The sequence below is a fragment of the Dunckerocampus dactyliophorus genome, chromosome 1 (genome assembly GCF_027744805.1).
Source record: "Dunckerocampus dactyliophorus isolate RoL2022-P2 chromosome 1, RoL_Ddac_1.1, whole genome shotgun sequence".
Taxonomy (NCBI): domain Eukaryota; kingdom Metazoa; phylum Chordata; class Actinopteri; order Syngnathiformes; family Syngnathidae; genus Dunckerocampus; species Dunckerocampus dactyliophorus.
The window spans coordinates 25,216,088-25,360,266 of NC_072819.1; the positions used below are offsets into that span (position 1 = coordinate 25,216,088).

Sequence of the window (144,179 nt, forward strand, 5' to 3'; positions counted from 1 at the left end):
CTTAATCAATCACAATCTCAATCACACTTCAAATCAAACTGTCCACTTAGGAAGCAACACAGATTGACAATCAATTTCACCTGCTGTTGTGCAAATGGAATAGACACCCCCAGTAATAACATAAATATCATTAGTAAGTGGTTTCAATTGATAATTTTTGTGTGATTTTGTTGTCAGCACATTCAACTATGTAAACACCAAAGTATTTAATAAAAATATTTCATTCATTCACATTTAGGATGTTATTTTTGTGTTCCCTTCATTTCTTTGAGCAGTATATCTGCACATACAATACCCCCAAACTGCATAGCACAAAACTGACAAATCAATTCCTTGATCCTGTGTCCTTAGAAAAGTGTTCCATATTTATTGCAAAATATTTTTGTACAGAAGAAAAGTGAGCAAACATACAACAGAGGAGGAAGAGACAGTAAGGCCAACAGCTGAACTGTACAAACACAGAATAACGTTTGCTGCTTGAATAGTACTTTTATACATCGCCGTCACCGCTACCTCCTTCAACGGGAGAATTCATAAACAAAACACATATACACAAATAATATGTTCACAATTTCTTTTCACTTCTCCACATGATTGCCCACACCTACAAAACCCATCAACAGACCATTGGCATTTAAAATAACTTCCCTCGATTGATTGATAAAAGGATAATTGTACGTAAAGCTCTAAACCAGGGGTTTTCAAAATGGCAGTGAGAAAATTAAAGAAAATAAAAATGTTCAAAGCCGCTAAGCTAACTTCAGTTATGTCAAAGGCAAAATGAACTGATTTTTAGTTACTATAGTGAGAAAGTGAACAGTCTGTGAAAATGTGTTTTTTTCCCCACAAACAGGGTCAGCTCCCAAACAAATGATATTCTCTGAGGGAAGGCTCACTGTGCCACACTTCGAAAACCCCTGATCCAAACAATACAGGACTGTCACTGTCTGACAGAGTGTAAATGTTTGCAATCACTCATTGTGGAGCACATAATACTCCTAATTTTCAACTTAGCCCATTTTTTTTCTTTTATCTCAATATCTTAGCTCGATGACATAAATCCACGTGTGCACCGTCCATGCATGTTCCTCATGCAATTTGGCACTGATGTAAAAGTACTTTGTTCCAAGTAAACACCTGCAGCGTTTTCTCTCCCTCTCTCAACTTTTCTTCCGCTTTAAAAAAAAAAGGCAGAGTGAGACAGCATCATCATCCCTACCGCGACATTCATAATGTACACATTTAAACAACCAAATCTCCCACAATGTGAGGTGTAACAAAGCCAAACCAAACAAAACACATATTAAAGCAAAACATTAAATAAAGATGACTTTTTTTTTTTTACTCATATGCAGAAGCCCTTCAAGAAAACAGACAGCAGAAGAAATATGAAGTACAATCCAGAGCTCCAAAGGAGAACAAAAGGGGGTCTTTCTCCTGAAATGACACCAGCAGGAAGGTAGACAAATGTAACACACAAACCACCTCTCTTTATGCCCTTCTATATTACAATGCTTTTGTTGAATAACAAAACACAAACACTCATGTTGCTAGGTAGACACAGTAGATGCAGTAAATACACAAACAGTGTGGACGGGTGCTTTTTTTTCCCAATTTTTTTTTTGGTTTTCCTTGTTGCAGAAGCTTATCTGCAAACACAGAAACATTCATGAATTCACTAATGAGAATGACATTTTTCAGGGATCTTCCTTCCCCAAGACGCACTGCAGCTGTGTGGGACGGTGACGCTGAACCTTTATTATGGATATCCTCACAAACAAGTGCTTTTTAAAAGATTTCATACCCTGAGTAAGAGGAAAATAGGCTTGGGGTGTTTTTCATTAGATGCTTTTTTTCCTTCCCTCCAAGCAACTGAAAAAAGACATTACAAAGTAATACCACCTTTCACACATAAATAAAATCTGTAACACAAAGAAATAAAAGCAACAACATGACAAATGACTCATTATAGCTTTACAATATGCATATACTCATGCATATACAGTATAGTGTGTACTTCCCCCTCGCATACAAGCAGCAAGTGGTTGGGGACTATATACGTAAAGCGCCCTCTGCAGAGACTAATACTGATTATTACAATATCCAAATGAGAGCAGACCAAATTCACGCGACAGGCTGTGGGAGGCGGGTGGCTCATTCTGTGCAGCCGTGTAAACAGAAGAGGCCCAGCCAGCCAGAAGAGAGGATGATGGGTAACAGACATCCATGTAAAAGCAGCAACAGATTGTCAAGTTGAAAGGGGTGGACAGCGTCAAAGAATAAGCTCATGGGAGGCTGAGGGGGATGAACAGGATCATCAGTAGGTCATTTCATCATTTCATTGCCCTCCCCATGTCCCCTTGCTTGCTCTTTGGATGCCACCCTGCCCTCACAGGGTGTTCAGACAAACAACTGGATCCGTTCGCGGATGGTCTGCCGGCAAATGGGGCAGGTCTTGAGTGCGGCGCTGCAATCGATGCAGGAGGCGTGTCCGCACTGGAAGACCAGCTTGATGTGGTTGTCGATGCAGATGGGGCAGGTGATGCGCTCCTCCATCTGCCGGTAGCGCGACTGCAGCTGCTCCAGCAGGTTGTGCTGCTCCGAGTTCTCCGTGCCGGGGCTGCAGTCCACCTCGGTCTGGTCTGGAGGACGGAGCCGCCGGCATAGTGTTAAGGAGGTAGGATTTGTACGTTTCGATGGCAACACAAGTTTGTAAAATTGTATAGACTTGCAAAAGAAACTGCTTTACTTTGCAGATCACTAGGCTCTGAAACAATAGCCTAAGTAAGTTTACAGCACGTATAGGAGTAGAAAACACTTCACAACACATCTTGATACAGAGAATATAAGGAAAGGGGGGTTTTGTCCTACCTTGTCGAATTTTCTTGGTGATTGTTACTTGGCATTTAATGCATTTCTTCATTCGATGGGCACACTCTGTTAAAGCAACAAGGAATGGAATGGATGAATGAACTAATGTTTTGAAAGCAACACTAGGTTATCATTAACTAGTGAGAGGAATGACGCATTGATTATGTGCGACGATGCATGTGCTTGTGCTTTAGCAAGTGTATTGTAACAATGTCCACCTCTTCCAAAAATTTGAAATTTTGGCCAAAGCATGCTTGAGCATGGTATAATTAGTTCTCATGCTTTTCCAAATAGGAATTATGTGTGGCTACAGAACCGTGCATTCACCTTCACATGCCACACTGTGCTGGCAAGGGTAGAAGAGAACAAGCAGAGCCAGTTCGGAACAGATGAGGCATTCACTGGGCCCCGGTGGAGTAGGAAAAACCAGATTGGTCATCGTGTTGGGGGTCGTGTGAACGCGCCGCAGGTTAGCGGTGCTCGGTCCCTGGCCGCACGTTATAGCCTGCAGGCGCTGCAATCTGAGAGATGATAAAAAGCTATAATGACGCCAACAACTTGTACGTGAGAGCACTGATTGTGAGTCCTTTCCAGAAGAAGCACCTGTGCTTCTCCGAGAAGCTCTTGATGAGCTGCAGCATGGCACTGTCTGCCACCAGGTCCAGGGGGCTCTTGCCTTTGTGGTTGGCATAGCTGATGTCAGCCCCTTCTTGCGCTAGGAAACAAGCAATGGCCGCTCCAACGCTCAGCTCAGTATTCCCGAGAAGACCCGAAGCATTGAGCTGTGAGAGCATGGGAAAGGAATAAAAAAAGACACTTAGCGAAAAAAAAAATCTGAAAATCCTTTGCACTGATATATGCTCACATTTCAGTGTCATTTGTGCATGTTGAAGTAGTCAGATGAACCCCTCTAATAAGTAATATTTATTTAAGAGAAGTGCATGTCTGGTTTATGGAAGGTGCTCAGGATGGTGAGTGGAGCTGCAGCCCTGTGGGCTGGAAAGAACGTTCTTTATTGTTATAATGACATCTACACTCACTGACATGGAAGTATAGTCCATTTCTACAAAACATACAAGCCTAAAAATATCTCAATTTCAGTTTTAATTTTTTCAAAACTGAGTACACAGCCTTGGGAGACTGTCAACATGGGGTGATTTTTTCCCCCCACATGACTATAAATGGCCTGTGCTCAAAATACTTCAGAAAACATGCTACTATACATGTAATAAATATTTCCTCAAAGTTTTACAATTATTAGTCAAAAATTCAATGACTTATGGTCATTTAGTTAAGTCCCACTCATTTTGCCTTTTATGTTGGCCATGTTTTTCAACCAGTCTTGCTCAAATTTTTTACACACATGCTTGTCTGTCCTAAACAGGTGTGTACCAAATTTGATGCTGATTCGGCGAAACACTATAAAATTACAGTGGGTGTTTTGCAGAGCGTATAGAGCTGTATGAGAAATTTCAAGTCAATCCACGTTATGGAGTTTAATAACAGCACCACCATGTGGTGTATTTGTTAGAAAATAATAGTACAGGCAACACAATAGGGGTGCTTGTTTTGACACGTTCACGCTTTTGTGTACAGCGGTTCAGGGGTAGGAGTTAGCTTAGACAAATAAATACAAACGGTCATGTCTAAAAAAATTTGCTTGTTTGAAAACCATGTCAGTCTTTGACTAAAATGTCTATGAAGGGTCTGGGCTTATTGACGATTCCTCTAATCACCATACAAGATTAAGGCTATACTGTATGAAGTCCATGTAGTGGTAGCATGTCTTCGTAGCAATTTACAGCGGGTGCCACAAATGCCAAATTATTCGAATTTATAACAGGCTTTTTCCAGACCCATTTAATCGATGTGTGTCATTAGAGCTGCAACAATTAACTGATGAAATGATCCATTACCAATTAATAGACAACTATTTGGTCTTGGATTAATAGTTTTTTTTTTTTATTTAAAGGAAATCTGCTCTGATTTCAGCCCCTCAAATGTGAATATTATTTTATTTCCTCAGTCATCCATGAAAGCAGACCTATTATCTTTGTGTTTTAGGCAAAATAAAATATTCAAACACATCAGCTTGACTTTGGAAAACAGAGATGGACATGTTTGCCTCTCATATGTTCTGGACCAAACCACTAACTGTTTGTGTTTTTCATGTCGATTTGGTCCACCCAGGGCAGGGGTCGCTAATCTGTCGATCACAATTGCCGCTCTGTAGCCGTGCAACCCGCTAAGCTCAGCCCGGACCACAGTGGAGACTACGGCCCGGGGGCCACATCCGGCCCGCCAAGCATTTGAATCTGGCCCGCTAGTTGCTTCCAAAGTATTTAACTTAAACTTTTAACATAAAAGCTGGCAACATGACTTGCAAGTCATCAGAGTCAGTCAATCTCAGACAACCTTTTGATGGTTTAAGTAGCTTTTCACATGCAGCGATCCAGACAACTTCCTCACCGATGGTACCAAACAAACACAAGTCAACAAATATGTGACACAAAACTTAACCTACCCACTGCACTGTCTGGGAAGTAAAAACGGATGGACGTTCACATACTCTTTAATAGTCAATGTTTTATTGTTCATAGTTCATATTGTGTATCACACATCCTTTATTCATGTACATTCCGGGTTTCTTATTCAGTAAAAAAAAAAAGTAAAATTCGATTTTGTTATTTGATGTGGTCTGATGTTTAAAGTGCTTCTGAAAAAAGGGACACAAGCGCATATAGTAGATTGTATGACACTTTTACAGATAAAATAAATAAATAAAACAAATAATTCCAGGTGGACTGTTAGAATTATAAGCTTAAACTACTGTGCGCCTATCAAATATACAGTCTGGCGCCCCCGCCAATGTGTCATGTGGTTCCGCCGCGTGTTTGTTCACAGCGCCACACGTATGTGTGCCTTGTGTATTACATAGTTTTCACTCAGTGATTCGTTCCCATCTGGATGCAACTATTTATTAATCTGTTAAAGGGTCTTAGCTGCCCTAGCAAGCTGCTTAGAAAAACACATCCATCAATTTCTTTCTTTTTTTTTTTTTAAGTTATTAATAATTTCATCTTTAATAAAACAGAACAGTGTTAACAGTCTTGGAAACATGAATATTTTTCCACACTTGAGTTTCTATTTTCCGTACTTTTCCAGACTTGGAAATGTATCAAATCAAATTCCATACTTTCCATACTTGCATAGTAGGAATATTATAAAAATATAAAACACATATACACTGTATAAAAAACATGATTATAAAAAACACATTATTGCTTTGTAAAGGTACGGTAGATTATTTTTAATGAATAATGAATAATGAATGGCAGTACCACTCCTTGCGTGAACAAAATGATTTCACAGAGAAGAACAGCTTTGCGTTTAAAATGTCAAATTGTCACATCACACAGAGCTCCACAGTGAGTAACACTGTGACTCTGAGGATAGAAAATAGCACATGAATTCATCTAGTGTGGTTTCTGGAATCAAGACGTCCCCCGGGGAGATACAATGTGATTTTTCTTTTTAAATGCTGCACAGACAATCTTCAAAGCTCCATCTTTTAGTCAAAAAATAGCTACACGTTATAGTTGTACTATTCTGTCCACATTAAAACTACAATGTGATCATGTACACAAGTCATCACTTGTAGCATACTGTAGGTTAGATATGAAAGGTTTTAGCACCTTTGTTAACAACTAACTCCTCTTATCTTGCCGTGTTTACGCAGTTAGACAAACCCTTTTTCTCCTCAAACTGATGTCACGTCCCTGACTGCTTTCATCTAGGTAAGTCATTTATTACTCATGTGACACCTCAACATTCCATGCCTGGCTTTTGTTTACTATCACCACTTCACTATATTCAGTACTTTAATAACCTGTCAGCCCAGCGCGAGTCTTGTTTTCACCTTTTTTAAAAGACCAATAATCTGTAGTACTACCACCGGACTTCATTTATCGTCCTTTAGATCTGTAATTAACACTCATTTAGTTAGTCTGCCCCTTTTCAATACCGCTTATCCTGTTCAGGGTCACGATAAGTAAATTTGGGTGAAAGGCGGACAACACCATGGATTGATCACCGGATCCAATGCACAACCAATGGGCCACAAAGAACGTAGGAAGGCTGGACAAAGGCAGACTGAGCAGAAATTGCATAGTTCCCAGGAATCTAGGAAAAATGGATGCATACATCGAGCAAAGAGAGCTAATACCAATAACCAAAAAATTGCCATCTCCACATCATGTAAGATCATCTCTAATACTGTGTCGGGAACTTACATGTTTATATCTGAACACCACATTAATTCAAGAGACCCTTTACATGTTTCGGGCGGCGCTGCTGTTTTGGGTAGCAGCAGAGCTGCTGGGCACAATGTCTGAGTATGAAAAGTAGTATCTTTGAGCTGCTGTAAATACAGTGAGTATTTGTTTGAATTGTTCTAAACAATTCTTTTGTCAGATTCTTTTGTGGTCACGTGATGATGCTGTGAAATGTCATGTCAGCGGATTTATACAGATGTTGGCACTGTCTTCCTACCGGTCGAGGCAGGGTGACAGTGTCATCTGCTGCCTGAATTTTTCAGGACCACATTCTGGGTGTGTAAGAGTAAAAACAACTCTGAGGAAGACTGCAAGTGAGCAGTTGAAACTGTCAGGCATGTAAAACTAACTGTGGTTTGAAAAAAGAATTGTTTCGAATATATTACTAACAGACCAAATCAACCACATTGGGTACATAACAACTAATTGTGACATGGTGTCTATAAAGAGTAGCGACCATGATTTGAGACATTTTGTTATTGGGTGTATTCTTGTCTTCTTCCATGGCTTGGATTGAGTGCAAGATGAAACTAATAGATTGCATATTAGCGTGTGCATGTCACAATGTAAAATGTATTAATTACGCTATTCCTACTACTGAGGTCGGCAACATGGCCCCTTTACTCCACTCTCCCACGACTTACCCTGCAGTAGAGTGACGTGGAGGCACATCCCTCGACGCTCTCCTCTGTGCTGCTACTGCTGTTTCCCACAGCGGGGCTCAGCATTACGTTGGCCAGCTGTGGCCGCAGCAGAGCCACATGCATGGCGGTATCGCCGTCCTCGTCCTCCATGTTCACGTCAGCACCCTCGGCCACCAGCCGCTGGACCAAGTTGGTGTGGCCCTGCGTCACCGCCAGCTGCAGCGCCGTCTGGTTGCGGTTGTTGCGGATGTTGATGTCGCAGCGGCCCTGTAGGAAAAAGGGGCCTAATTAAATATTGGAAATCCAAGCAGAACTGGACTCGCAGGACCTAATGGGGGGTGGGGTAAGTCACTGTTGAAATAGCCCACTGCTGATGGGGATGTCATACAACTTCATGTCAAAAAACATACAAAAATGTAGCTCACTTCTTTAATGAGGATCTCGGCAACGTCATGGTGATTATTGAGGGACGCCAGATGCAGGGCAGAGAAGCCGTCCTCCTTCTTAACATCCACCAGCTGTCGTGCTCGGCCTAGAATCTTCTCTGTGGCCCTGTCATGACATACAAGAGTCACATGATGCCAAGTCACACTTTTTAAACACTCCCTTGCATGCAAAATTGACTTTTTAGTTTTAACAGTAATATGTGTCCCTAGAGCCTGTTTATGAACACCAAACGTGAGAAAAAGTCTATCTCACTCAGTTGTTTGCTCCACTTTTAAAAGAAGAGGCGCTCAAACGGTTGCTTTTGAAATTTGTGAAAAATACTATGACACCTTCTCTTTGGTAATGACTTCAGCAAAGGTGATGAGGCTACTCCCTTTAATTTACCAAACTGATATAAGACCATCTTTAAAGCTACCTTTGACAGTAAAGCATACACATAACATAAAGCTGTCAAAATGAAAAGCTATTAGCCCGCGTCCCAGGCACATGACATGAGCTGGACAGAAACCAGCAGTTGAACTATTAATAGAAACACACAACAAGTTCTCAAAACAGTTCTTAAGTGCAAGCGTTCTTCTTGAAAGAGCAATGAAAAATAAAAAGACCCCTTTGTACTATTACAATGAAAATATCGCGCTTCAATGTTGAGTTTTGAGTAGCCATGTTTCCGTCAATTTAGCTTGTTTGTCTTGATATGAATTTGTCATTCTACAGTATTACTTCAGTAACATACAATGGATAGTACATTGCTTAGAATTAGATCCAGTACAGTGGAACCTTACTTCGTACCAGAAGGGCCGACTCTCACCAAAATGGATGCTAACTGAATTTTTCCCATCAGAAATAATGTAAATCCAATTCATCCGTTGCAGAAGCCAAAAATGAACAGAAAACATGTTTTTATAGTTTTACAATTATAGATTTACATGCAGATAACAATTGGAAATGCATATTCAATTAAAATATTTAATCACGATTAATCGCATTTTGTCCATAGTTAACCGCAGATGAAAAAAGTGTTAATCTATAGTAAGAAGGGATGTAAATCTCTTTGTAGTAAATGATTCGATACATAACTACAATGATAACTACATCAAATTTTATGTAAAAGGGATATCATGATGGGACATTATTTTATTCAAAAATAATAAACAGTTAGAAGTCCCCCAGTTTTTGAATGTTTAATGCGAGCGGCCATTTGTCCCACTTTGTTTGACGGTCCTTGAACACATCTCCCGTTCTCACACACTGCACAGACAGATACTTTATTCATCTCCACGAGAAATTCACACAGATGGACTACTATACTGTATTTTTACCCTTTTTCTTTCACTTCATATTAGCTCCCAAACGCTGATAGTATGTGGAATGCATAAAGGTAAGATTTGATTACCTTAATGATTGCTAATGTGTATATTTGTTGTACACAAAAACAAGTCCAGGCTCTTACTGGTCTGTATTCATTTGGTGTTGTTCCTGTCCAAGACTATGTTCACACTGCAGGTCAATTCAGATTTTTTTGCTCATATGTGACCTGTATCTGTTTTTTTCATGTCAGTGTGAACAGCATAATTCTGAGTTTTTCAAATGTGACTCAGGCCTCAATCGTATGTGGTAGGGCTGGGTGATATGACCTCAAATCAATATCACAATAAATTGGTCAGTTTTACCTTGATAATGATAAATGCACGATAAATCCCCAACCACTATATATCTTTGCCATCGGAAAAAAAATTGCAGGAAATGCAAATTAACTGCTTTTTGTTGTTTTATTGACCAACTGGCACATATTACTTTCAATGAAATATAATGCACGTAATGGAACGCACCTATTCCGCCTATAAAGCACTCTGAAAAAACCTCCAAAAAGCGCCAACAACCATTTACATAATGTGTTTTGGGTGGTTACGACAGTTTTCATAGTCACTTTGCATTTCGCGTTCTTTTGCTCAACATCATCTTTGTGGAACCCAAAATTAATCTCCCTGGGACTGTGGTCCACAAATATGAATGCATCGTATATACCCTGGCATACTACAGTACATCCTGTACACACATGTACTAAGCTACACATACAGCCACATAACATGACTGACATCACCTCTCATGCAATTACATTACTAATGGCAACATGGCGTTGATGTCAGTCCAACCTACCACAACCATGTCAGGTACTATTTTCCACTAATAATAATAATACCATTTATAAATATAGTGACTTTCTCATTTTTCTAACAATTCTATTAAATTCCAGACATTCCATTGTCGTGTTATTTGCCTATATGCGTGTGCCATGTTGGCTTTAGAAACTGGATAGATAACCATCATCAAAATGATCATTCACACAATGAAAAGAGAATTTCACATGTTCTTGTAGCCATGTGACCAGCTATTAGTGATATCAAATAAAGCGTGGAATCCTTAAAAACTGCTACCAACAGTAAACTAATCATGGTTTCCTATAGATAATGTTTTTATTTTCTTATTTTTTATTTGTGAATTGTCAATTTTGCATAAAGGCTTTAAAAATCCATATTTAAAGTCAAGTATTTGTGTTAGTTTTTAGTATCATTTGGAGTGGTGTTACGATGCATACAAACAGAAAAAAGTATTTTTAGCGCATGAGTGGGAAAGCACTATATAGTACGTGACAGAGAGGAGTCATCTTTCCCGCAGCGTTACAGTATCCAACTGATAACATAGCCAGTTAGGTACGTCAGCGAGTGCAGCTTGTACGGCTGAGATGTTATCGCGCGTCAGCGCGAGTTGCCGATGTGAACCAAGATAAGTTGTAGGAGACTTGTAGATTTATATACAGATGCGCCAAAATGATACTCTACTTTGATTCACTTTGTATGGACTTATTTCACGAGCAAAATGCGAATGAAAGGGTTAAAAACGTAGTCGCACGTGTGCTCCTTTTTATTTTTTCTACTCGCACAGTGTATTTCTGTGCGCATATGCGAGTGAAATGCTGGCACTGTACAGCCGCTTCTTCATTTGACCCGTCAGCCGTTCCCTCATCGTCTGTTTCCCTTCTTTTTCAGACTGGATGGGTGGAGTCACGTGACTACACGCGCTGTACCGCGTCTTAAAGGGGAATGAACATAGCATACCAGCACACACAATCAAAACAGACAAAAAAATACTTTTCTTTTCTTTAAAACACCAAATTTACCATCATGGGCAAAATGATGTCGGTTATCATGGTAAATTTATGGTAATGGTAAATTTTCGGTTTATCGCCCAGGCCTAGTATGTGGATATAAATCCGATATGTATGCGATGCAACTGCAGTATGAACGGTCGGGTCTCAAATATCCGACCAATATGTCATCGAAAGGCGTGTATTGCCATGCTTACAGATACTCTAAAGTTACTCAAGGATGTAGGCAGTCATCGAAAAGTGTGGTTTATCATGCAAAACTTGGATAAAGGTCTTCTCACCCAAAAATTATTTTAAAAGGTGTTAGCGAAGCAGCTCTCACCACTCCTGCCCCCGCAAACGCAGCTTGGAACAGACGCGGCACCAAGTTATCTACAAACTTCCGTAGCCAAAATTCTTGCCCTCTTTCTTCTTAATCTCCTACACGGAATCATTTGGTTGAGAAAATATTGAGTCCCGTTGCACAAAATCCGCCCGCACGGTGGCCTAGTGGGTAGCATGTTGGCCACACAGTCAGGAGATCGTGTTAAAATCTCCGTTGGGCATTTCTGTGTGGAGTTTGCATGTTCTCCCCGTGCATGCGTGGGTTTTCTCCACATACTCCGGTTTCCTCCCACATTCCAAAAACATGCATGAGGTTTTTGTATTCTGTTGGAGACGACCATAAAAAATTTACAAGATCCTTGGGAGCCATATCTTCTCTTTAAACAATCTGAGATAATGTTGCCATTACAATCCAAATGTTTCCACAAGTGTAATGAGGGAATGAAAGATGCGTCTCTTTGTGTGCATGGAGGCAATCTAACTACATCTATTTAACTACAGCATGATAACTCACAAATTACAGAGTCGTTAGCAGTGGAGATCATTTTAGAGGCATGACTGGGGGCTGGCCTGCGTAGAGATGTTGTTTGTATTATGATGACTCAAATGTTAGAGGGCACCTAGATTTGTTTGTGTACATTTCTTCTTCTACAGTATGCGTGGTTTAGATGTTTTAGAATGTGTGTCACCATGTAGACTATTGTTGGGCCTTACTTATAAAGCTTGTGCACACACAAAATGGGGCCGAAAAGTTTTCCACACAAAGGTGGTACCTAAAAAACACAACTTGAGGCGAGAATGTGCGCACCGCTACGCCACCTTTGTAGTTGGCGTACGCACTTTTTGGAGACATGGCAAAAAGGTGACGCACATTTTAAGTGTTGAGGTGAAATCATATGTTTGAAATAAACATGCAATGGAAGCCAATAAAGATTTATCTGTCATTGCATGATAACATTACACCATTATTGACTTAAAACATTTGTTGAAAGTGTAATTTTACACAACGCCGATGTCTATCATTTGTCATTTATCATAAACACCATTATACACAAGCGTATAGTATCCCGACTAAAAGATACATGAAAAACACGAGGCACTTTTTTCTTTAAAAAATAAAAATAAAAAAATTCCATCCATATCATTTGCTTCATGCTTGTTGAAAAGAGGTAACCAACATAACTTCCTTCCATATGCATGATAAGTTAATTGAAGAATCTACAAACTGTAGGAAAATAGAGTAATACTCCTACATTTAGAATATGTAGAATATTTTTGCTTAAATCTAGCCTCATAAAAGCACATTTTATCTCAATTTAAGAATCTTATAAGAACACTTAATTCTTACCTTGTAATAAGAACATTTGACTTAAATCTATCTATATGATTAAGAACAACTTACTTATTTTAAGACTCATTATAGTCTTACAAGTCACAAGAAAAATATTCTAGTTATAAGAATTCTAGCCAAACAACTTTTGCTTACCCCATTGGCAGAATTTTTTGCTTGATATAAGAAAAGCTGTCTCATTTTAATATAATTTGGGCTTCTTTCAAGTATGGCTGTTTTTGCAGTGTAACAGGCATGATTTTTTTTTCCGAGGTAGATTTGAACCAGGATCTTGTGACTGTGTGGCAGGTGTGCTAATCACTATGCCACCCTACTGCTCATTTCACAGTTTGTAATTATTCACATAATTGCTACGCCAGGATGTTATCTTGTTCCTGTTCACAGCAGAGGCTGGAGGCCATCATCCCAGCTGACTTAAAGGTAAAAGCTACACCCTGGTAGTTATGTGAACCACTCCAGTTCAAATGGCTGTTTCTCTGACAAACTGGTAAAAGAAATGCCGGAAAGGAAATGTATTCTCCTTTTTTGCTCGTTCTCAGGACTCTGTGAAAACTACTTTTTTCACCCATTTCCTCGCAATAAATAAAGTACAAAACAAACACTCATTCTTCTAAAGGGCCTCATTCCATAGCAATGGCACTTTTGTGGACATTCACTTTATGTTTAAAAGACGGTAACCCCTTTTACACACAGGCCCTGCAAAATATCAGCCTCAGATTCTAAGCAGTTCCTGCAATAAGCCATGCTTGTTTTTTTAAACAGAAAACCACAGATGGTTAATATAACTTGCACCACGGCATTAGGTGTTTTTTGCGACAACATCTGAAGGTTCTTGACTTATAACAAATGGAGGGGCTGACCTAGACAGATGGCAGCAGATGACTCACCCAAAGACCTAAAAAGCCAATCTAACAACAGTGGGAGGGCCCTCTATGTTACCATATAGTTTCAGCAGATATCATCACATTACATAGGACACACTTTCAAAGTCCCAAACGGAAACCTTGAATTAAGTGACATCACTTAAGTAAGGGAATGCAGTATATGGGGAATGCTGGGGGTTTATCATTCAGTCTTGTTTTTGTCTTCAGGGCTGGTCTTTAAAAAAGAACCAGGGACAATTTTCCACTTTGTGGTTTTGTTATAATTTGGAAGGAAAGTTCAAAAAAGCACAGCACAGAAGCACAAAACTGATCATGGTTAAGCAGACTTGGCGGACTGTGAAAAATATCAAGTCACAGACGTCAGTGAGGTCTAAAGACATATACAGTACTATATTTAAAGTTCTCCCATAAAACCTAATTGTGTTACAACACTACTATGCATTTTCATTGGCGATAAATAAGAATAGTATGTAAATGTGTTTTAATGCAGAAAATGAATATTCCCCATCCTAAAAGCACTGGTAGGTAATGGCTGTTACATGCACTTAGGGTCGCAATTAGGGATGTAATGATTTATCTACTACAAGGGTACCCGTTACATCGATCGCAAGCCAAGGTAGCTTGGGTTGATCACGTAAACGTCCCTTTGTAGATGTCATATGACATCGTTCAGCTGACATTAAGCTCCCCTGCTGATTCATTGTTGCTCCCCCGTGGCGTTTCAGATTACACACGGAGATGTGAATTTCATCTTTATTATTCTGATTATGGAAACTAACTCAGCAGTAAGATGCCTATATCTATCACAAAAGTTAACCTTTCACCTGTAGCAGCTAGTTATGTATACAAAATGTCAACTGTTTGACGGCTTTGCTTTGTGTCCTGAACTCCACTATAGAAATGCATGTTTTATACACTTCCGTTTCTTAAACTACTACTTCATGATGAATTGGAAAATGTGTTTAATATGTTGCCTTGACTTCGGCTGCATTGTCTTTTGTATAATTACTTAATGTCATCGGTAGTGTTTGATAGCAAATGCTAACCGGACGTAATTCATGAACCGAGTGTCTTAATGAACGCTACGTCGCTATTTCGCCTGAGATATTACTGGCACTCAGGTAACGTACACAACTATTGAGGAATTATTGAATATTATATATATATCCAGGGTGTACCCCGCCTCTCGCCCGAGGTCAGCTGGGATAGGCTCCAGCATACCCCCGCGACCCTGATTAGGATAAGCGACATAGAAAAAGGATGGATGGATGGGTGGATGTTTGCTGACCAGTTAATTGAGAGGCAGAGATTGTTTGCTCTTTAACCCTTGATGAGCCCAGGCCACCGAAAGCTGGCAGAGCACAAGCACCCCCCAGCAAGTTTTTCCAGTTTTGAAAAATGACTTTCTTAGCGATAGTTAGATGAGGAGGGGGTTATGATATTTATTAGGAAGGTCTATTTGTGTGGTGTCTCCTAGAAGACACAGAGATAAATTTAATGGGATCCCTCAGCACCGAAGGAGTGTACATGTGTGCAGATCCATGTGGCATGCAGATAATTATCTATGCAAGCAGAGATTGTTTGCTCTTTAACCCTTGATGAGCCACCGAAAGCTGGCAGAGCACAAGCACCCCCCAAGCAAGTTTTTCCAGTTTTGACCCCTACTCGCAATAGTGGGGGAAAAAGACAGACTCCTTTACAGTAAGGGTTTTTCAAAGTGTGGCACAGCGAGCCTCCTTTCAGAGAATATAATACGGTTGGTTGGGCCTCCCAAATGCCCCAAAAATCGTATTTCTGCAGCGTATTTTGTGGAGTTTTCACACCAAGGAACTAAAAATAAGTTAATTTAGCTTTTGACATAACTGAAGATGATTTAGCAGCTTGAAGAGTTTGGTTTTCTTTATTTTTCAGAAGCTGCTGTGGCTCCCCTGAGGTCACTTTGAAAACCCCTGTTTGGATCAAAGAGATCAAGTGAAAGAAAGTTCTATGCTTCAATCAAGGGTCCAAATATCCGACTTTTTACTCACAGTTTGTTTCCTTTGAGCGCAGCATGGTGCAAGAGGTTGAATCCTCTGTGGTTCTGCTGAGTGAAGTCAATGTTGGGCACCACGACCAGGATCTCGATGATATTGCGGAAATCTTTAGCAATGGCATCGTGCAATGGTGTGTCTCCATAAGAATCCTGAGATGGAGGGAAAGGATTTGTTTAAATAATGGTAAATTAGTGCAGGTACTGTTCTAGCAATGCTAAAATGACCATGCATGACTAGTATGTCACTAAGCAGAGCACAGACCTCTGACAGTGCCAATATGTTTGTAATAAAAGGTTTTGGGGGGGTTTTTGTGGCACATCCTACAAGTATTTGTGCTTTTCTGACCATATCTTCTTATCATATCTTTAGGATTCTGCGAGTGGGACAGTTGTACTGATGACATGGCACCATCAACACCTTTATCCAGATTCTTACTTTGATTCTGATTCTTTGGCCATTGCATCACCCGAAACTACAAAGTTTTGTGGAAATCAGTTCAGTATTTGTTGCGTAGAAGAGAGCAGAAGACACAACAAACTGCTGCAAACTGCAATTGCATGGTTTTAGTTGGGTAGCAACACTACTCAAGCAGAAGGAGACGCCTTTAGTCAATTGTGACACAGTGTGACAGTGAGACAGTATGAAAATGCCCCACGAGAAACACTCAATTGCTGTAATAAATTATTTAAAAGTAACTGTCAAATAGCATTAATGTCTGTAATTGCCAGAATTCTTCAAAAAACAGCATGCTGGTGAGATTCATAACAGGGCCCTCATCGGGTATAGCGGAGGTTCAGTGGAATGGATTGTACATGAACAATCAAACTCAATATTAAGAAATAGTAAATTCTCCTACCTGGAGATTGACATCGGCTGAATGTTCGGTGAGCACCCGCACAACATCGGTGAAGCCCTTGTTGACAGCGATGTGGAGTGCCGTGCACATGGAGTTGTTCAAGAGATTAACGTTTGCTCCCTTGTTCAACAACATCCGCGCAATCTCTGCCTGATTACTGGATCACAGAAGAGATACAGGAAATTAACCAACACAATATTCATGACTGACACTTCCAAACAGACAGTACTATTGAGAACCTATTAGAGACTGTGTTAAAGATAGGGTATCCTGTCAGATGCCCGCACAAAATTGTTTTTGACTAGCGTGTAATCCCCAAAAGAGATGGAGGCAGCTGAGCATGTGTTCATCTGAGTAGAGGATATGGCTGGCTTTAATATAGGCAACACTTTAATATCGTCTCATCTGTGAGTGGATTATCTTATCAAACTGAACTAATTTGTTTACTTCTGTTTGTTTTCAAGGCAATAAACAACTACTGTGTCCTCACCCAAAGGCCGTGTAGTGCAATGCCGTGTCTCCATCTTCATCCTTGACTTCAATGGAGCCATTGGCCTGGAGCAGGGCCTTCACCACCTCCATGTGGCCTTGGTGTGCAGCCACTTGCAATGCAGTCTTACCCTGGTTCTTGATATCCACCTGCCACAAACATAAACACAGTTGAAGATCCATTCGAAGTGGAGGCCGAGTGAACACAAGCGCAAATGAACTGAATTTAGGCTGGCTGGGAATAATCTGAGTATGAATGGCAATCACGTTGCTCATGTGCGTAATACGTAATCCTAATAGGTGGAGTGATAATCTCTGGCAGGAAGAAATGTCAACCAATCATACACATTTAGCAATACCTTTGTGATACTAACTCACACCAGTGTCTTTTTATGACTTAAGTTGTCACTTTGCCCCATTTCCTTATGTTTTAAAATAGATTTATAGAAGAACATTATATGTCAAGATAGTTAATATACCACAGTGCAAGGAATGTACTACAAGTCACTGAATGTGTTTTTTTGCATCATAAGGTGTATTTATGCCAACATTTAACACACTGAGCAAGACATACACGAGTAAATCACCTGATATACATGGTATATTTATAGTATGAGGCACCAGTAGCTTGAGAAAAATACCGTAATTTCTGGTGTATAAACCGCACCCACTAAATTTAGAGGAAAAAACTGATTTGTTCTTATATAAGCCGCACATATCCACTTCATAAAGTGGCATATTGTGGCACACACGAGTCCGTGAGGACCATTCAGCTCTATGACAAGAGCCAATCATGAGCTATGAATAAACTCACGACGAGCTGGTCAACCCATTGGAAATTGCAGGAGGTCATTACTCAATGTAACAGTCTGACGCACGGTGTCATCTTACAAACAACATTAAACTTATCACACAGCAACTACACTGAAACGTTATACCTCAGAAATATAGAAACATGTCAAATGAGATATTCAGTGCACAGAAACACTTTTTAAACTTTTCAAACAGAACACATCATCAATAGGGAAACTAATTTGTCTCACGACGGTCTAGTCCCAGCTCACGTTCCCTATTAGTGGGTGAACAATCCAATGCTTGGTGATTCTGTGTCAACAGCGTCCTATTCCGTTAAAATGTTGGCTCTCTCTCTTTGGGTGAGCTGTGTCCTTTAATGGCAGTAGTCCTCCATGTTTCCTTGTCTTTACAGACCCATTGCCATCCATCCATCCATCCATCCATCCATCCATCCATCCATCCATCCATCCATCCATCCATCCATCCATCCATCGTCTATGCCGCTTATCCTCAAATCCATTACCTTAACTTGAAAGCGGCATCATATCCATTTCTTCGTGTGTTTTGTATGATAGAAGTTTTTTCACTTTTGGGTTCACTGCGAATGTGTACTCATCACTATCTGTATCTGTGTCTGTTCACTCATCTAAATTATCTGTTTCTCACACTTTTTCCTGGCAGAGCAAATCTGTCATTTAGATCAACAATACCATCTGCCCTAATGGCTGGACAGGACAAACAAACAAACAAATAAATAAATGATCTGTATCATATCTGTACTCAGAATGGACGAGTCATAAACCGCAAGTGGGCGTGGTTTGAATGGATGGGGTTTAAATCGGTACATTATTTTAAGTCTGAAATTGACATGGATTGATCAGAAGTTGTGATATTTATTGTTTATTATTCAGCTATATGTGTACTGTGTATGTGTGTAAATGATCTGTAAGACTTATTAGGTTTTAGTAGGGCTGTCAAAAATAGCATGTTAACAGTGGTAACCAATTTATTTCATTAATTACGTTGAATTTTTTTTAGCTATTTAACGCATACGTATAATGGCAAGCCACAGCTCTCTGTTCTGATGACAGACAGCAGCACAGTGTAACTCCCCACAGAGTCTGTCGCCCCTTTATAACTTTATTCTGACCCGAACACATCAACAGCAGTGCAATTCAAACACTATATATGTATTTACAACTCTAAACTACTAACTAAATAAATGTCTCTAGTCCATTCGTCATTGTCACGACACTTCCTCTTTCTCACTAGACAGACGACGAGATGCATTCACGAACACTCTGAACACCACATCAGCATCTTTATTATGCGTGTACTGTATGTGTGGTCAAAGTCGGGTCACCCGCTGGCACCAGGTGGCCACTAAGGACCACATGAGTCGCGCGCCAGCCCGTTCTAAAGATAGCTCAAATAGTGCCACTAACTTGCGAGCTGCATCTATTTTGTTTTGTTGCTATTCTTGTTTAAATCACACTTACATGTAAACGGAAAATTAAAATATCTAAAAAAACCACCAAAAAAACACTTTCAAAAATTGTACAAAAGACTGTTTTAGTGGTGCCCATTCTATTTTGTTCCTTTAAGTTAACGTGATTAAATGTAGCTCTCAATTACGATGTGAAATGGACACATGAATGCACCATAGAAGCCGCAGAGTTTTGAAAGTTTTTGTCGTAACACGGACAGTGTGCGCCTATAAACGTGTAACCTGGTTATTTATCACTCGTTCAAAGCTAGACGCATTGTATTGTGTTGTGTGACACGCCATAAACAACTCCTGGAGCTACGTACATTGCGTAAGGTTTACGTAGGGTTTACTCCTGAAACTGAGATGGATAGATACTTTATTCATCTCCAAGGGAACAACACGGGATTTTATGTTTTGTTTTATATTTGATATGTTTAATGTATCTGTTTTTCTGTTGATGTATACGTCTGTTGCGCTACGTACGTTACCATATGTAAGGTTTACGTAGGGTCACCTGAATGAAATTGCTGGCTATTACAGATTATTTCTGCTGGGTTTATCCTCTGGACTTCATAAGGCCTGTGAATCATCGTAGCGCGTGGATGCCTGTGTGGATTCTCCTGGATCCAGGTATGTCTCTGCTTTTATATGTTACATTTCCTTTTTGTTTTCATTCATCATAACAGGCTTTGCAATCTTAGCGGTATATATATGGTGTTTATTGAATAATTCCAAATGCAACAATGTTTTACATTTGGTTATAGAATAAACTATGATTGATGTCGCTCACTCAAGTGTGTGAAATGACAGCAACAGGGTTAGCAAACGCAGAGAATGATGGCTTCTCTGCGTGTTTTGGTTGTTCCCTGAGCTTTTTTTTTGCACTTATGATGGACTATTTTAGTAAGAGCATTTTCTGAATTACATATTTCAACAATTAGTAGTAGTTCTGAAGTACAGGAGATGTCACGAGATTAGAAGATGACCACACCAAGCAAAATGTAGTTTTTAGCCACATATTAGCCGCACCGGTGTATAAGCCGCAGGGTTCAAAGTTTGAGAAAAAAGCAGCTTATACACCGGAATTTATGGTAAATAAAAACATCTCAGTGCTCAGTGTACCGCACTTTTAAAACCCTTGATATATACAGTATGACGCTGCGAAAAAAATCAATCTCAACTGCAAATCTTTCTAGTAAAATCATTAGGATAAGTGCTAATTGTAAAATTATAATGTATAGAAATGATTATTATAGTAACCATATTGGACTTTCTTTAAAAGCTTGTTCTCTCTTTGAATAGGTGATTGTACAAAAACATTATACTTTTAAATGACACATTTATAATTTTGAGTTGTTTGAAAAAGTTCAGTTTTTAAATTAAATTAATGACAATTATTTTGGACTGTCATATATGCATTTATCAATTATTAGTCACAATAAATATACAACTAAAAGCAGGACAAGAAAATCTGGTGTCTGATCTGGAGCCTTTGCAAAAAACAGACAAGGAGAATGAAGGTGTGTGTGAGTGGTCATTCCTAGGCCTGTCATGATAACAAATTTAGCTGGACGATAATAGTCCTACAAATGGTCGATAATCGATATTATTATTTTTTAGACCATTTTCTCATGGCATACTAATGCGAGTACATCGTATCATAAGCAATAAACTTTCATTTTCCAAGAGTATTTAATATTAGAATTGGAATGTCAAGAGCTTTTAAATTAAAAAAATAAAACAAATAAAACAAATAGACCCTGTCTCCAGTAAGAAAAAAAAACACTCCAATAAAAAGCACACACAACAATAAAAACAATACATAAAATGGAGTATCAAGTCTCTGTCAAAAAAAAAATGCACTTGAATAAATGATGAACATTCGGTATTATTCCTTAACAGGAAGGCTTAACATGTGGCGAACGACACTGTCTGTGAGTGTGCATCATTTTGTTTATACAGTATTAACTTTGCCCACCAAACGCCTCAGTAAGCTGTCGGGACGAAGCCTCTGCTGCACCTCCAGCAGTAGTTTTTTTTCCAAGTTGGAAAAACTGGGCAGGATGGTTGTGTTTGCGGTGTGCATACAAATTGTTCGTATTCCCTTCTTCATTGTCAAATCGTCACTACTGTCCAACCTGCCACATATCAGTTTGCCGGTGTTCATGCGCTCAACCTGTTCATTCTGTTTAAAAGTGAAATATTCCCACACTGGGGCTATGGCATTTGGCTTAGAAACCATCGCTTTTGTGCCTTCATTCATATTTGCATTTGCTTGCTCACTACGCTAACTTGTGCTAATGCTAACCTGGCGGACTTGACCTCTGTGTATCAACTCACTAGCAGCCCCCCCTCCACCTACTCAAACAAAGAGGCTTAATGGCTGAGAGGAGGGTTCACTCTCTCCGTTCATTCCAATCGTGCCCAGAAAGATGCAGAGTGAACCCTCTTGTCATCCAGCCTGTGTGGTAAAGCCAGAGGAGAGACTTTGTTATTATTTATCGTTCGATTCATCGATTTATCATCGTGACAGTCCTAGTAGTTCCTCTTTGACGCAGATAGTCTTCACACTGTCAAGCCTTTGACTGAATTGAGACCTGAACTTTCCTTTATCCTTTACACCTGTTTTCCGGAAATGCTTGCATCATATACTACATTTAGTACATGGAAAAGCAACAGTTAACTCAAGTATAGAACATCCCTTGGAATCCCTTGCACTGCAGCAGAAACGTAAAAGTATTGCACTCACCTTGTCAGGATACTTTTGCAGCAACTCTCGCACTTTATTGGCACTGCCGTGTGCTGCCTCAATGACCAGCCGGCTCGGATTGTCCTGCTCTGTGGACTGAGACAGCAGTTTCTCCAGCACAGAAATGACTGTACCTGCGCAGTAACAGAGGAGGGTGGGGAAGGAGGATTCATTTAGTTTAAAAGTGCAACATTAACAATATGTTTTCGAAATGGTATCATTCTGAGGCCTAAACAGCAGCAAAAAGAAAGAGCAGTTATTAGCATCGGCAATGACAAACTGTGGGAATGAGTCAAAATGCCCCACCATGCAGTGCGAAGTGACACCACGCACACACATATGACACAATTGAAGCCAAAACATGCACAAAATACATTTCCCACCAGGACAGGACATGAGTGTCATGTTAATTTGCAAGATCATGACATTCAATGGAGAAAACCATTTCAATAAATAAACCCGAAGTACAGAAACTGAAAGGAGACAGAAATGAATGTTCTGAATTAATTAATGAGCACATGCACAGTAGCGATAGAATAGGTGGGAGGATGACTGAACAAAGCAGAGGGAGAAGATAAGCTGCAATGCTCGCAATAAGCCCCTTGGTCCTGGCAGAGGCCTTACTTCCAGATTCGCTGGGATTCTCGGCCGTCATGAGGTTAGCGTCCATTTCCACAGGCTGTGCAGAGAGGCATGCTGGGTTGAACGTCCACGTCTGGCCTCCGAACGCCACGCGTAGGTCACCGTCCGCGTACACTTTCAACACCTTGCCAACCTGGCCAAGCACCTGGCGGAAACATATCAGGTAATGCGGATAAGTCCAGCTTCATTCTCAGTGATCTCACATGTTGATGGTGTTCTCACACAGTCTTTTAGGGAATATCAAGTAATTCCAGGTCATTTGACTAGAGTGAAAATGAATGCTGGTGTAGCATGAACAGGAGAGCGTACAGGAGCCATGCTGTCTGTCCATTCTCCGTGGCCGGCCTGTAGCCGCTTGACACTATCTATGTCCTCCAACACTCGCACAAGTTCGCCAACTCCAAACGTGTTCACCTAAGACAATAAAGAGAACAACCAAATTAAGCGCATATATTTTTTGACAAAATATGCTATAACTCCTTGATTCAACACAAAAAACCTCTCTAGGGTTGGAATTGTAATTCAGTACCTTGGTAAGGGCCCCAGGATGAAAAGTCCAGCGGATGTTATTGCTGTACTGGACTCTGACGTCCCCCCGGTCGGTGATTCTATGCACTGACCCGACCCGGCAGATGTACTGCAAACACAAAAAGGCTGTTACGCCCTGGGTCTGGGTGCATGGCATCGAATGTTTAAAAAGCAGGCTTCACGACACATCTTAAAGCCTGGAACTCTGCTAACTATCCTTCAGTCAATAACAGATATGGGAGCTGGAAGACTGATTATTTTGTTTTTCTTTAGTGTTCTTTAGCTAACCTAGCATGATGTTGATATTCAAATGTGAATGCTAGTCTGACTGTTTGTGTCCTCCTTTCCCACTCCTTTTTTTTTGTCCTGTTCAGCCATCGGAGCAGATAGTTTTGTTGATGTAAATGCCCTTACATGCTAAACAGATCATCAATAAATCAGTGAGTTATGTGGGGAAGTATGTAAGTACTGTGAGTGTGTATATGTAGGCATGTACAGGCATCTCTGTAGGTGTATATGTGTGCATGTTTGCATGTATGTGCGCGATATGTGGAGAATGCTGACTGGGAGTCATGCCAGTCAAAAGATTCACATACAGTCGTCCCTCGCTTATCAAAGTTAATTGGTTCCAGACCTGACTGCGATGTAGGATTCAATGTTAATAAACGGAATATCTCTGTAGTTAGAGCACAGAAAACCTGTTCATGACTTTCTAAATACGGTTTTTAACATTATTACAGTCCGGGTAGAAATGAAATAAGACCTCTATAGCCACCTTTACACTCCTATTATTCTTTGTTTAGAACACCTTGCGCAGGCTACAGGATCACTGCAAGGACCTAAGAGACGGCCGCCGCTAGCATAGCAAGCTACTGAGCAACTTAGTTAGCCTCTCCAATTTACTTATTCTAAACTTAAGAAAGGGTTTCAAACTGAGTGGGGAAGAAGGACAAAGTAAGAAGCCAAAAGCTTACTATTTCCACACAGAATGGGAGAAGAACTTTTTTTCATCATGTCATGTTAGACATGCCATGGCTGACTCCATGCAGTGTGAAGGTAAAGTAATATAACGTCGTGTCTCATCAGTGGAACATTACAGACGCCTAGTGACCAGAATACGACATTCCTGTATAACTTGTCTTTCAATATTTTTGGCAAATAGGCCATCCTCAACCACAAAACTGTGATCATTTATGAATTAATGAAAAACCACAATAGAATGAGAGAGCGATGTTTGAACTGAGATGTAGCAAGGGACAACTGTAATATGTTGGCTTTTCGGCAGGAGTACACAACAGGTTACTTCTGGTCATGTGATGCTGAAGTCATCGTTCTAATAAAATAGTGTTTTACTTGTCCACACGGCAACGACAAGGCGCAATTGTCAGATTTTCCCACTCTGGAAGCCTTTTTCGAAAAAAGACTATGTCAGGGCACCCGTAACGCCACTGCCGTATGGATCAAAGACTAAAACATTACTTTGGCATTTCGACCTGAGAACGTTCGAGTGGCAGTGTAAGTCTGATCTTTTACCTAAATTAACTCTTAAGTCACTCACACTTGGCACAGAACACATGAAGGACATATAAAATACAGTAAGGATGAAATACAAGAATTAAATGAAACCGTAATAAAAAGAGAACAACTCCTTGCTTTTATCCCTGTGGTTGTTTTGGAGGCCTTTTTCACCCTCTTCTTACCCTCTTAAAGTAATAAAATATTGGTCACCTCCCCTTCTCTCAGATCCCATTGTAACAGAGCACATAATCCATGACCCTGCCGGCATTCATTAGCATTCAATTAATTAATTAATTCATTCAAAAAAGCAAACATAAAAATACAAATAATAAAAAATCTAGATCTTCTCAATGATGGTCCAGCAGTTGGGACCAAAAGACCAGCCAATATTTGTGTGCGTTTAATGATGTTTATTTTCACTTCTGTAGTGATGGCTTTTATTTTTATTTGGTAAACTGCTGCTTGGGAGACATAATGAAGGGTAAAAACTTAACTAATAAGTGCTGGCATTGATGGCATGTTTCCTCGGTGCGGCTAAGCAGACACACACTGCATTATTCCGCCATGCACGCATTGCTGTGCTGCGCGTTGTGTGTATCCTTCCACTGGCACGTGCTGTAGCTAGTTCTTGAGCAAGTCTCGTGTTTATGAACCAAAATTAAGTTATTAATGAATTTATGGGAGAGCGTTCGTAACCACGAACTCGAAACTCGGAATGTCGTAAACCGATGACCAGCTGTACTTGATTTATCATGCTCGTCCATCTTGTGTCAAATGTGTGGTTTATGGCTTCATCAGACAGAACACAGCATTGGTTGTACAGGACAAGGCTATAATACCTCTGCCATTTTGGGATTCCACCCCCCGTGGCCGTCCTGCATTTGTCGCAGAATGTCCACCTCCAACAGACATTTGACCTTGTCACCCTGCTGGAAGGAGTGGCCGTCAGCACTCTCCTGGCGCTGCAGCTCTGCATGCTCTCCTGAATGGACGGCCAGCAAAAACACAAGTCTGTTTTTCATAATTCTCTAATGATAACTGTTATATAATGGAGTAAAAGACTATTAAGAAATGAATATTTAATAAAGGAATGGTCTTACCGAGCTTTGGCAAGTGGTCTTTGTAGTAGAAGCCTCCTTGGCCGTCTGACACATATTTGAGGTCAACTTTGCCTTTATGCCCCATTCGGTAGACATTGGTAGTGCCATTTGTCCAAGTCACACTCGCCACACTGCGACCAGATTCTGTATCCCAGCCACGAATATCCACTACCTTCCCAACCTTACCCTCCCCGCCTACACACAAACACACACACACGCACATATATATATGCAAGAGATAATCAGAGTGTTGGTAAACAAATAAAGAGGATCAACCCTCTTTCAAGGAGAGAAGTCGTGTTGTTACATGAGGCATTTGGAAAGGAAGGGGAAAAAGTCAGTACTGTAATAGATTATTGTGGAAATGCTGGTGAAAATAGAAGGCTGTGAGTAATGAGGTAAGCCATGAGGTAATGACATGCCAGACACAAGAGTGAGGAAAGTGACAAAAAAGACAATTCCTCAAGACAATGATCATGATTAGCCACAGAATGGTACCACATCCATATGTTAGGTTCTACAAAAATCTTCTCATCAGGCTGCCTCTGTGCCCTAACGCACCACATTAAACCAGTGACCTGAAAGGCTACACATGGTGGGCTGGAGGTTACTGAGAATCCTCACAACATCCTGTATGCACGTACAGCATTTTAACCAGATGAGTGACTTAACATAACCCCAGGGTGTTGATCTCAAAGACACCAAAAGGACATTTTGACTCATTCACTCTGGCCCAGAAATAGGAGGAGGGTTGCTACTCTCAGCGATAACAGCAACAGGAAACATAAATTCATACATCCCAATAGTTTTAATTTTTGATGAGCAAACATCAACAGAAGGTTACTTTGTGTGTCTGAAAGGGCACGTTTTGTGGTTTGTCTCAAAATAAACACGGCTGTGGACATTCATGGACACAAAGAAAGACACATCTGTGCAACAGACACAGATGAGTCACTAGGAAATTAGACACACGCAGACACATTAACACTATATTTTATGGGTTAATGAAAGCTTAGGTTATTATGGGTTATGGATGAAGAAAGGCTTTGAAGAGGCAGAGTTACCCCTCATGCAAGACATTGGAGGGAGACAGCAAGCCGAGAAAACTGTCCCCCATTACACACACCACTCACCGTCTTGGTTGCCCCAGTCCCAGTCAGGTCCACGAACCACCTTAACCCCCTGGAAGATTCCTTTGAGAATGATGCGCGGAAGGTTCTGCCTCGGTGCCAAGCTTACTCTGTGATGAAAGCATAGAGAGACAGCTAAGCAAACTCTTTTTAATAATAATAATAATAATAATAATAATAATAATAATAATAATAATAATAATAATAATAACAGTGTTCTATCAAATGGACAGTTCAGCAACACAACACGTGTCGTAAAACCATTTCCATGTAGCCATTTGCCATCTATCAAACATTTAGTTCTAATTCAATAAAACAGGAATGTAAATAATAAAAGTTTGTTTACTAGCACATTGCATGATGCTACCATTTTCAATGTCATGCTTAGGTAATGGCATTTATACATGATTTAGATTTGACCAAATATTAATTGTCCACACCCTTCCCAGGTCCCTTAAGAGTCAATAACTGTAATCTTAATAAAAAAATATGTATTGTGGGGCTGTTGTACTATTCTCTCCATCAGTCCTCAAGTTGTACTTGACCTAGGTAGATAAGAAGGACATCAAATGGACAATAAAAAAAGAGACTACTTTTCTATGAAGATTTCAGGGCTACAGCCAAAAAGCATGTTGCTATAGGAAACGATATCCACACCCTCTACTCCAAAAACACATGCAGAGCCTCGAAAGCAAACATACCTTATGGTAAAGATTTGATCAGATCTTGGCGCAAAGGAACTGCCTATTCCCATATTTTCTTGACAAGATCAAATGCTGACTTTCATTTCAGCCAGATGACATCTCTGAGTCATTTGAAATCCAGTGCGGTCCTAAGTAGAGTCCAGTTAGTGCTGTGCTGCTCTTCTCTCACTCAGAAGGTGTTGCATAAACACTTAATGCTAGAATGTGCTCATTTCATTTCTTGTCTCTATGTACAACTGGAATGAATCCACTACTTAAGACGGCAGTCCACTTGTCTGTCAGAGTAAACGACCACTAAATCTCTTTGTACGATTGAGCTTGGAAAGAGTTGTGTGCTGGGAATAGTGTGTGCATCTGAAAACAGATGCTTGGAGGCTAATCCTTGAAAGCAGAGATTTAAGAGAGCAGGCCAGCTTGGAGTGATGCGTTGGCGCAGTCTTACACTCTTAAGTGGGTACGAGTTCATGCCAGGCATCACAGGTCAAATGTATCTGGTCATTCTAGTTGGGACTCCCTCACTGTGACCCTGGTTACACTTTACGTTCCCACCCCGCTTGACATGGCTCTACCAACTACTGACACATTTCCATTGGCAAAAGCAGAAACAATTGTCCCTTGCCACATTGCGTTTCAAATTTTGCTGTTTCAATTGTATTGGTAAAAGAAATATTTCAATTGTATGAACATTTGCTCTGTACTGATCTCATTTTTGTGTTAACTTTTCACCTCTCATTCGTTTCATCTAGCTAGATGTGTTCAGGTTGGCCTGTCCGCGTTGTCTATTCCTACTTCATGGAAATTCTGGACCCAATTAACTGCAATAAACGAAGGATGACTGTATTACAGAGTATTATTTGTAGTACTTGGTTAGCCTGACTATAACGCATGTCGAGTCAGTATCATGTTAGCCACATAAACTGGCAGTAAAGAAGATTCAACATTGTGAATTTTGATTAAAAAAATCACTCCACAGTCTCCACTTTGCTGTAGCGGCCCAGTGCTGCCCTCAGTCTCCTCTCAAATAAAATGTGTCAAGTACATGCCAAGAAGTAAATACATCCATCGTGTTTTTTATGGCTTCCGATAGTACTACTCTGAAGTGATCCGCAGAAGGCTGAATCGAGGCAACGAGACTCTTGTTGTTGAAGACATTTCGCCATTAATCCAAAAGACAAATTTTAGGTGTGGAGTTCCCCTCTTTACATGTCTCTGGTGGGTGTGTCCCTTGGAAATGGTCACTACGGGTTCTTGTTGTGGCCCGTGAACGACTCTCTTGCATAACGATTGTTCGTTTACCCGGCTGGTGGCAACAAGTCGGCAACTGCAGATTACCATGACTTGGACGACTGAGAATCTACACATGCATACTTTGAAATGGGAACATGAGCTGACCTGGAACTCTGCAGTGGAAAAGCAGTATAAGAATGTGGCTTCATATCCAGTCGATCATTAAAATAGTATATGCTTTTCAAAGAATCAACTGTATATTATTCATAATTTTATTTTATTGAGCCACAGAAAGGCTTCATAACAACACCTCATTCATAGTACAGTACATATACCTTTGTAAACCGCTATTAAAGCACATACAGTACATTGCCATTGGCCTGATTTGACCAGCAATAGTTTATTTCATAACATTTGACCTACTCTAGCAGCAACCATTCTGAGAAAGACAACAGTTCTTTCCAGGGATAAACATTTCTAATCCCGAAACAGCAAATGTCACCTTTGTGACCAGACGGGATAAGAGCAGTAGAGCTACAACTGTCCTTGTCAACAAGGCAGCCACAGGTTAGCTTTACTCGATGAAGCGAGAGCTTAAGAGGAGCACGCACAACAATAATATGGTGAAAAAAAGTGACTGACATACAATAAACAATACAATAAGCAAAGATATACTTACATTGTTTAAATTAGAGTTTATTATGTTGAGCCAACTCTTTTCTTTATCTTGCCACTGAAAGTGATCTACTATAATATCGTTAACAATTAACAATCATCATAAAACAAACATGGTGACCATATTAGCCAAACAATTTTGGCATTTCATTGTAGATGTTCAATATTTCAAGATATACATGTGATTATCTTACAGTGGACCTAAAATTTCGACAGAAATCCACAATACAAACAAAAATGAGGCAAGTGTTGTTTGGCCCTTTAGCATAAATTTTTTCATAAGGGTATTCATGCCAGTATAGTGGAAAATTGTAATGCCAATAGGGTTGAAAAGGGAACTTGCCGCCGAAAATACTTACTTGGCCACACGTTTGACTGTTTTTCAGTTTTAAAATGAACAACAATTACTTACACAACTTATTCATGCATTTATATGACAATTTATTATGCTTAAATGTTACGTAAATGGTTCCCAGTACGCTACTTAAAATGTTGAAAATTTACGGCTGAAATGTATTCATTTGGTTTACATTAGTTCTTATTGCAAAAAAAAAAATCCAAATATGAAAGAAATGTAAGTATTTTATATACAATAAATACCAATAAATATAGTTTATATGATATTTGAAAGGACATTATATTCACAATGGGTACCACCATTGTTGCATGATGTGAAGTTGGGAATAATCAAATTGTCCCATGTTAACTCTAACATGTTAAAATTGACATCTTACCACATTTCTGGAGTGCAGCATTAGCGCCCATCTTTGCTAAAGCTTTTCAAGAAACAGTAAGTTAAGCAACATAAACAATGATCAAACAGTGATGTCTTAGGAACAAGCTTCAGCTAATATTGTCTGACACACGAAAAAAAGGACTGCAGCTGGATGTGTTGTAACCGTGACTGTGGGCGGAACAGCAGTGTGGAGGCCAGGTGGAGGTGTGCAGCTTGATATGCAAGAGAAGGATTAACCGGCAAGATGACCTGATAAGTTCCCAGAAACTGCGTGCGAGTTGTTTGTGCGTTGGAGAGCCGATTAGCCGACTGCATAGCGACCATCTCATAAACATATGGCACACACATATGTTGCCGTGAGCACTGTCAGCATGCATGTACACAAAAGACACACACACACTGCAATGTTGTGTGTGATACAGTGAGCCATTAAGTGCACTAACTACAACGAAAAGAGTCAACTAGAATGGGACTGGCTTGTTTCTGTCAAACCTCTTATGGACCGTCCTGTAGAGGCGTGGTTGTTGTTTCCCGCCATGGCTGGTGAACGACCGTCCTGCTAATAGGTCGTTCGCCTGCCTGGTGGGAAAACAGCTCGTAAGTGGCCACTCTTCCCATGAAATGAGACAACCTTTAGGGGAGAGATGTCATTGTCAATGACATTGTTGTAAGTAAGCCGGGGTGCTCACACTTTTTCATCCTGTGAGCTACTTTTAAAATGATCAAGTCCTTCTACTATAAATATAGAAAATATATATTTACTGTCTTTATAAATAGGAGTTTTATGTACATTGAACATGTATATCGGGGTGCATGCACTTTTTCAGCATGTTGACAAGTCGACATGATCTATCGCTTACAAGAAAACATATATTTAAAATCTAAAACTTTTAAACTCCTTTACAGGTAATTAAAGTAGTTTATATAATTACAAAGTAATTTGGGGGGGGGGGTTAATTCACTGTTGCTGTAGCACACTGCTAATGTCAAAAAATCCTAACTATCCCTTTAAATGTCAGCTGACAGATGTCATAGGACATCTACAAGGTGACGTTTATGCGATCAACCCAAACTACTGTACCTTTGCGATCTACCGGTAGCTCGCGATTAACGTAATGGGCACTACTGTTGTAAGCAGACAATGGGTGATGGCGCAAACCTCCTCTGTTTAGAGAGGGCCTTTCTAAGTTGACATAGATGGCCTCTTTCAAACCAGTGGCCCTCCCTATCCAAACGTTGGACATAATTGTACTCAAAGTTTCTTTTTGAGATACAAATGAACTGCTAACACCGGGCCCGAAAAAATTGCTCTCCTATGTTGCGCGATGCGTTTCTATAAGGGTTACTTACTCTCTCCAATGTACAGGTCATTGTACGCTTCACAACACTGCACTGCATACAAACACAATGCACAACATAGGAGAGTGTATTTTAACAGCTTTTCATTGTGAACTGTTGCTGCCTCAGGCCTCAAATAAATATTACATGGTTTTCTGTGAACCACAAATTGATCTAGTACAGACAATTAAGTTATCATACAAATGTGCTTTTATGTGAAACTGTTCTCCATGTCCAGTGTACTCATGTTACTGAATGGCGATATAACAAGGAGATCCACTCATATAAAGCACCAAACTAAATGAGCCATTGTATGAAAATACCAAGGGGTCCCATGATTGTACCATTCTGAATTGCTGCAGGGGGAATAAAAGACAATCTGATTTGGCGAAAAAGAACCACACTATGCAAAACTTCTCTCTTTCATCAATCTAATGAGAAAAGAAGTGACTTTCATGTGATGCCCTCGTACACACTCCAGTTCTATTGCTTGCTTAGATGTCTGTTGAAGGAATGGATAAAAGAAGCCAAGTTCCTGGCTTAAATAACTGAATTAATTTTTTATTTGACTGATATGTTTGATTTATATCTATAAAGTCTTGGAGGTGGTTCCATGTCCAAGAGGATTATGGCAGTGCTAGATACAGTATATGGCTGTGTGTTGACTTATTTTCAGAGAATAGTAAATCTATACAGTCAAACCGGTCTTAGCGGCCACCTGTATAGAACGGCCACCGAAAAATCCCCCGCATAAAATTTGCGTGTTATAGACCCTGTGTATAGCGGTCACCTGTCTAACAAGGCCAGCGGCCACCCATTTTGTATCCCTTGGTCAACATTTGACCTAATATAGCAGCTAAAATGCCGACTCAAGCAGAAGCTTTATGCACGAAAAAGTTTAGTTTTTTAATCAATGAAGCCGTCGTGTGTAGACTTTAATTACTGAGTCGTAGCTCAGTCACAATCATTCACAAGATCCACACAAACTGTCAGTTGTTCGACATTAAAAAAAAAAGCCGCCTTCTTTGGAGCTTGTTGCAGACAGTGGCATCGTTTATTTCCTGGTGTGAGACAATGTGCACTGGTCGATACTGTAAAGCCCCTTGTTGTGGGGAAGGAGAGACTCACGTCGCCGATGCACTTTAATCGCTTTATTAACAGCGGTTTATTAACCTAGTAGTTCTTTACAACTTTTATCCGCAGTCCCACAGTGCCCTCTACTGGTCAACATGTAACAGTATAATTATATGTATCTGCAAACACAACAACCTTCTAATCACAGACATGTTAATATGTGCATGCACAAATTCAAAATGGCCGCCAACCTGTCTATAATGGCCACCTGCCTATAGCGGCCACTTTTGCCGTTTCCCTTTAGTGGTCGATATAGACAGGTTTGACTGTACTTCCATTTAAGCTGTACACCGACTATTAGGGGTGTGTACAGCCACATTATGTAATAATGATGCAATATGTAATACATTTTTACATCATTATGGAATAATATCGCATTTTGTAATAAAATTCTTGAACGCATTTTGTAATAAATCTTGTTGCATTTTGTAGTAACTTGTTACATATTGCAAAAGTTATTACTGAATGCGGCTCCTACACTTTTTTGGGGAACAAAATGTAACTATTTGGTGCATTTTGTAATAAAACATTGAAATTGATGCTTTAATTACAAAAAACAACATTAAGCATGTCTGTATTTAGAAGTCCTTTTAAGACACTAGCATGTTTCATTAGTCAAACCTAATCAAATGTAACTGAATTGATTATAATAGAGAATGTGTTTGCAAGCTAGAGAAAAAAGCTAAACTAATTATTACTGAAAAATTAACAGTGTACTGAAATGTTGGAAGACATTCATACGTTCACTATGGATTATGTTCTGCAAATATTCTACAAAACATAAAGCATAAAAAAACACAAATACAAATATGGGGCAGAAAAAAAATCCTTAACGTAGCTTCAATTGCTTGTTAATGCAACAGAGAATACAAGTAAATAAACATCAAATATCCTATTAACAAAAAACATGCAATATATTCAGTATACAAAAAATGATCTTCTCTTGTAACAGAACTTTTTCAACAAGATTAACTTTTCTTATGACTTATCTAAGATAACAAAATTTAATATATTATGTGTTCCAAAAAGTGTTTATTGATTTGGAAGTGTCCATAACCTATGTGCCTAAACATGACCCAGGCCCTCATCCACTTGCTATGAAAACCAACAAATAAGAAATGAGGAAGTGATGTGAAAAAGTGTTGTGTGTCTCATTCCTGAGTTCTTATGGTTTTGTATGTTTGTCACACTTAAATGTTTCAGATAATCAAACAAATTTAAATATTAGTCAAGGACAACACAACTGAACACAAAATGCAGTTTTTAAATTAAACTTTTTATTATTAAGGGAGAAAAAAAATCCAAACCTACATGGCCCTGTGTGAAAAAATGATTGCCCCTCCTTTTAAAACATAACTGAGATAATTGAGATCTATCAGTCTGGAAAAGGCCCTTTCTAAAGCTCTGGGACTCTAGTAAACCACAGTGGGAGCCATTATCCACAAATGGCGAACACGTGGAACAGTAGTGAAGCTTCCTAGGAGTGGCTGGCCAACCAAAATGACCCCAAGAGAGGCCCCAAGCGACGACTCATCCAATAGCTTATAAAAGACCCCACAACAACATCCAAAGAACTGCAGGCCTCACTTGCCTCGGTTAAGGTCAGTGTTCATCACTCCACCAGAAGAAAGACACTGGGCAAAAACGGCCTGCAAGGAAGAGTTCCAAGACGAAAACCACTGCTGCACAAAAAGAACATTAAGGCTTGTCTCAATTTTGCCAGAAAATATCATGATGATCCACAAGGTCTTTGGGAAAACTCTGTGGTCTGACGAGACAAAAGCTGAACTTTTTGGAAGGTGTCTCTCCCATTACATCTGGTGTAAAAGTAACGGCTCACTTCAGAAAATCATACCAGCAATAAAATATGGTGGTGGTAGTGTGATGATCTGAGGCTGTTTTGCTGCTTGAGAACCTGGAAGAGTTGCTGTGATAAATGGAACCATGAATTCTGCTGTCTACCAAAAAAATCCTCAACAAGAATGTCCAGCCATCTGCTAGTGACCTCAAGCCGAAACCAACTTGGGTTCTGCAGCAGAACAATGACTACGTTCACATGCAGTCAATATTCGGGTTAAGGTCAATATTCCAGTTTCTGATTCACTTATAGCGCAGCCTTGCCACATCCAATATGGCAGCAACGTTGACGTAAGGCTCAGCGCTAGATGCTGCGTCTAAGTGTATGGTTTTGAAAACAGTACTTCTTGTTTCCCAGTGTGCTTTGCTGTATTGTTGTTGTAAATGGCTGCTAAGTTACATTTTTAGGGCTTACATAGCTGTTGATTATTCAGCATTATTCATTGGTAGTGTCTTGTCTGTTGTTATCTACCTATTACATTGCTGTGTGTTTTTTTTAATATCTTTCTTTATAAATACAGTGAGTAAGAATGGTATGTGGAATGATAACCCCCCCTACGATTTCTATGGCACTGGTAAGGTTGTTGTGCGTCATTAATCTGCTTGCTAAATAAATAGTTACTTCTTCCCTGGCTTGTGAGCGATGATGTTGTCTATGTTGTTGTTCTTCTTTTCCTTTCCCTTCAGGGGTCGCCACAGCGAATCAATTGCCTCCCCTAACCCTGTCTTCTGCATCCTCTTCTCTCACTCCAACTACCTTCATGTCCTCTTTCACTACATCCATAAACTTCCTCTTTGGTCTTCCTCTAGGCCTCCTGCCTGGCAGTTCCAAACTCAGAATCCTTCTACCTATATATTCCCTATCTCTCTTCTGGACATGTCCAAACCATCTCAGTCTGGCCTCTCTGACTTTATCCCCAAAAGCTCTAACATGTGCTGTCCCTCTGATGTACTCATTCCTGATCCTATCCTTCCTGGTCACTCCCAGAGAGAACCTTAGTATCTCCATCACTGCTACCTCCAGCTCTGTCTCCTGTCTTTTCCTCATTGACACTGTCTCTAGACCAAACAACATCGCTGGTCTCACCACAGTTTTGTACACCTTTCCTTTCTTTTTAGCTGGTAAACTATCAAACAGCTAAAATTATGCATTAAGCAAACAATCACATGTTACCCAAAAACATTAAAAAAATTATTCTCAACAAATGAGAAGAAATATGATCTTAGGGACAAAGTAAACCTACATGTATATGTACAGACTACACTAAAAACCTTCAGCATTTCTGTGTGTGGAATCAAGTTGCGGAAGGGATTAAGTAAGGAACTCAAACAATGCACTAAAATGAGCGATTTCCAGAAACAGTACAAGCAGTTGATGTTTATAAAGTAAAAGGAAGAAACCACCTGAACCACTGTGCACATACAATGCTATGTCTTACATTGGCTACAAACTCTTCATTTTCAGTGGGTACATTGTCTGTACTCATTCACCAACAAACTGGGTCAACTATTTCATCAGCTATTATCAGTTTCTTACCATGATAAAGTCAGTTGTACGTTGAACAAATGTATTGCAAGTAATGTGAAACTGATGAGGGGTAGGATTAAATAAGGTTTGCTTCTTCCTACTCCTTCTTGGACAAGCAGAATTGTGAATTGTGTTATGCGATGAGCTCCTGTGTAATTTGTGTGCATGAAGATTACCATTACCAATATCTTGTATCGTCTTGTATCGTGAGCTGCGTGTACCGTGACACCCCTATTTAAAATATATCATCCTATGCCTGTCGTCTCATAGAATCTTAAGTTACAGATTTTAGAAGCATAACATACAGTAACTTCAGAGACAGAAAATAAACAATGAAATCAAACTTAAGCTACACAGTCTTAAGTAATGAGCCGTGCTGTTTACGAGATGTCAAGCACAGAAAACAAACAAACAAAAGTGTGGATTTGGACTTGGACCATGCTCACTAAACTATGAGAAAATCTGGGTCATACATATCACCTCATTAACATGAACACAGGCCATCCAGCTGACATTCAGACAGTGCCCGCAGCTGTTTGGAGCGTTACAGTGAACTGATGCAGAAGAGTGCATTCTGAAGGGAGAAATCACGCCAGTAAATTTGGATACACAGGACGCTTGAAATTCAGGTCACTAAGCGTTTATGTACAGAGGGCCTTGTGTGGTTTGCTAAAGCAACACACTGAAACAGCACGTTTTTTAAACAAAGTCAACTTCTTGTGATTATGGTAACGTGGGGTTTTCTGAAGCTTTATGACGATGTCTATTTTTTCTTAATTATAATAATAAAGCTTTGTATTAGACACTAGTTGTATCAAATGTAATACATCTCTCAAGAAAATGCAAAAAAAGGACTACTGTTAGCATGACGGACGGATTGTGTAACCTCAACGTAGCCCTGTAAATGAGCAAAAACTAGAGCACAACTAAAACAAGCGTCCTTGCTTTTGACTGTATTATGTGTTTTATAGCCATTACCTGTCCTCTAAAAAGTTATAAACTAAAATGGCACAGTTTAAACACTGTCATAGTGCCGCACATCGTGCATATTGTCTGAAGTGTGTTGTAAATCCATCCGTCCATTTTGTATGCCGCTTATCCTAATTAGGGTCGCGGGGGTATGCTGGAGCCTATCCCAGCTGAGCGAGAGGCAGGGTACACCCTGGACTGGTCGCCAGCCAATCGCAGGGCACATATAGACAAACAACCATTCACACTCACATTCATACCTATGGACAATTTCTAGTCGCCAATTAACCTAACACGCATGTTTTTGGAATGTGGGAGTACCCGGAGAAAACCCACGCACGCACGGGGTGAACATGCACGGGGAGAACATGCAAACTCCACAGCCGAGATTCGACACAGATCTTCCCGATCTCCTGGCTGTGTGGCCTGTGTGCTAACCACTCAGCCACGGTGCAGCCGTGTGTGTTGTGAATATTAATGATTAATCTTGTATCTTTAATGAAAGTATACCATTTCTTATCCCAAGGCTGACGCTTCCTCCTCACTCTCCCTGTCCCCCAGCAAGGCTTGCTGGCCATGATGAGCCGTCTCACCTTCCCTGGTTCTCCCCATTGATAGCCAATGCCACCATCGGCATCAAACATTCCTTAGCTTGTGGGTGGTGTGATCGCATTAATTAATTGACTTTCTTTTGAGTGGTCAATAGAATAGAATAGAATAGAATAGAATAGAATAGAATAGAATAGAAAGCAAATAGAATAGAAAGCAATACAAAGAGTCCAAACTAATTCACAAAGTCGATATAAAGATTTGTCATTTAAATCAATGCAATTGCTATTCGGTGCACAATCACAGAGGGGAAATTGTAAATGCGCGATCATGTGGAGACAGAAATGACATGTAGTTGCGTAAATAAGAGAAGGCTATTTAGTTTGTTTAATAAAAGCATAAGGTGTGGACCTCCTATTCCACATGAAATGTATATTTAAATTACTTTGTTGTGTACTTTTGTGATCTGGCACTGTATACAAAATCAAATTAAAAAGAGCCTGACCTTCTTGAGGAGCCCTCATAATAATAAAAACTGTGGTCTGTGTGTAACGCAAAGTTAATAAAAGCTCATTGGTGAGAACACATAACCTTTCACCCCTCATACTCAATCAGGGGAGGCTGTCAGAACACAATAATACCAAGTAAACAGAGAGTGAATAACGCTGGTAGAGAAGGCGGGGGTGGGTGCAATACTCACGGTTGAGAGTGCGCCGTCTCGTACCGCTCGAATGCATGGCTCAGGTCATGTTTGTTGTTCATATAACACTGTGTGCACAGGTCATAGTCAAAGCACACCTTGCACTTCCATCGCATTCCCATAATACCATGCTTCTTGCAGCTGTCGCAGATGATGTTGGAGTGGCGCACCCCTGTTAGTTAAGGATGAAAAATGAAAAACAATGTGAAAATGCATAACAAAAGATAATATATCATGAGGTGTGGAAGAACTGAAGCAGAAGCACAAACAACTCTGTGAGCTCTGCACTAGTTTTCCTCCTCCTCTCCGAGTTCATTAACTGAAGGGCAGGGGAACAACATTTAAAATGGCCCATTCCGAGAGTGATGACCTTTTACTGGGCCATGCACACTAAAAAGTGCAGTGTAAACAAGTGTATGTCAGAGTAAAAAATATAAGACCACCACCCGCTACCATATTTTTGTCACAATTTGGTGGAGCTGTCGAATGCTTGATCCCCAGTATGCAGAGACAGAGCCAGCAGCGTGCAAAAAAAAGTATTTTAAGTATGTAGGTACTCACAGTAGTGCAGGATTAAACAACATAAGGCGACAGAAAAAAAAGACTCTGTGAAAACATAAACAGTACACTTGGCAGTAGCTACAGGTAAGGAGACCGTTTAAGTGACAACACAGGCAAAGAGTCAATGAACCGCCGTCCCTGCGACGACGCTGGGGTGGGTTACACATTTAACTAATTGGAAGTGCCAACAGCTGCACACAATTCCACTGAGGTAAAGCATCTGCATCCTACTCCCAGCAGGAAGTGCAGCATTCCAAAATAAGAGCAGGACAGGACCTAGCACTTCCTGTCCTGCGGAACACGACAGTATCCGCCCCCACGGAAGGGATGCCAAACTTTCCACACTTCTGAAAAGTCTAGGATGGGTGGAGGGAAGAAAGGCGGAGGGTGACCAGACTTGCACGCCCCCCACCACGGAACGAACACAGCTGACAGGCAGGCGTCCTTGTTGCCAGCGAGGCAGTGTTTGGTGGCGTCGCCAGGTCACGCGACGGTGTAGCCAGCGAGCAGAAGACCGCTGACAATGACAGTTTGGGAATCGCTGTAGCCGGCAAGAAAGACAGACAAGGACTTGCCACTTCTGCCGCAGGAAGCGTGGACGGCCGACGCAGCTAGGTTTGCGGCGGCGGAGTTGGAGACAGCTGGAGCGGCCAGGTCCACTCATTTTACAAAAAATGAGTGCGTAATTATTATGGAGCGTTATGAAGAGTTTCCAAAAGATTATGACTGCTAAAAGCAACACTGTCGCTGCCAATAGAACGAGGACGGACTGCTGACAGAAAAATGCGTAGCATGCAATGGGCAAGTTAACACTGATCTGTTATACTAACTATACCGAGCTAGTCTTTTCATTTATCAATGCTCAACATTGACATTTTAACACTTATCTATTTAAAAAATAAATATATTGGAGAAAAAACGTATTTTTTTAAATATCTTTGCAGTATGTCTTCTTGTTGTATCTTGTTGTGACCACTAGATGGAGTGGACGTGAGTACTTATGCAAGGACTATATAATAACAAGCTTCATTTGGGCCAAGTATCATCCCATGTCTTGATGAAATTAGCAATAATAAGGCATGTGGTGCAGACAAGATATCCAATGAGCATTTAAAATACGCAAGCAGAAAACTTTATCCTCTATTAGCAATATGTTTTACTGGGTTTTTGATTCATGGTATTTATTTTAGTGCCCATTGTGAAAAATAAAGCTGGCAAAATAAATAGTAAAGACAGTTATCGTCCTATAGCTCTGGCAAGTACCTTATGAAATATCTTGGAAAGGTCTATATTGAATAGAATGGAGAAGTTTATTATGACATCTGACAATCAGTTTGGCTCCAAATCCAAGCTTGGTACAGATATGTGCATTTTTGCCTTAAAGGAGATTATGGATATGTACAACAGGCACAATATTACCATTTCTGTGTTCTTTATTGATGCCTCAAAAGCTTTTGACCATATAAATCATGAAAAGCTATTTTACAAATTGTACAATAGAGGCGTCCCAAAATATTAAATAAGAATTTTAGTGTTTTGGTATGCTCAGCAGTCTATGTCTGTTAAATGGGGAAACTCTGTATCATCTCCCTTTCATGTTGGTAACGGCGTGCAACAAGGCAGCATCTTGTCTCCCTGTCTTTTTAATATGTGTTGTTATATGGATGATCTATCTAAGCTGCAGAATGACTGCAGGACTGGCTGCCGAGTTGGTCATACTACCATGAACCACCTGATGTATGCTGACGATCTAGTGATTTTCTGTCCTTACAGTGCTGGTCTACAGCAGTTGTTCAGGGTTTGTTCACAGTATGGCGTGGACTTTGATATCAAATACAATTCAGAAAAGAGCAACATCATGACTGTCAGGAGTAAAGAGGACATTAAACTAGCTTTCCCTGACTTCTCTCTGGAGGACAACATCCTCAAAGTCTATGATGAGGTGAAATACTTGGGCCATTATACTGTATATCCGCTGACCTGACAGATGATAGAGACATTTATAGACAATGTTGTATGTAATATGCACAAGCTAACATGCTTGTTCATAAGTTCTCTATATGTTCAGTATCTGTTAAAACGGCAGTTTTTAAAGCACATTGTACTCTTATGTACAGTATACTACCCACTTGTGGCGGCATTATAGAAAAAGCAGTATACATAAGCTTCAGGTGGCATACAATGATGGCATGAGGATGCTGCTTAAGGTTCCCCGCTGGACTAGTGCCAGTCAAATTTTTGTTCAGGCTGCTGTACCAACCTGTGCTGCTGTGTTACGGAACCTCATGTACGGATGCATGTGTAGGTTAACATGCTCTGTAAACAGCATCATATATGCTCCGACCAACCCTGAACAAAGCTCAGTCAGGTTCTTTTCTAGTTTGTGGAAACACTGGCGCCTATAACAAGGGATAGCCATCTTTCATTGTGTCTTGTTGGTGATGTGTGTTTGTTTTTTTTATGTTCTATGGACTATGTATGTGTCTGAAATAAAGTTGATGATGATGATGCCTTGTATTTTGCAAACATCAACTGCTTTTATACTTTTTTTGAATTTGCTCATCTTGGTGCATTGTTTGAGTTCCTTACTTAGTTGGTTCCATAATTTAATTCCACATACTGAAATGTTGTGAGTTTTTAGTGTTGTTCTTGCATATACAGTAAGTGTCTCAAGTTTAGTTTTTCCCTAAGATCATATTTCTCTTCTCTTGTAGAGAAGTATTGTATGACATTTTTGGGCAGCAGGTTATTGTTAACTTTATGCATTATTTTAACGGTTTGAAAATGTACTAAATCAGCAAATTTTAATATTTGGGATTTTAAAAATAAGGGATTAGTATGTTCTCTATACTTGGCATTATGAATTATCCTCACTGATCTTTTTTGCAGTACATTTAGTGAGTGAAGATTGCTTTTATAGTTATTACCCATATCTCTACACAATGACTTAGATACGATAATACCACAGAACAGAAAAGAGTATTTTGCTTTATTCAATAATGAAGTATTTCTCGCCACCTTGTATATTTTTTATGTGAGATTTCTAGCTCATTTTTTTAGATCTATTACGATCCCCAGAAATGTATTTTTTGTTTACCTTTTCAATGTCGACTCTATCTATTTGTATTTGGTTGCACATATCCTTTCTGCTATTACCAAATAGCATTATTTTAGTTTTACTTAAGTTCAAGGACAATCTGTTTTTATCAAACCATGTCTTTAATATGACCATTTCAGCCATGACTTTTTAATTAGCGCTTGTGTGCTTCCCCCCGAACAAAAGACAGTACTATCATACGCAAATAATACCAACTTTAAGTCTTTCGTCACTATACAGATGTCATTGATACAAAAAAACAGTTTTGGTCACAATATTGACCCATGGGGTCAATTTTTAAAGATTGGAAAGACTTTAGCTATTTTCATTTTGTTAGGAAATTTTCCAGTCTAAAATGATAAGTTACTGATATATGTTAACGCTTCTACGATCTCATCGATAACCCTTTTAATTGTTTCCATTTCAATTCCATTACAATCAGTTGATGTTTTCAATTTACAATTATTGACAATGTCAGTAATCAGTGAGAAACATGGAATTAGGATTCCTGTTTTTGGTTTCATTCCTTTCCTCCATTGTCTAGAATTTTTGAATTTCTTCTTCCAGTTTTGGTCCAATATTTACAAAATTATTGTTAAACATTTCAACTACGTCATTCATATCATCCTTATTAATGTTTCCAACATTGAATACGGCCTATTAGTAAAAAAAAAAAAAATGCATATTCAAGCAAATGTTTTTGCCTAAGTTAAGCATTTTCAAGCATAAAAATTGATAAATTAACTAAAATACCAATATAAGGCATAAAGAGGACGCATTCAAAAACAACAGGCTTTTAATGCATTTGAATGATCCCACAACAGGCACAATAACAACAACATAATAATCTTATTAATAACAATAATCCTAATAATAACACGGGCTCAAGTTGCGACCGTAATCCACTCAACTGTGAACCCCAGACTTCATTTCCTGTTCTCCACATGTCCAGAAGACATTTGCTGCAATACACAAGCTTATTGATGTCTTAAATGGCTTATTTACTCTTATTATGTATACTATATTGGGTAATAGGAATATAAAGGCAACTATAGGGGTATTATGCCATGTTTAGTGGGCTCTAATGATGTTAAAAACTGTATTTCAAAGGTGTATTTAAGCAGGTGTTCTATGCATTAGCTACGAAAATATTTGATGGAAAGAGAAGAAATCCTACTTCACGGAAATTCACTTATCACGTAACTAACCGCAATAAAGAGTTTACTGCATATATATTTTTTAAGGTATTAATTTACTTTTAAGCTGCAAAAATCCAAAGAAAAAGCAAATTAGTCATTGCTCGCTGAACTGAGGTTAGTGAGGTATGCTGTCTAAGGCAGTATGCTGATCATAAGGCATTTTTTCCTTTAGTTCAAATTCTGATTTGCATAACTGACAGGCATTGAGGCTTTTTTACGTTAAACATGTGCATAGAGCAGGACAGGCTTAAATTGCTTACCAATCTGTGCATTGTCATACAGCAGCAAGTCGTAGGCACCCTGGTATCCAGTGCGGTAGTTGGTTCTTGTGCCACTGTCCCATTGAACCACCACCGTCTTGTCTGGCGTGGTGGTACTGCCCTGCCGCCCGATCTCCACCACAGTCCCCACATGGCCTTCACCGTCATCCTGGTTTCCCCATTTCCAGTCCAAACCACGCACTACACGCATACCCACCTCCATGCTGCTTCTCCTGGGGCTCGACCTAGAGGCCACGCTTAAAGGCCGAGGCCTGGCAGCGCTGTCGCTTTCGCTGCTGCGCCTCCGGGCCTTGCCAGGTGTGGCGCTGGCCCGTGTCGACCGTAGTGCAGGCAGGGACGGCACCAGGGGGCTTTCCGGGAGCAGATCAGGGGTGACTAGACGAAAGAAATGCATAGGTGCATAAGAAATGCTGTGCTTCCACAGCACTGCTTGTGACAGTGAAACAAGTGTCATGTGTTGTCTGACTACATGACTGACAGGTTTAGGGAGGGACTTTCATTCATTCAAATGATTATGGTTTTGTCTTTGATGGCAGATTATTTACTACATGCTTGTTATTGTTCATTTCTAGAAAAGGGAGGCGGACATGACTGCTGCACCTTACTAATCACAGTCTGACATCATTGTTACATTTTTTTATTTTTTTTTTTTAAATCACAACTCCCCTTGTCATTAAAAGTACTCACACACAACTCAACAAAGCACCCACCCACATGATGGATATTAATATTTTTAGCATAAATGCACAAATGTAGTATTTACAATACTCTTGAGCTGATATTTATTGACCACAAAGTCTCCCACATTCAAACTCTTTACTGCTGACTTAAGTTATTTGGCATGATGTCAACAGGAAAGAGGTAGCCCCAGTCAGAAATATAGATTGCAATTTTAAAGCCACAGTATACACACAAGGGTATTAAAACACACCGGTTAATTCATAATCTCATATTTTGTCCCATTCAACAATTGACCTTTTTCTATCAATAGTACACATATTTTCTTTTTTTTCCCCCCTTTTCAATATGCGGCATAGCAAGAAAAAGCTGTGGGTAGCAAAATGGTCACCAGGCCGCAATTTGGACACCCCTGATGTAGCGTAAATACAACCTTACAGTAAGTGTGCCTATGATATATTTTTAAAAAAACTTGTGCTACTTTTGCTACTCTTCCAGAAAGTAAGGTACCAGGGTAGAGGCTAATTAAAAGTAATCTTTTATGCAAAATGTGTCCCTAAAGCCTGTTTATAAGTATATCATCACACTCACTTGTTTGTTTCATAGAGAAGAATAAGTTTCGGGTTTTCATGACAGAATGAGCGCCATACCTATGATCCTTATATACACCCATCACTTCATGGAGGACAGCTTTGTAAAAAAGATCAGGCTTCACTACACATCTTAAAATAAAGGCCAGAGCTCTGTCAACTATTTATGCTTGTGATTAAGGAAGATGTAGTCACAGATGTCATTCCAATCGCGTTATTAATGTAAGATATTTTAATGACACCCAGATTTTGTTTACACAATTAGACAAATCTGACAAAAAGCGCTCTTATTTTGAAGCACGGAATGTGTTGTGTTTGTTGAGAATGGCAATTGACGGTTGATACGCGCTGGGTGCAAGAATAAACGTGCCTCTCGTTAAGCGAACCCCGCTAGCTTCCATTCACGCTCCGTAACAGAGGAGTTTTCAAGGTTTTTCGCCAGGGTTTCAACATGTTTAGTAGTGTTTGTGCGGTCCCTATTTCAGCAACTAGCTGAAATAGAGCGCCACTTCCCGTGCGAGCTCCCTACGCCATGACGCAGCAGTCGGGGCACAGAGAGAGGGAACTACCGCTGTAGCTACGGAGCCGAATATCCAACGTCCAACGTGAAACTAACTTCACCACGATACACTGTGGACATGTCTGCATGTTGGTGTTGTGTTTTCTTCTTATTGCGGGTGGGGCGACTTGAGTGGCAACCAGCTTTGAGTCGCTGCTGATTACTGCACCTACCATGTTGGAGTGTGACTCAGACTTACAAACGTGATACGGCAGTTGAATATCCTGCATTCATCAGTTTACTTTCACTTTATTTTACATGGCTGAGGTTTAACTTGAATGCTTATCAAGATTACAAATGCCATGCAGGTATTGAAAGCATCTGCTCAAGCTGGTAAAAAGTATGGGGGGGAGGACAGGCTGCTTATAGACCATTTCCAGTCCAAAACGACAGCTTAGTCTCATTTATTCACCGTAATTATATGTGAGGGAGTCATTTAACATTTCGGTGTGCAAAGAGAAAAGCTGTCAAGGTGCTTTAGTGCATCTCCAGGCATTCTGAGTGTGGATGGAGAAATACATGGCTGCTATGGACAATCATATCAAATCTCAATCCTTCATTAATTCAACTGTCAAACTTTTTAAATTACAACCACATTACCACTAAATTAGGCTCACAAGGATGAACAATAACCTAGTTTTGAGAATTTATCTTGTATTCTGATAAGATGTTTTGTTGGAGAAGGAACTTAGATTTTTTACTAACCACACACTCATCCACACTTTAAACAGGGCACCTACTGTGGAGCGCCACCATTGTGTGTTGTGTGTACGTGCAGAAGAAGGAGAATAGCCACCATGCACATGAAAAGATAAACAGGCTGGGACTGGCACTGACAAGCAGAAAAGCCACACAATATTCAAGCTAGGACTCTTCCCACACAACGAGTTCTGGCCCAACATCCACTCAGTTGCATTTTTATCTCATTCAATAATAATAAGAAGAATAAAATAAAACACACAAGCCCTAAATGGCATCATCACAAATATGTTCATCTTAGATTCTTTCCATTTGTAACTCTCTACCTGCCAGATGGCCACTGCCTGTGTGACATCCTCTCCACTACAGCAAATGGCAAATTTGACTCCACACTGAAACATAAAAGTCATCATCGATCACTATTTCAAAGTTGGGTGTGTATGTGTGTTGAAACACGGACAATGGAATTCAAGTCAAATCAACTTTGTAAACATCAAGATAGATTTCTCTTTCAAGGTGATAGGATGAAAGAAACCAAAATAATTTCCTGTGTTAAAATAGACTCTGTGAGCCTTTTTCTGGAGATAAATATAGTATAGCGGTACCCTATTAATAACAGCGCTTATGAGCAGTGAAAAGAGCAAAGCTACGATGAAGAAAATCATAGAGTTCATTGCATTGGCCGACCAACAATTTTTGGTCGCTGTGCACTTTATTTTTGGTAAAAATACTCAAATCAGATCAGCGGTGTAATCTGTTGTGCAAGCTTTGTTTGTTTTTTAAATGTGAAAAAAACAAAAAAACTAAATGGAACCAATATCATTTAGTAGTTTGAACAGTACTACTCTAAACTTGTGACTTATATTTGAGAGAACTACCTCATGTGCAGTTAAAACAATTAATTTGTTTTGTTTCACGGCTATAGTTCAATGTTTTTCAACAAAATAAAATAGAATATTGATGGTGTATGCTGTTAACTTAGTTTGCATACGCAGGCGGCTTCATTCTATCACGGTTTTTCAAAAATACATTAATAAATCATGCTGTTTTTGTATTGAATACAGCCCATTAGTTAAAAACATACATAATTAAGCACATTTTAGGTATGTTTTTGCCCAAATGAAAAGCATTTCAGGTGACTACAGCATGAACCTCATTGAGAGAACACAGAGGGCTTCCAACGCTATAAAAAAAAAAGACATAAAATATATGTCTAAAATAGACATATTTAGAGTTATTTCACACTTTGTTGTTAAGTACATAATTCCACATGTGTTCATTCACAGTTTTGAGAATCTACAATGTAAATGATCATGAAAATAAAGAAAACGCATTGAATGAGAAGGTGTGTCCAAACTTTTGGCCTGTACTGTAAGTACTCCTCGGATGAGGATCGAAACGTGCGACACTTTCTTCACAGAAGTACAGATGACGTCTCAAGAAGCCTTTCCCTCGTTACAGAAAATGTAGTACTTCAAGTAGTCCAAAGAAATGTCAAATATGTAGCGAGTGCAAGAGTGTTTAGACATAGCATTGTACTGTATGTACACAGTGGCTCAGGACTCTTCTTCCTTGTACTTTGCAAACATCAACTGCTTGTACTGTTTCTTGAAATGACTCATTTTAGTTGATTGTTTTCTTTGCTCAATCCGTTCCATAATTTGATACCACATACTGATATCCTGAAGATTTTTAGTGTTGTTGGCGCATATAAATGTTTTAAATGTCTTTATTTCATTTGTCAATGCTATGTCTAATCACTACCGCACTTATTACTAACGCTTCATTTTTGTGAGTTTATTGTCAGTATTCATCCACTATCAACTATGTTCTGTTAAGTTTATTTCATACATATTATTTATTGTGACTGTCATATGAAGCAGTTACGGGACAAGAAATTTGACTACTATTTTACCACATTATTACATCACCTCATCATTTTCCTATGTATTCAACCAGAAGAGAGTACATTTGGAATACAGGAAGTGAACAGATGTCTTGCAATTGATGTCAAACGGACGGGGGTAGGATTAATTAAGCTTTGCGTCTTCCTACTCCTTTTGGACATGCAGAATTGTGAATTGTAATATGTGATGTATTCCAATGTAACCTGGATGCATGTTCAAATAAATTAAACCATTACTGGTATCATAAGTAAAATTTTTTCCCTGAGTTCCCTCATGTTTCTCCACTCTTGTTGAGAAGAATTGTATAACGTTTTTGGGTAGCAGGTTATTGCTAGCTCAATGCATAATTTTAGTTGTTTGAAGCTTTACCAGAGCAGCCTATTATAATAACTGTGACTTTAGAAATACAGGGTTGGTATGTTCTCTATAAGCGGCATTATGGATTATCCTAACTGACCTTTTTTGCAGCACAGTTAGTGGGTGAAGTGGGTGAAGAGTTATTTCCCCATATCGCAACAAATGAAATAAATTAGGTGTGGTAATACCAGAGAACAATAGAGAGTATGGAGTGATTTTTGTTCCAAATTTTGCTTTATTCAGTATTGAAGTATTTCTTGCTATTTTATGTTGTGTATTCTTAATGTGGGATTTCCAACAAATTTTTCCATCTATTGTGACCTAGAAATGTATTTTTGCTCATCCTGTCAATGTCTGTTTGCATTCGCGCAGAAACGTGCTTCTGCTGTTACCAAATAACATTATTTTAGTTTTACTTAGGTTCAGGGATAACCTCTTTATATCAAACCATCTTTTTAGTATAGTCTTTTCATCTGAGACATTTTCTTATGAGCTCTTGCGTACTTTCTCCAGGACAAAATGCAGTAGTATCGTCTGCAAATAATGCTTTAGATCTTCTTTAGATCTTTCGTGACTTTACAGATGGCATTTATATATACAGTGTATATACTGTATAGGTTGAACTGTTTTGGTCTCAGTATTGACTCCTGGGATACGCCACACACTATATGTAAGCTTGCAGATGTATATTTTCCTAGCTTCACATATTCCTTCCTGTTTGCGAAGTAACTTTCTACCCATTTCAAAAGTGGCCCTCTGATTCCATACCGTTGTAGTGTGTTAGTTAACATATTGTGATTAATTGTATCGAATGCTTTTAGTCAGATCCATAAATACTGCAGCTGTGCACTGTCTGTGATCTACGGTGTTGGTCATTTCCTTCGTTATTTCGATTAGTGCCATCAAAGTTGAAATGTTAGCTCTATAGCCGTATTGGCCATTCACAAGTAATTCATTCTTATTTATGAATTTCTCTAGCCTGTTACTGAATAGCTTTTCAATGATTTGGGGAAATTTTGGCAATAAAGAAACTAGTCAGTTAGTAAATTGGCGTTTGTTTCCAGTTTTGAAGATACGACTTTAGCTATTTTCATTTTGTTTGGAACTGTTTGAAATGATAAATTACTGATGTACGTCAATGGTTCTGTAAGCTCGTTAATGACCTTCTTTATCATTCCCATCTCAATTCCATTATATTCAGTTAATGTTTTTGCTTTACATTTGTTGACAATATCAATCATATCATTTATTTTTTTCCCCTTTTGTCACATCAGTGAGAAACATGGAATTGGGATTCCTGTGTACACTTTCATTTCCTGCCACAGAATAGATTTATGCTGCACTGTCATATAAAAAAAAGATTAGAATTGTTATGCTGAGCGAATAGGTGGAGCTGCTGTTTGATTTTAAGCATCCCTGAGGTCAGCTGTCAAATGTTTAGTATTTATTCTAATTTCTCTGCAGGGTGGATTGAAAGGTTGAAATGTTGCTGCCTGTGTGTGTGCGTGCGTGCGTGCGCGTGTGTGTGACTGAGGGTAAAAGGGGTGGAGGATTACTGCTCTCAGCCAAGAACAACAGATGGACGAACTTCTGTCATCCACAGTGCAACCTCCTCCATACACATAAACAACAACAATAAGACAGGTGTTTGTCCACCACACAACCACACATATTGTCTGCCACCTAACCCATAAGGGCCCATAGTGACACTGTAAATGTCCTAAAATGGGCTCGACACAGCTTTGTACTTGTTTTAATGTATTAAATGGGCAGTATGCAGCAGGTTACACCAGCTGCCTCGAGGGAGCCAACATTCTAGCATTGTACAAGCATTACATGCCGCCTCTTCTTGCTTTGAGTATGTAAGCCATGCCCCACGTAACACACACACATGCACACTAGTTATATTTCTTGTCAACTAATGACAGCAATTTGGCAAACCCCTAACCCTAACCCTATCACTGAATGTATAGCCTATCTTAACAACAACATGAATGTAAATGGTTGCCTCTCTGACTGCTTTTGTGTGTGTGCACGCACTCTGGGCATGTACGCATGTGCAGTGAGTGGCAGCCACACATTTTATTTGGACTGAAAGGAAGTTTGTATGTATTTTAAGTTTTGAAAAATATTTTTTGTACTATCTGTGCTTTTAAAACACTATTGGTAACATACTAGCCGGTAGTCGTGTTCTTGTATATTTTGGTTTCAAAAAATGCAATTGCATACAGTTCTTTTATGTCCCGAAGCAATGTACTGTATACCATTTTGGAGGAGAGTCACGTGACCATCACAGGATATGGCTACACCAAATGTGAAGGAGCTAGCTAATTTCTAAACGTGTATTTTTTTTTACATTAAAAGGTCATTTTAAAACACATTTAACCATTGTAATGCTTTAATACGGTGTCACATATTACGAGTCAACTCTTCATACTAGGGATACATCCATCCATCCATTTTCTATGCCGCTTCTCCTCATTAGGGTTGCGGGGGCATGCTAGAGCCTATCCCAGCTGACGTCTGATAATATCGGCAGATATTGGCATGAAAATTAAGATATCGGTTTATATCGGTATCTGCTTTTCTGTGGATAATATCAGCGTGCGAGTGATGACGTGCTTCACACAGCAACAGTATTGCTAGTAGGACTGGATATATCAATATTATTAATATACCAATATTTCTTTTTAAGCACGATATCAAAAACAATCACGTCATCCATAGCCATATAGTTTGGATTTGCGCTGTAACTCTTGGTAATTTGATGCGGATGTCTTACTCATCACTCTGCACTGTGAGCGCCACTGAGCGGGGCTCCTTCCCCACCCTCCTTCGTGCATGGAGGCGAGAGGGGGGCGGGGCAGAAGCCTTGCTCTTCAATAAACATGAAGGAAGCGACAATGTCTGCGGTGGAGAAACGAAAAGGCAGTGGCTAATGAATTTGGAGGTACTTTGAAAAAGTGACTATTAAGTGCGGAAGCCCTACAAATCTTTTTCACCACCTTAAAACTTGGCTCAAACTCCAGTATGAGTGTGTCAGTGTATGCTTCTTTTTCCTGTTGCTTTCCTCATGAAAGGAAAAGTGCAAAGTGGTGTGCAATATCTAAAGTGGTGTCCTATCACATTGCTAAAGATATGGTCCCCGTTGCAACGGTGGTATAAAACGGATTAAAACACTTGCTGAAAACAATGGACTCGCGATGTCATGAGAGCTTCACAGTCGCAATTATTTAGCACGAGAAGCTAAAGGTAAAGGTAATCAATCGACTGCATCGATACTAGTAAACAAAGCATTGGATTTAAGTACGGCAAGCTTTACATGGATGTGGGGGGGGGTTTAGCCCTCTTAATGATGAAGACGTTAAACGTTAGTCAATTGAGTCTGCCTGTCTGGAACGTCATTGCCACGTGCCAGCAGACAACAAAACGTAACATGCCCTACTGTATGTAGTTTTGTGCTGGGGGAGCAGCTTCAACAAGAAGGACGCCCACTGAGGAGGCTCCTTTCCATCATGGACAACCAGCATCATCCAATGTACAGGATCACCTCCAAACAGAAAAGCAGTTTCAGTGGCAGATTACTATCACTGTCCTGCTCCACTGAAAGACTGAGCAGATCATTCCTCCCCCACGCCATGCAGATGCAGCGGGGGAGCTATAAAAACACACACAGGACTGGACTTATTACCTTATTATGTGTTATTGCACTAAAAAATTTAAGTGATTTGTTCCGTATTTATTTATTTATTCTTATTCTATTTCTTATTTTTCTTTTCTTATCTCTCCTGTCTTGCCCTGGTTGTTTTATTTTGTGATGAAGTGTGTGTCTGTCAAATGCACCAGGCTTAGCAAATGTCTGACTTCGTCGTACATTTGTGGTAGAACTTGTCATGCAAAATAACAAGCGACTGGGAATCTTGCTGGACATGGCGAGTCCATTGTTTCCAGCAGGTTTTTAAAAGGTGTTTTTTTTTACTGTTGCAACGGGCACCATAACTTTAGCAATGTGATAGGACACCACTTTACCAACAGCACCCCACTTTGCACTTTTCCTTTCATGATGAACGCAACAGAAAAAAGAAGCAAGCGGTGAGCTTTGTGTTGTGGCAGGAGGTTTGTGGAATTGTGCAGCCAGCGTGCAGCTTCACACATTTCCTCGTATTGGAGTTTGTACCAAGTTTAAAGGTGGTGAAAAAGATATCTTTTTTAATGTTCTGAATCCGAAGTACCTCCAAATTACTTACTCCTCCACTTGTTGCTTTCTCCATGTTTGTTGAAGACTGAGCCGTCGGGCTTCTGCTTTGTCCCTCTTCTCTCCTCCTTCATGCACGGAGGGCGGGGCAGCAGCTCACCGCACACAGTGATGAGCAAGAGTTACAGCACAAATCCAGTCTAAATCGATAAGAACGATATGGTTGTTTTTGATATTGTGCTTAAAAGGAACAACAATCTGTTATTAATGCCCTATGTGACCTGGGGGGACTGAATAAGCGCTGCCTCTTCCTGCTCCTTTTGGACATGTGGAATTGTGATATGTGATGTATACTGAAATGTTCAAATAAAATCACATTTCTGTTGTTTGTTATATATTTTTTTATATTACACCCGCTCGTCATGTTGAAGGCTTTTGCTGTCACACTCGAGGAGACAGAGTAAGCTTGTTCACATTTCTAAAGACAATGTTTGCCTCGACAGATGATCAGCAAACTTTGTGGGACAAATGTTACAATACTGCCACGCAGATGGAAATAAAAAGAGAAAAACTCACAAGACGTTCGACTGTGGAAAAGTGTGCCAAGGTGGCAGTAAGTCAATCTACATTTCTCCTGCTAATATGCTTTATAGTAGACATAGTGCTGGCGGCTAATGCAGTGCTAATTCCTATCTGACTTGTTCTGACGCGCTAGCTGGCGGCTCATGTGGTATCTGTTGTAGCGTGCAACAATAAATCCAATAAAAGGGTCGTCAATGGTGGCAGCGCTACAACAAATTTTATAATAATAATAATAGGGGTTTTCATGCCAAATTGCTTGTTAAACAAAAATCATTGTCTATGACCTTTAGCTCTGTGTAGTGTCGAAAGATCAAGCTGGTACACTGTAAAATCCAATAGCAATCAACTTCGATAAATAAGTAGACCAAACCTGTTAAAAAAAAAGTTCATCTCACTTGAGTGGACCAAGTCAAATGTAAACATCTATTGTGGTCAACTATTAAGTTCCATTGACTTGGTTTTTTCAAAGCGTGTGCAAGTTTTTTCTTAGCATGTGTTCATGGCTGTGCTGGTTTGCACCTGGTTTCCAGTGTCACCTGTAAGTGTTCTCAACATGAATTGTTAGCAAAATATGGATTGCTGTCACTCGTTTTCTAGCTTATCTTGCAGTCAATCTGTCAGTTCCAGTAAGTGATCGCTGTTTGCCAGTCGTTTATTGTGCAGTGTGCATAAATGCTCATCGCTGTTAGTGCCACTTACTGGCAGTAAAAAAAAAAACAAAAAAAAAAACATGCTTTTTTGTGTGTGTGTGTGTGTGTGTGATATATCATAGTGTTGTTGTTGTGAATATGTCACTTTCTTGGCTTTGCTGTGAGTTCATGGCTGCATGTCTCTGAATCTGGTTCCTGGAACATGTTCTGGTCGTGATGTCACGCGTGTCAAAGTCACCACTTCATTCCACTCCTGTTTCCATCCATCGATTTTCTATACAGCTTCTCCTCAATAGGGTCGCGGGGGCATGCTGGAGCCTATCTCAGCTGACTTTGGGCGACAGGCGGGGTACACCCTAGACTGGTCGCCAGCCAATTGCAGGGCACACATAGACAAACAACCATTCACACTCACATTGATACCTATGGACAATTTAGAGCCACCAATGAACCTATTGAACCTATTGAACCAATGAAGCTTTTTGGAATGTGGGAGGAAACCGGAGTACCCAGAGAAAACCTACACACGCACGGGGAGAACATGCAAACCCCACACAGAGATGCCCAAATGAGATTTGAACCCAGATCTTCTCAATCTCCTGACTGTGTGGCCAACATGCTAACCACTAGGCCACCGTGCGGGCGGATTTTGTGCAATCAGAATGTGAACAACAGCCACATTCAATTGACTATGACCTTGATTCAACAGGTTTTGGTGTTAGCGTGTCAATGAAAAGATGATACACACTCACACACGTCAAGCCAGTCAAGTGTCCTACAAGGCTGCAAGGGTTGCAACATACACACACGCACGCACGCACAATGACCAGATAGATGACATATTTGTCATTCGGAACAAAAGCCACCAGCAAGCAGGCCTGGCTCTGTGCGGTGATAATTAGTGAGCCATTCCAAAATAGAAAAATGAATCAGCATCACAAGTGTGCTACTGTGTGAAGCTGGCTTTTATCCACACACTCATGTCTAACCAGAAGGGGCTGTTGTTGTTCTTGCAGTATCGATGCCACTAAATGTAAGTATTAGTATTTAAGTATACTAATGTAAGTAGTTTACAATCTGCACACATGAGCCTCACTAAAAAAAAAGCATCTGTTCCTGGTTTATGTCAAAAACGTCTGTCGGCCAGAGGACTTTGAGAAAAATCAATACAGGGCCTGAGTAAATAAGACATTGGAAAAAGGGCTAAAAATAAGACCATCCAATCTCCATTTTAGGCCTCTCTCTTGGCTGTTGGTATCATTACTTTTTAATTCCCACCCTAATGTGATCCATTAGAACAAGGCTATTCAGTTCATTTGTTCTGGGGGCCACATTTTCAGACAGCTAAGGACCACGGGGTCAAACATCTCCCTTCACTATGATTCTTATGTCAATGCAAGGCTCTGCATACCTTCAAATTTTTACCACACCAAATGGCTAACAAAGTTGTCTAGGGGTGCAGCTATCGAATATCCATCCATCCATTTTCGATGCCGCTTATCCAAATTAGGGTCACAGGGGTATGCTGGAGCCTATCCCAGCTGACTTGGGCGAGAGGCGGGGTACACCCTGGACTGGTCGCCAGCCAATCGCAGGGCACATATAGCCATACAACATTTAGAGTCGCCAATTAACCTAAGATGGAAACAGGCTATGGACCCAGGAGATGGAATGACATGAAATATGGGAGGAAACCGGAGAACCCGGAGAAAACCTACGGACGCACTGGGAGAAAATGCAAACTCCCCACAGAGATGCCCAAGCAGCGGTTCAAACACAGGTCTTCCCGATCTCCTGACTATGTGGCCAACATGCTAACCACTCGTCAATGTGCAGCCTCAAATATTTTAGTAATCAGGTATTCTACAGAAAATTCTTTCGGTTAATCGAGTAATCAGATAAAACATATATATCCCTCACGTCAATGCCATGTGATTGACTCACATTCAGCTCGAGATACTACAACAACAATGAACTTTCCCAATGCTAACATGAGTTATTATGTCTTATAGCTTATCATGTCTACTATATTAGGTAATATGAGTGTATTAGGCAGGGTTTCTGTTACATGTAATTGATCGTGGCAGTGTGCCACTACAAATGAAAAGCCACCACACCTTAAAAATTGGGTTGTTTTTGTTCAACTTTAAAACAAACTTCAATATCTTGTGTCAATGGATATATATGATATATACGTCTGTGTAGGCTCTCAGTCGTACAGGAGTTGTCCATCGAGGAAAAGGCTTCTTGAGACGTCATCTGTACTTCTGTGAAGAAGGTGTCGGACGTTTCGCTCCTCATCCGAAGAGCTTCGTCAGCGAACTAATAAGTGCTGGTAGCTTAGGCCTAAAATACAGTAAGAGTGGGCGGAATTGGTGTGTCAACACCCTCCCCCTATTGGTTCGTTACACTAAGCCTGGGCGGAGTAGTGGTATAATCCTATCCTGTTATTAACACCTCCGATAAAAGGGGAAGTGTCGCTCCCTGAATAGGGTATGAACGACTCTGATCCTGGCTAGTTAGCATCTATTGTTCTGGCTCGGCCCTGGCTTCACCTCATTTGCAAGACTAAGAGCTGTGGGTTTTGGTCTCAGTAACCTGCTGAACACAGGGTCCAAATTAAACCTCAAACCACCATTCCGATTCAATGATGGGTTCTGTTGTTTGACAAAAATGGCTTCCTTTACTCCTCTTTCAAACCATCTGTTTTCTTTGGCCAAAATCTTTACCTCGCTGTCCTGAAACGAGTGATTGGTAGCTTTCAGGTGTAGATGTACTGCTGATTGAGGACCACTAGAATTGTCCCTGCGATGTTGATAAAGCCTTTTTTGGAGCATTTGCTTAGTTTCCCCAATGTAGTGCTCTTTGCATTCCTCATCTTTACAGTGGATGGAATAGACCACATTGCTTTGTTTCTGGTTTGGAGCCTTGTCTTTAGGATGCACTAATTTTTGTCTCAAGGTATTTACTGGTTTGAAATAGGTAGGAATTTTGTGTTGCCATAAGATGGCCATAAGATCTTATGGCAACACAAAATTCCTACCTCTTTAGGATGCACTAATTTTTGTCTCAAGGTATTTACTGGTTTGAAATAGGTAGGAATTTTGTGTTGCCATAAGATGGCCATAAGATCTTATTAGTTCGCTGACGAAGCTCTTCGGATGAGGAGCGAAACGTCCGACACCTTCTTCACAGAAGTACAGATGACGTCTCAAGAAGCCTTTTCCTATATGATATATATATATATATATATATATATATATATATATATATATACTGCTCAAAAAAAATTAAAGGAACACCTCGAAAACACGTCAGATCTAAACTGGGGGGGAAAATGATCTTGAATATCTTTCCTGATAATAAGTGGGTGGTGTATTAGTAACAAAATGATGCCACATCATTTGATAGAAATGAAAATGATCACCCTATAGAGGGGGGAAATCAAAGACACCCCAAATATGAAAGTGAAAAAATGATGCAGCACACTGGTCCATTTGGCTAAAATGTCATTGTAGCAACTCCAAATGATTCTCAGTAGTTTGTGTTTGTACGCATGCCTGACAACGTCGGGGCATGCTCCTAATGAGACTACGGATGGTGTCCTGGGGGATCTCCTCCCAGATCTGGACCAGGGCATCACTGCGGTACCTGGACGCATGGAGGAGATTCCAGGAGACAGGTAGTTACTCCAGGAGAGCTGGACAGGGCCGTAGAAGGTCCTTCAACCCTCAGCAGGATCGGTATCGGCTCCTTTGTGCAAGGAGGAACAGGATGAGCACTGCCAGAGCCCTACAAAATGACCTCCAGCAGGCCACTAGTGTGAATGTTTCTGACCAAACAATCAGACACAGGCTCCATGAGGGTGGCCTGAGGGGCCGACGTCCTGTAGTGGGCCCTGTGCTCACTGCCCAGCACCGTAGAGCTCGATTGGCATTTGCCATAGACCACCAGAATTGGCAACTACACCACTGGTGCCCTGTGCTCTTCCCTGATGAGAGCAAGTTCAACCTGAGCACATGCGACAGACGTGAAAGGGTCTGGAGATGCCGTGGAGAACGTTATGCTGCCTGCAACATCATTCAGCATGACCGGTTTGGTGGTGAGTCAATGATGGTCTGGGGAGGCATATCCCTGAAAGGATGCACAGACCTCTACAGGTTAGATAACGGCACCCTGACTGCTATTAGGTATCAGGATAAAATCCTTGGACCCATTGTCAGAACCTACGCTGGTGCAGTGGGACCCGGGTTCCTCCTGGTCCACGACAATGCCCGACCTCATGTGGCTAGTGTATGCAGGTAGTTCCTGGAGGATGAAGGAATTGATACCATTGACTGGCCCCCACGTTCACCTGACCTAAACCCAATAGAACACCTCTGGGACATTATGTTTAGGTCCATCTGGCGCCGCCAGGTTGCTCCTCAGACTGTCCAGGAGCTCATTGATGCCCTGGTCCAGATCTGGGAGGAGATCCCCCAGACACCATTCGTAGTCTCATTAGGAGCATGCCCCGACGTTGTCAGGCATGCGTACAAGCACGTGGTGGCCACACAAACTACTGAGAATCATTTTGAGTTGCTACAATGACATTTTAGCTAAATGGACCAGTGTGCTGCATCATTTTTTCACTTTCATTTTTGGGGTGTCTTTGATTTCCCCCCTCTATAGGGTGATCATTTTCATTTCTATCAAATTATGTGAAATAATTTTGTTACTAATACATCACCCACTTATTATCAGGAAAGATATTCAAGATCATTTTCCCCCCAGTTTAGATGTGATGTGTTTTCGAAGTGTTCCTTTAATTTTTTTGAGCAGTATATATATATATACACACACACACATATATAGCTTATTATTGACCGCAGTTAGTTTGAAAATGTTTTAAATATAAAAACGTTTCACTGCGACATGCAACATGTCTTGTGTTGACTTTGACTTTGTTTCGTATTATCGGGAGAATGAACAAAAGTCCGTAAAATGTGTTTTCAGTTGACGACAGCTTGTCACAGGCTAAGCCTATCTACGCCAGCGTGTGTGATCACTCACGTTTCAACATCATTCTACTTTCTGGCATTTTTGTTTACATGCCTGGTGGGCAGCATCTAGCTAGCTCCTTTTTGTCCCACTGGCGAGCTACGAGCTACAATCATCATCACAACTTACTTTTTTAAAGTGTCACTTAACAATCTTGCGCTCTTGTTATCATTATAATACTTACGGCTTGTCTTCAAAACACTAGCTGTGTGTCAAAATTGTGCAACAGAAACATGTAGTGTGTAGAGCTATAGACAGCCATGCTACCACAGGGGCCTCCAACAGGTAGCTCACCACATGATGTTGAGTAGTTCACAAAAGAATTTGTCTTTTTTTTCCCCCCAAAGTGATATGCAAATGTGGAAGAAAATAGCAGTACGTTTAGTAGAATAAAGTCAAAATATTAAGAGAATAAGGTTCTAATAATAAGATATAAAAGTGGTAATCATACAAGAAAAAAAAAAAGTTGTAATACACGGACGTCATTCATGAGCTAGATTTAGCCTGGGGACCACCAGTTGAATAGCCCTGCTTTACAACACCATTTTCCATGTCCAACCCACAAAATACCCCATTATGTTGCCAAATAAAAACTACATTGTCATGTTTAAATATCATAACATTTTCCAAGCCAACATGCTGCAGCAAAAGACTTAAAAGGCAACTCAGTAAATGGTGGAGAGCAACTGGAGCATAGCATGTTTGCAGAGAGCACATTATCATGGATTATCATACTCACTCGCCATGATCTTCAGCCCACATTTGAACATGTCTGGCAGCTGGATTCCAGTGTTTATTCCAGGTAGGACAACAGGCGAGACCATCTAACTGCTCAGTACTGTGCAGTAAGCAGTCATCTCACAAATGGGGGAGTCAACCCTCTCTTGCAAATGTGTATTTGGTCTGCTATGAACCTTGCCCTTTGTTTTTTTGAAACAACAGCAGCTTTTTCTCTGGCTGGTTTGGGCCAGATGTCACATGGGTGACACCCCTTATCTAGGAAAGCTACAGTGGCTTATTGAATTAATGAAATTAAAGAGCTGTGCTGGTTAGTGAACGTGTTGTTTATGAATTCTAATACAGTAGGATCATGTCACTCAATCAGCATGCTTGATGATGCTTTGACGAGTTCTTCTTGAGTCAACACTGTGTCACATGCTGCTTCCTTATGTGCTAAACTCTACTTTGACCTAAACGTCATGAACAGATCATCCAATCAATAGCGACAAACATTTCAATAGAGGGCTCAATTAATTCAGGCCCCACTTCAATGGGAAAAAAACAATCTCACTGAAAGCTGAATTTTCTCAATTCCTGCTTCCATGTCCTGTATTAGGGAGGGACAATATGGCTTAAAATCCATACTGCCATGTACGGTCCACTGCAGCCTTTTCCGATAATAATATATATCACGGTATATCCTTTGGCGTAAAAATTCAAATATAACCGTTTCAAAACAGCTTACAGGTTACCATGGCAAAATACAGTCTTAGTCACTGACCATTTGTCAAATGAGTATATCACTTTGAGAATATCTGTATTGCATGTACTGTATATTAGCATGTCTTCCAAAGCATTTTAACCACAACCCATAGGGGGCACCATAAATGTAATTTTACCCCCAATGGGGTGTCAAAGTTTTTTGTAGCTCAACTTCCCATAACTGACATCATGGCTACGTTTACATGCAGTCAAATAACCCTATCATAACCGAAATATTAGCAATAACCCGGTTGCGCACGGCCATGTAAACACCAATAACCCTTTTGAAAACCGGAATATACTCATATTCCCGATAATCGGGTCATGTATATCGGGATATCCCGATCAAAAGAAACAATGTGTTCTGCGCATTTTTTGTTCAAAAGGACTCTTGTGTCTTTGGCAGGAAGTACTTGTAAACAGGATGACACGCAAAACCCCACACTTTTGGAGCGGGAGGGAAACAAGCCACCTCGTTAGTGTGGTGAAAGACAGGAACATTATGTCTTTTATTGACGGTAGAAAGTATCGCAGTAGCAAAATCAAATCAGAAGGTGAGCAAGAAGTTACGCGAAGCAGGGTTTGTACGAACGCATCTTCAAAAGTGTCCGGGTGGTTCTGGGGATATAGCATGGATGTGGATGGCACAGCTCCTGCTCTATTTCCTATTTCTTCACGTTCTCACCTTCCATTAATGAAGAAAGTGAGACAGAATAGTGTCGAGTACTGGTGGGGGGTCAGTACCACCACCAAAATGACATGCATTGTGTCATGACGTTTTCCATGCAACGAGACGTTGTCCGTGTGGGTTTTTTGGGGGGGGAGCTTTCACGTCGCGCATCTAAACGGGTTATTCTCAATGTTTCAGAAACTGGAATATTGACCTTAACCCTTATATTGACTGCATGTAAACGTAGTCCATGTTGTCCTTCTTTTGACTAACAGTACCTCTGCTGGTTGCAGCCAAGAGGTACACTCTATTTTATCAAAATTAACGTCAATTTCACCAATCACTGACACAGTAAATGACATAATTGCCAATTCCTTATCTCAAACTTCAAAACCTTCCTGATTAAAGCGGTCAATGTGTTTTTTGGCATACTTCCCTTGAACATATGCAATGTTGTAAACTTCAAAAGCAGTGGATTGCCGGAAACAACTTTTTCTTCATATGGAGTGGACTTAACTTCCATTATCTGCTTATGCAACAACAGCACCTTCTACAAAGGCACATAAACATGACACCGACATTATGCCACTTTGCTTGTTTACACTGAACTTAGTGTCATCCCAACGCATGCTTAGCCTTCTGATGTTATGTAACAGGAGCATTTAGCAGAAGCAGTCGGTGTACCAGGAAAGATTCCACTGAACCCACAGAGCTTTACTCTGAACACTGAGCCATAATAACAGAACAATGTACCTTTAATAGGTTGTACTGTATAAGGTACCTTATGCACAGTCTTAGAGGTTATTGCAAATTGCAAGCAAAACAAACACACCGATGTCTATCAGCTGCTCGATGACAGAAAAGTCTTTAACTTCTCCTACCAAGTGAAAATGTAATTTTTACATTAGGTTGTGACCAAAAGAAATGATGCAGGTGCATTTCACTCACAGGACTCCTTTGTCAACAAATGCATCAAATGGCCTTAAACCAGCTTTTGAAAATGCATGTTAATTAGGGATGTCCCGATCCACAATTTTTGGCTTCTGATCCGATCTGATTTTTTTTTTTTTTTTTAATAGTCTTGCCAATCTGATCCAATCTGGTACTGATCGTTTTTTTGGGTTTTTTTTTTTTAATAATAAGATTTTGTTACAAACATGAATTTGTGGAAGTGAATATGGTTATGAAAGTAGCTTTTCAAAGCATTAAAAATAATGCAACCAAAGTATTGCTGAATTTACTTTCATTACACAGCATGAGCAACAATATTGTTTGGCTTTTGTAACAAACCTCTATGAGTCAGGTCACTAAATAAAAGATCCAATAAAAGTCTATCCAATAAAAGATAAAACTGGAAAAAATGGGCGTGCAAAATACTTTTAGGGCAGGACTAATCATTTGACATGGGTATATATCAATTTGTGGTTTGATTTAGAATACATTACTTTTTTTTTTAAACAAACTCTCTTAAGGCCCTATGAAATCTGTTTTATTTTTTCCCAATTTTGTTTTTTCTGTTTTAATTTTTTTGAATTCAGTTTTTTACCTTTTCCACTTATTTTACCAGCACAGAGTGTGTGCTATTTGGGTTAGTGAATAAAATGCAAAAATCCTTCCACTTATTGATGCAATACATCATTGGCCCATTTTGTCCAGTAATTGAGAAATGGATGTAGCTTAGCTAACTTTTCTATTGGGATGTCAGCCTCAGCACACAGTACAAAAATGTCAACAGACTGCAATGGCCGTGCTTGTGATTAAGGGAACTGTAGTCACAGATGTCATTCCAATTGCGCTATTAACGTAAGATATTTTAATGACACCCTTTTGTTTACACATTTAGACAAATGTGACAAAGAGCGTTCTTATTTTGAAGGCCGTTGTGTGTGTTGAGAATGGCAACTGACGGTTGATATGCGCTCGGCGCGAGAATAAACGTGCCTCTGGTCTTTTTTCACTCAGAACCTGCAAGTTATCAGTGGGCATTGTAAAATGGTCCTTACATTAAAGCAGTAAAACACAACCCAGTGAAAATACTGTATACTCATCCCGCCTGATTCACACGCGCGCGCACAGACACACACACACACAACTTCCCTAGCTAAACTACAGTAAGCGAACCTCGCTAGCTTCCATTCACGCTCCGTAAATGAAGATTTTCAAAGGTTTTTCGCTGACATTTCAACATGTTGAGTAGTGTTTGTGCGGTCCCTATTACAGTATAAGCAACCAGAGCGGCACTTGCCGTGCAAGATCCCTACACCATGACGCAGCAGTCCGGGCACAGTGAGAGGGAACTACAGTTGTAGCGACTGAGCCGAATGTCCAAAGTCCAAAGTGAAAGTAACTTCATCAACTAACGTCACATGGTGGTGGTGTGTTTTCTTCTTCTTGCGGGTGGCAGGAGTCGAGTGGCAACCAGCTTTGAGGCGCATTACTGCACCTACCATGTTGGAGTGTGGCTCAGACTTACAAACCTGATACGGCAACCGGATCGGCCTGATCCGGAAGCCGATATTATCCGATCTTCACAAATACAGTGGATCAGCAGCTGATCCCGATCCTGAAGATCGGATGAGGACATCCCTAATGTTAATTATAACATAATTAGACAGTGTTCGACTTTTTAAAGATCGGATTAACATACCTAGATCATGCAATTGGAAACCACTTCTCCCTTGCATGTATAGTAGGGGTGTCACAGGACACTCAGTTCACGAGACGAGACTATAAACAAGATTGCAATCTACTATTTTAATTTATACTACGTTATACTCTTCTGCACTCTATCTACTGTATATATGCTACCGGCCCCGCCTCCACCCACCGAGGCAAAGAGACTGTATGACTGATAAAAGGGCTCACTTCATTCAAGCTGTTGTTCTGTGGAACAACCACCAAGGTGATGAAACCAATGCATGTGAATGCTCTTCCTGCCCGTTTAGAGGCAAGAGACCAGGAAAACAAGGAAAAAATCCCGCATGCACATGGCAATATACTGAGGCCGGCAAAATTATCACCTTCTTTTTCATTTGTGTGATTTATTTACTTATTTATTATCACCCCAGGCCCCGTGCCCACTAAACATTTTTTGCGAGAAATCTTGTCAGGTTTTAATCTTATGAGATCTTGTGACTCCCCTAATGTATACAATTCGATTGCAACAATCTTTCTATGCAAATCTACGCATTTCTCCTTGGAGTGTCATGTCTTAACAACATTAAAGTCACAAGCAAAGAAGACCAGAAGGAGGGGGACTGTTTACACCAAAAAGGAGCCAAATTATAGAGACAGAAGCTGTCCAAAGTATATGGATCCAATGAAAACCTAACTGTTTAATAACTGGCAGAATGTTCTCGAAGAAGACACTTAATTCATCACGACACCTGAACGCATCCCAATGGGCAGAACTGTATCAAACATCTTAACACAAAACTTCATTTTTGTATTCACAAGTGAATTCAAATATGCAAATGCAAATCATATGGCTTTATTTTGTTGGTCAGTGATAAGTAGACGACAATGACATATAATCCATAAATTAAAAATAACTAACTGCATAGCAGAAAGTTTGTTTTTAAATAGGCTGTGTCTAAATCCGGGGTCTGCCTACTACTCCGCATTTGTGGGCTACATGGCATCATTGCACCACGCGCGGCTGTCCAAATTTGAAAGTCCACGAAGGTTTCTCCAAATGCGGCCAAAAAATGTGGCCTCCTTCTCCATTGGAAAGAAGTCTGCATTCAAACCATCCTTCATGACCCATCATATCCCAACATTCTTTGCGCACTTCCTTCCAGACCTTAAAAAATGTCAACATTACGGCACAAAGCAGGAGAAGCGTAATTATTACGTTATTAATAAATATTGGTTTGTAAGTTATTTGTGCAAGCAGACAGTTTGATGTGTGGAGCCTTTGGATGTAAAGTCTTACGTCTTTCTACCACGTGAAAGTTTCACTTTGATCATACTACCGCGATTATGTAAATACATAACACTTCATATTACGTACATGAATGGAACAAATGAGGTAATTTTGTGTTTGTGTACATCACGTACATGTTTTATTGTGAAATTAACTTTTATGAATGTTTGTACTTGTGCTAATGTGATCTTGTGTTTACATTTCTCTTGCTTCTGTCTTTGGAGCAGTCTTGGGGGAAATGCATGGGCTCACAAGCACATACAGTAAACCAACAATAAAACATATGTATGTTCAAGTTCAGATGATAATTTGTCAAACCAAATGATGTTTTCAGTGTTTAACATGTTCATGAATAAATATTGTGCTGAAACTACTGCTTTTGTGATTTTTAATCTTCCATATTAATTGCAAATACTGATGAATAGGGAGGATATTCTGCCTTACACATGATTTACTGTATTCGACTTCATTTTTACAATCATTTATAACAGGCTTAGCAAATGGCAGCAAGTGCTACATTTTAGACATGAATGAAAATACAATGACTATTATTAAATATGTATTTCAAATAAATATGATGTGAGTATGACTGCATATGTGTTCCACCAACAAAGATGTCTTGTGTCTGTCAGTGGGACATCATGTGGACAGGTGCATGTCTCCACTGTCCTCATCATCATCCATCACGTGGGTGTGCAAGGATGACCTCCACCGCCATGTCACTAACCCTTTTCAAAGAAAATACTCTTTCTCAATTATGTAAACACAAAAGATGTCCACCATAAACTTTATGAAGAACAAATAGAATAGGATAGTTTTAAACTACTAAAGATGATCGTGATCAGGATGGAGCTCCGTGGTATGTGGTAACACCATGGAACATCACTGATGGCCTTCCAAACCTTCTACTGCACCTCATCATAATTTCACCTGCCCTCCATCTTGAAACTGTGTCAGATGCTACATTGTTTTATTACATCAAGTCATATGTGATCAAATCATACACATATTAAAACTTGGTGGAGGTATTCAAATGATCCTAAATGCTGGCATCTATACATAACCACATTTAATAAATAATGTGTTGTTGCTGATCAGAGTGTTGTACAAATGAACTAAGTAGCCAAAGACTAACAAACAAATAAGTAGCTATTAATATTACTATTGTTGGGTTTAACTCTGAGCTGGAGATAAATGTCTCTTCCTTCTCCAGTAAAACCTACATTTAAAAAACTAATAACTTTGCCTGTAATATGTCACATTTTTTCCTCCACTTTAGTTAGGTTTTCGTTCTCGTTTAGTGATAGAAGGCCGACGTCATGACGTAAGGGTGAACACGAGAACACGTGACACAACCAGGAAGTGTGAGGAAGGCTAGACCGTCTGAATTCACAAGGCTGGTTCGCGGCTTGAGGAGGAGCCTCCGAACGTCTGGCCTTCATCAACCGGGTAGACTACTGGCCTTGTGGGCTGCAGACCCTTAAATTAGACACAGCCACAGTTGGTCAAAGCAAGGTATCACAATGTTGATTTTTTTTCTATGCCACTGAGGAGGACCATAACCACAAGAACCAAAGCAGATGTAATTTAAAACATCACCCACAACAAGAAAGACCTAAAAGTTTCTGCTAGTGACAGCTATTGGCGTGTAGCACTCTCTTCCTCTACCAACATAGCGTTTAGCTCACCATCGAATTAGTAATAGTGCATGTAAACAGGGACTTCACATACACGTGTGAAAAAGTGAGACGATTTATTTGGGGAATCTGCCCGATTTAGTGAATGCAAAGATAATGACTGATGAATGTCTGCCAGCTGCCCAAGTCCAAACGTGGCACCTTTTGCCAGCTTTCACATTGCGGGTGGGTTAGAAATTCATGGTACAGGTGCCGTCTGCACAGCTGGAATGTTTGTTTTCGGCCTACGTGAGCTGACCAATCACAGCACAAACTAAGACCTCAGGAGAGGGGCAGGCAAGAGATAGGAAGGTTTAAATGGAGCAGACAGACGGGTGAACCTAGTGACCAGGCTTCTCAGCTTCTCATTACGCTTAAACAGAAACAAGGGATGGCACAAACCGTAGCTGTCCACAATGGCAACTTTATTCAGGTAAATACTATTGGAATATTACAATCACCGTCTGCTTTCCTGTACGTTCTGCTTCAATTACTAGATAAACTAGTTGAGCCTGAATTAGTAATTGCGCTAGCCAGGAAATAATTGCTGCCAAATCATAAGACCTCCTATGCCTCACTTGCGTCAAGATGCAGCAACTTCCATGCACTTTTTGATGCAAATGAAAGATTGATCAAATTGCATTGCCCTTATATGGACATCAACATCCTGGTATTAACCCAACTAAGACACTGTCACGTAAACCAAATTGTTAATCACCTTAAATAGAATATGGTCAATATTTTTCTTTACCTTATAAAGGCCTGTTATCAAGAGAATTTTGACCCCATGTATACGCCCACCACTTCACGGCGGACAGCTTTAGAAAAAAAGGAGGCTTTGCTACAAATTTTAAAATAAAGCCTGAAACTCTGCCAATTATCTATCAGTTAGCTACAGACGTGTGAGTTCTAAGCGTGATCGTTTTGTTTTCCTTCAGTGAATAGCCTAACCTAGCATGACGTTAGCGTTAAAATGTGACAACAATTAAGCGCTGTAGCTCACATAACTATGCTAGTGCTGCCAATGAGGTGAAATGATTCCTCAAGTGCAGTCAAACCTGTCTATAGCGGCCACGGAAGGGAAACGGCAAAAGTGGTGGCCGCTATAGACAGGTTGGCAGCCATTTTGAATTTGTGCGCACACATATTAACATGTATTCACAAAAAGACTGGAGCAAAACCAAGAGACATAGGGGAAAACGCTCTGTTGACACATAAACAGGTAGGTAAATCTAGGTAACAGCTCCGGTGAGGAAACTAGTAATATTAATAACAACAATGAAGCGCCGCACATTCGACGGCGCTGGCCTTTTATCCGCCACAAATGTTAATTGACCGCAGCTGCGCGGCCACCAGGCATGAAGCGGCTGCCTCTTCCTCCCCGCAGAAGGCACAGCCCGCCAAATAAGAGCGCAGGACAGGGGACGCTCGCTCCTGTCCTGCAGAACGTCACAAATTTGCATCTTTGATTTTTTTAAAAACACGATTTTAAAAGCAAGAAATAAAAATTTTTGTGAACGAGCCCGAGGATATATGTACAGGATACGCGTGAAGCAGTCATGAATGGGTGTGTGCGTGAACAATAGAGTGCGGAGGAGGTGCGAAGATCATCGTAAACTAACAATACCATTGCTCCTTTCTTATTGAATGGGTTTCTCTAATCTCTAATTAGTCGGCAATTAAGTGATATTTTAGACGTTTTATTCAGGTGTTTTGGCTATTTTAGAATCTATTCACGGCATTGCAAAGTGGGAAGATTACCGTTTTGGCCGTCATTGAATCTTTTCAGGGCGGCATTGCAAAGTAAGAAGACGGCTTTTTTATGTCGAACTAGGACTCAGTAATTAAAGTCCACACACGACGGCTTAAAAAAAGTTTTTCGTGCATGAAGTTTCTGCTTGAGTCGGCATTTTGGCCGCTATATGCGGTCAGATATTGACCAAGGGATACAAAATGGGTGGCCGCTGGCCGCGTTAGACAGGTGACCGCTATACACAGGGTCTATAACACGCAAATTTTCTGCGGGGGGATTTTTGAGTGGCCGCTACAGGCAGGTGGCCGTTCTATACAGGTGGCCGGTAAGACAGGTTTGACGGTACCTCAATTACAAAAAATGATTGATGAATTTTCTCTGATTTGAAGAATCATCACATGTGCTTACATCACCAACGTCCTTACGTCACCCAGGCAGAGGAAGAAGGGGAGGTTTGGTTGAAGGAGCGGCAAGATGGAAAAGGTGAGGGATAACGGCAATGACAAGGAAGAGGAGGAAAATAACATTTAAAAAGACAGAAAATTTAGAAATTGTGGAAGCTTTTCACACTAAATGGCAAGTTGAGCACCATGATGTGTATCCACTGTAACGCACACCTATTTGATTTTAGTCTGAAAAATGCAAAAACGAAAAATTTTATAAAGAATATTTGTCCTATTTAAGTTTAGGGTTAATAAATGCACAGCAATCAACATATTGTAATATGTAATTTAGTCTTAGTAATGTCAATTAGCTAGGGCTGCAACTCACGATCATTTCAATAACAGATTCAGCGGTCGATTATTTTTTCGATTAATCTGGTTTCGAAAAAATTAAATTTCAGCCTCTTAGCAGCAGTCCCTTTAAGAATGCATGAATGGACTTTTCCCCTCCCCAAAATCATAGCAAAGAGGGTGAGGAAGAGGAATTTCTCCAAAACCGAAATTGAAGTAGAGAACTATAAACAACTAGAGAAGTATAATCAACTGACAGTCACCAACACTGCTGCAAATCAACAAGTCACTGGCACAGACTGCTACATGTGCATCACCAATAAATAAATGAGAAATAACAATTAAATAAACTTTAGGGGCAGGCGTTGTGTTTGGCATCGGCTCGTCTGCTCTGGGAGTAAGGGGGGCGCCTTGTTTGGTGGTGAAGTTGTGAAGCACGTAGCAAGATGATACGGCCTGCGCTGGACAGGCACAGCCATAGCTATTTGTAGTTTCACTGTTCTACCACTAGGTTTTGTGTTCCTACACACAGGTACAAGTGGATAAATCCCATACTTTGCATGGGAGTGTTCTTACCACCTCTATGTATATACAGTATATCTCTGCAGTGGTTTGCTTTGAAAGATATCAGAAAAAGGCAGAAATCAAGTCAAAGCTGATGTGTGTGACTATCTTGTTTTGCCTGAAACACAAAGATAATAGGCCTGCTTTCATAGATGACTAATCACATTTAAGAGGCTGAAATTAGGATATTTACAGTACATTTTTAAATGAAACGATGAATCGATTACCAAAATAGTCAATTAATTGGATAATTGATTAATAATCGATTCATTGAGTAATCTTTGCAGCTCTACAATTAACTAATTAGTCCTGTATGTTTTCAGTAAATCATCACAGTCTCGGATGGATCTACAAAGCACGATTATGTTAGTCCATGAAAGCAATTGGTCTTTCATTATTAAAGGCATAGTTCGGATGTTTTGACATGAAGTTGTATGACATCCCCATCAGCAGTGTAGTCCACCAACAGCGACTCACCCCCAACTTGGTCTCCTAAATCCAGTTCTGCTCGGATTTTGGTGATGAAGAATGTAGTTCCATGTAGTGGCTGTGATTTCACAAGTAAGGAGTTTGGCTTCTCAAAACAATATGCGTTCAAAAGCGTAATACATCTGCATCACAAAAATGCCTACTCGAAAAAAATCAGACCTCACAAATCCCTTGGCGTTATAGTTGTCTCCCGCCATATCCCTGTGCACTGTCGCCTCTCCATTCTTGTGTATGCGACGAAGACGCTTGCATTTACTTCTGCAACGGAACGCCACAACCATCTTGTTTATGCGTGTGTTCCACAGTTGTATGTGCTTTTTATTGGAGGTTTTTATCTTAATAGAGACAGGGTCTATTTTGCATTGTTTTTGGTTTGGATTGTTATTTTTATTTAAGTGCAATTTTTGCTAAATGAGACTATGACAGTCCATTTTATTTTCACCTCGTTTTTAGTGTCTTTTTTTGTTTGTTTAATTTGTAATGTTGTTACATTTATTTTATTTACTTATTATGTTGACATTCCAATTGCAATGTTAAATACTCTTGAAAAATTTAAAGTTTATTGTTTTTGATACAATGTACTTGCCTCAAAAATTGTTGTCAATAATATCGATTATCAACAATAATTTGTAGGACAATTATCGTCCAGCAAAATTTGTTATCATGACAGGCTTAGCTGCAACCCTAATTGCTAACATTTGGTAATACTACGAACAGTCAACTACTGTGCAACATCATACATCTATCAATGTAAGTTTTGTTATTCTTTTCCTCACATATTCTTCTATAACACCCCTTGACGAGACTGGCTCTTTAGGAGCAAGCCAAAGCACAAGCACAAAGTAAATTCTTTGATGCTTGCTGAACTGAAGTCTAATGAGATACACTGACATCACACGTTCTTACAGACATTTTGTTTCCGAATTGTATGGCCATAAGTACAGGTACCTTCATATCTGAAGGTTCTGCTGTATTTCCAACAGACCAGATCACATTTATACTGTATAGTGCTGTTATAGGTACTCACAATTTCGTATAAAAATAAGCCACTTCCTGTTAAGCTGGTTTACCTTTCACATTACTGGTGCAAAGATAAGGTGGCGCCATCTACTACATTAAAGCATCCAGACTATAGCAATGGCCCTACCAGCTTCCAGCGAGGCAAAAAAAGCCTCTGAGCGATGAAGCCATGGTCTGTCGCGCTCCCTGAATGAACTGGCTGAGTAGGAAAAATATATGACAAGGAGGAGGAAGCTGGTTTCCCAGAGATGTGCAAGCCGTCCAATAAAGATTCAAAAGCAGTGTGGCTGTAGAGGATCCAAGGTGGAGGTGGAGGATGAGAGAGGAAGGATGTTCATGTCAGTATTTAGTCTCAGCCTCGTGTCAGCAAGGATTACAACCATAGAGAGAGTGGAGGAGGAGGCTGATCAGGGACAGAGGCTGCCCGTCCATGACGAGCACTTGTATTCAGGTCGACACACCTCGGTCTGATGATATATTCTATTACATGAGGACTTGGCTCCGTGTGGTGTGTGAAGCTGACGCACTGTGTTTAGTGATCGATATGCACAGTGCACATACATGCTAACATTCCACAATTGAAAAAGATGCACTTCACAGCCTGCAGGGACACTATTCACCATGAGCAGACAGGGAGGGGGAGGGGCATGGCATGGCAGAAGGGATATGGGCTTGAAAGGAGACTTTTGATGAATGAACACATGTCATGTTTCTCTTTTGCATTCTGGAATCATATTGTAGCTTTGGCCTTGTATCTGATGTGTAATATACATCTGCGATGGACATAAAAAGCTCACAAATGAGTGTAAAAAGTAGAGACATACTGTTGTTATATATTAGTACGTCCACCATTCTTGTCAACAAAGCTGTTTCTCTCTGGCTCATTAGTATAGAGCTGTAAGGCTGCTACAGCGATAGTTTACTTTTTCTGGTCCAAATCAGCTGATTTCTTCAAGTTTGTTTCCTTCATACAGTCACGAACAACCTAGCAGGCTAACCTTGCAAATTTGAACCCCTGATCAAACATCTGCTTATTTAATTGTTTTATTTCCAATATATTGGTCAGTTCTAAGGTTAATTGCATTAAAACCTGGCCTGTATTTGATTTAATTATTATTTACAGTATTATACGATAATACGATACGATGCACAAGATTGGGTCTACAAGAACAAGACGAGAGGTGATTTTAACTTTACTTTTAAGAAAAGTACAATGACAATATAAAAAAATATGGCGATATATTGCAATCTACTAATATAATGTCGACTACGTTACACTCTTCCGCACTGTGCACCGGCCCCAGCTCCACCCACGAAGACAAAGAGACTGTACGACTGACAAAAGGGTTCACTCCGTTCATGCCATTGCACACTGAACACTCAAGAGTGAACTGTCTTCCTGCCTGTTTGGAAGCAGGGGACAAGGAAAACAGACACGCATGCACATGGCAATGTATTGAGGCCAGCAAAATTATCAAGTTCATCTTCATTTATTGTGTGATTAATTTATTTATTATAGTCCCAACCCTAGTGCCCACGAGACATTTTTTTTCTGAACAAGAAATCTTGTCACATTTTAATGTCGCCAGATCTTGTGACACGAGATATTGTGACACCCCTATTTATTTCTCATGATCCCCTCTGTTGCAAGGTATAGAATAGGAGATTTGCATATATGCCTACACTTTTTACCCCCTGGACTGATTTGGTCCCTTGGGAGATTATTATAATTGTAATGCTTTTCCTTTAAATATCTAATAAATCTATAGTGTAAGTTCTTTTTTTATAAAGACTCCATTTGCTCCAAAAATAATGCATGGAAATCATCAGGGCTGGGAATCTCAGGGTACCTCGAAATACAATAGAATTCGCAATACATAGCTCATGACAACAATAATATATTGATACAGTAATAGTCTGAAACAAATACAAAAAAATTTAAATAAAATAAATAATGAATTCATAATTAATTACATTTCATAGTTTAGATTTTGCAGCATAACTTAACAGTGACAGTGAGGCAGTGACAGTGTTTTGCACAGGCCTGTATTCAAATTGTGGGGTGGGGTGGGAGCGTCCGGTTATGTCTAATTTATTGTTGTCTGATTTGCATAATTGGCTGTGACGCATGTGCAAGTAATTTTTGTGGATTTCACCTCTCCCCCTGGGGGCAAGTCCCATCATAATGTGTTTATGAGGAAGGCTAATAGACAGCGAGTACGTTTACATGCAGTCAAATAACCCTATCATAACTGGAATATTAGCAATAACCCGGTCGCACAATCAGCATGTGCAGGTTAGCCATAATAGCTAATTCCTTAAGCAGTCAGATGCTATTTGCTAAATAAACACAGCTGAATCTGACTATTAAAAAATACTCACATCGACAGTAACTTCTGCACCAGCCTTTGTGCTCATACACACACACACACGCACACAAACCGGAAGCAGAAGTAACACTTTCAGGTACAAGGTTTCCAAATAAGTGCCTACACATAAACATGGAGAATTCTGAATAGGTAGCGCCAAATCGATCTGTGGTGGTGAAATTTAATTAGTGGCGGTATGCCAAAAAAAAGGAATGTATGAGAAACCACAGTGTGAAAAATAATGTTATATTATGTTTTTATTCCGTAAATTCCTATTACTAGATCCATCATAAGGGCAAAAAAAGTTCAGGAAACAACCAAAACACGCAGAGAAGCCACCATTCTCAGCGTTTGCTAATCCTGTTGCTGTCATTGCACACACTTGAGTGAGCAACATTAATCACAGTTTATATTACAGTGTATACTCATGTTGAAGATGTGTGCAGCTCCACCTAGTCTGTGCACTTACGTGCCTGTTCGAGCATTTAGTAACCCACATTAGACAATGGCCACAACGAGCCACAACAGTCCTTATTGGCTATGGGAGAACCTACCCATTGTGTTCTGTGTCCTGATTGGCTGTAGACCATTGTCAATCAATCTCCTTCGTGCCATCGGTAGCAAACTGCAAACTGCATGAGCTGCTGGCTAACCGCAAATAAACAACAGAAGAAGAAGAAGCTACACAGCCTTAATGAATCTTGGAAGAAGAGGTATAAGATGAGGGGTTTTACAGTCTTAAAACATACATGATAACTGTTAACAAAAAAGTTGGCTACTTGGCGGATTTCCCTGCTTGTGGGCTATTTTGGGAACCTATCCCCTGCGATAAACGAGGGAACACTGTAGAAGCAAATGCAAAACATCATGGATTTGGAATTATTCAATAAGCACCATAAATATTTCACTACCCGGTAGTGACATGCTTCTATAATTACAAAACACACGAAGAAATGGATATGACGCCGCATTCAAGATTAGGCGATGGATTTGAGGATAAGCGGGATGGAAGATGGATGGATGGCAATGGATTTGGCTGTCAAGCCAAGGAAACATGGCTGCTTTGCGTAGGACTACTGCCACTGAAGAAAACAGCTCACCCAAAGAGAGAGAGCCGACGTTTTAACGGAATTAGGATGCTGTTCAGTTCTGACATGGATTCACCAAGTGTTGGACTGTTCACCCACTAGGGAACTGGGAGCAGGAACTAGACCGTTGTGAGACAGGTTAGTTTCACCCTATTGATGATGTGTTCTGTAGTATGAAGAGTTAAAAAAAAAATCTTTCTGTGTAACATCTTTCTGTGCACTAAATATCTCATTTGGCATGTTTCTGTATTTCTGAGGTATAACGTGTGAGTGTAGTTGCTGTGTGATAAGTTTAATGTTGTTTGTAAGATGCCACCGTGAGTCAGACTGTTATATTGAGTAATGACCTCCTGCAATTTCCAATGGGTTGAGAAGCTCGCCGTTAGTTTATACATAGCTCATGATTGGCTCCTGTCAAATAAAGTGGACTTGTGCTCGTCACCACATTCCATTTTGTGACATAGATATGTGCGACTTATACACTGGTGCGACTTATATAAGAACAAATCTGTTTTTTCCTCTCAATTTAGTGGGTGCGGTATCACTTGCTTACTCCCTGTAATTACTTTGTGCACTTTTACACAACATATGCTTACATGGTGTAACGTATGTCATAGGTTTCAACACAACAGGACGTTAGAAGCGAGCACAGAACAGATCCTAGCTTTATAAGGCAGTGTAAAAGAGGCTAGTGGATATTGCAGTTCAGCTAGTCAAGCAAAGCATAAATGTACTATTGATTATAAAAGCTAAAAGGAATTGGGTTGTTCTCAGGTTAACAATGCAAACTGAAAAGGTTCTGTAGCTCCCTGAGGAGAACGCAGTGCAAAACGGCTTAAACTCTCTTGTTTGGGCTTGTGGCCAAGAGGCTGTTTGTCTGACTCTCCAGTCCAGCTGGGCTCATCCTGGTACTGAGATTGTAAACAAACTGTGTGCCAATGAGGGATAGACCACACAGTCCGCAGGGGCTGTGCTATAGCGAAGTGTAGAGATTGACCGATATGGGTTTTTCAGGACTGATACCGATACCAATTATTAGTAGTTAAGTAGGCCGATAACCGATAAGTGGAGCCGATAATCATTTGAGTAAAAGAGTAAAAATGGGCGTAACCATGTTGAATAATACAAACACTTAACTGTGTTTAACTGCCTAAAGCATGTTTATGTAACCAAACAAAGAGAAAAATAGCTCGAGAAGAGCATGGAGTCCTAGAATCAGAAATATCTCGTCGAAGTTGAATTAAGACTTAAATAAATAGCTCCCTGAAATGTTTCCACAGTAAATAAAGTAACATTTATATATAACTTATCTTTGTTTTAAGTTCAAACACAACAAAAAGTACAGGGAGTTAACAAGCTCAATAGCAACTCTTGTAAAGTTAAGTAAAAACTTATATAATAGCTCCCTGAATTTTTTCAGCCTTCGTCTTGGCGTACTTCCGTGCAACAAAATAAGACTGAATTGAATTTCTTACTCTGTCTCACAGTCACACACACACAGGCTTCTACAACCACGGACTGTTTCCACATTGATATTACCAACAGCATTGTTTCAAGTGATTCACAGACATATCGGGAGGTACTACGAGCTAGCAAAGCTGCCGCTTGGGTTTACTCTGCTCTTAACGTTACATTATTGTAGTAGTCGTGAGCTGTAGAGTTTTTCATGTGACTTTCACGCAAACACACGCTATTCTCCACATTACATACATTCTCCCTATTGCTAACACATAATCTGCTGAGCCTTTAGAGCCAGACCGGCGAACTAATGTTATGGTACGCTAAGCAAGCCTCCACATTGGCGTGCTTCCTTCCAATAAAACAAGTGAATTGAGTTTTTGATGTGCTCTCTCTCAATCACGCACATGCTTTTACTATCAGACTGTTTGCTTTCTTTCAAGTAATTCACAGACCTGTCAGGAGACACTACAGTACGAGCTACTAGAGCTGTCGCTAATGTTTACTCCACTCCCACGTTATTCTGCTGCCCACTGTAACGTTTGTAGTAGTTGTGAGATGTAGAGCACTGGGATGTTTATTACAATTTCAAGAGAGTTTTCTGCGTTTACCTTTACAGGTGTGTTTGCTCTCAGGACGTCCTCTACACGAGAAAACCTTCCTCTCTGTTGTGTGTGTGTGTGTGTGTGTGTGTGTGTGCGTGTGAGGACAGCATCCGCTTCAGATTATTTGCCATAAACGCGTGCTGTGGCTTGCTTAACCAATCAGACACCAGGCACCGTGGGTGGAGCAATGCTGGAGACAGAAGTCGCTGCCAGCAGGAGAGACAGAGAGGCGCGGCTGCATCTGAGCCGAAATAATCCAGTTTTAAATTGATTTCTTGATATCGGCCCATCGGATTTAAATGAAGGCTGATACTTATATACATCAAAATTCCAATTAACAGTCCGGCCGATAATCGGTCGACTACTAGTGAAGAGGCTAGTGACTAGCTAGCACGCTCCTAATGCCATTTACAGTACATCCATTCTTGTCTTCAGTCATGCTAAGCTAGGGAGCATGCATGACAAGTGTTTTGCCGGCAGCCCAGGATATTGTGTTGTTTAAGAAACAAACTGTCACCCAGTTGCTAGTCTTGCGATACCCAGTGCATGTCTCAACAATTAATCAATCTAAGGATTTATGGCTGATTCGTATCAATCCAGGAGGCTGCTATCGATGTAGCCGCATCTCTCTCATGTCAAACCAGATATCCGGCCGCATGGTTTATCCTTCCAAACCCTAGTAAATACTTTGCGTTAATTATCAATATTGCAGTTCTGTTGTGCCTTATTGTCATAAAAAAAGACCCGATTTTTTTTTTTTATCAACTTAATGGAATGTCAATTAATGATGCTATGTGTGGTCCTACCCACACATGCAGGTCAATAGAGTAAATCTACGGTGATTGTTTTCCTGACCATCTTATCTGTGTATTGCCTGTGTATTAAATTTTATGTCCAAACTTTATGTTTTGGGGTAAAACTTTTTCTCCAAAATAAAAATGTAAATGCATTGCTGTTTTCCACCTCAAATGTGTAAATCAATTATTTAGTATTATTATTTTGTATGTTGCCTGTTAAACATTGGTAACAGTGTAACAAAGGAAACAAGTAAAATAAAGAAAGAAAAAGTTTTTTCATACTGCTGCTTAAGTTTTTTGGACATCTACATGTAGGTCATATTTGTGCAGTATAATGGATTATTACTAGGGTGTCACCATACACTGAGTTCACGAGATGAGACAATACACGAGCTTGGGTCTATGAGAACGAGACGAGACAATATTTTAACATTACGCGCCAAGGTGCTTAAATCAATGCACAGGGTGAATTCTCTTCCTATTTGGAGACGAGAGAAAAGGAAAACAGACACACATGCACATGGTAATACATTTAAGCCTGCAGAATTATCAAGCTCATTTTCATTTATTGGTGATTAAAGAATTCATTTATCATCACCCCAGGCCTAGTCCCCATTAGAATATTTTTTTTCCTGCACGTGGCCTGCATGGACTTTCAAACCTACAGACAGCACGCAAAGCCCATAGGAAGACAATTGGGATGTAAATTATTTTCTGCATGCACGCGGGAAAACCTTGCACGCAGCCAGGTCGCAAGGGCAAGGCAGAGGAGGAGTGCGTGTTTAAAAGTTTAAAAGTACATTGTGTACATTGCCCAGCCAGGGCAGCGGCTCCTCCCGCAGCGGCCGACTCCTCCAGCTGTACACTCTGGCTCTCCCGACCTCCGTGGACGCACGGCGGATGCTCACAGAGCGTATCCGACATTAATGCGCCTTACCCGGCCATGACGGGAGGCTCTTCCTGCTGTACACTCTAGTTCTCCAGGTCATGATGTCCGTAGGTGCCGTAAGAAGCCAGTACGCCCATGTTGCAATTGAAGTGAATGGGCTGCACGAACTTCATACAATGGCCACACGGGCACGTCCCCAGTGAGTGAATCGTACGACAGCCTTACATGAAGCACACTATCATGCAAAAGACGCACGCCGCACTCACAATCTAAGAGCTACCAACAAAGGGTGAGCAGCAAGCACGTGAGTGTCACGAATCACTTGCTCCTTGAATGTTTTCTGATTAAAAAAAATATATATACTGTATATTAAGAATACAGATGTACTCTCGCAGTGTATTAATGAGATGACAAGACACGCACCAAACTGTACGCTAACCGGCGACTGCACGCAAACTGGGGCAAAACTGTCTCCTAAATTTTCGATGTTAACCAAAAAACATGTTAAGTGGGGCAGACGCTAACCGATGTTCCAAAGGAGCGATCACATTAATTATACGACGCGTCTTTATTTGAGCAATCGTGCCACGGGTTTTGACTTTGTGGATTATGTCGTTGTCCTGCTAATGATTTGTTTTATTAAAAGAGGGCGGTTTATGATATATAACTGGCAAGGAGCGATTGCATAAATTATATGTGTTAACATTTGAGCGGGTTTTCTCCGGGTACTCAGGTTTCCTCTGAAATAGGCCTGTCACAAATTTTGCTTGTCGATAATTGTCCTATAAATTATTGTCAATAAACATTATTATTGACATTTTCTGAGACAATTTTTTTCATTCCATTCCATTCCATTCCATTCCATTTTCCTCCGCTTATCCGGGTCCGGGTCGCGGGGGCAGCAGTCTCAGTAGGGAAGCCCAGACTTCCCGGTCCCCGACCACCTCCTCCAGCTCCACCGGGAGGACACCGAGGCGTTATTTTTTCATAATTTATGTATTTCTCAACAACATTCAACATTGTAATTGGAATGTCAAGAGACTTTAAATAAAATAAATTAAACAAACGACATAATAAATTACATAAACAAAAAAAGACAAAAAAAACCCCAATGAAAATAAAATGGAATCTCAGTTAAAAATTGCACTTAAATAAAACTCAGAATTAGAGCTGCAACAATTAATCGAAGAATCAATTATTAATCGATTATCCAATTAATCAACAACTATTTTGGTAATCGATTCATCGTTTCATTTAAAAATGTACTGTAAATATACTGATTTCAGCCTCTCCAATGTGACTCTTTTTTAAATTTTCTTAGTCATCCATGAAAGCAGAGGTATAATCTTTGTGTTTCAGGCAAAACAAGATAGTCACATCAGCTTTGACTTTGGAAAAGAGCAGTCAACATTTTTGCCTCTTTCTGATATCTTGCGAAGCAAACCCCTGAAGAACACTCCCATGCAAAGTATAGGATTTATCCACTTGGACTTGTGTGCAGGAAAATGCATACATTTATGCACAACTCTTACCATGTGTACACACAAAATCTAGTGGTAGAACAGTGAAACTACAAAAAACTATGGCTGTGCCCGTCCAGCGCAGGCCATATCATCTTGCTACGTGCTTCACAACTTGACCATCAAACAAGGCACCGCCCCTCCCCCAGAGCAGACGATGCTAAACACAACACCTGCCCCTAAAGCTTATTTATTTGGTATTTCTTATTTATTTATTGGTGATGCACATGTAGCAGTCTGTGCCAGTGACTTGTTGACTTTGCAGTAGAGTGTTTCTGATGTTTGTCAGTTGATTTTTATGCTACTTTACCTCAATTTCGGTGTCGAAAAAATTCCTTTCCTCGCCGTTTTTGCTATGATTTTGGAGAGGGAAAAATTCCATTCATGCATTCTTAAAGGGAGTGCTGCTAAGAAGCAGAAATTAAAATGTTTTTTTTTAACAGATTTCATCGATTAATCGAAAAAATAATCCACCAATGAATCGATGATTAAAATAATCGTTAGTTGCAGCCCTACTCACAATCATAACCAAAAACAATACAAAAATAGACCCTGTCTCTGTTAAGAAAAAAGTCTCGCTGTCACTCAATATATATAAAATGGAGTATCAAGTCTCTGTAAACAAAATTGCACTTGAATAATGAACATTGGGTATTATTCCTTAACAAGAAGACTTAACATATAGCGAACGACACTATGAGTGTGCACCATTTTGCACTATTTTGTTTATATTTACTGTGCTGACCAACCCCCTTAGTAAGCGTCGACTGTCAAGACGAAGGCTCCAGTTGGGAAAACTGTCTGTGTCGGTTGTCGGTCTTTATGCGGTGACCTTGTTCATTCTGTCTAAAACCAAAAAGGTTCCCACACTGTAGCTGTGGAAACCATTGCTTCTGTACCTTCATTCATGTTAGCGTATGCTGGCTCACGAGGCTAACTTGCTGCTTGCAGTCTGTATCCACTCACTAGTAGCCCCGCCTCCACAAAGAGGCTAAGTGAGAGGAGGGCTCACTATCTCTGTTCATTCCACTATAGAACCAATGCGCACAGGCAGATGCAGAGTGAACCTTCTTGTCATCCAGCCTATGTGGTTTAGAGAGACGAGGAAATGAAACGCACACGCATGCACATGTCAATTTATCGAAGTCAGCATAATTATCGACTTCGTTTTTGTCATCGTTCTATTAATTGATTTTTCAATTATCGAGACAGGCCTACTCCCACATTCCAAAAACATGCATGTTAGGTTAATTGGTGACTCTAAATTGTCCATAGGTATGAATGTGAGTGTGAATGGTTGTTTGTCTATATGTGCCCTGCCATTGGCTGGCGACCAGTCCAGGGTGTACCCCGCCTTTCACCCAAAGTCAGCTCGGATAGGCTCCAGCATACCCCCGCAACCATAGTGAGGATAAGTGGCATAGAAAATGGATGCATTATTTGAGTGATCGTGCCACAGACTTGGAGTTTGTGAATTTGGCTGTACCCCGCCTGTCGCCCAAAGTCAGCTGGGATAGGCTCCAGCATACCTCTGCGAACTAATGAGGAGAAGCAGCATACATAATGGATGGATGGATGGATGGATGGATGGCTGTAGTATTGCTATTCATCTTTTCAATAAATTGTAATGGTTATCGGATATACAGTACCTGGCATGGACTGATCGCATTACAGCCATTCTATGACTCGGACTATGTGACGTTTGACCTTTGTGAACTCCACCGTCTTGATTTCGATGACTCTAAAATAGGTTTCTCATTCCATGGATGTGTACAGAAGATATGTTAAACATGGTGGCTGTATTTCCTAATAATGTCCCATTTCTACACTTACATCATCCCCATTATTATCCTTCCAGTGTTTCCTCTGCCATTATATAAGAGGGGCACCTCCTTTCTCCTCTTCTATCTATGTTGTGCATGGAGCGATCGCACAACTGATCGCCACGTCATTATTTTTACTTTGAGGACAATTTTGAAGTCTTTCTATTGCTTTCTATTGTGAAAGGTGGTGGTTATCAATTGTCACCACTGAGGAGGGATTGCAACACTGCACGCACCAACCTTCTGTTTTTTGTTTAAGATTCTGATATTTATGATAACCTTCATGTGCTAGTGTTTAGCATTTAAAGCGTTATGCTAGTGATGGGGCATGAATGTCACATTTTAGTTGCACAATTCCTGCTTCATGTTACCTAAGTTAACCACTTTGACATCTCCTACTGATGTAAATAAAAATTGTTCTGGCTTTTGATCAATATATATCCAAACACATACAAAACATGACAATAGTATCATACCAGTGTCATGTTCTGTTATTACCATACTATTAGTATGGTAGCCAAAATGACCATACTTGTTTGTCAAGTAAAAGAACACTTGCCTCCGTCCAGAACTACATACACTAGGCTGGATAAGGTACTAGACCCTCTTTAATAGACACGATAAATGTGCTGCTTTATGAATAAATACCAAAGCAAACAAATATACTAGTGTGTATACATGTAAGAGATGACTGGGCTGGTGCGTGTTATTAGCTTGTCAAACGCTGACGCTAGCAAGCTAACCCATGTTTGGCCACCGTTTGTCGGCGTTAAAAAGCATTTGTTTCACAGCGCAGTTACTCACCGGCTCTTTGTCAAGAGAGTCTACTCTGTGGCAAACAATAATTCCATGTCTCGGCCTCGGACCGACGCTGACATTGGTGCTTTTAAAGCAAATGAATGTGTACTAAACTGGGGGGTTTGCAGCGAACAGCCATGACAACACGCCCATGTGTGACGTCACGGTTAATGATGCCTTCAAAGAATATAGTAAATTTGGACACGACGTTCAATTTCACAGTGCATTTTAAACATTTTGGTTATTTTTATTTTATCCAATAAAACAAAAACCTACCTAGTCATATTTGTTTGGTATTCAATACATTTCTCATTATCAGAGAAAGTGTAACTCCTCCTGACATTCTGCTCTTTTATGCTTATAAAAGGTAAACTAAAGGTAATCCCATGAGATCTGGTTTGGACCGGATTGGTACAATTCCAAGCAGCACATTAATGAGGAATCTTCTCCTTCTCTTTTGCCACATTCAATATGGTGGACACATTTAGGCATGACTATGAAACATACCCGATCAAATAGGAATAAACCGCACCTGTCTGAACCCCGAACTCCCAGAATGCATAAAAGTTAAGTAAGCACACCCCAAATCTAAGGGTTTTTTTTGTGAGAGAAGAGAGATTTTGAGCATAGCGACATAGAGACAGTGATTTACAGTGCAATTACACATTGCGATTTATACACTAGCGAAAGACAGTAATAGTTAGGAGATAGTCTCATATTAACAAAGGTGATTTAGATTAAACTAGATAGATGAATTCTAGGAACGAGATGGATCCATACAAGAGATCCAGATCTCCTGTGTTGCAACATTTCCACTTAGCGAGCTCAAATGGGTGAGGTGTGTGAATTGTGCAAGGCAGCTAGCTTGCCTATTGCAAAAATACCATCCTGAATGGTGCACCATTTGAAGACAACTCATCCTACAGGTTTTGAGGATGCAGAGGGAGGTACCGTTCCCATTGCACAAAGCCCTCCTGCAGGCCCAGCTAAGCAAGGTATGCGTTGCACTCATGTTCAACCAAAATAAAGGTCATTCATCCTAGAAGACTCCTTTGTGAATATGTGGATATGATAACATCAACGTAAAATCAATCAAAAATGCTCAGTGTTATTTCAAAATGTTAGTAGCCATGTTCATAAGCAACAATCATATTGCTTTGTGTTTTACATAATTACTTTTGTTACTATCTTGGTTTAACTTGCCACCACATCACACCTGGGGACAAAATGACTGCCAATGTATTTTGGATAACAAAGTTTGATGAGTCCCTCACAGCCCGGCACATAAAGGGGGGCTAAAAGTGTGGAAGAAAACTGCACTTCGGGGGGAATTTTGTTGTCTTATCGTTGTATATACATGTTGTGATCATGCGTTAACAGGGACATTGATGATAACATGTAATTCTTACAGTATCTTGCCGTATTTTGATTATTTACCGTTACCGAAACTTCTTTCCTCGGCGCATTGATTTGACATAGCCCGTAGGAGCTAACACGACTTCCGTCAACAACAGCAGCACAGGAACAACAACGACACTTACACTGTCTGTTCTTATTGGGATGGCTGTGTTTTTCAACACAAGACTTGTGCTCCAGTCCTCAGCTAAAAAATGCTGACAGCAAACAAGCATCTTCCTACAGTCTTCCTAGCGAAATTGAGAGCCAGTAGTATCCACTCTTCTGTCTCTCCCGTTGTGCGCTGTGAGTGATGCTGAGACTAGTGAGGTATTGCGTTACTCCACCAGATAAATATAGTTTGTCGTGTTAGCTGCTACAATAACAATATCGCTGTAGCTTGGTTAATATACTTCCACGTCAAATCTTTTTTTTTTTTTTTATTATTCATTTGAGTTGCAGAAGTACAGAACCCCTAAGGGGACATGATGTGGGGGGGGATGTTGCCAGATCCCGAGACACTATCGCGAGATTGCGAGAAAGTTTTGCAAAAGGTTTCCTGTGAAACTTTGCCAGATCCCGAGAAAGCTATGCAAGATATCTGGAAACTTTTGCGAGATCCTGAGAAACTTGTGCCAACATTTTTTCTAATAATCAGTTATGGAATTGGAACTCTGTTGGTGTTTTTTTAGGGTTTTTTTTAGGCCTTTATCATTAAAATAGGTGCCTCCCATGACATCCTTTGTTAGCTGGCTCATGCTAACTTGTTTTCTCCCGTTGGAATGCACAGAAAAGGGAAAGAAATGTGTTCATGTTTCACATGAGGTTTGTAGATGATGGGCAAAGTTCCAAAAAAAAGTGTACTTTTCCTTTAAATATACTGTAGCTGCAGGGCCAAAGACAAGCTTGTGGAAGTGCACGGATTGATGGGCAGACCTACTCTGAAACTGGTACATCAAGTGGAGACCAAGTGGAACAGTACCGTTGACATGTTGCAACATGAGCCCGTGGGTGCCACACGCTCAAACCTGACTGGCATGAGGCTGCAACACTAAAATAAGGGCCTGTCCACATGGGAACATTTTCAGGTCAAAACGGTAAAGTATTTTATCATTCAGCTTTTCATCCACAAGGCAAAAGTGTTTTGAACACTATTTTTCCAAAACGGCTTCCAGAATTGGAATTTTTTTTCCATTCAACTTTATTAAATGCCTGACAATTTACAATAACATAAGGTGAAGACATGGGCATTAACAAATAACAATTGGATAACAACAACACACAATAAGTCATATAAGGATCGAGATTAAGGAAATCAAAATGTAACAGAAAAGTGATAAATAAACAAATTTAAAAAAAAAGAATTGGAAAATCTGATAACACCGCCTTATTGTTAGCATGTGTACAAGAAAACCACTATGGAATCTCAGGAGTGCCAAAATTGAAAGGGACTACGTGTGGAATACAAAGAGAATCAATAACAAAAAAAATTATAAAAATGTAGTCATATTCTTTTACCATTTTGTCATTGTTTTTTCTGTATTGTCTTTGTTTTTACACTTGCGTTTTGTTATTGCATTTCGTAATGACAAAGACAATACCATGCAAATGCGAAAGAATGACCCGCCCACAGTAAACGGGGGAAATAAGATAAAATAAGGCATTTACCTCCTAAAAACATTGCGCCACACAGCTTCATCCATATCTGCATTCAGCAACGCTCCGTGTGCATCATATGAAGAAATAAATAGGTGTGGTAGTTATTTTGTGCATTAAGTAATTAACAGTGTTTCATCTTGAAGATTTCATTGATATTGGTGTTCCAATCCCCCGCACTTTGGTATTTGGTATTAAATGAATATGCAGATTTAAACCACAGCCATCGTGTGTGGACAAAAAAAAGTGATGCTCAAATTCAAGCCATTCAAACGGAAGGATGCCAACATCAGACTGGAAGAAAAGAGATGTAGAATGATTACTTACCTATTTATCAGTGCTCATGTGACACTTCATCAAAATGTGACCATGCAAAATACACCTGGAACTACTATTAAAAGAATGAAGCAATTAAGTTCAATATTTGAAGTTGAGATAAAAAGTTATGTTTGCCAAGTGTGTAGGAGTAGGGGGTGTATGGCTTCTGGTCAAATGCCTGAAGGGGTACGCGAGTGTTAAAAGTTTGGGAACCACTGTTCTCGTAAATAGTTGACTCATCTGCAAAGCAGAAAAACCCCATTCATTTTGCAGTTTCCATGACGCTTCGGTAGTTGTGCAATACCACTCCCTGCTGGTCAACACATCAACGCGCACACTTGAATACGCCACTTGGAAAAACGACTCTATTTAAAAGTGCCTTAATCCAAACAAAGACATATTTCCTGCAAACAAAGCAAATGCATATGTCTAATTTCAAAATCCGTATACATTTCTTAGGGGGAAAATAAAAGGTATTAAAAGTGTCTTCAAGCGGTTTTTATTTCAATGCAAAGAAAAACTATTTGGCTGGCCAAAGAAAACAATCACACATATGAACAGTATGTACCATGAAAGCATTAGTTCATTTATTATTGATGTATTCAGGTAGCGTAAGACGTCACGTAAGGTCACGTAAGACGTGGCATGAGATATATGGCAACTAGACTTTGTCCTTGCATGATGGAAACAATGACATCAACACAACTGAGCCACCTTAATACTGAAAATTAATCATCAGTGTTCACAGAGCAAGCGATAAACTTTCTACAGTATTTCTACACGACACATAAATTAGGCAATAAATTACAGCCTCTGCGGGCGCAGAGGTGAACATAAAGCATTAAAAAACACGAATCACAAGCGAATCACAGTAAGGGCAGGCTTCCCCGAGGAGCCAGAATGATGCCAAAGACGTAGAAAAGTCCCATGAGGAGGTTAAGCTTGGCCGTCCTCTGGGGGATTTTAGCATAGCACCGGCTGCGGAATTGCTTCTCCAAGGGGAAGGCCATAGGCAGCGAGAGCAGGGGCAGTGCCATGCTGATGGTGTAGCGCGTGGCAAGGATGCAAAAGAGCACGTAAGGGACGAACAGCAGCAGGTTGTACAGCACGTAGGACAGCGTTGGCCCGATGAGGATGGCCAGCGTCACGATGCCCGCCTGCTTATCCGAGTCCATGTCTCGTGTGTTGTTGCTGTGAAGGATGGCCTCGGTGTTGAGGGCCAGGGGGACGGCGTAGACCAGCGGCAGGACCGACAGGTAGCCCACCTGCACGGCGTGGGCAAACATAACGGCCAGCGGCCCGAAGGTGATGAGGATGACCACGTCTCCCAGGGCCACGTACTTTAAACCAATGCCTGAGGAAAGCATACAAAATAGAACAATTTAACCCTTCTAGTTTTGTTCAACGTCAATTCCTTACATGTGAGCGAGCAAGTACACCGTACGAGAACAGCACGTGTAAGTACAATAACACAGCAATCACACGGAGATCGTACGTTGCAAGCACAACATCCGATCCGATCCGATACACACAACATCCGATACACGCAACCGCTCACGGCCAGGCGTGGCATGCGGGCCACGTACTTACACCTAGCGCAACCATGCAAGTGACATCCCTCCCTGCTCTTGCCAACTCCAGTGGCTGATAGCAACAGGAATTTGACAATAATTTCCTTGGTTATGGAGAAAATGTATTATTTTGATTATCTTTCTTATGAACTCATGTTTCTGTGCAAATGATGTATTAAACAACTCTTCACAAAATAATAGATTCAACAGTGCCTCTGCTGGTTGCAGCCAAGTTGTGCGCTCCAATTCGCCTCAACTCAAGATTACAATAAATTGCAGACAATCTACAGGATCCACAATCAATCAGTGAGTATTACAGGAAAACTGCACTTTTTTGGGAATTTTGGCCATCATCCACAATCCTTATGTGAAACATGACCACACATCTTTCTCTTTTCTGTGCGTTCTAAAGAGGAAAAAAAAAGAGTCAGCATGTGGGAGCTAACAATGCATGTAACGGGACACACCTATTTAAACTATTAAAAAAAAGAAAGAAAAACTCAAAAAATGCCAACAATGTTCCATTTACGTAACTGACCTGTATATTAACGAAGCTACAGTGATAGTTATTGGAGCAGCTAACACGAACAAATATATTTTTCTGGCGTAGTAACATCACGCCTGAAGCTACTATCGAGTGGTAACACTACCTACTGTTGTTAGTGAGTTTGGAGAAGTTAACGCTAGGTTATAAATCATGCCTCGCACGTGTATTGTAGAAGGTTGTGGCGAAAAGTTGGTCAACGTTGAGATTCCACAGGCTACCAGCTACACAACGGGACAGACTGCAGCAGCGGATACTGGCCCTCAACTTACACCAGATGACATCGCTACGGAGACTCAGCAAGACGCTCGTTTGCTGTCAGCATTTTTTACCTGAGGACTATGCTACATTTACCAGCTCAACGGGGAGCACAGGTCTTGTGCTGAAAGATACAGCCATCCCATCAATCGGACCCAGCCCAATGACAGCGGACATTGTAAGTTTTCATGATACCGTTATCCATGAAACATTTAGCACTAGTGCTGCATGATAACACTATGAGAATGCCTTAGTGTTTCACTATAGCAGGATCAGCTGAGCACCCAGCAACATTATTCTCTGCCTGGGGGGGGATCAGGCGTCTTACCTGATAACCTGTAGCTCATCCTCCATATATTCAGGCACACAAGATAAGGTTCTGGTTCCTCATTTGTCAAAAAGTAGTTGGCTATCATAAAGTCTGGCATGATTAGTAATAGCAAACAGACATGCTGTTTCTATGCTCCTATCTATAGACTGTGAAATCAATGCGCCTAGGTAAGACGTTCCGGTAATGTTTAAAATGATCAATATATGGAAAAAGTATTCCATGTTATCATGAATACACCTGTCGATGCATGATCACAGCATGTATATAAAACGATAAAAGGCCATTTGAGGTTTTTCAGAGGGCTTTAGAGTCGAAAGAGGTGTGTGCCATGATCTGCATTCTTACCCCCATCATGCTAACTCGTTTTCTCTCTTTAGAACGCACTGAAAAGGAAAAGAAATGTATTCATGTTTGTGGATGATGTAAAAATACTCAAAAAAGTGCAGTTTTTCTTTAAAGCCAAGTCAACATGGTACTTACCTCCAGTGTATAAAAAAGAGCTGGACAGTCCCCCAAAGTAGATAAGTGCCAGGTGTTCCAATCTTAGCGCAGACAGGAAGTAGAGCAAGGTGGCACACAAACAGCCCAAAGAGTATAACAAGGCTCCAAACATGACAACATCCTGCGGCGCCAGGATCTCGTCCACCAGAGTCCTATCGTCGCTCTTCTTATGGTCGATGCCTTTGGAGAAGTCATAGTAGGTATTGACCAGGTTGCCCGCCCCGTGTACCACCAGCACGGCCACCGCGCACACCATGAGGATCACCAAGTCCACCGACCCCTCCAGCTTGTATGCCAATGCACTGCCGAGGGCCACTGGCGTCAGTGAGGCACTGAAGCTCCACGGCCTGAGCGCCAGAACGTAGGCGGCGCACGTGTGCTTCACATCAGAGGCGACGCGGGCCATTCTGGACACAGAGGTGTGGGTTGTCACCGAGTTGGTCATCTGGGCGTGCCATTGCTGCCCGTTGTGGTAGTTTGAGCCAGCTAGTACGAACGTTTCTGTCATACTGTATTTGTGCTCTTTAGACATTTCCTCAGCGAGGTATTTATAGAAGCAGTGATGAGGCCAGATGTCACAGTCAGGTGTTCCTGGAGGAGGACAAACATATACAAGCACTGGAGCATTGGTGCACACTTCAATTTCAACAGCATACATTGGGGATGACAATCACAACCAATAGATGTCACACTCGTGTCAGCGCCATAGATTGATGAAAGGAGTCAAGTATTCCCTCCATCCAAACTCATTTAAATAATGACTCCACTATTCAACATGTGCAAACATTGCAGGTACATTTTGAAATGTTTTGTAACGTTGCATGCATGACCAAAACATGATGCTTTTAACTTAACAAATTGAAACAAAAACAAAAAATTTCAGAATTTAAAATAATGACAGTTGTAGCTGCTACTCCTAATCATTTCTGTTTGTGTAGTTATGTAAAGACATACTGTATGTAAAATACATTGTAGTAAAATTAGTTTTATGTTTATGCTAAAAGAACTAGTCCCATGATGCTGAGCGTGCCGAACCAGGAAGTAGTGAAATGGATGCTACTGTCACATGCTTTGATAGAGGTCTTACGCAGGGATCATGTTTTGATCTGACAAATGTTAAGTAAGTTTGATCAAATGTAGAATTACTAACAGCTATGATGAACAAGAAGGGTGCAGCTACTCATTACTTAGTTCTTTTTGGAAAATGTTATTTCTATTTTAGGTTTTGGGTTTTGATCAGCTGATGAACACCCTATTTTCAGTTGAAAGTGCTTGTAACCAAAACACATTGATCTTGTTATTTTTGCCGTGAAGGCATATTTCCTGAGTCAAAAAAATGTATGTTGAATATATATTACCTTTTTTTTTTTTTTTTTTTTTACAGTTTTCATCACTTCTTCCAAGACTGGAGGAGGAGCATGTGACATTTAAACCAGAATTTCCCACCCGAAAGCTGTCATCCACTCCAATGCTTTCCCCATTGTTATGGTCCAGTTCTGGATGAATTTCTGTTGTTTGTTATATATTTTTTATATTATGCTCACTCGTGTTGAAGGCTTTTTCTGGAACACTTGAAGAGACAGAGTAAGCTTGTTCATATTTTCAAAAGACACCACTCGCCTCGTCAGTCGTGTCGGCAAACTTCAAGGGGCAAATGTTTTGATACTGCCCTGCAGATTGAAATAAAACAACAACCCACAAGACGTTGGACAGTGGACAAGCGTGCCAAGGTGGCAAGTCAATCCACATTTGTACTACTAATATTCTCCATCGTAGCCAGCCTAGTGCTGGCGGCTAATGCAGTGTTGATTCGTTACTGACTTGATGCGCTAGGCGGCTAATGTGGTATCTGCTGTAGCGTGCAAAAATAAATCCAAAGGGTGATCTTTAACTGCAGCGTCACTATGAATCTTTTCAGGACAGCGATGTAAAGATTTTGGCCAAAGAAAACAGATGGTTTGAAAGAAGAGTAAAGGAAGCTATTTTCGTCAAACAACAGAACCCATCATTGAATCGGAATGTTGGTTTGAGGTTTAATTTGGACCCTGTGTTCAGCAGGTTACTGAGACCAAAACCCACAGCTCTTAGTCTTGCAAATGAGGTGAAGCCAGGGCCGAGCCGGAACAATAGATGCTAACGAGCCAGTATCAGAGTCGTTCATACCCAACTCAGGGAGCGACACTTCCCTTTTATCAGAGGTGCTAATAGCAGGAGAGGATTATACCACTACTCCGCCCAGGCTTAGTGTAAGGAACCAATAGGAGGAGGGTGTTGGCACACCAATTCCGCCCACTCTTACTGTACTTAAGGCCTAGGCTACCAGCACTTATTAGTTCGCTGACGAAGCTCTTCGGATGAGGAGCGAAACGTCCGACACCTTCTTCACAGAAGTTCAGATGACGTCTCAAGAGGCCTTTCCCTCGATGAATCTTAGAATAATAATATGAATTTTCATGCCAAATGGCTAGCTTAAAAACAATCGCTGTCACTCATCTTCAGCACTACTAGAGCTGTCAGTGGGTATCACTGCCAGTAAAACATATCATGCTCATCGAACACAATGTCAGTGAATGTTATTATTGTGTTATTGTTGTGAATATGTCCCTGACTTCACTTTGCTTTGCATTCATGGCTGTTTGTTTGAACCCGGTTGCCGGCCAGAAAGTGTTCTCAACGTGAATTGCAAGCTAAACATGGATTGCTGTCGTTCATCATTCTAGCCTATCTTGCAGTTGATCTGTCAGTTTCAGTAAGTAAATCCATATTGTTTACTGGCTCTTTTCTATGATTCTTGGAATGTAAGCAACGATCGTTGCTCACTGGCCTTTTATTTGCTGTGTGCATAGAGCTGTCAGTGTCACTTACTGACAATCAGAATAATACTTGTGGCCAATTTTTTTGTTATATCAGTTTTGTTGTTTATTTTGTTATATATTTGTTATATCAGTCACAACTCAATATCAGTGGATGTTATTATTGTGCAGTTGTAGTCAATCTGTCACTCTCTTGGCTTTACTGTGAGTTCATGGCTGCATGTGTTTGAATCTGGTTCCTGGAACGTGTTCTGGTCATGACGTCACAGTCAAGATGGTGCTGGTTCAAAAAACTCACTAGGGGGCGTGTCAAAATCAGCACTTTGTTTCACTCGTATTTTATTGTTGTTTATCTATGACTGATTTCATTTTGTTTAGTTTTTTCATACTTTTTTTGTGTCATGCGCAAAAGGCAAGAGAAAATGATAAGGCAACGAATGAGAAAAAAAACAACATTCAAATAACAGACAGAAAATGTCGAAAGCATGGGAGCACTTCAGGCTAGACAGCAAGTTGAACACCATGACGTGTATTCGTTATAATGCAGCACTTACGTACCACAGCAGCGCATCTTCAATGTTGCAGCGTATCTGGAGACACCCAGAATGAAGCCAAAGACCAGAGACAAGGTAAAATGAACAAAGTGCAAATCAATGAGATGAACGCTAAAGGAAAACTGCACTTTTTGAGGGGAATTTTGCCAATCATCTACTATCTTTATGTGAGACATGAACACACGTCTTACCCTTTCCTGTGTGTTCTAAAGAAAAAAAAAGCTAGCACGAGCGCTAACAAAGCACATATGGGGATTTACCTATTTCGCAGATAAAGACTTAAAAAAAAAAAAAAACGGCAACAATGTTCTATTCACATAACATGACCTGCATATTAACCAAGCTTTAGCGGCATTGTTATTGTAGGAGCTGAGACCAAAGAACTACTTTTCCAGTATAGTGACACCTTACTCACAGCAGCATCTCAGGCCACGACCTGAGAGGTTAGCAGTAACCTTAAAATACGACTTTTTATGTGGTTGTTCACGTTGCCAAAATAATGCGACTTGTCAATGTGAACGCAAAGCGTGGGGGAAGTGATGTGCATGCACAAAAGCACAACATCACAAGCATTTCCGTGTGTTTACAGAAGTAATGATTGCTGCAGCGTGTGGTCTTATTAACATGTTTGTGGCAATTTCACAGATTTTGTACAACAGGAGTTAATATTTTCTAAACCAAATGATTCTGCGCAGGAGATTAAGAAGAAACAGGGTAAGAATTTGGGCTATAGCAGTTCGTGGAGAACTTGCTGCAACGTCTGTTCCAAGCAGCGTGTGGGTGGCAGGAGTGGTGGACATTGCCGAGCCACTTCATTGACACTTTTTAAAAATCATTTTCAAATGACATGAAGAACTTTTGTCTACATTATTGAGTATTTTTTATCCAAGTCTGCCATGGTAAACCACGCCTTTCGATGACGTATAGGTCAGATATATGTGATCTAACAGTTCAGATCAGCAGTAGATCGGATATATATTGGATTTATATCTACAAAATCAGAATTGTACTGTTCACACTGACATGAAAAAAAATCAGATACAGGTCACATATGGGCAAAAAAATTGGAATTGGCCTGCAATGTGAACACAGCCTAGAAAGACTCAGCTTCGATCTTTTTGCTTTGGGCTCCGGGTCTTCTGGCTCCCTCTGGTGGACTGAAGCAACATTGCAGCGCCATTTTCTATGCTTTCTATACTCTCCTCCAATGAAACGGTTTCCTCACACAAAATGCATTATGGCATCACTTTAAAATGTTTCTTTTTCCCATATAAAACTTGTGATACATGTTTCTATATTTCAGAGGTATTGAGGGTTAGTTGCTGTATGATGAGATGAAACAGTGAGTCAGGCTGCTATAATGTAATGCCCTCCTGCAATTTCCAATGGGTTGACAAGCTCCTTGTGAGTTTATTCATAGCTCATGATTGGCTCCTGTCAAACAACGAGCTGACTGGTCCTCACGGACTTGTGCTCACTACAATATGCCACTTTATGGCGTGGAGATGTGTGGCTTATACACTGGGATTTAGGGTACTTTATTGATATCCAAGAAAGAGTAAAGTCTTATTTATGTCTAAGACATCATATTTTCTTTTATGTCAGCTATACTGGGTAATACAAGCGTAAAAGTGACTATAGCAGCGTTATTTCGTGTCCAGAGGTCTCTAATAATGCTAAAAACATATTTAGAAGGTCTTCTCCACTGTAACTACTTAAATATAGCATTTATAAATGCATTTATAAATGAAGAATCCTACTTGGGAAATTCACTTATCGCAGTCGGCTCTGGACCCAATTAACAGCAATAAACGAACGAACGACTGTACATGCATTATTAGCTGCCCCACACATAGCAGCATAGCAGTTTTTCAATATTCACAACAGAAACAGGAAAAAAAAGTGTGTTTGTCTTACGTAAGGATTGTGGATGATGCACAATATTCCAAAAGAAAGTCGTTTTCATGTACCATGTGGAGGGGCTAGCTTTCTCTTAATTATGACAACTGTCAAATGTGTGGCTAGTTTGTTTCGATGACGTGCCCTTAAAGTGCTCATGACAACAAAAAAAGTTTGAAAAAAAAAACAACAACAAAATCAAAGTACTCATTAAATTAAACATTTTTTCTATACTGCTGTCATAGATAATTAACTATAAAATAGTGAAATGAAGTGATGATTTTGACACAATTTTGAGGTCCCCCGGGGAGTATGCTGAACCTACACCATCTTGGTTGTGACATCACTGTCAGGCTATGTTCCGGGAACCAGATTCAAACACATGCAGCCATAAGCTCACAGCAAAGCCAAGAAAGTGACATATTCACAACAAGAACAGTCAATGATATTGTGTTGTGATAACTAGGATATAACACAAAAAATGGCCACAAGTATGTGACAGTATGTACGTATGTACATTTGTGACAGACAACTGGAAAATGAAAAACCTGTTAGCCCTGGAATGAAACCCCACTGAAAGACAGGCTAGAAAGACAAGGGACTGCAAGCAATTCAGATCTAGAACATTTACGGGTGACACCGGCAACCAAGTACAGCCGAACACACCCGAAAAAAGTGACATATTCACAACAATAACAAGATTCACTAATAGTGTGCCGTGAGGCGTATGATACGTTTCACTGGCAGTAACAGGTACTCTTGCCTAGCTAGCACGTCAGTTAGGAATTAGCACTGCATTATCCATCAGCACTAGCCTGGCTACGATAGAGCATACTAGCAGGAGAAATGTGAATTGACTCACCTAGGCCACACTTTTCCACGGTCGACCATCTCGTGGGGTTTTTTTTACCTTTTATTTCCATCTACGGGGCGGTAACATCCCATGAAGTTTGCTGATCTGACGAGGTGAATGGTGTCTTTTAGAAATGTGAACGAGCTTACTCCGTCTCCTATAGTGTTACAGCAAAAGCCTTCAACACAGCGAGCTGACATAATATAAAAATATATCTCTATAAAAAAAACAACAGAAATCCATTCAGAACTGGACCAGAAGAGTTGAGAAAGCATTGTAACGAAGCAGCAGTTCAGGGTAGGACCATCTAGTGTAGACGTCACTAGTTCCGCCTACTCCAGAACCGGAAGAACTGCCACATTTTTTTAAAATTGTAAATATTTCAATATTCAAGTACACATCTAACACAGAAAACATGCCCTTCAATGTCATTTTTCACTTCCGCTGTTAAAGCGGTGGCCATCTGTTGTTTCAATCCAGAGATTGCGTAGCCAGCGCAAAAGTGGTGCACAATGTGGTGTAAACAAAGCCCGCAGTATTGTCGGAGTGTACGTCTGTATGGCAGATTCATGTTAGACTGGCTATCCTGTATATCAATCACGTGATTTTTTAATGCCATGTGATCAACCCACAATATGTTGAAGATACGACATAACCAAGGAACTTTCCTAATTCTAACTGTAGCGACAGTTACGTCTCGTCCTAGTCGCTTCTGGGTGCGGGGAATTCAGGTAATAACGCGCTCCAATAATGCCATGTCCAGACGGATGCTTACGTTGGAATCAATGCGTTTATTGTATAAAAGGAATAAAACAATGAATTACACGTTGAAGATACTAAATGTTATGGCTGGTTGAATGTATGGAGGGTGTAAAAGCGGTGCAATGATGTATGTGTGAGCGGTAAAAACCGTGTGACCTCCCGTCACCCTCCTTTCATGCACTATCACGTCTGCACCTATATATGCAACACCTCCACACCGCCACCAGTGGTCAACCAATCATAACACGCCCCAATTACCCTAACACAAACCAGGTGAACTAAACCCAAAGCAACATAAATGGCTCCTACACTAACAGTGTGTTATTATGTTTGTTTTATTATTGTTTATGATGTCTACTACTGTATATTAAAGTAATACGAGTATAAAGGTGACTGTAGGGGTCTTATTTAATGTCTAGAGTAATCTAATAACGTCAAAAACGTTTTTAGAAGGTAATAAACAGGTTTTCTCTACTCTAACTACGAAATTATTCCATTTATTGATATTGAATTTTACTTAAACCGCGACAAACGAGGGATGACTGTAAATCGTTACAGTTTCGGATGGATACATGTGGATACATGGATACAAAGCACCATTATGTAGTCCCAAGCAAGCAGCTGAACTAACAAATAGCATTTTAAACATGATAGTCCCAAGGTTACTTTCACACTGCAGGCTATGATGCCCAATTCGGATTTTTTGTTAAATATGCATATTTTTTATGCGGTCGTTAAAATTACCCAACAAATGCGACTCGTTAATGTGAACGCAAAGCATCTGGAAAGTGACATGCATGCGCAAAAGCACGACATCACTCGCATTTCCGTGTGTTTACAGAAGTAAAGATTGCGGCAGTGCGCGCTCTTGTGATACCACTGATTTAATTTCCGAGCCGGTACTGGGCAAATTCAGGCTGGTATCAGCGATACAGATCGGATACTATGTGCAAATTCATGTGTCTAGTAAATATCAAAGAGCAGTGTACAGTATTTCAAATCATAGCATAAATAAAACAAGACATCAGAGTAAGTTAGTGATGTATTTTAAACCCTTAAGTATACTGAGGTAGTGGAGTGATTTACAATATAACCAAGCTAATTTCAATGATTTTGTGGAACGGGAGTCAAAATATTTTTTCAACCAAATGCTTCTGTGTAGGAGAGTAAGAAGAAAGAAGGCAAGAATTTTGGCTAAGGCAGTTTGGAGACAAATTGCTGCCACGTCTGTTCCGAGGAGTGTGTGGTGCAAACTTTTGCATACATCGGTGAGTACCTTCATCCAAGTCTTGCAGGATAAACCACGCCTTTCGATGACTGCCTACATCTGTGAGCACCTTTAATGTCTCGGTAAGCACGGCAATACACGCCTTTCGATGACATATAGATTGGATATATGCGACCTGACCATTCATACAGCAGTCGCATCGCATACATATCGGTTTAATATGAAACATAACATGAAAAAAACAGATACAGGTCACATAAGAGCAAAAAAAATCTGATTTGACCCGCAGTGTGAACATAGCCTGAGACATGCGCCCACAAAGCATGGTGGTTAAATACAGTGTGTTCCCATGTAAAATGTGAATGTTAGAAATAAAACTGTAGATTACCTAAAAACCTAATATATACCAAAAATCTGTGACTTTGCAGGGTCGCGAATGCTGAATCATGAGTATGCGATTGTACATTACAGAAAACTTGTACATTAGAGAAAACTGATTCAGTGATTGAAGGTGCTATCTGACCAGGGAATTGTTCAGGGAATCAATTGGAATTGTTTGAATACTGCCCATGCTATTCCACTCCTTTGAACAATAGGCATACAATTAATGAATACTTCCCCATAATCATCAAAGACACAACCTTGGTGGAAACTTGCATTAACCTACCACATAGTTAATTCGAATTTTACATTTAGCAACGTCTATAACACCAAAGCACAAGTATGTTAGTCGTGTTGAAATGTATCTAAAAATGTGTAATGCTTCCCAATAAATACTTCTCACTATGTATTGTTAATCCTAGAACTGACAAGGGCAATATGTAGGTGGATGCTAACAATGGCAGAAACTACGTCAATCGCGAACAATAATAGAAGATAAGGAAGTGACGGTAGCCAGTACAAGTAAGTACACCGAAAGACTTTACAGTTAACTGTCTTCTTTGTAGGCTAACAACTAGTGAGATTAAAGGATTAAAGCTAACTGGCTAGCCATCGAAGCTAATACTCTACAAGTACGAGACAGCGAAGAGGATGAAATGTCATCTTCTTACGTGTTATGGCCTCCCCGGAAGAGACAAACCGCCCATCTCGTCACAGCCAAGCATCGCTGGCCACACTCGGAACCAAGAAGGACTAGAAGAAGCAAGTTGGCAGCCTACGTGTCAACTTGGAGGGGACTCGGTTGGGTGGACAGTCACCCAACTGCACCTGACAGGCACCATTTCCCATACACATACACGCCATTTCCTGTCATGTCCGTCCGGATAAAGGACTCGATGGGATCAAACGGAACACTAATGGTTCCGCGCATTTTTAAAAACAAATAATTAGATAATTTAACACTTTAAACATACACTCCTGATCAAAATCATAAGACCAGTTGAAAAATTGCTAGAATTTGCATTTTGCACATTTGGATCTTAATGAGGTTTTAAGTAGAGTTACAATATGTAAAAGCAAGAAGGGGGAGTGAGACAAAAAACATTTGGAACTTGTAATTTAACCAAAAAATATGTTGTTTATCACCTGATCAAAGGTTTAAGACCACAGGCTATAAAAGCCAAAATCTGCTCAAAATGTTTATTTTCTGTCAAGCATTCACACTGTCATGCCCTCCTGATGGCTAAAGCTAAGAAGCTTTCTCTTTTTGAACGTGGTCGGATTGTGGAGCTGCATAAGCAAGACCTCTCGCAGCGTGTCTTTGCTGCTGGTTGGGTGCAGTAATTCAGTCATTCTACATTCATTCTTTTTTGAAAGATCCTGACCATTATGGAACAAAAAAGTCAAGTGGTAGACCCAAAAAAATTACACCTGCGCGGAGCCGGAGAATCCCATTGGCTGTCCAACAAGACACAGGGCGGTCTTCCACCCAAATTAAGGCCTTTACTGGTGCCGACAAAAAACTAATTCAAAGACCTCGTCTCCTTCAACGCCACAAAACTGCCCGTTTAGACTTTGCCAGGGAGCATCAAACATGGGACATTGAAAGGTGGAAAAAAGTTTTATTGTCTGATGAGAAAAAATGTAACCTTGACGGTCCAGATGTCTTCCAACATTACTGGCATGACAAGGAGATCCCACCTGAGATGTTTCCTACCCGGCACAGTGGAGGGGGGTCCATCATGATCTGGGGTGCTTTTTCATTCAGTGGAACACCAGAGCTTCAGGTGGTGCATGGTCGTCAAACCGTGTGTGCATTTGGGGATGGATGGCAAGGGAAGTTTATAAAATGACCATCAATTCCAGACAGTTGATGCCCTTCATGAAGCCATCTTCACCACTTGGAGCAATGTTCCCACTAGCCTCCTGGAAACACTCGCATCAAGCATGCCCAAACCAATTTTTCAAGTGATTAACAAGAACGGTGGAGCTACTCATTACTGAGTCCTGCTGAGAACATTTTTGTTCTGGTTTGGAGAGTTTTTGGTTATATTTTGAGCGATGGTCTTAAACTTTTGATCAGCTTATTTCAGTTTGTTGTTTTCAATAAATTATTTTTTCAAAGTGCTTGTCTCACTCCCCCTTCTTGTTTTTGCATATTGTAGCTCTACTTAAAACCTCATTAAGATCCAAATGTGCAAAATGCAAATTCTAGCAATTTTTCAACTGGTCTTAAGATTTTGATCAGGAGTGTATATTATTATTTACTGAACACAAAACACGTTTTAAAATGTAAATGCTCACGATTTAATCTAGTATCTATTTTAAAATAATTTCCTTTTTCTGTACTGGTGGTATTATTATATATGTTGACTGGTGAGTCATGGATGCTCTTTTAAGCAGGTCCTGGTTCTGTTTTGATCGTCAGACTATACTGCTTCAAGCGATTATTGATTGTCCAATACCATAGACATACTGTACATACGTAGATGCCGCATCGAGCGCTGAGCCGTACGTCAACGTCGCCGCCATATTGGATGTGTCGAGGCTGCGCTCTAAATGAATACAAGTAAATGTACTTGCTTTCATAAAGCGCCTTTCTACATAGACATTGAAGTTAATGCACTAATATACTTGGGAAAACAGTTAAGTACCAAAAACAATGTATTTGATATTCTCAAATTTTTGGTGCCTAACTTTTTCCCAAGTATATTAGTGCGTGTAGGGATGTATAAACGAGAGGCATTAACTTCAATTTCTTTTTAGAAAAGCGTTTGATGAACGTCAGTACATTTACTTGTATTCACTTACAGTGCAGCCTTGACACATCCAATATGGCGGCTATGTACTTGCCAAGATCCTTGGGTCGATCACAGCTTTTGTCTTGACTTAATGTTAAAGCAATGGGAACCAAAGGCACTATTTTTCGGTATAAAATCTGCTCTAACGTCTTTAATGTTTGGGATAGAGAAGTGAATGAGGTATCAAATGAAAGTTCAAGTCATGCTGTATCAGATACATTTAATCACAGACTTGATTTTACAAATTTCCAAATTTTGTAACATTGCTACTTTATGTCAACAGCAATCTTTTTTCATGAGACCGGTTAAAAACTCCCAAAGCAACCGAGGCCTCATTTAGAGCTACGCAACTCTTGATTCAAAAAAAGAAAGCCTTTTCATACAAGGAGGTTGTAGAAGGGATCATTTGAAAATATTCAATTTGAAAAACAGTTTAACTTAGAGAAAATATAGAAACAAAGTTTTGCATATTGATATTTATCTTTTTCTTTTCATATTAAATAATTGTTGATATTTATTGTGAGGCATCATTAACATGATCAGTGTCATTCCATAAATGAATATAATTAATTATTAATAATAACATATAGTTAAAGGTAAATTGAGCAAATTGGCTATTTCAGATGTGTGTGTCAAACTGGTAGACCTTCGCATTTATCAGCACCCCCCAAGATGTAGCTCTCGGTTTCAAAAAGGTAGGTGACCCCTGGGTTATGGTGTCTGACTCACAATGGGGAGTTATAGGTTCGATTCTCCGCTGTATAAGTCTTTGTGTGGCTTTTGCGTTGCTCTGGCTTCATCCTCCAGTCCAAAAGCATGCATGTTAGGTCCATTGGAGACCCTCGTGTAGTGTAAATGGTTGATTTTAGAGATGGTGGAGTACTGACCGAGTTGTTCAAAACTTGCAAGTTTTGACTGAACCGGGACTTGCGGTATTCGTCCCTGTTAACTCGTTCACTTACCCTGCTGCCGCTAGCTAAATTAAAAAGGAAGTGCATTTGTATAAATGTATTCATGTCGTGGGATAAGCAACAGATCTGCTCCTTGCCTCAAATGAACTCTCCTTTCCACTTCCTGTTGCTGTTCGAACTGCTCGCTCACTCGAAAAAACAAGGAACTCACAAACCTAGACTCACTCGCCAACGGTGGCATGAGGGGGCCGACAACTGAATCGTGAACCTGACCTCGCCTTGTTGCGCATGTGTGACTTTCTCGGGTGACGTAGATGCCGCATTGAGTGCTGAATCATACGTCAGCCTCACCTCCATATTCAAGATTCAAGATTCAAGAGTTTTATTGTCATATGCATAGTAAAACTGGTGGTTCTGCTATGCAATGAAATTCTTGTTCTGGTCATACTCCCAAAAAAGAAAGAAAGAAAAACACAAGAAAATTAATAAGAACAGAAGAAACATTAATACCAATAAATTAAGCAACAACACAACAACAACATAAGAGACATTAATACAAATAAACAAATAAATAAAGTGCTATGAGTGTGTGCGTGTGTTGCGTGTGTGAGTGCTATGTTGAGAAGCCTGATGGCCTGTGGGTAAAAGCTGTTTGCCAGCCTTGTGGTCCTGGACTTCAAACTCCTGTAGCGTCTGCCTGACGGTAGGAGTGTGAATAATGAGTGTTGTGGATGTGTGCTGTCCTTGATGAGGTTGTGTGTTCTTTGTAGGACTCTACTTTTATAAATGTCTTGCAGTGAGGGGAGGGCTGCCCCAACAATGTTCTGTGAGGTCTTGATCACCCGCTGGAGTGCCATCCTGTCACGTGTTACCGTCAGTAAGGACACTTTTGATGGTGCATCTGTAGAAGCAACTCAGGATTGTGGTGGACATGCCAAATTTCCTCAGACTTCTCAGGAAGTACAGTCTCCTTTGGGACTTCTTCATAATTTGTTGGGTGTTGTGAGACCAGGTGAGGTCCTTGCTGATGTGTGTGCCAAGGAACTTGAAGGTTTTCACCCTCTCCACCTCAGTCTCATCAATAAACAGGGGTCTATGCGGCTCCTTTTCCCTTGTTCTTCGGTTGATGATCATCTCTTTAGTCTTATCTGTATTGAGAAGGAGATTGTTATCATGACACCAAGCTATGAGGTCCGCCACCTCTCTTCTGTATGATGTTTCAACACCACCAGTGATCAGTCCGATGACTGTAGTGTCATCCGCAAATTTAATGATGCTGGTGTTGTTCTGGGAGGCCACGCAATCATAGGTGAAGAGCGTGTAGAGGAGCGGACTCAGCACACACCCCTGTGGGGTCCCAGTGCTCACAATTCTTGAGCTGGATGTGTGATTGTGGACTCTGACTGACTGGGGCCTGCCTGTTAGAAAGTTAAACACCCAGTTACAGACGGAGGGTGACAGGCCAAGTGTGAGGAGCTTATTTGTGAGTTTGTGGGGGCTGACTGTGTTAAATGCAGAGCTATAGTCTATAAATAGCATTCTGACATATGTGTCCTGGCCCTGCAGTGTTGACTGCATCATCAGTGGACCGGTTCTGGCGGTATGCAAACTGTAGACGGTCCACAGTGGCCGGGATGCTATTTTTGATGTGGGTCATGACTATCCTTTCAAAGCACTTCATTACAATAGGAGTGCTCTTCTTGGGTACGGGGACTATGGTGGTGGACTTAAAGCAGGTCGGTACAGATGCTTGTGCAAGCGACAGGTTAAATATGCCAGCAAGCAATATTGGATGTGGCAAGAGAGAAAGAGGATGATGGCTAATTCATGTTCTACATGGAATTGTAACAAACGGTTTACAGTCCAAACAAGATCTCACGGGATTATCTTTCACACGTAAGGCTGAAAAAAATACCTTAGATTGTATTTGGGCATAAAAGCATTATTTTACAAACATACTTTGTTGACTTTGTGGTATAATGCTGTGGATTCCTGTGGTGAAACCAGCCTCCCTTGTATAGTTGCTTTACTAAGTTTAGTCTATTTTCTTGCATTTGTTTAAGGGGCAGATCTGCCACATTCAAATGTATCACTGCAACGGGTCAACCATCTCAATGAGACGTTGGCTTATCGTGTATACTGTATGCATATATGAGAGTCTTTGTTTTTGCGTATGTGGGCTGTGACGAGGCGAGCTGGTGTACTAGTGTACCTCCGGCTGGGTTTTGGGGCCTGGGCTCCTTGCTGGGGCTTGCGGGTTGCTGCCTGGACAGCAGCGAGGCGCACGGGCATGTTCAGTGGACAAAATGCGTGCCTGTTGGTCGATCTCCAGGAGGTGAGGGCAGTGATGTGATCATTTTTTTCCAAAATGTTCTTGCCATCGACCGGCGAAGTCCCAAATATCGACTAGTAGCTCACGATCGACGGGTTGGCGACCCCTTGTCTAGGGTGTACCCCGCCTCTCACCCAATGTCAGCTGGGATAGGCTTCAACTCACCTGTGACCCTAATGATGACATGCTTTGTAATATAATGAATGGATGGATGGATAGGCAAGTAGAGTTAAACTGCTTTACATTGTCAATCATTTGTTTGTTTAAAAATGTCTTGTTCCTCTCATCAAAACAGTAGAAAAGATGAATGAAAAAAATGGCATTAGGATAATACTGTCCATTACAAAGACATTGCATAAAAATAGTTTTTCCATTGTGATGTGATGCCGTTCTACGCCACTGAAAATGCAATCTACTGTTTACCATTAAAGTTGCATTAAATAAATGTAAAGCCTCGTGTTTCGAGGGAAGTGCGAAGTTTGAGGCCGTGTGTGTTTCAGACTTTCACACTAACAGTACGGTGGCTCCAGGATGGACACAGAGCACGTTTGGTTCCAATTAGAGCGTCTCGACGCTGACCTGCTGCCCCGTGTGCAGTAATGTGAAACCAAGCCTGTGGCGCGAAAGGAGCCGAGCAGCTGCTGCTGCCGCTGCTGCCTCTTCTTCCACTTAGGACCTTGCAGTCTCCAGCACACAGCAGCTCACACGGGAGTGCAATGGCCGAGGAGTAGTAGACTTTCTGACGAGCATGTGCGAGTTGTCAAGATGGACTGTTTGTTGATTTTCTTCTCCTGGATGTGCGACACCGTAACCATGGGGTGCTGTCAGGCTCCCGGTCGGCAGAGGAGACGAAGCTGCTGGAGGTGGGAGCCTCTGTTGGCGGCCGCACTGATAAGCCTCCTGCCTCAAAGCACAGCGTTCCCTTCTTGGAGGACCGAGGTATGCTGGGACAACTTTTTAGGATTTTTATTGACGATGATGATGCACACATACAGTATCTAATTGGGACTGCCATGTGTTTAGGTTATGTTTCCCCGCCCATAGTAGTACGAGTAATATCAGTACAATTGCATAATTTGATCATACAATATACTTGATTATTAATAAATAAGACATGAACTTGCTTGTTTGGCTTTGCAATACCAGATAGATTGATAGATACTATTACATGCTAGCCTTTTCTGTTGTTAGGCTTGCAATCAGAATATATTGTGTATAAATTGAAGTAGTGGCCGATATACAGAACTACTGTACTCTATTAATTGCAAAGGGTTAATGGGCAAGAAATCATATTTGGTGACCTAAACAATCAAGTTTAATAATCCAAGAAAACATGTATTTTATTGTCATACACTTTCTATAATCAAATAATACTATAATGTAAAATTAACAAAATACAAAGCTAATGTAATATACAGCGCTACTAATAAAAATAAGAAAAAATAAGTTGTATTTCTTTGTATTTATAAATTTTTAATTGTAATAATATTAATAAATAAAAAAATACAACATAGTATTTCAATCAATATAAAAATACAATTATATACATATATACATACACATTTATATGAATGAAATATATATTAAAAAAATACTCAATAAAAAGTCTTGAAATGTAGTCCTGTACAATGATTTTCTGGAGTAAAATTACTTTTAAAACTAATATTACTATTAATACTATACTAAAAATGTATTTAAAATGTGAGTGTTCAAAAAACGGATAATTTAAATCTCATTTTAAAAAAAAGTATCATGAGTAAAACATTATTATGAAGGCATTCTGTATTCTCAGTAAAGCAGTAGTGGGATGAACTCCACAGGGTTGAGGCAATGCATCATGTAAATACAGTGGAACCTTGGTTAGTGTCATTAATCTGTTCCAGGATGCCAGACTCCAACCAAAATAGACGCTAACCAAAATTTTTTTTTCCACAAGAAATAACGTATATTAATCTGTTCCAGAAAGCCAAAAATGTAAAAAAAAAAACCCCCACATTTTTATAGTTTTACTATTATAGTGTTACATGCAGAAAACCATTCGAAATACATACAGCATAAATGACGAACGAAAGGGACAAACTAACATTTAAGGTTACTTTTAATTTCATTCAAGATGTGACAAAGACAGCGATGTGGCTGTGAGATCAAAACTTTGTGTTATGCTATGAGTTATTTTTTGAATTCAGTATTGTTTCTCACCTTTTTTTTTTATGTCACGGCTGCAAAATGAGCCAAAATGTAGCCAAAGAAAGTTCCAAGTGCCCGCATATGATAGAGAACGTGAGAAGAACTATTGAATTCAAGAAATAACTCATATCAAATCCCGAAGGTGGACGTCCAGTTCCTGTTTCGATGCAGTAGCAAGCTAATAGGCTGTTAACAAAGACGTTTATTGATTAAAATACATTCAGAATACAGTTGGCCACACACTGTGCATTGATAACACAACAAGACACCACACTGTATGCTAACTGGAAAACACACACAAACCGAGGCAAAATTTGGCAATGTAAAACGATAAACGCGCTAACCGGGGCGTACACTAATAGGGGGTTCCACTGTAATAGGACGTGATTTAGGGATTCTTGTGTATAAAACAAAAAATGACTTCACAGAGTTAGAGGTGTGTTGACAGAAGTGATGCACCTGTCAATGTGCACTAATTCTATGGGATCAAAGAAAAAGTATCATTACTGACACCTGGTGTATCATATATAGTTTCCCCCGACTGTTATGAGGAAGAATTTTCCCACTCAGTCAGTTTCGAGAGAGATCCATAATCGATACCATTTATGAAATTAAAAAAATACTCTGAATGCTAACATAATGAACATTGTCACTAATGAGATCCAGCTATGGATCAACATATAGTATATATCAGGGGTCACCAAGACCAACCACATGAGGTGCCTGCAAGTCTGCTTGTCATTCAGGTTTTCAGTTAATAATGCGAGAACACAAGACAGAAATGCATTCAGAAATACAAAATGTGAGTTGTGGATACCAGCATTTTGTTCATGTTCTGGTAAAACACGCATATTGTCTTTGTTTGAGTTGAAATAAGCTATATGAAAATAAATGTTACAAAAATGAGTAGCTCTTGACCATTTTCATTTTGGAAAAGTGGCTCCATGACCCCTGGTATATATACTGTATACTGTATACGGTACTTTACTAAAGGGACCTGGACTTCCCTGTGTGACACAGAGCACGAGGAATCATGAGGGATGGCTTTATTTCATTTCCTTTGCTACGCGCTCTCATTATGTGTCCATCAAGAGTGCCGCTGCTGCTCAGGGTTACATAACATCCTGAGTGAGATAAGCATCTTCTGTACATGGCAGGAGGGCCAGCCAGACAAATTAGATTAGTACCTAATGAGTCTTTTCATTTCCTTCTGAATATTAAAAAACAGTAATATCCAAGTAAGCATTAAACGTCAGAATCCATGGCTCTGGATGTGGCGTCCCCTAAAGATTTTCAGTGATGTTTTGTTTAAAATGTTTGCCCTTCTGTGTCTGTGTTTAGTCTACAGCGCTTCAACGTTTATGGTACATCTTTTCTTACGAGCATGGGAGATTTTGAGGGAACATAACAAGTTAGAGAAATATCTGCGCTGGCTTTGCCACATTAAACACCTCAGGAATGACGTATTATTTATTAATGAGAGAAATAAATAGAGCGTGTGCAGTCTAATATAATACAGCCATGTTATCTTCAACATCAGAAGTCGAAGCACAGCCCCGCGGCTTCACTATTTGGCAAAGGAAGAGAAGGAAGCACTGCATCTATGGCCTTGATTGGGTGAGGCAGAAACAGGAAGCTAGGAGGGAGGAAAACACAACAGTGAATAAAGGCTCTTTGGTAGTTTTTTTCTCCAAGAATTAAACGCCAAATGTGATTTGCAAGAAACCTCAATATGAAAAGGAAAAACCCTGAACACCTACTAATTAAGACCTGGACTTTTTACCCCAAAACACACCAGGATTTACTCACCCTATTCTTGCAGCACCGTCACATTAAAAGACCCTAATTTACTTGTCAAATATCCTACAGGAAGTTAGAAGACGAATAATTAAGATACAGGTAGAACCACAGGGTGTACAGCCCAAGCCATGATTGAGACTGACTAAGACGGGGGTGTCCAAATTACAGTCCGGGGGACATTTGCAGCCCGCAGCTGATTTATTGGCCCGGAGCATATTTAAATATGCAGCTACAAAAATACAAGAGCAAAAATGAAAGCAAGTTGAAACTAACAACTAGGGTGTAAGGAGACACACGATACGATACACGAGATTGGTTCTATGAGACGAGACTAGATTTTAATAATACTTTTAGAAAAGTATTAAAAAAATAGATGCCAATATATTGTAATCTACTATTTTAATTTCTACTAAATCACGCTCTTCTGCACTTTGTGTGTATGCTACCGGCCCCGCCTCCACCCACCGAGACAAAGAGACTGTATGACTGACAAAATGGCTCACTCCAATCATGTCGTTCTTTGGAACATACACGTCAAGGTGCTGAAACCAATGCACGGAATGAACCGCTTCCTGTCTGTTTGGAGGCCAGAGACGAGGAAAACATACACGCATGCACATGGCGATATATTGAGGCCGGCAAAATTATCCAGTTCATTTTCATTTATTGTGTGAAAGTTATTTATTTATTATCGTCCAAGGCCTAGTACCTATGAGACAGTTCTTTCCTGAAATCAGGAAATCTTGTCTTGTTTTAAGCTTGCGAGGTCTTGTGACACGAGATCTTGCACCCCAACAAGGAGACAAATTAATGCTACAGAAGCTTAAACAACGCAATATTATGGATCAAATAAAAAGCTACCTGTTTAATACGTGGCAGAACTTTCCAGAAGAAGCCAGTTTTGATGGGATTGTGGGAAGCATATGAAGTTCAGAAGTAGTCTTGTATAATTGTTTGTTCCTTAAATGCTGAATTGTATGTCATGCTGTCTATTTCGGAATGTATAAAGGCAGTTTATAATGCAATCCTTATTTCATGTGCTTATCAAGTCATAATCATGTGAAAAAAATCAAGTTGATCCCCATAAGAGCTGTAAGCACTCTCCTCTATGAGGAAGAACCAAAACTGAAGTGTGTGTGTCTGTGTGGTGGGGGGGCATCCGCATGGAGTGAAAGAGGATAGAGACATGAGGGGTGGGATGACAGAACAATGCACAAAGCAATAGCTGTACCAGTAGTACTAATAGTTGTAGTAGAGAAACACATATAAACAGGATATGAGTGTAAAAACATTGGGATGGAAGAAGAGAGAGGGATCCCATTGCATCATGGTAAGGGTTACCTGGACCCATTTGGTAGCTTAAACCTAAGTGAAAATGGACGCCACCACTATAAGGCAGTGGGACCATGTGATTTCTCCCAGCCAATCAGTAAAATAACTTATATAATAGTCACATATAAACAAATTTAATTCAATTAATAATGAACAATTGAGAAAACAAACCTGGACATATTTTCTAGTGTGAAATTTTGACATTTTCAAGTATTTGAATGAGTGTCCTGAAGGGTTAAATGGCCGCAGCCTAAGTTTTTCACTTTTAATGTTCCCTATAAATCAACTTAAAATACGTTTAGGGAGTAGAAGTGTTCCCGTTCGCATGCACTCTCTGGCTCACCTTCCTATTTTGGAAAAATGGATCTATCACTAAAACCCATCTCCATAAAAGTGACCAATAATATAAATTATTGCCGCCAAGACAAACCAAAACCTGTTTCTTTGGTCACAGCTTATTTATGAGAGTACTAAACTGCAAAAGCGCCCAAGGAAAGTCTCTCAAAGCTGTACAAAGAGGCTCTAATCCAGGTGTTATTACCTGGAATTTGTACTCCAAAGACACGTTAGATCGATAGGGACAAAGATCATTGTCGGTGTTTGGAAAGCACTTTCACTGCTGACCTCTTCATTTTCCGTGAGGTAGAATTCCAGTGCATGAAAACATAGTAAGTGCCTCACTTGCAAAGCAATGAAATAGTAGCAGCCCAGCACTGTTGATACTGTTAGAAGACAAATGGAATTTATGCCTGAATGCTAAAGTCAAAGCCTTCTGACGCTTGTAATCTGCCAGAAAAACAGTCATCTATCTGCCTCAATTTCCTCACAAGCTTCCTCAAACCTTCTTTCGGGCAGAGCTGCCAAAGCACCTAAATTCTCTTTGAGAGAGTCAAGGCTGTGTGAGGTGATTAATCAAAGGCTTCTCTTTGTCCAAGGAAGAAGCTTACACCACTGTGTTGCTCATCGGAATGCGCAAAGAGGCCCACTCGCAAGTGCTTCACCTCTCCAGGAACAAGCGCTACACCCTCACCCCGGAGCAGCTCAAATGGGACAAGTTCAAGCTCACATACAAGTATCCTCATCCACGTTTGCTTCAGACTTCTATAACTAGAAGAGTCCAACAAAATTAATTAAAAATTTATTTGGATCAGCACCAAATTGTACACCTGCACAGACACACTTCTTGCATATACAGTGGAACCGCTGCGGTCGAACATAATACAACAATACAAGGTTATTCAAAAAGAATGAACCGATTTCATTATGCAATACTTTAAGGCAGTGATTCTCAATCATCTTCGGTCATGCCCCGCCAGGGGACAGAAATGTTTTGACGCCCCACCCCCCGATTTGAAATCAAATACTCAATAAATTTGTACATGTTGGCAGGTCTGCACTAATATTGAAAGTACTCCCTGCCTCTCACGCCCCCCCTCTGACAGTTCACCGCCCCCCTCCCAGGGGCGCCCACCCCACTATTTGAGAAGCACTGCTTTAAGGAAAAGCAACAGAAAACTCCAGCCAAGTCACAAGTATTCTACTCACAATCAAGTTTTATTCCCTGTCTTACAAATGTCCAGTGTGGCCACCACCTGCAGCACAGGCAACATCGATGCAATAAGAGAATTCCTTCATGATGCGTAGCAGCAAAGGCTGGGCGATATGGACCAAAACTGACATCCCGATATATTTATGTTGAATATCGATATACCCCGATATTTTTTCCACAAAGTGAGTTCAGACAAATTAAAGTCAAATATGCTCCTAAAGTTGTTTCATTAAAATTGAAAAAATCTTATCGAAAAATAGTCGCTAAAACAAAACAGTCCATTCTCTTTTTGAAATTAATATAGAAAAAGTAAAATATAACCATCAGTCGTCTCTATAACAACCCTTTAGCTATGCTCAAATCCTTAGCTAATATCAGAAGCACAAAATAACATGAAATAAAGTGTCCCGTTTAAGAGGAATTTTTTAAAATTTGAGCAGCAACTCAAAAATACTTTACTTTGAACAGTATTTTTTTTTCTTTAGAAAGCAGAACCTCATAGGAGAGACGAAAAAATGAGTAAAAACACTTTCATTATGTTTTGAACTGTAAATAATTTAAAATTGGCCATCCCTTCATCAAAATAAAATAATTTTAAAATTGTATCTTGGCTAACGCCTCTCAAAGTCTAGATAGCGTAATAATTACAGCAAGACTGTCTCCAGTCTCCACCTTTTATCTTGTAGTCAGGACTACTTGTTCACTGATCACACATTGTTCTTCCATCACACGTTCTGACACACTGACAAGTCACCGAGACCGAATGAGGTTTGAGTGTAATGCATAGTCATTTAATGAAGATTAAGAAACATTTTCATTTCAGATCCACCCCAGTGGCATCGCGTCTCGAGGATGCGTGGGTCTCCAGTGCAGTGTACAGTGGGAGCTTTACTTTCACTTTTTTGTTTCCAAATACCAGAAAACTCTCCAACGACGACAGAAAATGTACCTAAATTTTTTGCTAGTCGCTTTTGAAAAAATATGTTGCCCAGAGGGTTTGGAATGTCGCCAGATGTAGCACGGAACACGGTGGGGGCGGGGCAGCAACCCGCTAAGGAGTGCTGACACACAGCAGTGATGAGTGAGACACCTCCGTGTCAAGATACAAGAGAACAGCACAATCCAGTCTATATCGAAACGAACAATATAGTTGTTTTTGATATCGCGCTTAAAATAAATATCGATATATTGCCCATGGCCACACGGTGGCGTAGTGGTTAGCATGTTGGCCACACAGTCAGGAAGGTTCGAATCTCTGTTGGGCATCTCTGTGTGGAGTTTGCATGTTCTCCCCGTACGTGAGTAGGTTTTCTCCGGGTACTCCGGCTTCCTCCCACATTCCAAAAACATGCATGTTAGGTTCATTGGCGACTCTAAATTGTCCATAGGTATGAATGTGAGTGTAAATGGTTGTTTGTCTATATGTGCCCAGCGATTGGCTGGCGACCAGTCCAGAGTGTACCCCGTTCTCTCGCCCGAAGTCAGCTGGGATAGGCTCCAGCATACCCGCGACCCTAGCGGCATAGAGGATGGATGGATATACCACCCAGCCCGAGTAGCAGCATATCACGATTCACTGAGTTGATCGCTGTTATTAAATTTTTAAGGTCATCGAGGTTAGTGGGTAGCAGTGGAACATAATATAAGAAACAATCTTTTACATATCCCCACAAGAAAAAAAAAAAAAAAAATCACACACAGTGAGATCTGGGGATCTCGCAGGCCAAGCACAAAGAGCAAGGTGCCCCTTGTGACCAATGTTGCGAGAGGAACAATGCGACCACAGCGCTCATGTTGCAGCCATTCAAAACTTAGAAAACTCCTCTTTCAAATGGACTAACTCCATGACGATGCTTGAGAACTGAAGCAATGCGTCATGAAATCAGTTTATTCTTTTTGAGTAATTTCTGAATTATTTCACTGTAAAAAACAAAGATCTTGCATTCACCACTTTTATCTGGAGCAGCACCAAAATATAACTGTTCCTTTCATAATCCTACAAGTAAAAAGTGCTGAAAACATCTGTCTTAATATTTATGGAACAAAAACTGCCAAAAATGAACATGTGGTGTTTTTGGCAGGTCAATATAACAACACACATTTGTAAGCAAACAAAATTCCATTCTGCTTTGTTGGAATTTCAGATTGCTATCCTACCCTACCAACCTGATAAATGCCACTGACACACGTCGAGGCATCGCCAAGGCCTTTGCCATGTGGAGCGAAGTCTCGCCCTTCAGCTTCCGTGAGGTGCCAGCGGACCACGAGGCGGACATTAAGATCGGTGGGTGATTTCATGGTGGCTCCACTGACTTCCAACACTCCCGTCTGAGCTGCTTTACCACATCATTCTCTCTGTGGGGTCGTCGCTGAGATGTCTTTGCCTCCAGACTCCTTAAATCATAGAAAACCACAGATCGTATATTTAGTGAGAGACATCATTTGAAAATGGAAAAACATAAATGCTTAACAACTTCCATACGTGTCAGTCGGTGTTGAGGCCCTCTAAGTCAAGTTTGTTCTGTCTCATCCCTTTTGAATACTCCATAACTTTTTGAGAAAAATCACTGCGCTGTACACTTCTTCGTCCCCCTGCTGTGGTGAAACCAGAGCTGAAATAATGGAGCAGAGCTAGGGGAAAGGACCTCTTTGGTGTTGAGCTATATGTGTGTGTGTGTGTGTGTGTGTTGGGCAGGCTTCTACCCCGTCAACCACACAGACTGTCTACAGTCCCACTTGCACCACTGTTTCGACGGCATCACGGGAGAATTGGCTCACGCCTTCTTCCCACCGACGGGCGAGATCCACTTTGACGACCACGAATACTGGATTCTGGGGAACATGCGGTTCAGCTGGAAGAAAGGCACGTGTCCTCATGCTTATTTACGCAGCAAATTTATATTCTATCAACACGGTGTGTTTTTTGCAGGGGTTTGGCTCACAGACCTCGTCCATGTGGCAACACATGAGATAGGCCACGTGCTGGGACTCATGCACTCCAGGGATTCAAAAGCTATCATGCACCTGAATGCAACACTGACTGGGCGCAAGCTGATCACACAGGACGATGTGTGGGGTATGCACCGTCTCTATGGTACGATGCATTCACTCAAAATCTACCCTCAGTAAGTCTAATTGACATTACTGGTCTTGACAAGACAATAACAGACATTGTGTGACACATTCCCACCATGTTGTACTGTTCAGTACAGCCTCTCTTTGTATGGTTTTGAACATGTCGCTCAGCAATTCCACCTTTAGGTACCGTAACTCCTGGGAAGTAGGCATTGTTCCACTGGGAGCTCACCTAAAAGCGTTCCCATTAGGCATAAAAAAAAAAAAAAACAACATGGCTGATGACCACAATAAACTAGTTTTGTTTGAGATTAGACAATTGGACTTTCCTGACAACTGAACTAAGCTCATTTTGCAGCAAAAAGATTAACACAATACTTTCCGATTCCCAGGTTTCTGGAATGCAGCTAGGTACCAAATGCAGAAAAGGGCCAAAAAAATATTATAAAGGGTGTCACTCAAGTTTGTACACAGAGGAAATGTAGAATTATTACATCGAGCTGCATGTGAATCTTGCAAAGCACATTAACTTTTGCTCCACGCTGGATTTTACACTGCAAAACTGTGTTTAATCATTTACAGTGGTTAACTTATTTGTACACTTGTATGACAGTGAATAATGGCAAAAAGCCTGAAGCAACAGGTTGACCGACCTCATCCCCACATCTGTAAACCCTACACATCAGTCATGTGTCCACCATGGGTGACTAGTTTTATTATACAACACTTAACTTCATTTACACTTGTCTGACAGTCAAGAATGTTGAAATGTTACTTAAAACATTGCCTGCACAGTTAATAAAGGTTTGATGATTGTGATGGATTGACCCTGGAATGGATGAATTCAATTTCCATGAATTTTCTATGGGAAAAAAATTCCATTACATGTTTCACTGAAGAACACTAGTACACATTTCCCTTGAACCAAAAGCTGCTCTGTGATCCACATCGTTTCTCCTGTCTCATCCAGGATGTTTGGACCGGTTCTTCATCTGTCCGGCGTGGGCTCGTAAAGGCTATTGTGACAGCAAGCGCAAGCTGATGCAGAAGCACTGCCCCTCCAGCTGTGATTTCTGTTACGGTAAGACAGCAGTGGTCCAAGAAGTGGAGGGGAGGAAGGTTTGTCTCGGATGAGCAGTTTAAGGAGCTGCTGTGATCCCTTTGCCAATGTAGCAATGTCAGCCAAGAGGTCCTAAATATTAGAACAGTGTCCTGATGGAGCAGATGTGTTTACTGTTACACGCTATTCGTAAAATTGATCAAGACATCGGACAACACTCCACGTACATGTAAGATCCCCTTCTGCACAACACAAACTGGCTCGACTAGATTTGTTGTTGCTTCGGGCCGGCAACAAGGGACAGAGTGAGGAGGCAGGAGGATACAATTCCTTGGCTCGCTCTAATCTGTTCCTCATTGTTGATTGGGAGACATTGTATGGCTGTGGAAAATTCCTAAAGCCCCTCCAAACCACTGGAATTTCAGAATGTGGCTTCAGGGTTAGACACACACCAGGTCAATTTGGATTTCTGCTTCATTAGAGAGAACAACTGTTCGCCAAGCGCTCTTTGACTCGATGGTCCCAAGGTGGGCTGTTGGGCTTGGCCACAAGTTTCAAAGGAGAACTAAGTGTCCATTGTGATAATGTTGTAGGAGGGTTAAGTTGATTGTGAGGCCAAGTGACATCGTCACATTATAAAGTACACTGCTGTTTACTGGCAACCTCCTGAGGTACACCTACACCATTTAATGAGATCCAGTGCAAAAATCCTATCTTTGTAAGTGCAGTGAAACATCTAAGGTCTGAATTCTAAGCGTTGTCACGCAAAGACCACACATTACTTGAGACCTCAACAAGAATTTAAAGATTAACTCTCACGCTGTTGAGGTGCACTCGCTCTGTGTATATAATATAAAGAAATAAGTAAGTTTGATGATTATGTTGTACATGAAGAGTGTTTAATCTTGAATCCTTTAAATTGGTGTTCCAATCACCCGCACGATGCAGCAGTGAAAGAAAAATTACGCTTTAATGTTGGTTGTATGTATTTTTGTACTTCAGATACGGTTTTATTGTGATTGTTAAACATTTCTCTTCAATTTGGTTTAAAATTAATATGCCGATTTAAACCGTAGCCATCGTAAGTGGACAAAAAAAGTGATGCTGAAATTCAACCCATTCAAACAGAAGGATGCCAAAATCAGATATGTAGGATGATTACTTATCTATTATCAGCGCTCATGTGAAACTTTATCAAAATGTAACCATGCAAAATACAAAATTTTGACCCAGAATTGCTATAAAATGAATGAACCAATTCATTATGATTATGTATGTATGTATGTTTACATACATACGGTACATACAGTATGTCACAAAAGTGAGTACACCCTTCACATTTCTGCAAATATTTTATTATATCTTTTCATGGGACAACACTGAAGAAATGAAACTTTGCTACAATGTAAAGTAGTCAGTGTACAGCTTGTATAACAGTGTAAATTTACTGTTCCCTTCAAAATAACTCAATACACAGACCTTAATGTCTAAACTGCAGGCAACAAAAGTGAATACACCCCAAGTGAAAATGTCCAAATTGGGCCAAAAGTGTCAATATTTTGTGTGGCCACCATTATTTTCCAGCACTGCCTTAACCCTCTTGGGCATGGAGTTCACCAGAGCTTCACAGGTTGCCACTGAAATCCTCTTCCACTCCTCCATGACGACATCACGGAGCTGGTGGATGTTAGAGACCTTGTGCTCCTTCACCTTCAGTTTGAGGATGCCCCACAGATGCTCAATAGGATTTAGGTCCGGAGACATGCTTGGCCAGTCCATCACATTCACCCTTAACTTCTTTAGCAAAGCAGTGGTTGTCTTGGAGGTGTGTTTGGGGTCGTTGTCATGTTGGAATACTGCCCTGCGGCCCAGTTTCCGAAGGGAGGGGATCATGCTCTGCTTCAGGATGTCACAGTACATGTTGGCATTCATTTAACATACCTGCTCCCCATTCACACCTGAGACCTTGTAACACTAATGGGTCACATGACACTGGGGAAAGAAAATGGCTAATTGGGCCCAATTTGGACATTTTCACTTAGGGGTGTATTCACTTTTGTTGCCTGCAGTTTAGACATTAAGGTCTGTGTATTGAGTTATTTTGAAGGGAACAGTAAATTTACACTGTTATACAAGCTGTACACTGACTACTTTACATTGTAGCAAAGTTTCATTTCTTCAGTGTTGTCCCATGAAAAGATATAATAAAATATTTGCAGAAATGTGAGGGGTGTACTCACTTTTGTGACATACTGTACATACATACATTTATTAGGGCTGTCAAATGATTACAATTTTTAATCAGATTTCACGGTTTTCAAATTAATTAATTAATCATCACGAATCACCATGTCACACTGTCCATCCATCCATCCTTCTGCTATCGCTCATCCGAGGTCGGGTCGCGGGGGCGGCAGCCTAAGCAGGGAGGCCCAGACTTCCCTCTCCCCGGCCACTTCATCCAGCTCCTCCCTGCGGATCCCCAGGTGTTCCCAGGCCAGTTGGGAGACACAGTCTCTCCAACGTGCCCTGGGTCTTCCCCGAGGCCTTCTATCCGTCAGACTTGCCCTGAACACTTCCCCAGGGAGGCATCCTGACCAGATGCCCAAGCCACCTCATCTGGCTCCTCTCAATGCGGAGGAGTAACAGTTCTACTTCAAGTCTCTCCTGGATGACAGTGCTTCTCAGCTTATCTCTAAAGGAGAGCCCAGCCCCCCTACGAAGAAAACTAATTTCGGCCGCTTGTGCCCGCGATCTTGTCCTTTCAGTCACTACCCAAAGCTCATGACCATAGGTGAGGGTAGGAACATAGATCGACTGGTAAATTGAGAGCTTTGCGTTTCGGCTCAGCTCTCCCTTCACCACAACGGACCGATGTACGTATCACTGCAGACGCCAAACCAACTCGCCTTCCCTCAGTTGTGAACAAGACCTCGAGGTACCTAAACTCTTCCACTTGGGGCAGGATCTCATCCATGACCCGAAGATGGCACTTCAACCTTTTCCGGGCGAGAACCATGGACTCAGACTTGGAGGTGCTGATTCCCGAGTGTGAAGCGCCAATAACCTGCGAAAGCGCTTTGGTGCGCTGCTCTCAGAGCAGGCATTCGACTTAATGTGTGAAGAGACCTTACCAGGGAGGCTGAGGAGTGTGATCACACGATAGTTGGAACACACCCTCCGGTCTCCCTTCTTAAGAAGGGGAACACCACCCCGGTCTGCCAATCCAGAGGTACTGCCCCTGATGTCCATCCAATGCTGTAGAGTCATGTCAACCAAGACATGCCCACAGCATCCAGGGCCTTAAGGAACTCTGGGCGGATCTCATCCACCCCCGGGGCTCTTCCACCAAGGAGCTTTCATTGCATTTCTGTTGATTTAGACCACCCATACACGCATAATAAAGACATTATTCTGAACGCATCTCTCGGTCTGTCTCGTGACAATGAGAAAATGTTGTTGCAATGAGTGGACGAGAGACGTGTTTGTTTGGGATTGGAAATACATATATGGTCTTGGATTGCACTGCTGTTGATGTGTTCAGGTAAGAATAAAGTTATAAAAGAGCGACAGACACTATGTGACTCTATGGGGAGCTACAATGTGCCGATCGTCATAATAGAGAGCCTTGGCTTGCCATGATGCGTGTACATCATTCACAGTGGTGTGAAAAAGTGTTTGCCACCATATTTTACTGTTGGTATGATGTTCTTTTTCTGAAATGCAGCGTTAAGTTTTACGCCAGATGTAATGGGACACACCTTCCAAAAAGTTCAACTTTTGTCTTGTGAGGCCACACAGTACTTTCCCAAAGGTCTTGGGTATCATCAAGATATTTTCTGGCAAAATTGAGACGAACCTTAATGTTCTTTTTGTTCAGCAGTGGTTTTTGTCTTGGAACTCTGCCATGCAGGGTGCTTCTGCCCAGTGTCTTATGGTGGAGTCATTAGCACTGACCTTAACCGAGGCCTGCAGTTCTTTGGACGTTGTTGTGGGGTCTTTTGTGACCTCTTGGATGAGTCATCGCTGCGCTCTTGGGGTAATTATGGTTTGCCAGCCACTCCTAGGAAGGTTCACCACTGTTCCATGTTTTCGCCATTTGTGGATAATGGCTCTCATTGTGGTTCGCTGGAAATAAATAAAGTGAGCCAGGCCTGTGTGCGTAAGGATGATTGTACCTACTGCTGAAGTTTACAGTAAAGTTCGAGTGAGAAAGTATACAGGTCTAACCATCCACTCTTTAAAGTTATGTTTGTAGCAGACTTGAGTGAAACAGTCAGTGTCCGCGTGGCTCTTCCGTCCCCCCTTCTCTCCCCAAAAGTGTTTAGTCTTCATATTTTTGGGTATTGAACACATTAATTGGATTATTTATTATGGGAAAAATTGATTCGGCTTTTGTAAGTTTATATTTTTCGTCTGACCTTTTACAACAAATTGACAAAAAATGAGGTTCTATGCTACAATCAAGCCTCAGTTTTGCCCTGGTTATCGTACAATATTACATGTAACAAACTAGTCCATTTGCGCTGTGCTGTATCATTCCATGGAATCGAGCGCCTAAACAAAGTACCCCCTGGTAAATAATTCAAGAAAGACATTAAATCCCCCACCCTCACCAACAAGAGTCTTCATAGAAGTAAAAAATTATTCAAAATGTTCATTTGTCCATTTCATTCGTCTTTTATAATTATTTCACATTATTTTCAGCATGTAAAACTATAATTGCTCTCTATAAAATATCATTTTTGTTCATATTTTTGGGTGTCTGGAACAGAGTGAAAGGATACATTCACATTAGCTTCGGTTTTCATACCCTTCAGTTTTTGTATGACCTTTTGGAACTAATTAATAAAAAAATGACTGTATGTATGTATATATTATATCTTAACTATAATCCTGCTCGCTCAAAGAAAACAAACACCTAACGTCTTAGGCAATGTCAGCATTGTAGTTTGCAATGTAGAACTGCTATTTCTAATTTTTTTTGCCCTTATCTGGGTAAGGTAAACAACAGCAAACTAAGAATAAACTAAAAATAAACAAACAGTATTGACAGTCTCAATCATATCCTTTATGTCCTGGACTTCATTTAATTTGGAGGTGTACCTAATCTTATGGCCAGTACTTCCATTTATTTTCCTACTTGCAAGATCTTGCTCTTGATCCCAACACATTTCCCCCTCCTAGAATTCCCTTTCCCCACTGTGGCTCCCACCCCGACTCCCCCAAGGACCAAACACAAGCTTGTCGTTGAGGGCAAAAAGCTGACTTTTCGTTGTGGCAAGAAAATAGCATCTAAGAAGGGAAAAGTATTGTGAGTATGATCTCACCTCCTGTGTGATCATGTGTTGTGTTGACTGACTTGGAGCATCATCTTGTTCTCAGTTGGTACAAGGACGGCGAGCTGCTGGAGTTCTCACATCCCAACTACATCTCTTTGAAAGACGACCATATCACTATAGTAGCCAACGCCATCAACGAGGGCACGTACACCTGCATTGTGAAGAAGAAAGACAAAGTTCTCACCAACTACTCTTGGAGGGTGCGCGTGCGATTCTGAACACACACACACTCTCTTGGGCACATATTTCTATCTTTAGTACTTTCTATGCAATTGTACTGTACTGTACAGCCATTGTGCAAATCAAATAAACATTCCATGACGAGGTACTTTTGTGAACGAGCAACGCGTATGTCGCTGGTCATTCTCCAATTGTTTATGATACTGTACAAGTACAATAACTGCTGTTAAGCATTTCCAACAACAGTGTATATTCAAATAAGAAACTAAGTCATCCCTGTAGTATAATTCAAATGACATTAACCACATTAGTAAGAAAAAGCAGTGTTGTCTGACCTTTGGATGTACTGTATCTGGAGCTGAAACCACATGTGGAAGACTTCAAATGCTTCACTAGCTTTACAAGGCTCAACACTGCCAGAGATTGTCAGCCGCTTCACCAGCTGCTCTTCAACACATCAGGTGTAATATTCTAAAGAAGGGAGCTGCAGGGGAAGGCTAAGGGGGACAAATCAAACATAACAACTGTCTGTTTTGTTCAAGCTTCACACCATCTTGAACTAAACCTAAATGTACCGCTTTTGTTTTTCATGGGCTGAAAATCAAAGAGTTGATTAATTCAATTCTAGAAATGAGGAGCAAAAGCTGCATGGCGAAATGCGGAGTGACATCACTTTTGGACAGCTGAAAAAAGAAGGGGCTGACTTCTTTCACTTTCCACTCTGGCAAAGTGCAGAATTACAAAGCAGACAGTTTCAAACTTTATTTCCAGCAAAAAATATGCCCTTATCTTCTCAGCGAATAGTCATAATAGTGGTAGGTGGAAAAGCTAATGTTGTATCATGACACAGTAGCTCACCATCTGTAATCACCATTTATAAAACTGGAACCTCTATCATGAAGTACAAAAAATGGAAATAAAAGACAAAACAGAAGCACAAAGCTACCTCTTAAAATTGCAACATTGGATATGGTAGCAAGGGCCGTCGTAAGAGTTGGAAATGGAACGTATCAGCGCCACCAGTCTTGCTGTTAGACAGTCCTTGTTAATAGTCCTAATTGATCACAGATTGATCTTGTTTACAGTTCAGTCCAAAGGCAGGCATTTCGTGCTCTTTCCGTTGAAACTCAGACTCAGAATTTGAGGCTGAATCCTGGTCCGACAGCAGACGCTCCCTGATTGCTGGTGGTCAGGTGAAAGCCTGTGTCCTTTAGGTCGTCATCCCCCTGAGGGAAAAAAATAGAGAGTTAAGCATGAACCTACTATCATGCAGTCTTTCTCTCTGAGAGGAAAAATATTTACAGAAATGTAATATTTGACACAGAGGGAAATATGAGTAATAATTTAAAATCTAATAAGGACTAAGCCAAGGACACAGTAAAACCTATGGAGATCCTCTTATGCCAAAATTAAATAAATGCCAATTAACCCCTTTCCAGGATTTTATTTTAATTAAAACACCAAAAAAATTCATACTCAAAATACATGTACAGTTCTCATTAAAGCATTTGGAGTAGAGGCATAGCTTTAGGCTCTTTTGAAAGCTAACAAGTTGGATTTTTAGCCCCAGTCAGAATATTTCAAAGTGCTCCTGACATTTAGATATAGGAGTTTGAAGACACTGAGAAGAATTATTTTTGGGGGGTGGTTCGCCTATATATTTTTTCAGAAACATGCGCCTTCAAAATAACAAGTTTGGTGGTATGGGCTGGAAAACACAATGGGGTCATAGCTTAAGTTCTTACCTAATCCCATTGGAGTATTTTACACAGTTTTTTCTAAAGTTACAATCAGGCCTTCCAAAGTGGAGACCCTTGGTCACACTTGGTCAGTCTTGACTAACCCCATGGTTTCCTGGTACTGTATTTTGTCTTTCAACATATTTTTGTCGTGATTGTTTGTAAAATAAAGATTTAAAAGTTGCAACGTTCATGCAGCCTTGACGCACAGTGCATGGACAGTCCACGTTTTCCTTTTCTCCGTTATGCGGGACTTCCTTGCTCTTATGACAAAAGCCCGCCCATCAATTAGCATATCTGTGTTTTCACTATTTCATTGGCTAGTCAATGCGTAGTGTTACTTAGATTGGATGCAATTGGCCTGGTCTACAAATGTCGGGGGAGGGGTTGGTACACTTTTGCACAGGTGGTAATTGGCTACTGTTCTACAGCAAGACAGGGAAAACCGTTCTAAACGCTATTGGTTCAAGTGAGGTGTCAGTCAAAAGTTAAATTTAATTTTTGGCACTCTAAAAATGCTCCATAGAATTCCTGTATCCAAAAATAAGACATAAAAATTGACCTTAATCTTCATATTTATGTCAACAGGGATACCTTTTACAGTGACACTTCTGAAGTCAAACACCTGTGGTCCTTCAATATGAAATACAGCCAAACAAGTCACAGAACAACTTCACTGAAGTCCTCATGAGACCTTAGTTCTGTGAGCATCAAAGTATTAACACTGGACGCGTGTTCCGCTTTGTCGTATTGTTGATTTTTTTCCCCAACGCTTATTGCAAGATATGGACCACAGTCATGCATGAGACTACATTTATGTTTTCCAATGGTCAAGTTATTTTTACACAAAAAAAGATATGCATGAGGCTCATCTTTGTACTGGGCCTTAATCATTGTATGTTTTATTCTTTTCACGTCTTAAATTTCTTACAACAATCAAAGTGGACCAGCATCACAATAAACATTGTGTCACATCTCAGAGGTTCCTCTGTGACCAGTCGCGTGACTAAAGATGTGGTGAAATGCAGGACAAACTGTCTAAAATGTTGACGCAAACATCCCACACAGTGATGAGAATAAAAGACAAAAATACTTAGGCTAAAGCCAGTCAGCCTTGGACTAACACACTCCATTCTTATTATTATTAGCAGTGAACCATCAAGATTATTTTTAAGATGTTACTTAATTTCTGTAATTACAATATATTGCTATATAACTTCCTTGTGGGTCATACCACTGCTGAAAACATTAGGAACGTCAGCATGCGCATCATGGAAAACACGAGGAGGAACAAGGCAGACACAAAGCAGAGGCTTGTCGGCCTTTAATCTATTTAACACAGGCAGCCTTCGGAAAGCCTGCTGGCTTTATGTCACGGAGAAAGTGGAAGGCTTAATGTCCTTACCAGTTGACTGTAGCCCAGGCCTCCCTCGGGTGGACGAGGACTGGTACCTCTCTTTACCCTCTGTTGCTCGCTCTTGGCCGGCCAGGTTGGGAACATGGATGGTTCGATGGGCAGCGGCGTCTCACGGAAGTACTCGTGCTTGAGTGCCTCGTCAGACAGGATCCTCTTAGCGGGACAGTAAGTAAGGAATCTGAGGAAAAAAAAACAAAAAACAAAAAAAACAACACAGGACAGTTCATGTGGAGATGCTTGCACAGGCAGCATCACTGCATTGTTAAAGTACTGTCATTGTGTGGAATAGATTGGTGATTTAACTATTTTCGAAGATGAGAATTAGCATGAGGAAGAACACCACAACCCAACACTTCTGTGCCAAAGGACTGATGTTGACTAGACAAGTAATTCCCAACCACTGTGTTGTGGCACATTGAATCACCAGGTGTGCCGCGGAAAAATACAAATTGTTCATCTATCTACATCAGTGAGGTATAGTAACAGGCAGAACAATTAAATGCTTTTCCACTAGATGGCAAAAGGTGCACAATTAACCTGTGTATCCACCTGTTGCCATTTATAGAACAGGTTTGTTTGGTGACGTGCAGTGAGATTTTTCTAATGTAAAAGTACACTACTGTACTCCCAAAAAGTTTGGGATATTCAGCGTTCGGGTGAAATTTCAGCATGGAACTTTACAGGTGAACTAAACGTGAAGTCTCAACTTTTGAATGTCCAGCTGTATGTTTCGGTACTATTTGCACAACTTGCAGTTTTCTAACAAACAGATGAACGATAAAATTCACAACAGTGATTTTTTGTCTTCTTCCAGTTTGTAATTGGAACCTGCAGATGACACTATGCGACAGTCTCAGCTTGGCGCCCATGTCCCACCGAGAACATCCATTTTGAAGCCTTGCTATGGCGAGCTACTATTATAGATCAATTGTTACATGTTGCCTTAGTCTCATGATGTCAAAATGTGAAAAGAATGATGAAGACAACAATGTTTAAATACTAATTCTAATTGAACCGGGCCATTCACTGGTCGATTCATGGTTCACTCACACCCTTGTGAATTTTGCCAGCTCCTTGTTAGGGAGCAGCAAGTGGTGCAAAAAGGACAAACACTAAACGGTTGGACATGTACATTCAAAAGTTTAAAGAAGGTTGAATTCAATTCACTTCATCCTCATCCTGAAATTTCACTCGAAGGCCACATATCCCTAACATTTTGTGAGCAATGTATGTGCCTCAGCTCAATAATAGTTGGAAAACACTGAACAGTGCCTAAAGCAAAGCAATTTTTATTATTTATTTATTTATTTTTACAAATAACAGATTAGAACTCAAAATGCAATCCGGGTGTGCTTTAATTGTGGAAATTACCGCTGACTGGAACTATTAATGAGTGGGAACATACAGAGAAGAAAATAAGCCTTAACTTTGACTACTGCACTTGCATCCAAAATAAGGTCTTTAGTAATGATTCAAACTGTGTGCGTTACTTTTCATGGAGCCATGCACACAAAGCACTGTAAATATTGGTGTACATGATCCAGGGGTTCTTTACACCGAGGTGGTAATATTTCAGTTGAATGTTAGCTTGTGATTGAACTGAACTATATGGTCAAAGTCAAAGTTGAATATGAAAGGTTTTTAGGCACCCGTGTGTGACAGATCAACCTGAGAAAATATACCCCTCAATATTTAGCAGTTTGATGCGTCCACATCACATGTTTTGATTCCCCCTGGCTGTCTGCTTATGACTGGAAAGGTGCCAAAAACTCACAGTGAACTATGAGCCCTCAGACAGCACAGTTGACATGTTACCATTCCTCTGCAGCTAGACTGCGCAGGTTTGTCTTTTACAGGTGCATGTAAAGACTGTAGGAGAGTGTAAATATCTAGGAATATCTGTCATCCTTGAAGGTTCTCAACAATGCTGATTCTCCCAATGTATAGAATCGTTCTTGTGTCCTCGTCAAATTTATGTTTTGTACTATTGGTCATTACCATGGTGAGTGTATCTGTGAAACAGAACATGAGGACGGAGCCGAAGCATGTTGATGAATCACCAGTGCGCTCTGTTGTCATGTTTTAAGCGAGCTGGCCAGAAAAGCACAGAGTGAATAAAAAGCTCTGGAGCCACGGAAGGAAAGAGCAGAGTAAGAACACACTGATGTGAGTGAGCATCTTTCCACTGTCAAATCCTGCTGATTGTAACTGATGTATCTGTTTGATATTTGCCTTTCGCTCACATCTGATTTGAGTATTCAGTCAGTAATGACTAAAACACTGCCACTGAAGGTTATACTTTACGTCATTATGTAAAACTACCACACAAAAATTGCTTGTGTGCTTATTTGTCTTACTATGTAACTGGCACAATGTCCATATGATGTACTCATCACAGCTTTATTGGGATGGCGGTCTGACCAGTACCACGTCAGACAGACTGCAGCGGAGTGCAGGTTTGGGGCCAAGTGTTACCTTAAATATGAGGAAAGAACGAGCTTTAAAGAAACTCACTTGTTCATTAAGTCGAATCCCTGGTCTGAGAGCAGCGCACCAAAGCGCTTTCGCAGGTTATTGTAGGGATACTCTGTGAAAGACATCTTCTTCACCGCAGGCAGCTCGTTGTAGCCCGGCCAAATTTTCTCACTGGGTGACCCCAGATCCTAAAGACCGCACAAACAATATAGGGTCCTTTGAGTGCAAAACCAATAGAGACGGATGCAATATATTTCCACTTTGCCTTAAGTAGTCATCAAGCAGACGTGTACAAAAGCTTAATTCATCACAGGTAACGACTGTATGATAACTTGAGAAGCTTGAATGAGTCCAAACCAATTCAGACTACCCGGGTGGGCTTCTTGGTTTCATCCCCTGGGTCACTTAAATCCAGCAGCTCCACCCTGTGGTGCACTACAGAGCTGCACTATGAGCTGACCCACTCTGACACATACAGTATCTGCAAAATTTACTGACTCCAAACACCTTAATGGTGGTGATAAATCAGAGTATTTACCTTGAATATTTTATTAATTTGGTCAATTTCAGATTTTCCAGGGAAGAGAGGTTTCTGGGTGAGGAGCTCGCCAAATATGCAGCCCACAGACCACATGTCGACAGCTGTGGAGTACTCCTGCAGGAAGGAGGAAAAAAAACACAGTGGCAGTCCATAAAAACATAACGCAGACAGTCTGACTGGCACGTTTCTACTTTGGTCTGTCTCGCCTGTGAAAGTGGATGTGCTGTGACGGCCGCTGGACATTTTCCATGTGTAAATCATCTTGTGTAAAAGTCAAAATTGGGCTTCCATACACCAAGTGATTTGCAGATGTTGGCTTATGTTTGGAAATATATTTTGGGGACAAAACAATCAGCGATGATGACATAACCCTTTTATGGTAAAGGGATAGCTTGGATTTTGTAGTTGTATGACGTTCCCATCAGCAGTGTAGTGGATCACCAGTGATTTACCCCCCACTTCGTCCTGTGAGCTGAGTTCTGGTCGGATTTCGGTGATGAGGAACGTAGTTCCGGTTAGTTGGTGTGACCTAAGTGGGGGGGGTAAGTCACTTTTGATGCACTACACTCTGCATGGGGATGTCATACAACTTCATGTAAAAAAAATCCAAACTATCCCCCCTTTAATATTTGGAGTTCGAGCTATTGCAGAGCACCAAGCTCGTGAAGATGTGTTTTTACCTTGGCTCCGAGCAGCAGCTCTGGTGATCTGTACCACAAGGTCACAACCACAGGAGTGTAGGGCTTCAGGGGTGATCCATACTCACGCGCAAGACCAAAATCACCAATCTATAAATACCAATAAGAGTGTATATATTTAATTAGGTATGAAAATGGGCATGTGCAATTTAACAGTTCACTGTCACTTCACTTCATAGTTCATCAATGCTAAGCCACCTTCAGGATGCCCTTATGACTAAGCAGCAGGTTGGACGTCTTCAGATCACGGTGCAGAATCCAGTTATCGTGGAGATGACGCACTCCTCGAAGCAGCTGAATCATCAGCGTCTTGACTTCACCTGGTGATCGAGGTTGTATAAAGCAGATTTAACAGAATAATCACTGAGATATACTTCATTTATAGTCATCAATATGCTACAATACCTGGCAGGAAAGGCTGCTTCATGGTTTCCATCAGACTCTTGAGGTCATGCTCAACATAGTTCATGACAATGTAGATCTTGTCCATGTTGCTTCCAACAACTATTTCCTAGAACAGAAACTTGAATTAAGCACGTAATGAAATCATAGTGCATAAACAAACCTACACCATAAAACAATGCAAAGTCTACTTACCCTCACTGTGACGATGTTGGGGTGTTGAGCTTTCAATATGGTATTGATTTCTCTCAAAGATGTGATGGGGAAGCCCTCCTTCTCCTTCTCCATCTTTAGCCTTTTCAAGGCCACAATTTCATCTGCAAACATGACGGCATATGTTTCGTTTCAGCGGCCCATGCATCAGAGACACCCCTTACAGCCACATCATGGGCCCACATCACATGTTTCATTTCCTACCAGTCTTTTTGTCCTTGGCCCTGTACACCACACCATATGTTCCTTCCTCTATTCGGTTCAGACACTGGAATTCCTCCACACTGCGACAACCCTTGAAAACACAAATATGCACATTAATTTGTTGCTGACTCAAAGTGGGTGATTACATACTGTACGTTTTCTTATTTAGTTATGCTTTAACATTATAACATCATCACAACGTATCTCATTACAAATTCATGACCGCACCAGAAAAGAGTACAACCTCAGACCTTAAATGCCAGCAGAACTAGTCTATTATTGTACATTTGTCATGGTATGCATTATCACCACTCGTGCCCAGGGGTTTTTATTTACCCAGCTGCAGAGAGTAACAGGCATCTATCACGAGTAATCGTTTATCGCTGTACTGGAATAAATCCACTCAAAAAGCTTTGTCCTTTTTTCTACTTCTTGATCAATTGGGGCATCTGCAGTGGAGCGTCTTGAATGGCGCCCTGGGCGGACTGATGCTGTGGCTTTGATGAGTACCCCGCCTGTAAGGGTGCCCATCTGCCACATCCTGACTTGACGAGCGACGAACACAATGTCTCTCCCCCCAGCATAAACAAAACTTATCGTTTTACATGTGTCTTTGCGTAACTGCACATCAGCATAAATGATTAGTAGTGGTAGCTACAACTGCCATCATTTTAACTCTTATAATTTTTAGTTTTTGTTTCAATTTGTGAAAAAAGTTCAACCATTAAAGGCACCATGCTTATTTCTAAATGTACCTATATTTTTTCAGTTGAATAAAAAATTCTGACGGCCCAGTGCTATATTTAGTCATTGTAGTCACTTCAAAAGTAATGTTAAAATATCGTCTTGTCTCGTTCTTGTGAACCCAGTACTATCTATCGTCTGGTCTCATGAGCTGAGTTTATCGTGACACCCCTAGTAGTTACCATATGGCTAACATGTATAAACAACTGTGATGAGTTGACATGCACCTGTAAAGCAGGAAGGTATTTGGGCAGCTCCTTCTTCAGCTCCACAGGTGAAATAGGAGGGGAGTCAGGAATATAGTTCCCTTCAGGAGTGGGTGTACGCGAATGTATCTGAGACTGAGGCGTAGGGTCACCATCCCCTGCGTCTTCGTCTTCATCCTCCTCCTCTTCCTCATCTTCCTCCTCCTCCATGTCCTCACCACTTTCCTCTGTATCATGGTCGAAACGGGACTCTGGTACTGTCGGATGAAGGTTGATGATCAGTGGTGTGTTCAGATTGTGGACCTGAATCATGCCACTAAGTAACCATGTATAAAGAATTACAGCTCAAAAGGAGTGGTTTGGGTGTTAAATGCTCTTTAACTATAGTGTGCAGTGTCACAGCAGTGTTTTCCAAACTGTGGGGAGCAAAAGTGTCTGTGGTGGAAGAATGAATCTGAAATTGATTACAGGCGTCTATTGCTATGCTTAAAAACATTCACTGGTCTGCCTTTTGATTTACATTTGGATCACAGATGTACCCGCAGCATAGCGTACTTGGAAAGCATTTTAAAACCATGAGTTGATAAATTCTAAGTACGTTTGCATACAAGCCGAACCAAATGGAAGTTACTGACTTCCTGACCACTCAACAACTTAAAATAAAAAGTAAAATTGTTACAGAAACCTAGAATGCAAAATAAAGGGAAAACAATAATTAAACTGAAATACTGAGTAAATTCCTCCTACATATCTGTTGTAAACATCAGATATGACTAAGGTTATCCGTTCACACTGCAGGTCAATTCTGATTTTTTTTTTGTGTGACCTGTATCTGATTTTTTCATGTCAGTGTGAACAGTACAATTCAGATTTTTTTCAAATGCGACTCAGGCCTTGTTTGTATGTAGATGTAAATACAATATGTATCCAATCTACTGCAGTTTGCACTGTCAGGTCACATACAGTATATCCACCCTGAATGTCCACCCGAAAGGCGTGGTTTGGCATGCTAGACTTGGATAAAGGTACTCAATGATGTCGGCAAAGGTTCTTCTTGACATCCAAAAATTATTTTTAGAAAGTGTCAGTGAAACAGCTTATGTTCAAGTTCCACCAATCCTGGCTCCGACATCCACCCACATGCTCGTGGGAACAGACATCGCAGCAAGTCGTCCACGAACTGCCACAGCCAAAATGTTTTCCCCTCCCCTTGCATATGCGCGTCGCTTCCCGGAACGCTTTGCGTTCACATTGACAAGTTGCCATTCTTTGGTAATGTGAACAATCACATAAAAAATTGGATTTTAACAAAAAAAACAATTGGGCATCATTGAACCTAGACCAAATAGTACCTGAAGGTATATGATTTCCATTCTGCTCCTCTTCATACTCCTCTTCTGACTGATCCTCCTCACTCACATCCTCTGCAAGGAAGCAAGAGGCAGTGATAAAGCTAAACAAACTGGCTGCAACTATCAGCAGTATAACAGGGAAATGGAAATGTTTACCGGTATTACCTGCACTCTGTTCAGATCTCCCTGAACCAGACGCTGAGACAGATCCTTCCTCCTCTCCTTCTTCTCCTTCCTCACCCTCATCACTCTGACTGCTGGACTCTTCCCCCTCCTCCTCAGAGGCAAATCCTGATGCTACATGATGAGATGTATGGAGATAATAAAGACTGATGACCATCAGGTAAATTTTAGTGGTGTTCTTGCAATGGTAATGTCTTACCTGGGGAAGACTCAGCAGAGCTAGGTTTCCTTTCGCTGTCACTGATGTCTTGAAGATCTGCAAGTAAGTCTTCAAGCTCTGGTTTCTCCTCCTTTAATGCTGCAGAGCAAAACATCCATTCAAAACATGTTGCTGAAATACATGTCGAGGAGAGTGTATGAGAGAAACTCGATGAAAGCAAAAGGAGACGTTAATTGTGCCATACGCTCACTATTTTTTCGTAGTTCCCCCTGTTCCGGTCTATCCCGGGGAACATGAACAGGGCTGCGGCTGCGGTGGCTTTGTTTCGACTTCTCACCATACTCGTCTGGTAACATTCGTTGGTGTGATGGCACTGTGGACCAGACAGACTGTTATTAATTCCAATTGCACTTGAATTACACAGCATGGGCCAAAAAAGGTCACAGACTAATATTGAGTTAAAGTGTCTTTAGCTTTGACTATGGCGCACGTTGGCTGTGGCATTGTTTCCACAAACTTCTGCAATGTCACAACATTTACTTCTGTCCACAGTTGCATAAATTTTTCACCAAGAATGTGTATTGACGACGGGTGATTCGGAGCACTATGCAGTTTCCCCACTGTCTTTCCATTTCTTTAATAAAGCGTTGGACAGTTCTTAACCTTAATCTCCTGAGATGTTTTCACATGCTTGACGTATACCTATTAATTTGACCCTTCTGAAATACAACATCTTTTCCACAACCACAGAATGTGTCTTTAGACATGGTTGTTCAACAAATGAGAAGCTACTCACTGCATCAGTTATGGTTAAATAACTTGCTTCCACCTGTAACTATCTAATGGGAAGGTCCTACCTATTTGCTTAGTTAAACCCAGGTGGTAACCTTTTCTGGGCAATAATGGGTAATAGTTTTGCTAAACAGACCCTCTGTGCATCCGACTACTGACCATCTCGCCGGGCCTCTCGCTCTTTGCGTCGCTCTTCGGCTCGCCTCTCTCGATCCTTCAGCTCCCGTTGCTCTTTCTGCTGCTCACGCAGTTTCCGGTCACGCTCGCGCTGCCGCTCTTGCTGTTCCAGCCGGTCCCTGTGGTCCAAAAAAAACCCAGGAGAATCCAGTCTGGGTCTGTCCGGACAACCAGAAGCCCAATTTTGTCATTGGAGTATTGTTTTGTTTGATAGGTCATGACTATAACAAACATGCATCACAAAGTTAGACTGAGGTTCTTAAAACCTGACGAACATTAAAACTACATAACAGTCTACATCAATTGATATCTGCATCATTCCAGTGCCCTTAATTCATCTTGAACTGGACCCATGCTGGCACTATTTTCTAGCTTAAGTGTAATTAAAACAAACTGCAGATAATAAAAAAACGACTTCAGCATTGTGCCTTTCTATACTGTGTTCACCTCTCTCTTCGTGAATGAGCTCTGGCTTGCTCCCTTCGTTTCTGTCGCTCCCAGTCTTGCCGGGCTTTGTCCTCTTCCCACTGACGCTTCCGCCGATCGCGCTCCCTCTCTTTAGTCTCTTTATCTTTGACCCGTGCATGTTTCCCTGCTGTAGAAAAATGCATATAAATTGCACATACACTTTAAGTGGATGCAGATGTATATATAGCCGTAAACAAATGTTTTTATGCTGATGTTCCACACCTCCCTCAGCAGAGTGACTACGACGGCGTCTTTTGTCTTTTCTCTTCTCCTCTTTTCTGTGGTGAGATTTCTCTTTCCTTGTTATCTGCTGTGGAGGCTTAATTGCTAGAGAATCATCTTCTTCTCCTCTGTAAAAACAAAACATTGTGAGACATTTCCTATCTATTACTATTACAACAGAAACAGGTTGGGCCCTTACAGACCGTTAATATGGTGTCTCATCCATCCCTGTTAAGGACAGACGCCCTTCATGTGTGATTCTCCTGAAAAAGGTACCAGTGACTGTCACTTTGAGGGGGCATGACGCACAGACTGCACTGATTTAAAGCGAGAGTCTTATGAAATTATCCTGCAAGCATATTGAATAAACAAGGGGAAACAATGTTGAATACTTTCTTCCTTTCTGTTGTGTAAAAAATACAATCTAATGTCAATTTCAGCCTGTTAGTGCATCACCATTTCGTGACATGCAAAAGTGTCCCTACTGAGACTGCGACCTGGACCCGGATAAGCGGAAGAAAATGGATGGATGGATAAATTAGAGCATTTTTTTATGTAAATGCAACAACTGAGATTTCAGAAAACAGTGCCCTGCTGCCATGAAATACACCAAAGTGTGATATTTTCTTGCACATTTTTCTTTAGAAACTGTAACAGAACAAGTGGTACTTTATTTCAGCATGCAAATTGGTTAGAGGAAAGATTAATTTATGCTTGCTATGTCACGCTTTTGGTACCCCTTTCAGGAGAATGACCCTTATAAAAAATACACGCATTTTTGTGTTAGTCACTAACATAGAAGGTAATATAAAGTACACATATATATATATATAGGTATATAAGTACCTGTCCTCTGTTGAGTCTTCCCTGGTGTAGGGGGAATTACGAATTGTTATTTCCATCTTTTGATCTCGTAGTTCTCCTTCCTCCGGGGTCTCTCGCTTGGCTTCCCGAGCATCCGCCTGTGGAACACTGTTCTGGGAAAACTGTGATAAAGAAGAACTATTATACAGTAAATCGACAATTTCATATGAAATATTCAACATATGCAAACAGAAGAGTATAGGTGTCAATGTGTGTTTGTCTATATCTGCGCCATGTGATTGACTGGTGACTAGTCCAAGGTGTTCCCCACCTATCACACAAAGATAGCTGGAATAGACTCCAGCTCACCCTTGACCCTAATGAGGTCAGGTCGGATAAAAAATGTCTGGATGAATATTCAAGAAAATAAACAATATTTTACATTTTTTTGGCACTTGGTATCGGTTCGTTCTTCTAATTCTTTTCTGCGCTTTTTCTCCAGGAGTATTTCATCAAGAGTTTTAACTTTCCAGGTCTCTTTTTCGTCCCCCATCAGCATCCACTCTCCACCACCTGCAACACACACAAAAATGAGCTCGATTTCAAGCTCGCATCACAGAAGTGGCAAAAGAAACATCACTGTCAAAATGCTATAGAAATTATAAGCACTATTTCTCAATATCGGTGTCAATACAGTATTTAGTATAATAGCATGTTAAACCCGTGCAATTAAACTAGCAGTAACCACGTAAACGGTTAGAATCAATAGAAATGCCAAGAAGCAATTATAAACAACAAACAACTAAATTACTCTTTGCTGTTGGCTAACACATCATGGCTAGCCTTAGCTAGTTAAACTCGGCACGATCGACATTTACCTCAAACTACAGTACGCTAACTTTATAATAACAATAGTTGTGTATCTACCGCCACAATTAAATGACTAAATTAAGGAATGTTTCTTTTAACCTATTTAACAGAGTAGCGCTCGACGACGGTGACATTTGTGTACGAGCAAGATGTGCACATCAAACCTGAAATATGATCGGCGGTCCTCTGGCAAATCGGAAGTTGAAAAGTGCAGAAGACTGACGCAGTCACGTTATAGCGCCACCTACCAGTTTGGGGGTATGAATGATTTTACTTAAAAGATCTTGACGACGACAAAGGACGTTAAACCTTTCAACTTGATCGCAATTTGACATTGAAATGACGAAATGTAATTCTACTTATGTAATCTTTTTTTTTACTCGTTAAAATTATGTTCCCCATATCCGCCAAGGGGCTCCGTAAACAAGGGTGTTTCTTGTACAGTGATGATTTTCAATGTCCAGTTTCCATTTACTAAATTGAATTGAAATCGCCATTGCAGTCTAATCTCATTTGAAAGGTGAATTGTGAATCCGTTATAAGGCAAAGAACTACAAAAATAGTAACCTAAAAAGTACTGTATATGCCTACCCTCTGCATGTGTCCTTTAATAAAGACAAGTATCTGTCCAAATGGTTCCAGTTTATTGGCATCCATCGAGTCACTTTTATTACAGAAATAAAAACTACCCGAATGGTAGCCTCCTGGTTGTACAACGGTGGCTATGCAGAAATAAATGCATAATGCACACAGCAAGAGGGCAAGAACAGATGTAAACTAATAATCTACACACACGCAGGTCAGACTGTTGCTGAAATCCTTCCTTGCTTCTAGTGGCTGTTTGGACATATGCAGTGATTGTATGGATCGCTGTGCTTTGGCGCCCCACCAGTGACTGCATTAAAAAAAAAACTACAAGTAACATCCTTTGGTTTAGCAAACATTGTGAACGCTGCATGTTTCTGGTTCCAGACTGCTTGTAGACGTCATCGCTATGTCCTAAATCTGTCAAAAATAAACAAAATCAACTTGACATTCAACAACTCTTTGTGTTTGCAGACATTAACACAACTGGACATTAATAGAGTTAAACAAATGCTAGCTTATAAAATGAACCAAAAGAAGGCATTTGCATCACCTAGTAGCCACTGTGGCTGATTTGTGATGTCTGGATGCACAACTGAGCTGGACAGTACTTACTATAACAATAATGATTATATTGCTGTTGGGTTTTTGCTCCTGTCAATAAATCACAGTGCAGAAAATAAATTATGACTCACAATTTGAGTTTATTTCACATCCTATTTGATGCAATTATGGGTTAATTACTACTGCACACACTAAAACTAAGTTTTTTTTCCTTCACATGAAAGTTTCAGTTTTTAACAAATAATGGCCTATGAATTTCTTTGTAACCTTTGCGAGTACAGTGGAACCTCGGTTTTCGTTCGCCCTGGTTCTCAGCAAAAAATAATTGCCAAAAATATGATGTCTCGGTTTATGTACACTCTCCGTGTTGTGGTACGGCCAAACAGTGCCCAAACAAAGCACCGACACGTGACTCAATCTCTGTGAAGAAAAGATAGTTCTTTTAGAGTTGAGACAATACAGACAGATTCTGGCCAGGAAATCCTTTAATCATCTTTATGTGTGTGGGGATGGTTTGTTCACATAACGCACACCACTGACCACTGAGTTTCTGTCTCCTTTCTTCCTCCTAACAAGCAGTGTGCGCCCTGCGCTGATGAGGTGTTCGAGCGCATTGCATATTTCTGAGTAGTCTGTGTGTTTTTTTTATATTATGGCTGCAAGAAACACTATTGAATTCAAGAAAAAAGTCGCAGCAAAGTACGAAAGTAGCATGTTTACCCTATTGTAAATATTCCTAGTTAACATGGGTTGTGGGGAAAATGGTTTAAGGGAGATACAGTACAGAAAGTGAGTCAGGCCAGTGTCTGTAATCATGATTGCACCTGCTGCTAAAGTTGAAGTAAGCAAGTATACAGCTCGAACCGTCCACACTTTAAAGTTAACTTTGTAACAGACCAGAATGAAACAGCGTCCGCATGGCTGTTCTGTCGAAAACTATAATTATTCTCTATAAAATGTGTTTTTATTCATATTTCTGTGTGTCTGGAATGGATTACTTGGATTTACATTATTTCTTATGGAAAACATTACTTTAGGTTTTGTACGTTGCGGTTTCCGTCTGACCTTTTGGAACAAATTAATGACAAAAACTGAGCTTCCACTGTAATGATAATTAATCTTTTTTTTTTTTTTATTTAAATCAAGCATCAATTTTCAAATTAAAGTAAATGGAAAATTAAGCATCTTGAAGGTTTACAAAAATATTCTCGTCTGTTGGCTTTAAAGTCTTGCTAACTATCACCTGAATTATTATAAAAAAAAAAAAAACACACACAACACACTCAACTCCTGAATGGGACATTTTCATCACAGTGTAGCTAACTGCGCATAGTGAATCCAGGTAATGTAAACAGCACACTGAAAGCCACAACGCCTCCTTAACCATTCATAACGAGCATTTTTTTTTTTTTTTTTAAAAACAGCCACTAAAAACAAAGAGGAAAGTGAGAGAAAACTGTGGACTCTATGCAAGAAAATCCAGGCTGACACAGTCTCAGTTCTCCTTTGGAGAGTGCTGCAATGTCACCAAACCTAATGTTATTATCCCCACCATGAACCCCACACACTCTCACCCCTCTATTGTCCTGCAGGGGGTGCTGCTGGCACATGTGACCTCATCAGGACACAACCTGCAATATTTAGGCTGAGGGTGTGTGCTTGTGTGTGAGGATGTGGTGGGGTAGCTAGTTTGAGCTCCAACATTCAGTCAGTGGAGAAAAGGTCACCGGCTGAGGGCAATGGGGCCAAACCGCCAGTCACATTGGGCAGGAGGGACAGGTCAGGCAGACTCTGGATGTGGGACTTGAGCTCCTTCCTCACTTGGGTCACTCTGGCTAGCTTCTGCTTGTATTCCTGCACAGCACAATCCCATAGTGGCATTATTACAATTACATAGTACCAGTGTTTAACAACTATGTTTTCACATCTCACATATTTTACATCTTCATTAATTATGATGTACAAAAGTGTGTGACTGTGTGTGCATAGGATGACAGGATACCCCTTGGATACTGGCAGTATGATTCAAGTCACATGGACACATGGACGCATCTTTGCTTCTTCCTACTCCTTCTTGGACATGCAGAATTGTGAATTGTGTTATGTGATGAGCTCCACTGTAATATGTGTGCATGTTCAAGATGAATTACACCATTACCATTACTCCGCCTCTCGCCCGAAGTCAGCTGGGATAGGCTCCAGCATATCCGCAACCCTAGTGAGGATAAGCGGCATAGAAGATGGATGGATGTGTAACTTAGCCACAGGTAAGAGGAATTTCCAGTAATTTACGCCGGTGTTTCAGGTCGTCATTTCGACATGTTTAGTTTAGGATGGGGCGGGTTAGTTTTTGTGATGAGATCCGCCACGATAGAGCGGTACACCAGGGAAATATTTCCCCACACAAACGTTCCTTCCTCCTCTTGATGACAGCATTTTGTTCACATTAGGGTAATTTCCGTGAGATTCCGCGTTTAACAGTAAATTCAGTTTTTATAGACCACTTCAGCGAATCTGCGGAAATCATAGGGCCCTATGTGTTCTGCCGTTAAAGTAAAGAAGGAGCTGCGGGCTACACACTCTGGACGCCCTTGCCATAAGCAGTGAAGAATTAAAAAACCTCTATATCGAATAATACATGACACAGTGATCAAAATACCCATAAAAGTTACCTAAAAAGCAACAATATTGCAAAAAAAAGTTTTCAGTATTTTAAACTTAATAAGAGTCAGGAAAAAAAGCACATAAAACTGAAAAAAGTAAGGTGCTGTTCATGTTTGGCTTGCCTCTAGCTTCTTCTCTCTCTCCACCAATGCCTCCTTTTGGCTGCCAATGTAGTCAGTCAGCATGCGCGCCAACTGCCTGCGGTCTTCCAGCTCTGCAGCCAGCCGGCCATTGTATTCGGCCAGCAGGAGGCACGCTTCATCTACTGTCTTGGACAGCTTGTCAGCAGCCTCCTTGTCTGAGGGGCAGAACAATATGGGAAGTCAGGGTGCCTGTCATAGTCTTTATTCTTGGTGCTTTACATTTTTATAACAATTTTCTTTTGGTTATGCTCATGCATATTTGCGCAACAGTTTATCACATTACATTTGACACAATGGTACATTGTATTTATATTAGTTGAAAAAATAAGACAATGAACTTACCAGTGATTTTCTCCAGCAATGACACATCTTGGACTTCCTGTGGCAACGAGGCAATTTTTTGCCGAACAGCCGCATCACCTGATGCGGCGTTCTCCAAGTCCTGAAGCGCTTTCACCAGCTCCTCTGTCTGAGTGTGTGTATGTGTTTTATGTGCATTGAAGTACATTGAAGTATAGATAGTAGGTGCCATGCAGTTTAAGAGACCAAGAAAGAACAGGTAAGAGAAAACACAATGAAGATGAACAACACAGGAGAGAGAAAGGTGAGGAGAGTAAACACAACACATCACATTAGATTTCTGGATACTGTAAGAAGAATACAGCAATGTCATTTTCTCGTGTAAGCATTCTCTGGCCATCTTACCAGTTGAGGTGCAGAGGTGTCTGTGATGTGAGGAGAGCCGTGGGTTCTGTAGTCATCATCGTCGTCTTCTTCTTCCTCCTGCTGCTGCTGCTGTATCTTCTGGTAGGTTCGCTTCACAGGTTTCTTCTCCTCTACTGAATCAAGCATTAAGACACCAGAAGAGATAATAGTCATTACTATGACATTTTATGCTAATACTTCACAATGCTTCAGTGCCCGCGTATATCAATGCCCCTCGGACAGGCTGACTGATGACGACATAAGCGGCTGTCGGCATAACCGAAATTGAAACCAAAACTAGCCATTGCCGCATACTGTATTTACTTGTGACATCAAGAGAATGGACGATAAAGGAATTTTTGAACCTACGTCTGTTTGTTGACATCATTTTCCTCCATTTGTGCACACAGTATTTTTATTTTCATTCTTTTTCATATAAATTTTATACTCTCATCTAACTGAGCTGCTGCAGTAATTTTGTTGTATGTCTTTACTACAATGACAAAGCTTTCGTACATGTGCAAATTTTTCTTCCTGTGGCTAACAATCTAAAAAATAAATAAAACAGTGTATTTTGCTAGTTGCTATGGTAGAATCCAGGTTAATACTGCCATACTTTTATTTTTAAATTTACGATTCACTAGGGCTGGATGATATATCCTTGGCGAAGCTGCTGCCACGCCCTCCTCCATGCTCCGTGCTCCGTGCTAGATCTGGCGACATATTTTCTGAAAAGCGACTAGCAACAAATCTAGCTACTTTTTCTGGCGTTGTTGGAGAGTTTTCTGATATTTGGGAACTTAAAAGTGAAAGTAAAGCTCCCGCCACACACAGCATTGGAGATCGACTTATCCTCGAGGTGCGATGCCACTGGGGAGGATCTCGTCCTGTTTTACAGAGCGGGATCTCAAATGAAAATGTTTTTTAATCTTCATGAAATTACACTCAACCAGTTCTAACTACAAGGTGTAGGCGAGTCTGGATGTAATGGAATTTTATTTGATGAACGGATGGACAATTTTAAATTAAACTAAGAATCAAGTTTATTTGTAGTTTTAAACGTAGTTGAAGTGTTTTTACTCACTTTTTTGTCTCTCCTATGAGGTTTTGCTTTCTAAAAAAAAAAAAATTGTTCAAAGCAAAGTATTTTTGAGTTGCTGCTGACATTTAAAAAAATGTCCTCTTAAACTAGACACTATTTCATGTGTTGTTCTTTTGTGCTTTTGGTATTAGCTGAGGATCTGAGTATAGCTGAAGGTTTGTTATAAAAAAGATTGATGATGATATTTTACATTTTGTATATTTATTCCAAAAATAGAAAGGACTGTTTTATTTTAGCAGCTATTTTTCCATACGATTTTTTTTTTTTTTAATGAGACTACTTCACACGCATATTTGACTTTGTCAAAACTCACTTTGTGGAAAAAATATTGGGATATATATTGTATATCGATATTCAACATAAATATATCGGTATGTGAGTTTTGGTCCATAGCCCAGCCCTACTATGCACTGAACAGGAAGTCACGGTGTGCACATTTTAGTGCTGTGTAACGAGACCATAGCTGCTGTCGTCATTTCCCGCTGCTTAGCGATAATGAGGACATTGCCAATGCTACAACACAATTGATTCAAGAAATAACTCATACCAAAACAAAAAGATGGTTTCCGTGTTGATCTCACTGCCATATTGTGTCTTTGTCAACAGAGGTCTTCAAAGAAGGTAAAACCGTATTTGTAAAACTATTTGTTTTTGGCTTTCTAGAACACATTAATTTGATGTACAGTACATTATTTATTGTGGGAAAAACTGATTCAGTTAGAGTACATTTCAGGTAGAGTCTGACCTTCTGGAAAGGACTAATGAGGCTAATTAAGGTTCCACTCTTGTGGGGTACATCTCCTTGAGGGGCGCTGTGATGTGCCATATGAGCTGCCATGAGTGGCAGGGGGACTTTCTGTAGTAATGTAATTGTTCATGCTTTAACAATATATTAAATGTTTAAATTTATCAATAGGCTGACCAGGTCATACAATGAAGTAAGCAAAGAAGCAAAGATGGTAGTAAATGTATATATATATAAAAATACCCTCATATTGGATAGGTTCTTTATTCGGAGCAAGCACTAGCCAACACCTACTGTATCTTACCTTACCAAAGAGAATGACAGTCCGCCTCATGGTACAAACAAATTAACAGCACAACAGATCCTCTGCATGTTAACAACAGGAATTGACTACTACATGGGCAATAATCAAAAATTAGCGCTAACAACAAAAACGTAAACTCAAACTGCACTTACCGAGTGCCTGCAAGAGTCCCTCCACCTACCCAGAATGCCTTGTGGTCACACTGTAAATGTTTGTCAAGAATTATGTGTTTGTCATTAAAAATTTGTTGCTGTTGATTACCCTCTCTGTAACAGTATTAGTTGGCATATAATTGACAACTACTAACATAAACAGGTCCGTTTTCATAGAAAGCAGTCGACCATGTACTGTATGTTGACATCAACTTTTAAGCAGGCACTCTTTGGTGATGGACTAGTATTTGATGAGGCTGTCGACATTAACGTTTCCTTTAACACTTAACCTACTTACAATAATAAACCTCACCATGCTGCCATTTTTGTCACCGTCCCCAAGGAAAATTTCTGAATGTGTGGACGTAGTTTGCTCTTTGCCACTCAATTATAATATGTGTACTGTAAGTGTTAAAAGGATTGTCTACAGACCTGTAGGTCGGGGGCTGTTAGAGTCTTCTATGGCTAGTTTCAACTGCTGAATGAAGTCGCTTCTGTATAAGCTGCGCTCCTTCCAGATGTTCAGGAGTCTCTCCATATGCTTTTTACAGCTCTCGTCTACTTCACTGCAAGAATAGTGGAGGTGAGTGAGAAGAGCAAAAAGAAAGAACGAACTACAAGAAAGCAGAGCATAACAAATACTCCCATTAGGCGTAAGCTAATAATTTTAGGTTATGTCTGGACTCCACGTGTATTATTGGTCGTTAAAGAAATCAATGTTATTTAGTCAAATGCACTTTCAAAGAAATGAATACAGTTAAAGTAAAACTTTCCACCATAAGGTTTAATGTGATCTACATACAGTTAGCATTTGGATCTAACCTAAGGCAAAAATCATAAAACCCTAACTGTAAATGCAAACGCAAACAAGGACCATCAAGCTGTGCACTGACCTGGCAACATGAGAGCAGGCATCCACGAGAACAGTCTCAAAGTCTTTCGTGAATTCAGGTCCTTTCTTCTTGCTATTTTGGATGACATCATTGGCCAGGTAGAGGAACGTCAGCTTTCTGCTGGTTTTAGCTGCAGGATGACAAATACATCGTTTTAGATGATTTTACTCTTGAAAAGTGACAACACCATGGACTCCCTACACCCTGTTACTTATCACTCAGTCTGAATCAATGTAGCATTTGCAAAAAGAACAACATGAGAGGAAAAGAAATAGTTACATCACCGGATAAAACAGATCACCTAAAATTGAATTTTGACAACAACAAAAGAAAGATTATTTTTTTAATCCTTTTAATTAAAGATTTTGTTGAAAAATGTAAATGAATTCCGAAATAATTCATACTAAAACTACATATATAAAGCTATATAGACGCTCAGTTTTGAACAATGTTTTTGTATGTGTGCACTGTACCACACAATGATACTTTATAGTAATACTTCTCCGACTGTGTCAATCAAAACTGAGCATTATCTTTGTAATGGCAAAACTGTAGGTCTGGTTGTAGGACCTCTTTCGATTGGTCAAGTATACTGAGGTAGCCAGTGCGTGTTTATCATGTCATGGCCTCCAAAACCTAACTGCAGTTGATGATGATGATTATTAGATATCTGCTTAGCCTCACCTTTCTTCAGCTCTCTGTGCCATACTTTGACAATGAGGCCCGAGTGTTTGCGGTGGTGGATGATCCACAGAGACAGAGTCTGGACACTCTGCTGCGAGCTGCTCAGCTCCGACAGCTTCTTCTCCAGCGCCGCCTCGGAGAAAGACGACATGTCGGTGCGATGCTGTGCGTGTCCTTGGGAGCAGTAGACTCACCACGAGCCCCGTCTCAAAACTGACTGAGCTCCGAGCTAGTTGGGGAAAACTCGCACTGTCATCAAAAGTGAACTTTTCACTTGACTTAAGTACATGCAGGATTAAAAAAAGCGTGCTCCTGCTGCCCCAAGCAAAGTAGCGTTAGATTAGCCACTAAAATAAGGGAATCATATGAAGAAATTTAAAAAGCAGCGTTTTTAGTTGGCTTACGAGCTACAGTTTGCCCAATAGCTAAAGTGTTTGTTTACAGCCACAGCTAACGTTAGCTAGCGGCAGCCTAAGTAGCCATCCACATATGATACACTAGCCTGCACTTTAGCCAGAGTTTAAATGTCCGACCTTCTATAATATCTGAGTAGAATACCTGTTCGATACGCTGGAGGTGTTAATAAAACGGTTTAAGTGAAGGTAGAACGACTCGGAACTTGTCTTTGCTTGCCTAACTAATCAGGAAGAATTCTCCAGAAAAAAATGGCAGCTCGCACTTTCACCCCAACATGTGCGTCGCGTAGTAGTGACGTCATCCGGGACAAGACACCACGGCTGAAAATGGGATCTATTTGGAATAATAGAAACATTATATGTAAGAATAGGTCGCTTTTTTGAAAGATGAGTTCATAAAATTACTTTGACGGGTCAGCTGTTTAACGCAGAGGGACTTCTGTTTTCTTATAAAGAATTTCTATTTACCTATCATTTTCCAGTCCCCCCCAATTAAGGATTTTGCCATAATTTTTTATGTTATCCCTTCAGGTACTTTAATGCTTTTCAGAAACCTTACTGACCTTCCACTTCCTGCCTCTCTGCATGACCCAACTGACTCATCTATCGGAAAGATATGCTTTTCATCTTCTTCTCGTAATAATAATAGCCACTCACGTGTCTTATTTCAAAAAGATGTTGTCTGTACCTGTAATATTTTAGTGGAATCGCTTTGTGTATGACATGACTGGAATAATGTATGATGTATGATTTTAGATGATTCCTCACAAGTTTATTGTTGTTGTTTTTTTAAACCAGAACTTTATTGACAAATAAAGTGGCAGTACAATGCAGTGCAATCAAGTATAAAACATATCAACATAGGAGCAGCCAAATTACAAAGATAAAGGAAAATAAAAAAATAAAAATAAGTGACAGCGGGGTAACAATGAGAATAAGGTTAAGCCTTTTCACAAGATAGATTTACAGATTGGGTGTATAATTTGTGCATTTTTGGTCTTGATCAGTTTTAAGATTCCTCACAAGTACCTCATCACTAACAAGGTGAAGGAAGTATCATTCAGAATTATTCCCAAATACTATCCTGCTAATCACAACAT

General features: G+C 40.5%; 5 protein-coding genes and 1 long non-coding RNA gene across 15 annotated transcripts; 1 reads left to right on the top strand and 5 right to left on the bottom strand.

The window, feature by feature from the left end:
* Nucleotides 1-343: 343 nt before the first annotated feature.
* Nucleotides 344-82,976, bottom strand: mib2 (MIB E3 ubiquitin protein ligase 2). Of its 6 annotated transcripts, XM_054799389.1 has the most exons (20): nt 82,829-82,946; nt 46,758-46,823; nt 43,885-44,280; nt 38,768-38,939; nt 27,354-27,460; nt 26,221-26,415; nt 25,960-26,102; nt 23,604-23,711; nt 23,384-23,488; nt 23,057-23,219; nt 22,433-22,566; nt 17,401-17,549; nt 16,911-17,067; nt 16,049-16,203; nt 8,275-8,401; nt 7,850-8,116; nt 3,475-3,653; nt 3,199-3,392; nt 2,872-2,937; nt 344-2,642 (listed from the first exon to the last, which is right to left on the bottom strand). In XM_054799389.1, the coding sequence occupies exons 3-20, from the start codon at nt 44,105-44,107 to the stop codon at nt 2,401-2,403; spliced, it is 2,886 nt and encodes a 961-aa protein (XP_054655364.1). In that variant the 5' UTR covers nt 44,108-44,280; nt 46,758-46,823; nt 82,829-82,946; the 3' UTR covers nt 344-2,400. The 6 variants fall into 6 exon arrangements, with proteins under 6 accessions (XP_054655364.1, XP_054655348.1, XP_054655377.1 ...); XM_054799373.1 differs by lacking the exon at nt 46,758-46,823 and having other exon boundaries at nt 82,829-82,976; XM_054799402.1 differs by lacking the exons at nt 46,758-46,823; nt 82,829-82,946 and adding an exon at nt 77,002-77,018.
* Nucleotides 82,977-86,747: 3,771 nt separating this feature from the next.
* On the bottom strand, nt 86,748-98,755 carry ubiad1 (UbiA prenyltransferase domain containing 1). Its single transcript, XM_054793121.1, has 3 exons — nt 98,558-98,755; nt 89,376-89,987; nt 86,748-87,545 (listed from the first exon to the last, which is right to left on the bottom strand). Exons 2-3 carry the CDS (start codon nt 89,926-89,928, stop codon nt 87,058-87,060), a joined length of 1,041 nt encoding a protein of 346 aa, XP_054649096.1. The 5' UTR covers nt 89,929-89,987; nt 98,558-98,755; the 3' UTR covers nt 86,748-87,057.
* A 5,802-nt stretch (nt 98,756-104,557) lies between these two features.
* On the top strand, nt 104,558-123,228 carry mmp23ba (matrix metallopeptidase 23ba). The gene is made up of 8 exons (XM_054774109.1): nt 104,558-104,869; nt 110,185-110,321; nt 112,943-113,082; nt 113,494-113,661; nt 113,728-113,892; nt 114,844-114,954; nt 120,121-120,247; nt 120,319-123,228. The coding sequence occupies exons 1-8, from the start codon at nt 104,696-104,698 to the stop codon at nt 120,491-120,493; spliced, it is 1,197 nt and encodes a 398-aa protein (XP_054630084.1). The 5' UTR covers nt 104,558-104,695; the 3' UTR covers nt 120,494-123,228.
* On the bottom strand, nt 105,544-120,753 carry LOC129180089 (uncharacterized). Its single transcript, XR_008570095.1, has 3 exons — nt 120,264-120,753; nt 118,891-119,061; nt 105,544-113,192 (listed from the first exon to the last, which is right to left on the bottom strand). It is a non-coding gene; the product is annotated as an uncharacterized LOC129180089 (long non-coding RNA).
* On the bottom strand, nt 121,203-134,314 carry cdk11b (cyclin-dependent kinase 11B). 3 transcript variants are annotated; one of them, XM_054774097.1, is made up of 20 exons: nt 134,287-134,314; nt 133,695-133,825; nt 133,295-133,434; nt 132,449-132,576; nt 132,206-132,353; nt 131,741-131,877; nt 131,040-131,162; nt 130,829-130,927; nt 130,612-130,743; nt 130,447-130,518; nt 129,116-129,351; nt 128,145-128,235; nt 127,923-128,044; nt 127,731-127,836; nt 127,524-127,645; nt 127,308-127,415; nt 126,625-126,741; nt 126,126-126,274; nt 123,600-123,789; nt 121,203-121,681 (listed from the first exon to the last, which is right to left on the bottom strand). In XM_054774097.1, the coding sequence occupies exons 2-20, from the start codon at nt 133,809-133,811 to the stop codon at nt 121,589-121,591; spliced, it is 2,430 nt and encodes an 809-aa protein (XP_054630072.1). In that variant the 5' UTR covers nt 133,812-133,825; nt 134,287-134,314; the 3' UTR covers nt 121,203-121,588. The 3 variants fall into 3 exon arrangements, with proteins under 3 accessions (XP_054630072.1, XP_054630056.1, XP_054630063.1); XM_054774081.1 differs by having other exon boundaries at nt 131,741-131,916; XM_054774088.1 differs by having other exon boundaries at nt 131,741-131,916; nt 134,222-134,292.
* A 440-nt stretch (nt 134,315-134,754) lies between these two features.
* On the bottom strand, nt 134,755-143,343 carry rprd1b (regulation of nuclear pre-mRNA domain containing 1B). Of its 3 annotated transcripts, XM_054774130.1 has the most exons (8): nt 143,222-143,315; nt 142,664-142,892; nt 141,980-142,109; nt 141,519-141,652; nt 138,784-138,917; nt 138,421-138,547; nt 138,058-138,233; nt 134,755-137,125 (listed from the first exon to the last, which is right to left on the bottom strand). In XM_054774130.1, the coding sequence occupies exons 2-8, from the start codon at nt 142,812-142,814 to the stop codon at nt 136,976-136,978; spliced, it is 1,002 nt and encodes a 333-aa protein (XP_054630105.1). In that variant the 5' UTR covers nt 142,815-142,892; nt 143,222-143,315; the 3' UTR covers nt 134,755-136,975. The 3 variants fall into 3 exon arrangements, with proteins under 3 accessions (XP_054630105.1, XP_054630112.1, XP_054630097.1); XM_054774137.1 differs by having other exon boundaries at nt 138,784-138,914; nt 142,664-143,343; XM_054774122.1 differs by having other exon boundaries at nt 142,664-143,343.
* Between the last annotated feature and the right edge of the window lie 836 nt (nt 143,344-144,179).

Excerpts from the sequence above, each read along its gene's own strand:
- mib2 (XM_054799364.1), bottom strand. The coding sequence starts at position 59,986 with ATGGTCTCGCCTGTTGTCCTACCTGGAATAAACACTGGAATCCAGCTG. Across the intron at positions 8,402-16,048 it reads GCGCTCAAAGGAAACAAACT|GGCCACAGAGAAGATTCTAG; the intron begins GTGAGTAAAAAG and ends ATGTCATGACAG. Across the intron at positions 3,393-3,474 it reads AGCTTCTCGGAGAAGCACAG|ATTGCAGCGCCTGCAGGCTA; the intron begins GTGCTTCTTCTG and ends ATCATCTCTCAG.
- ubiad1 (XM_054793121.1), bottom strand. The coding sequence starts at position 89,928 with ATGTCTAAAGAGCACAAATACAGTATGACAGAAACGTTCGTACTAGCT. Across the intron at positions 87,546-89,375 it reads CTCTTTTTTATACACTGGAG|GCATTGGTTTAAAGTACGTG; the intron begins GTAAGTACCATG and ends TGCTTTCCTCAG.
- mmp23ba (XM_054774109.1), top strand. The coding sequence starts at position 104,696 with ATGGACTGTTTGTTGATTTTCTTCTCCTGGATGTGCGACACCGTAACC. Across the intron at positions 113,662-113,727 it reads GCGGTTCAGCTGGAAGAAAG|GGGTTTGGCTCACAGACCTC; the intron begins GCACGTGTCCTC and ends TGTTTTTTGCAG. Across the intron at positions 120,248-120,318 it reads TCTAAGAAGGGAAAAGTATT|TTGGTACAAGGACGGCGAGC; the intron begins GTGAGTATGATC and ends TCTTGTTCTCAG.
- cdk11b (XM_054774081.1), bottom strand. The coding sequence starts at position 133,811 with ATGCTGATGGGGGACGAAAAAGAGACCTGGAAAGTTAAAACTCTTGAT. Across the intron at positions 131,917-132,205 it reads GCTCATTCACGAAGAGAGAG|ACCCAGACTGGATTCTCCTG; the intron begins GTGAACACAGTA and ends TTGTCCGGACAG. Across the intron at positions 128,045-128,144 it reads GGCCAAGGACAAAAAGACTG|ATGAAATTGTGGCCTTGAAA; the intron begins GTAGGAAATGAA and ends TCATGTTTGCAG.
- rprd1b (XM_054774122.1), bottom strand. The coding sequence starts at position 142,814 with ATGTCGTCTTTCTCCGAGGCGGCGCTGGAGAAGAAGCTGTCGGAGCTG. Across the intron at positions 141,653-141,979 it reads GCCTGCTCTCATGTTGCCAG|TGAAGTAGACGAGAGCTGTA; the intron begins GTCAGTGCACAG and ends CTATTCTTGCAG. Across the intron at positions 138,548-138,783 it reads ACACCTCTGCACCTCAACTG|ACAGAGGAGCTGGTGAAAGC; the intron begins GTAAGATGGCCA and ends ACACACACTCAG.